This window comes from Myxine glutinosa, chromosome 1 (genome assembly GCF_964187855.1).
Source record: "Myxine glutinosa chromosome 1, kmMyxGlut1.1, whole genome shotgun sequence".
Taxonomy (NCBI): Eukaryota; Metazoa; Chordata; class Myxini; order Myxiniformes; family Myxinidae; genus Myxine; species Myxine glutinosa.
In genome coordinates, this window is record NC_136261.1 from 433,237,619 (window position 1) to 433,381,797 (window position 144,179).

The window sequence follows — 144,179 nt, forward strand, 5'->3', positions numbered from 1 at the left end:
CAAAAGACCCTTAAATACTCTGAGGACCCCGAAGACCCAAAATATCCCAAAGATCAAAGACCCAGAGGACCATAAAGACCACAAAACCCAAAAGACCCTGAAGACCCAAATTTTCCCAAAGACCCAAAAAGACAAAAAACCCAACAAAGACCCCAAAGACCCAAAATACCACAAACACCCTTAAAAACCCAAAAAACCCAAACAATTAAAAAGACGAAGACCCTTAAATATCCTGAGGACTCAGTGGACCCCAAAGACCCAAATTGCCTCAAATACCGTTAAATACCCCAAAGACCCTTAAATGCCCCCAAAGACCCTTAAATGCCCCAAAGACCCTTAAATACCCAAGGACCCCAAAGATCCAGAGGAGAAAAAAGACTCAAATTACCTGAAAGACCTAGAGGACCCAAAAGACTCAAATGACTCAAAAGACGCTGAGGAACCAGATGGCCCAGAGGACCCAAAAGACCCCCGAGGACTCTGAAGATCCAAAAGAAGAGTAATTATGTCACTTATATTAGAATTGTAGATGGCGGCTTACAAACCAAGCCTCAAGGTCAGTGTGCAGAGGTGTTTCTTTTTATCATAATAAATATAAGGGGCAGGGAGGTGAAATTTGCAACACGTGATGTACAACACGTGCAGAGTAAACCGAGTGTTCATTTACATCTGTAGGATGTCTAATAAATAAAGATATAAGCACACCTGACACTAGGCCCAGGCTTCAGACTTTGGCATGCTCACGCGGTTGCAGCATAAAATAAACTGTTACAACCGTCATTTATGATGGGCTTTATACTAGTTTTCATCATGATTTGCATGTGGGAGACGTATAAGAAGAATTCCGAATGCAAAGTGCACGTGGATGGGCTTTACATTTTCAGATGCTTTCTTGTTTTTTAAAGTGATTCTTCACTTTTGAGAGAAGCCCGGGGTTGGTTTAGTGGTTAAGTTGGCTGGCTTATCTTAGGGTCTTGAGTTTGAGCCCCAGCCGTGCTGTTAAATCACACCAGGTGGATTTATTCAGCCTGTCATCTTTCCGAGATGCCTGGCATAAAGAGTGCCAGCTTACTGGAAAAAGGGGGTGCTGCATTAGCAGCACATCCATGCTCTCAGCCAATATCTGAGAATTAATTCAGTGATTTAATCGAATGCGGATCTCAGAATTTCTTCAGTGATTGGTCACCATTGAGGGGGAACAAATGGAGCCAAAATGATGTATAGAGGTATATTTTCAAAAAGTTTTGGATGGCTTGTGACAAAACTTGCTGGATTCTTTGGGTAGGTGGATTATTGTTTAGCAGATGATCCTGCCATCTTTGCGCAGACTCTGGACATCCTTTTGGGTTTGGTCCCTCAAGGTGATGAATGAGGAGTCAGGCCACTGCGATTATGGGACTCCAGGTTCAATACTAATAGTTAATGGGCTAGAGTGGACTACCGTGCACCCCCCCCCCCCCCATGATCCTCCCCAATGTGCATAATTATTTTCAGTGATGTCTACTTAGATGAAAAAGATGTTAACATCAAAAAAATATTTTGGTCTATGCTTCCTTTTGCCATATTGGAAGACATGTCAAAATGACCCTTTTCCAATATATCAACCATTTCTTGAGCTTTGCGAATTACCTGCACACTAATTATGATTGTACCCATGGTTACGTAGAAACACTGGTTATAAAACTTATACATGCATATAATTACAGTATGTATACTTTATCAAGCAGTCACCATTTTAAAGTATTTTCTTCCAAACAATTATAATTTGTTTGGCTCATTGTTTGGCTCATTTTGAGAGCCTTTACTTCATTTACTAGAAAAGATCCACATGTAGATGATCTAGCAATATTGTTTACAACTTGATGAATTATTTAGCTTACATATAGTCTTGGCCAAAAATATTGGCACCCTTGCACATTTTTAAATAATGCACCATTTCTTCCAGAAAATTGTTGAAATGAAAGTCTTTTGGTATCCACATATGTATTTCTTTGGTTTGCAGTGGAACAAAACCAAAAAAGCTGAAAAGAATAATTAAATAGTAGCTTTTCCCACACAGAAATCCTAAAATGGTGCCAGACAATATTACTGGAACCTTTTAGAAGTTGTTGAACATAATTAGATTTCCAGAAGGTGATTCTGCTTTACTTTGGAATTGAACTCACCTGTAGTGAGTTGCAGGTGCCTGCAATTTTAAAAAATCACTCAATCAACCAGTTTGAATGGAGAAAAGGAATCGTTCTGCTGTTTTGTGTCACTGTGTGCACCGCAATGAGCATGGAGAGAAGAAAGAAAACCCGAGAATTGCCTGAGGAGGTCAGACACAATATTGTAGCCAAGCATGGACAATCTCAAGGCTGCAAGTCCATCTCCAGAGACGTTGATGTTTCTTTGTCCACCATACGCAATGTTATCAGGAAGTTTAAGGCCCATGGCACTGTAACCAATCTCCCTGGACATGGCTGCGAGAGAAAACTTAGTCGAACATTGCAATGAAGGATTGTTCGAATGGTGGAGAAAGCACCTCGATCAACTGCCAATCAGATTCAAGCTGAACTTCACACACAATGTACAACAGTTTCAACTCGCACCATCCGTCGCCAACTCGATGAAAGTGGTTCTATGGTAGGAGACCCAGGAGGACCCCAATGCTGAGAGAGAGAGAGAGACTCTCTCTTGAAAGCCCGACTGGCGTTTGCCAAAACACACCTGAACAAACCAAAATCCTTCTGGGATAATGTCCTGTGGACAGATGAGACCACATTCGAGCTCTTTGGTAAAGCACATAATCTCAATGTTTACAGAAAACAAAATGAAGCCTTCAAAGAAAAGAACACCTTCCCTACAGTAAAACATGGAGGAGGTTCAATGATGTTTTGGGGTTACTGTGCTGCCTCTGTCACTGGATGCCTTGAATGTGTGCATGGCATCATGAAATCAGGAGATTACCAAGGCATTCAGGAGCGCAATGTTCAACCTAGTGTCAGAAAGCTGGGTCTCCGTCGAAGATCGTGGGTCATGCAGCAGAATAATGACCCAAAACACACTTTAAAAAGCACCCAGGAATGGTTCAAGACAAAACGCTGGACTGTTCTGAAGTGGCCAGCAATGAGTCCAGATCTAAATCCCATTGAACACCTGTGGGGAGATCTGAAAACAGCAGTTGGGAGAAGGCACCCTTTAAATCTGGGAGAACTGGAGCAGTTTGCAAAAGAAGAGTGGGCCAAACTGCCAGTAGAGAGGCGTAGGAAGCTCATTCATGGCAAAAGGAAGCGCTTGACTGCAGTTATTTTGTCCAAAGGCTTGCTCCCAAATATGAAGTCTCGGGTGTAAATAATTATGTCAATGCCATTTGTTTTTATTTTCTGATCTAAAAGGATATATTAAGTTTTGAATCAAAAACAAAGGTTCTTTAATATTAACAGTGAAATAAAGAATTGTGGAGACCAAATACTTTTGTCAATTTCAACTCAATTTTAGAGAAAATTGTGAGATATTTGAAAAATGTGCAAGGGTGCTAATATTTTTGGCCACGACTGTATGGGTTCTCTCTCGCATAGTTCAATCTCACAGCACAGATCCTCCTGGTGTCAGTGCATTTAACTTTGCCACGTCACATGAACTTACTCAGTTCATCTCAGCTCTGACTCGAGTTTCTGAATAAGTTACTGATCACAGGTATCTTTACCTCCACCACCAAAGGTGGATGGAGGTTGTGTTTTCACTCCTGTCTGTCTGTCTGTCTGTTTGTTTCTTGGTAAATTTCTTTTTGTTTTTGACAAGTATGTTGGTCACTCCGGTTTGTGTTTGTCTGTCCGCTCACTTATACTTGCCTACAGGTCAAAATTTTAAACTTATCTTCACAAAATTTCACCAAATGGTAGAGTTGGTGTCTGACAGGATCGTTTTGTTTTTTTTAAGTTAAAAGATCAAATGGACAACATAGGCCAAAGGTCACTCACTTTTTTCCTAATTTTTTAAATCCTAAATTTTCATCTGATTGACTTGAAATTTGAATGGGATTTTAATATCAGCTGACTGAATTCAACCACCAACTATTTTAGAGGTCAGTATATGTCACAACGTCAACATGGGCCAAAGGTCAACCACTTTCTTCAAATTTCTAAAATCCTCAATTTTTCATCCGATTGACTTGATATCTGAAGAGGATTTGCATATCAGTTCACTGAATTTAACCACCAACTATATTTGAGATCAGCGTCGGCCAAAAGGTCAACATAGGACAAAGGTCAATAACCTTTTCAAATTTCTAAAATCCTCAATTTTCATGCGATTGACTTGAAATTTGAATATAATTTTCATATCAGCTGACTGAATTCAACCACCAACTACTTTTTAAGTCAAATGGATGTGCTGCTGAGTACCATTCTCCTTTATTTTATTTTATTTTATTACTTTTTTATGTATACAAAGCCGAGGCTTGTGTAAAAGCTAACACATGAATCACAAAAACAAACAGACACATAAAACATATAATAAAGGGAGCGAGAGACAAGAGGGGTGAGGGTGGGAGAGAGGGAAGCACACAAGCACAACAAAAGTAGAGAACAGGGACAACGGTAGATCTGTGGAAGGGAGAAGGCTTGGGGGGGGGGGGGTTGGCGGGGAGGAGACAAAGTAGGATAAAACAAATGGGCACTTCTTGGACTTTCAGAAAAGAAGTCGGAATTTCAAAAAGGTGGATTTGAGTTGCATTAACGGGGGTAGAAAAGATGAATGTTTTGGATGAGGGAAGATAAGAAATGGTGGTGAACAGCTGCTTTAAAGAACTGGAGGGAGGAGTGGGATTGAAGAGAGTGTGGGAGTTTGTTCCAAAGGCGAGAAAAAAGAGGAATGAAAGAGTGAAGGTGAGCAGAGAGTATTGATTTTGGCAGTTTCATCAGAAGTTAGTTGCTGGTAGATCTTGTGGGTCCTGAAGGCATATTTGGGGGACAGTGCACAGAGAGCAGGGAGAGCTAGACCAGAGAGGAGTCGGTAGAAGTCCACCAGAAGCTGAGCTCGGTGTGAGGAAGGTGCACCAGCCCAGAGGGGAGAGCAGTTCACCATTTAGCTGTGGATAAAAATGTTGGATGTGGTGAGAAGCTCAGTGGGGCTAAGAAAGGACTTCATATGATGGAGGATGCACAGTCCGCGACTGGCTTTGTTGGCCAGCGTGGAAATGAGTTTTTTACCAGCAAATATCATGGCAGATATTGAGACCCAACAGCGTGAGTGACAGAGGGTTTTTTAGCCGGTATTTACGAAGAGAAAGGGTGAGGGTGTGAGATTTGTCAGGATTGAATGACATGTTCAACTTGTTTGACCAGTTTGTGATTTTATCCGGTCTGCAGAGAGTGAAGAGGCGACTGCCTGCCTATCTCAGGGTTGTGATAAGAAGCAGCAGAGGGTGGGGTCATCAGCAAAAATATGGAGAGAATTTTCCAGAGAGTCGCAGAGATCATTAATGAATACCAGAAAAAGCACAGAGCTCAGAACACTGCCCTGCAGAACTTCAGCATGGTCAGGAAGAGGATATGAGAGAATTTAATTTACAGCCACATGTTGGCTATGACAGGAGAGGAAGTCAACGAGCCATGAGTGGAGATTTCCATGGATAACAATAGGAGAAGAGTTTGGTGAGCAGGGTGGGGTGAACAGGGTGCCCGACCGTATCGAAGGCATGATCTATGTCAAGGGAGACAGCTCTAATTTCCTGTTTGGCATTGAGGACCTCCATCCATTGTTGAGAAAGCAGAAGCAGCATGTCCAGAGTAGAGTGACCAGGTCTGAAACCAAATTGATGATCAGAGATCAAGCCATTGGACAAGAGGAAAGATTTCATATCTGAAGCAATGATGGATTCCATGACTTTGCTGATAATTGGGAGAAGGCTGATTGGTCTGTAGTTGCTAGGATCTGTTTTTGCACCTATTTTGTGCAAAGCGGTGATATTGGCTGATTTCCAAGCAGATGGCAGATGACCTTGAGCAAAAGAGAGGGTGAAGAGAACAGAGAGAGGGAGTGAAAGAGCAGAAGAACAGGATTTTAGGCCCCGTGGGCTGATGCCGTCAGGTCCAGTTGCAGAATCCGAGTCGAGGGTTGACAGAAACTTTTCCCCCTTATCAGGGGGAAAGGACACAGAGTCCAGGAGCAGCTGGGTACGACTGGGTATGGTGGGTACAGAGAGGGATGGGTTTGGGACACAAGATTTAGAGGCAAACACAGAGTTGAGGCATTCAGCTTTTTCACGTGCGGAGTCAGCCATGTAGGCATTTTAGGTGAGGGAGGGGATGGAGGGGGAACAAACACCAGAAACAGATTTGACCAGACGCCACCAGGATTTGGAAGAGGGAGACAGATGAGAGAGTTCGGTCTTGAGAACGGAGAGATATTGTTTCCTGGCTCTCCTGAGGGTGGACACACACTTGTTTTGGGCTTTGTGAAAGGAAATGAGATTTCCTTCCATTGGATTTGCTTTCCAGGAGAGGAAAGGAAGTTGTTTCTGGGAAACAGCCTCACCACAAGATTCCGTGTACCATGGACGGGAGGAAGGGTATGACAACTGAAGACGAGATGGGTTAAATCTCTGCATGAGAGAGAGCAATTTACTTTGGAAGAATTCCCAGGATGAGTTGATGTCAGAGGCGGTAGAGATGGGAGACCAGTCCAGATGATTGATGGCTGCTTGAAGACCGTGCCAGTTGGCCTGAGTGAAATGCCAGACTCGTCGCCGCTGAGGAGGCTCTCGGAGAATGGTCAGAGAGATGTCCACTTTAACAAGCACATGATCAGATGAGCCAATTGGAGCAGAAGAAGAGCAGCAGACATTTTCAGGGAAGTTAGTCATAACTCATAACCAAGTCCAGAAGAGAATATGCTCCGTTGACTGAGATCCGGGTCAGGAAATTGACAGATTGTGTCAGTCCCAGTGAGTCGCAGAAGTCCTTTACTGAAGAGCCATGGCTGGTGAGAGAGGTACCCACACCCAGCCAACTGACATGGTGACAATTGAAATCACCACATATGAGGAAGAGAGAGTTGGGATGGGACGATAGAAGTTGGTCCATATTATCAGACAGCGAGATGTAGATGGAGTCATCACTGTTTGGTGGACGGTACAACACACATATGAACTAAAGGTGGGAGCGAAGGGGAAGCCGTAGCCAAAGGTATTCCTGGGGGTGAGGTGGAGAGAGGGCAGTGCAGGGTGAGTGAGGAAGAGAGTTTTTTAAATAAAGATAGCAACCCCACCTCCAGGACGAGGCTCAGGTCTATCATACCAGAGGAGGGAGTAACCTGGGAGAGATACCAAGGAATCAGATACATCATGAAGGAGGAAAGTTTCTGTTAAGCAGATCACGTCTAGTTTGTCAGACTCAGAAGCAACCTGTATGGAGAGATCAGTCAAGTTTGAGCGAAGGTCCCGGATGTTTGAGGTCCATAACGTTAATGAAGAGGAAGGGGGAGCATCGGATGCAGAACAGGGGGGGGGGGGGTGGGGTAGGGTAAGATGTGGAAGAGGAGGAAGAGGTAGGGAGAGCTGTTGAAGGTGTCAGAGATTTCAGAATAGCTTGGAGAAAGGGAAGATTGGGGCGGACAAAAGGTTTGATGGTGATTGGGCGAGGCACAGTGAGGTGTTATTTGAGGAGGGGGAAGAGTGAGGCAGAAGGTTGGGGGAGATGAAGGTGAAAGTTGGAAGGGGGAAGAAGCGGGGAGGACGCTTTGAGGAGGAGGAGTGAGAGGGGAATCTAGGAGGGGAGGAGTGAGGGAGAGTCTCGGAGGGGAGGGGTGTGGGGGGAGTTTAGGAGGGAAGGGGCAAGGGGGGAGATTTGAAAGGGATGGGTGATGGGGAAGATTTGGAGGGGAGGGGCAAGGGGGAAGATTTCAAAGAGATGGGTGATGGGGAAGATTTGGAGGGGAGGGGCAAGGGGGTAGATTTGGAGGGGAGGGGTTATGAGGAAGTTTTGGAGGGGAGGGGTGATGGGGAAGTTTTGGAGGGAAGGGGTGATGGGGAAGATTTGGAGGGGAGGGGCAAGGGGGAAGATTTGAAAGGGATGGGTGATGGGGAAGATTTGGAGAGGAGGGGCAAGGGGGAATATTTGAAAGAGATGGGTGATGGGGAAGATTTGGAGGGGAGGGGCAAGGAGGTAGATTTAGAGGAGAGGGGTGATGGGGAAGTTTTGGAGGGGAGGGGTGATGGGGAAGTTTTGGAGGGAAGGGGGTGATGGGGAAGATTTGGAAGGGAGGGGCAGGGGGGAAGATTTGAAAGGGATGGGTGATGGGGAAGATTTGGAGGGGAGGGGCAAGGGGGAATATTTGAAAGATGGGTGATGGGGAAGAATTGGAGGGGACGGGCAAGGGGGTAGATTTGGAGGGGAGGGGTGATGGGGAGGTTTTGGAGGGGACGGGTGATGGGGAAGTTTTGGAGGGAAGGGGTGATGGGGAAGATTTGTTGGGGAGGGCTGATTGGATTTTGAAAAGTGTACGATTAATCGGAAACGAACATTTATTGCAAAATGAGTTTCTTGAGACCTTCGAGTCAAAAATACCTTTGAGGACGCTGAAGGAGGGGTGGAGTGCAGGAGAGTTTCAGGAATGTAGAAAAGAGGAACTGTAAGAGATTGAATTTTTTTTTGGAATGAATAGATTTGGTGAGCAAGTCGAAAGCATCCTTTTATCGAAGAAGAAGAAAAAGGTGTTATTATATATGACAGAATACAGTTCTTCAGGGGAAAGTTTAAACATTTTTAACAATGAGATCACGAACAACGTGGTCGAAGAACGAACGAACAAATAAGAACAACGAATAAGAGCAGAGAAGGAAAATATATATTTTTTTTTTGAGTTGAGATTTTAAACAAGGAAGTATGGGGTGAAAGACTGGGACAAAAACAGGGAACGAAAGTAATTGCAGCGCAATCGACGAACCACTGAGAGAAAAACAAAGCCTCAAGGTTGGACACGGAAGCCTACTAGGCCTCAGAATACGCGACACAAATTAACCGACGATTTTGTATGCAGGTATGAAAAATTAACACCGAGAATCTTACTAAAGATACACTATAAGTATACACACCAAAAGATAGATACAGTTATGACAAAAACACAATTGTGAAAAAATTACTTAACTTCGAAAGCGTGATCGCATGGACAGCTTCGAAGGAATGTGTCCTCTCAATTGATGATGATTGATGAATTCCTATACAGCTATGGCGGCATACTCGTGCTGCTATGGATAGATACATACAGGTATGGCGGCATACTCGTGCTGCCCTTAAGTGAGAAGATAAGCCCCGCATCAACCACATGTGCTGATACGCCGAGCGTTGATGATCAGAGATCAAGCTGTAGTGAAACGCAGGAACTCTAAGTCATGTCATAACCCAGGTGTAGTAACATCTCCTGCCCACTAAAGTGCTCTCATAAATATCCGTCCCCTGAAAGTGAGGGGCAGACCTGTGACCATTACGTGCTTACTTAGGAAGGTGAGGAAATCATATTCGAATGAGGGTTGCTTACATGTACCCGATATTATATTGTTGCGGATCCATCGCCGGCCTTCTCCCCTTACCAAGGGGGGATTAGTCCCCTTGTCTTTGACTGACCAGCGCGACCCGGGACTTATGACGTCCTTTCCGGACAGCGCGAAATAGGGTATTCAGACCAAATTCGCTATTACCTAAATACTCGCGCTGCCCTGAAGCGAGGCGATAAGCCCCGCACGAACCACGTGTGCTGATACGCCGAGCGGTTGTGTGCACGCGATCCATGCCGTTATCACTTACTAGACCAGGATTCAAGCGGTTCTTATTCGTACCACGCTTAGTCAATGGAGAAATCACAAAGGCAATCAAATTGGGAAGCAAAGGAATAACAGGTTTATTTGCACTACACAATGGTTCAATAAAAAGGGGACACAGAGCAGCCTTATACAGTCTTACTTAATACCCAGGACAAACGGGCCTGTCTCACACACACACACTCACACGGGGCTTGCTGATGAGCAGGTTGATGTTCACCAGCGCGTCCAGGGATGGCTTCCATGCAGCTCTCTCTCCGGTACCCGGCACGTCCCTTGGAGTAGGTGAAGGTAGGAGCTCTCCGCGTGTTGTTTGGACGCAGAGGGTTATTATGGGGCGAACGGTAGGGGGGCGGGCTCTGGTGCGGTTGGTGGTTAATCACTGGCGGCTATGGCCGTGTTTACCGCGTGGCTGGAATATTCGCTATTCGCCACCAGCACGTTTGGCTGTGGCCACGTACTCATACCGCCAATGCCTCTTCTTCTTCCCCTCTGGCGCATACGTAATATGGCGAGCTACAGTTCAAAGCCTCAAAGCGAGCGACTCCTCAAATCCTCAAAGTGCTATCGCAAAAAGTTCTCTCCACAAGTCCTTTTCGATGCGCTCCAACAAGTGCTCACAACGCGCTCGCCCCCTCAAGTCCAGTCCTTTCGATATGCGCTCACTGTAAAAGTCCTCTCGAGGGCTGTTTGCATGGACTTATATAGCCCCGCCCCGCAAACTCTCTGGAACTCACCAGATCTCTCCTTTACCACGCCCTCTCATGCCATACCGCCCGAGCCCTGATTGGTTGATGACCCTTACCATCCCCCTACTGCTGTGGCCGATCTCAACCTTCCTTTGGATTTCAAGGCCCTGCCTCGTGTTAACTCGACTCGGGACAGCCAAATGGGGCGCGGGATGGATTCCGCCAATAGAGCTGGAATTGGAGGGTGGACGCAAAATGAACGGGACCTAATCTCATGTCTTTACACAACGTAGATATTAATAGGGGAAATGGCCGATACTTACACATACTATGACATAACTAATACTACAAGTGGGCCTACGTGTTGCTCGTGGAAATAACTATGAGGGGCAACCCTTAGCATTTATTGAAGTCATATGTACAATCTCAAAACCGTAGCAATATACAGTCACTTGAAAAAGTAAGTACACCGCGTGTAAAGTTTTGACTTTTTCAACATATTTCAACATACAGCTATTTGATCTTCATTTCAACAATATTGATCGATAAAGGTGATATAATATAACAAATTTCATGAATCATTTACATTTTGTAGTCCATTGTATAATTTAAATAAACATAAATGCAAATTTTGCATGTGGAAAAAGTAAGTACAACCCTACATTTATCACTCCTTCAAATACCTAAAATTAGAATCAGGTGCACCAGCTCAGTTGCAAATGATTAGAACATCGTTGGAGAAGTTCTTGGAGGAACCTGTCTTATGTAAACCTCAGATATTTAGTTTGGTTTGCTCTTTGTTGTTGAAGTGTGCGGCGTCACCATGCCTAGATCAAAAGAGCTCTCTGAGGCCTTCAGCAAGAAGGTTATAGATGCCTAAGAGTCTGGGAAGGGATTTAAAAAGATCTCCAAACAATTTGAAATCAATCATTCGACTGTCTGGAAGATCATCTACAAGTGGAGAAGATTCCAAACAACTGCGCACCTGTTCAGGCCAGGCCGCCCCAGCAAGTTCAGCCCGAGAGCAGACCCCAATATGCTGAAAGAAGTCTCTTAAGAACCCCAGAATGTCACCACGGGACCTACAGGTAGCTCTTGCCACTGTTGATGTCAAAGTGCACGAGTCTACCATGAGAATGAGGCTGCACAAATTTGATCTACATGGGAGGTGTGCCAGGAGGAAACCTTTGCTGTCCAGAAAGAACATCAGGGCAAGACTAAAGTTTGCCAATGAACACCTAGTCAACGACCAGCACTTCTGGAACAATGTGCTCTGGACAGATGAGTCAAAGGTAGAGCTATTTGGCCGCAGTACCAGAAGAGATGTTTGGCAAAAACCAAAGACAGCATTTGACTACAAGAACCTGATACCAACTGTAAAGCATGGTGGTGTACATATTATGGTTTGGGGCAGCTTTGCTGCATCAGGGCCTGGGCAGCTCACGATCAGAGAATCCACTATGAATTCTTCATTGTACCACAGGATGCTTGAGGATAATGTGAGGCTATCTGTCGGAAAGTTGAAGCTCAACCGAAGGTGGACCTTGCAACATGACAATGACCCTAAACATACCAGTAAATCCACCAATGCATGGGTGAAATGAAAGAAATGGAGGGTTCTGGAATGGCCAATTCAAAGCCCGGATCTAAATCCCATCGAGATGTTGTGTGGGGATTTGAAACGAGCTGTGCATGCAAGAAACCCCTCAAACATCGCACAGATGAACGAATTCTGCATAGAGGAGTGGGAAAAAAAATTCTCCCAGTCAGTCAGAGACTGGTAGAGAGTTATAAGAAACGCCTACTTGAGGTTGTTTCTGCCAAAGAGGGCAATGCCACCTATTAGAGCCAAGGGTGTACTTACTTTTTCCACATGCGAAATTTGCATTTATGTTAATTTAAATTATGCAATGGACTCCAAAATGTAAATGTGTCATGATTTTTTTTTTTTTTTTTTTTGTATACAAGATCGAGGCTCGTGAAAGAGCGAAAATATTTGTTATATTATATCGCCTTTATCTGTCAATATTGTTAAAATGAAGATCAAATAGCTGTATGTTGAAATATGTTGAAAAAGTCAAACTTTACATGTGGTGTACTTACACTTTTCACATGACTGTATATACTCCTGATGCTTATTAGTGTTTATGAATGATTGCTGTCCTGTATTCTTTCTTAGATGCTGTTTGAGATCGATTCTGATTAAACTCGAAATGAGAAGCAGTTGTGAGACTTTGATTTATACAACACAAGCTATTGGAGAAGAGGCAGGATTTAATATCGGAAGTAAAAATGGATTTCATGACCTTGCTGTGGTAGGCTTTGGAGTTGGCTGATTGGTCTGCAGTTGTAGGGATCTGTTTTTGCACCTTTCTTGTGTAAAGCGGTAATATTCGCTGATTTCCTAGTTGATGGCAGATGACCTTGAGGAAAAGAGAGTGAAGAGAATGGAGAGAGGCTGAGATAGCGTGGCAGAGCAGGATATTGGGACCCGTGGGCTGATGTCTTCTGGTACAGTTGCAGAATGAGAGACGCGGTTTGACAGAAACTTCTCCACCTTGTTGGGAGAGAGTGACAGAGTTCAGGGGCAGCTGGGTACTACTGGTTATGGTGGGTAAGAGCGATGGGTTTGGGACACAGAATTTTGAGGCAAACACAGAGTTGAGGCATTCAGCTTTTTCATGTGCAATGTCAGGTGTGTAGCTGTTTGAGGTAAGGGAAGAGGACCAAACATCAGAGACAGATTTGACCAGAGCTTTGTGAAAGGAAATTTGGAGAATTTTTAATGCCGGTAAATTCCAGAATTTATTTTTTTATGAAATTTGCAATCTTTATTTGATTTAAATTGAATTACACACTTGAAAACTGTTGAACACAAATCGCCTAATTGTTACTTCCACTAACCTACAGTTTAGCAGTGCTGTACATGTTAATAGGGTGGTGTATGATGGTGATGTGGAAGACTAATTCAATAACGCTTAACATCCGGAATTTTTCAAATTAACGATCTTTAACTTCCTTATTATATTTAAATTGAAGTATACATTCCAAAGCGTACCATGTTCTAAGAACTCTCAACATGGTTGTCAATCTAATTTCCCTGCAAAAGACCGATGCTGATTTGTTCACAGGTGATATTTATCCTGCAAATGTGGAAGGCAGACAACACAACAACGATTCATCTGTCACAGAAGATTCACAATGTGCTTCTGCAAAGGAAGGTTCAGATGATATTTACATGAAAAATGGAAGTGCTTCCTGTTTAGAAAGTGGTGAGTGGAAATGTAAAAAAATTGACATGCAATCTTTTGTGTTGAGAAAATATATCTTTTTTAGAAAAGTGTCAAATATTTTGCATTTTGATTTTGACCAAAAAATAAAATGTTGTGTTCTTTATTTCCATAGAACAATCCAGAAGTAATATGGGACAAATAAGGTCCAGTCGCAGCTTGACGGTGAGGAAAAAGCCATTTTTGAAGAAACAATCACGACATCAAGACTCACTTCCGATAAAATACAAGTGCATGCCTGGGCCTCGCAACACCAAGACGAACATTAAATTAAACAAATACAAAAAGGCTCCAGAAAGACGAATACGTTATAAGTGTAATGTGGGCAGAATGGATTTTGCCTCAACAAGTAACGTCAAAATACACATGAGGATCCACACTGGAAGACGTCCCCACAAGTGCTCGATATGTGATAAAGGTTTCTCTCGAAAAGGCAGTTTAAAAATGCATATGAAGATCCATACAGGAGAGCGACCTGACAAATGCTCGATATGTGACAAAGGTTTCTCTCAAAAAAGCGATTTGAAATCACATATGAGGATCCATCCAGGAGAGCGACCTTACAATTGCTCGATATGTGATAAAGGTTTCTCTCGAAAAGGCAGTTCAAAAATGCATATGAAGATCCATACAGGAGAGCAACCTTACAAATGCTCGATATGTGACAAAGCTTTCTCTCATAACAGCAGTTTGAAATTACATATGAGGATCCATACAGGAGAGCGACCTTACAATTGCTCGATATGTGATAAAGGTTTCTCTCATTGCAGCAATTTGAAAAGGCACATGAAGATCCATAAAGGAGAGCAACCCCACAAATGCTCGATATGTGATAAAGACTTCTCTGAAAAAGACAGTTTGAAAAGGCATATGAAGATCCATACAGGAGAGCGACCTTACAAATGCTCGATATGTGATAAAGGTTTCTCTCGAAGCAACAGTTTGAAATTACATATGAGGATCCATACAGGAGAGCGACCGCACAAATGCTCGATATGTGATAAAGCTTTCTCTCTAAAAGGCGATTTGAAATCACATATGAGGATCCATACAGGAGAGCGACCTTACAAATGCTCGATATGTGATAAAGCTTTCTCTCATAAAAATCATTTGAAAAGGCATATGAAGATCCATAAAGGAGAGCGTCCTCACAAATGCTCGATATGTGATAGAGGTTTTTCTCATAACAGCAGTTTGAAATTACATATGAAGATCCACACAGTAGAGCAACCTTACAAATGCTCAATATGTGATAAAGGTTTCTCTCATCACAGCAGTTTGAAATTACATATGAGGATCCATACAGGAGAGCGACCTCACAAATGCTCGATATGTGATAAAGGTTTCTCTCGTCACAGCAGTTTGAAATCACATATGAGGATCCATACAGGAGAGCAACCTCACAAATGCTCGATATGTGATAAAGTTTTCTCTCGAAAAGACCATTTGAAATTACATACAAGGATGCATACAGGAGAGCAACCTTACAAATGCTCGATATGTGATAAAGCTTTCTCTCGAAAAGACAATTTGAAATCACATATGAGGATCCATACAGGAGAGCGACCGCACAAATGCTTGATGTGTGATGAAGGTTTTTTTCGAAAAGGCAGTTTAAAAATGCATAGGAATATCCATACAGGAGAACAGACATCTGAAATACCAAGATATGAAAAATGAGGTTAAGAGCCCCCAAGCCCTCTCCCTCCCACACTTCTCCCTGCTCTCAAATGTTGTGGTTGTGTGCTTCCCCTTCTCTCCCCATCTTGGCTTCCGCTCCCTCTTTTGTATATTTTGTTTGTCTGGTTGATTTGTTTGTGAAATAAATGTTAGCTCTTTCACGAGCCTCTATTCAGTATACCAAAAAAAAAAAAAAGAGATTTTCGAAATTGAAGAAATCTGAAATTGTACCACTGATAACCGGAGCAACAGGGAATCCGGATGATTAAGAAAACTCAAACTGAGTATGTCAAAAGCATTCTGGGGAATATCATGACAAACAAACTACAGTGGAGGCTGACAGTGTACAGTGAGGTTCAGTGAGGATTCTAACAAGAGCCTTTGGAACAAAGTTATGAGTGAATTTTCACAAACTGGTTCATGAATTGTTATCGTTTACCGAAAATGGAGGTGGAAATTTTGAATTCTGGGAGAACTCCCTTTTTGCTTTTTTTCTTTTTCGATTTTTTTTGTTCTCTTTTTTTTTATGATCAGCGTTTCGGAATTTTGTTTTATGTCTAATTTAGTTGCCTGTCCCTATTTGGTTATGCTCAGATGGCGTGTTTCCATTGCAGTTTGATCAGCAATTTTGAAAAAAATCTTTGCTGTAGTCCACGTTTCATTGCCATGTGTGATATGGGGAGAACACCCTTGTTGTAAAATTGTTTATCCGAAGAAGACTCCTGCCTATGTTTTTCATCAAACTTGAATTTGTGAAGGGTTTCACAATAAAGAGAAGATAGGTCCTCAAAACACAAATTGTTGTCTGTGTTATTTTGAATATGTAATGGCACATTATCATCAATGATCTATCAGTCAGTGGAGAGTTTGGAGTTGTCCATATCCCCATAAGTAATCCTGATCAAACCGAGAGTTGTTCACCAAAACAGTTGAAAGCCTTGCATAGCATTTACCATCATGGCATGACTGCACTTCATGCCATCACTGATTGCTGCCGAGCAGTTCAGTTACACAGGTCCCAATGTGGAAGTACACAGCTGGTTGCTCCCACATTTTTCTCAACACCAATGGTAAAGCATTGTTAATGGAGGGCATACCTTTAAATACAGACTTCCAAAGAAGAGAAAAGTGGGACAACCCCCTCCCCCGACTAAAAGGTTGAGATTCAAGTCGATGTGGCCACCGGCTAGACCAAGCAGGAAGAATTATTCCACAAACTAAAAAAACAAGTACAGATACATTCAAAGTACACAGCCCCCTTGCCAAATAAATAAATAACATCTTCCAGCATGCGGCATTGCCGCTTTATCCTCTTTACTTTATTTATTTATTGCTGCTTTATTCTTTATTGCCGCCCTCCCTCTTTACCCTCTTTACTTCCTCTCTTTATTTTTTCCTTAATTATTCAGTTGGAGCCATGTCTTGTGTATAAATAAATAAGTAAGAATGCCTCAGAGGGAAATAAGTGCTATGAGTAAGATCTGCTCTTTTGTGCCTTTCTTGATGTTTGGTTATTGTTTGATGTGCTTGTAAATACGTGCCCCATTTATTATTGAATCTTGTGTGCTTCTAAATACGTGCCTTTTCTTTGGTATGTGGTTTTACATCCTGTCCGTTTTTGTCTCATTTCCTAAATGGCTTGATTTAGTGTGTACAAATAGATAGACCGGATGTTTTGCTTCACCGATCGCTCATGCCACTGGCCATAGTGCACTCGCGGTTCTGCTCAACCATATGTAATGAATACATATATGGGTTCTCTCTCACATAGTTCATTCTCACAGCACAGTTCCTCCTAGTGTTGGTGCATTTAACTTTGCCATGTCACATGACCTTTCTTAGTTCATCTCAGCTTCAACTTGAGTTCCTGAACAAGTTACTGAAAACAGGTATCTTTACCTCTGCCATTGAAGGTAGAAGGAGGTTATGTTTTCACCTCAATCTGTTTGTCTGTTTGTTGCTTGGCAAAAATTTTTTTTTTAAGACAAGTATGTTGATCTCTTTGGTTTGTGTGTTTGTTTGTGTGTTTGTTTGCTTGTCTGTCTGATCATTTATAGTTGCCTACAGGTAATTTCAAACAGATCTTCAGGAAACTTCACCAAGTGGTGGAGTTCGTGGTCTGACAAAATCCTCTATATTGTTATGATTTTGGGGTAGAGGAATATCTAGATCCAGTTAGATCTGCATACATAGGTGTCCGGCTGTCGTGATGGGGAACCTCACTTATAATTTCTGTGTAGCCCGAATGTTGGATTAAGCTTGTATCTTCATCCCTGTTATGAGGGGGTGGGGCATGCTAATTAGTACGGGGATTATGGGTAAAATTCCCATGTGTGTCGTTCCCTCTGTGAGCATCCCAGTGTCCCTTATGGCAATATATCCCATAGGCATAGACATTAGATAGGCCCATTAGCGCACTACACATTAAATAATTCCCCCACCGCCACAATGACTTTGGAAGAGCCAACAGGCAGCAGCCACGCAGTATGCCACCATGGGTGACAAACATCGTGCCAGGCAGGCTGAGAGCCACGCCCAGGAGAATGTGTAATTGGTCGGGGAAGGGACAAAAAGCTTCCCCGTAATTGGGGTGTAAGAAAGGTAAAGGAACAGCACACTGATTGGCCACCGACCGCTGACACCTCGGCCAATCAGTGCGGAAGACGCAAACATTTGGCCAATCGGTGCGGAAGGCGCAAAACGATGACTTAGAAGCAGGTCGCTGATTGAAGGACAAGCGCCGGTGATGTCAGAAGGTGAGAAGTAAACGAGGCACTGGTTGGTAGAGGGAGAGAGCGGCTGTCACACCGCAAGTGACAAAACGACTTGCTCGCCGGCATTTTGGTTCTCTCTTTCCCCTCTTCTCTTCCCTTGGCCTCTTGCTCCTGACTGTTCCTTCATGTTGGGCCTTCTCTTGCTTTGGTCCTGGTGGAGGAACAAGCAGTTCGGACAACGGTGGAGAGAAGGAACGCCGTCTATTCTCTTCCTTGCCTTGGTGTATGAACGACGAGCGAGGCTTGCGTTGGAGCGCTGACGAGCCGGCGCGTCAAGGGCCGCTCCGTGCCAAAGACCAGGCAGTTTGCGCCAAACAGAGCTGCGTCGGACGACGTGCTCGAGCCAGACAATCCCTCACACTGCCAGATGGAGATAAGCTCACATTCACAAACACTCGACAAGACAATTATTTTATTCAATCTCCCTTTGTCTCGTATTTGAAATGTGTGTGGGGACGTCCCAATTTAGAATTAGTTCTTCCATCGCATTTCCTTTGTATCGGGTTCTGTGTCATAAACCTGTTTATTTTTGTACATTTTACCTCCACGTTCGTTTGAGTTATTAATTTTCAGGTTGAAGACGCTGGTGCGCGCGAGCCATGAGGTAAGAGCTCGCTGCTTCTTCCTCCTCCTTTTTGCCCGTGCTTGCATAGTCAAATCCGCAATTGATCGTCGCCTCGGAGTTAAAGCACGTTCAGGCTATCCGTGATCCCACGGTCTTAACCAAGAGGGTATTCACGCGCCAATATTTTTCATGTCAAAAGGTCAACATAGGCCAAAGATCAACCACTTTTTTTTTTCAAATTTCTAAAATCCTCAATTTTTATCCGATTTGACCTGAAATTTGAATCGGATTTTCATATCAGCAAACTGAGTTCAACCAACAACTATTTTAGAGATCAACATCGGCCAAAAGGTCACCACTTTTTTCTAATTTATAAAATCCTCAATTTTCATCCGATTGACTTGAAATCTGAATGGGATTTTCATATCAGCAAACTGAGTTCAACCAACAACTATTTTAGAGATCAACATAGGCCAAAAGGGCAACCACTTTTTTCTAATTTCGAAAATCCTCAATTTTCATCCGATTGACTTGAAATCTGAATGGGATTTTAATATCAGCAAACTGAGTCCAACCAACAACTATTTTTGAGGTCAACGTAAATCACAAGATCAACATAGGCCAGATGGCAACCACTTTTCTTAAAAATTAAAAAATCCTCAATTTTCATCCGATTGACTTGAAATCTGAATAGGATTTGCATATCAGTTTACTGAAACCAACCACCAACTATTGTTGAGGTCAACAACTGCCAAAAGGTCAACATAGGCCAAATGTCTAAAAGTGTCAATTTTCATCCGATTAACTTAAAATTTGAAGACGATTTGCATGTCTAATCATTGAATTCAACTCCTAACTATTTTTGAGGTCAACAGAAGCCAAAAGGTCAACATAGGCCAGATTTCTAAAATCCTCAATTTTCCGATTGACTTGAAATTTGCATCAGATTTTCATATCAGCTAACTGAATTCAACCAACAACTATTTTTGAGATCAGCATAGGCCAAAAGGTCAACATAGGCCAAAGGTAAACCACTTTTCTATTATTTTGGGCCTTCAGTCTTATTGGTGTATAAATATGATGAAAACGTATTGAAATGAAAACTTATATAAGTCTTATTGGTGATGAAAACCTCTCGTATCTGAGAAATCGTAACTTCCGCCATTTGCTTGCCTTCTCCAGCAAAGGCCTCACGCACATACAGTGAGCCTACAGCCTTGGGCAGGTTCTGGTTGAAGTATTGTACACATCTGTGCCATTGAGAATCTTCAACAGTTCCATATAAGTAGGGGGCCCTACATATAAGTAGGGGAATGGCCAATAAGTACACCCCTACGAATGGACAAATACCGACTGGAATGGCCAAACACTCAGACAACTGGACCTGCAAGCTAGAAGACATTTATCACTACTTCAAATACCTAAAATTAGAAGCAGATGCACCAGCTCAGGTGCAAATGATTAGAACATCGTTAGAGAGGATCTTGGAGGAACCTGTCTTATTTAAACCTCAGCCATTTAGTTTGGTTCACTCTTTGATGTTCATGTGTGTGGCGTCACCATGTCGAGATCAAAAGAGCTTTCTGAAGCCTTCAGAAAAGGTTATAGATGCCTATGAGTCTGGGAAGGGATTTAAAAAGATCTCCAAACAATTTGATATCAATCATTCGACTGTCCGGAAGATCATCTACAAGTGGAGAAGATTCCAAACAACTGCCATCTTGTTCAGGCCAGGCCGCCCCAGCAAGTTCAGCCCGAGAGCAGACCGCAAGATGCTGAAAGAAGTCTCTAAGAACCCCAGAATGTCATCACGGGACCGACAGGTAGCTCTTGCCACTGTTGATGTCAAAGTGCACGAGTCTACCATGGGAAAGAGGCTGCACAAATTTGATCTACATGGGAGGTGTGCCAGGAGGAAACCTTTGCTGTCCAGAAAGAGCATCAGGGCAAGACTAAAGTTTGCCAATGAACACATAGGCAAAGACCAGCACTTCTGGAACAATGTGCTCTGGACAGATGAGTCAAAGGTAGAGCTATTTGGCCACAGTACCAGAAGACATGTTTGGCGAAAACCAAAGACAGCATTTGACCACAAGAACCTGATACCAACTGTAAAGCATGGTGGTGGAAATATTAGGGTTTGGGGCAGCTTTGCTGCATCGGGTCCTGGGCAGCTCACCATCAAAGAATCCACTGTGAATTCTTCATTTTACCAGAGGGTGCTTGACGATAATGTGAGGCCATCTGTCGGAGAGTTGAAGCTCAACCGAAGGTGGACCTTGCAACATGACAATGACCCTAAACATACCAGTAAATCCACCAACGAATGGCTGAAAACAAAGAAATGGAGGGTTCTGAAATGTGCAAGTCAAAGCCTGGATCTAAATCTCATCGAGATGTTGTGTGGGGATTTGAAACAAGCTGTGCATGCAAGAAACCCCTCAACCATCGCACAGCTGAAAGAATTCTGCATGGAGGAGTGGGCAAAAATTTCTCCCAGTCGATGTCATAGACTGGTAGACAGTTATAAGAAACGCCTACTTGAGGTTGTTTCTGCCAAATGGGGCAATACTACCTATTAGAGCCAAGGGTGTATTTACTTTTTCCACATGCGAAATTTGCATTTATGCTTATTTAAATTATACAATGGACTACAAAATGTAAATGTTTCATGATATTTGTTATATTATATCACCTTTATCTATCAATATTGTTGAAATGAAGATCAAATAGCTGTATGTTGAAATATGTTGAAAAAGTCTAAACTTTGCATGGGGTGTACTTACTTTTTCACGTGACTGTATATGCAGAACTCAAGACAGGTGTTACGTAGCCCAGATTGTCATCTCAGGACAGCTCAGATTTTATCATCCCTATTCCCTTTGTGTGTCAAATGTCAAACACAGTTCATATGATTAATGTTCATTAATCCATGGTTTGCGTGCCAGCTTGAAAACAACATCTTGTGGGGTTTGCAAACTTTCTTTAAAACTGTAACATTCCAGGCTGGGTCACTCAGACAACTGGACCTGCAACTCTCATAGCCTCAAGCATAAACATCGTCGCAGCAGTGCCACACGAGTGGACTTACAACTTTTTCTCTTGCTTCAAGCAACAACATTCTCGACGTGGCCTGTGATATGCCTTAGCTCCAATTACTGTACCTGCACTCACAGCTTGGTTAGTATATACTGTTGCCGAGCAGGAAACATATTTATTTAGTTTAAACGTTCAAAGTTCAGTTTTATTATCTTCGTTCTGATTACAATTATTTTTATTCTGCTTAGTAAATAATGTCTGCTCCACAATTCGTCCATTTTGTCCTTGCAGGACAATTATGCTTGTTCTGTAGGACAAATCCCTGTCTGCAATGAAATTGTTAATTTACATCGGTCTTAGTCAAACCAGACCAGCGCTCCATGTGAGGCTGTCAATTCTGGCAGATGAATGCAACCTCTAGATCTTTGGGGTGCCACCACATCCTCTATTAAAGAATGAACCATGGAGTTGGAATGCCTGGAAGTTCCACCAGAGAAGAGACTCTCCATCCACCAAGGGTAATTACCCAATTTCGTGCATATCAACATCGACCTCCTCCTGTCCCTTTTCAAGCACACCATAGGTCTCTGAATATCCCTCGAGAAGTACATTTGGACGTTGCATTTATTCTGCAATTTTCGGTTCGGTATCTCCTCCTGATGAACTTTCCATATCTCCTACTGCATTTTGATTCCTTCTTGAAGCCCACCGCCGATGAATAACTCCACTCATTAAACATGTTTCCTTCCTTGTCAAAATTACGTCCAGTGTCGTCAAAGCCATGCTTAACCTCATGCCCAATCACCATACCAATGCTGCCGAAGTTCAGAGATTTTGGTTGTCCCTTTTAAAAAAGGTCATTGCAGAATTCCAGCTGGGAACACTATATGGTTGCGACTGGGCAAATAAAATGTGTTGACCTCTGCAGTGTTCCCAACCCATGCCTCTTTGTCGACAGGTTGTCGAAGTTTTACGAGATTTTTCTGCATTGCAGCTTTGTTATTCACCAGAATGTTTTCAAAGTAAGTATCCTCTTCATAAGAAACTTGTGCAAAGTCGTCGTCTAGTTTTGGATTATCATCGAGCAGGATGTAGTCTGCATAATCAATCCATTCCATTTTGGCTTCGGCCTTTTCTTGAGCTTTGCTCTTTGTTTCCTGGTCCATCCAATTGATCTCAGCCAACTTCTTGATGAAAACCTCTCGTATCTGAGAAATCGTAACTTCCACCATCTGCTTGCCTTCTCCAGCAAAGGCCTCACGCACGTACAGTGAGCCCACAGCCTTGTGCAGGTTCTGGTTGACGTATCGTACACATCTATGCCATTGAGCATCTTCGACAGTCGTTCCATATAAGTAGGGGGCATTACAAGTTTGGGCGTTAGGGATCATTCAGGGGGATTCGCTCCCATCGCAGATTGATTGTTGCCTGGAACAGGTTCCCGGTTCTCTGGATTCTCGATCATCACTTCCACAGCACGTAGCGTGTGTCGTACTATTACTTGTAGAATGTAGAGGTTCATGTACCACCATTGCTGTAGCAAACCTTTTCATACACACTCCGATCAAAGCTTTACAGCAGGATATTATTACAACAACGAGCATGACTCGGCGAGCTCCGCGCGCCTCACCACACGTCTTTTCAGAGGGATAGGCATCTTTGACCATTTCGGTGTCTTTTGAGTCTTCATGGTGTTTTGGGACTTCAGGGCCATTTGGGTCTTCAGGGTCTTTGGGGTATTTTGTGTCTTCAGTGTCTTCAAGGGCTTTTGGGTCTTGAGGGTCTTTTGTTTCCTTTGAGTCTTTAAGAGTCTTTGGGGTATTTTGGTTCTTTGGGTATTTAAGCGTTTTGTGGATCTTCTGGATCTTTGGGGAGTTTTGGGTCTTTGGGGTATTTTTGGGTCTTCGGGGTGTTTTGGGTCTTTGGGGAGTTTTGGGTCTTTGGGGAGTTTTGGGTCTTTGGGGTGTTTTGGGTCTTTGGGGTGTTTTGGGTCTTTGGGGTGTTTTGGGTTTTTGGGGTGTTTTGGGTCTTTGGGGTGTTTTGGGTCTTTGTGGTGTTTTGGGTGTTTGGGTTGTTTTGGGTCTTTGTGGTGTTTTGGGTCTTCATTGCCTTTAAGAGTCTTTGTGTTCTTCAGGGTGTTTTGGGTTTTCAGGGTGTTTTGGGTCTTCTGGGTGTTTTGGGTCTTCAGGGTCTTTTGGGTCTTCAGGGTATTTTGGGTCTTGAGGGTCTTTTGGGTATTTTGGGTCTTCGGGGTGTTTTGGGGTCTTCAGGGTATTTTGGGTATTTTGGGTCTTTGGGGTGTTTTGGGGTCTTCAGGGTATTTTGGGTATTTTGGGTCTTTGGGGTGTTTTGGGTCTTCAGGGTATTTTGGGTCTTCAGGGTCTTTTGGGTCTTCAGGGCCATTTGGGTCTTCAGGATCTTTTTGCGCCTCAGGGCCTTCAAGGGTATTTGGATCTTTGGGGTGTTTTGGGTCTTTTGGGTGTTTTGGGTCTTTGGGGTGTTTTGGGTCATTGTTGTGTTTTGGGTCTTTTGGGGTGTTTTGGGTCTTTGGGGTGTTTTGGGTCTTTGGGGTCTTTTGGGTCTTTTGGGTGTTTTGGGTCTTTGGGGTGTTTTGGGTCTTTGGGGGTGTTTTAGGTCTTTGAGGTCTTTGGGGTCTTTAGGGTATTTTGGGTCTTTAAGGGTATTTTGGGTCTTCAGGGGTCTTTGTGGTCTTAAGTGTCTTGGCGGAATTAAAGGGTCGTCAAATGTCTGAGGGGTCTCAGCAGTCTAAACGTAATTAAGAGGGTTAATTAAGAGGGTGTTCATTTTATTTGAAGAAGAAGAAGACGTTTCCTTCGCATGTAAACATAACGACATAACCATATACGTTTGCTCTATTATAATGAGAAGATGGCCACAAATATCATCAATCCTATGAACACCCAATTAAGTATCCATGCTCCCCATTTCCCCATTGATCCCTTTTAACCATCTGATCTATAATTGTTTGGGTGTGCAGCTTCCCTTCCGGACACCCTTTATGTCTATGATCAATCCTTCCCATATTATTTTACCCCCCCCCCCCCCCCCATCCGTGTCAACCCACACGCTCAAATTACAGACAGCAGTTCCCAATGTCTATGCCTATGCAACAGGTGCGTGCCCCCAGGGACACCGAAAATGTTTCTATTTGTGGGGTTTCGCAACGCCCGCACCACCTACCCCTAAAATGTGTTCCCCAAACATTCAAAAGTTTACTAGGTGTCCCACATTTACATATTACTTTGCTACGGTGATTGCATTTGCCTTTTACATGGACCCATCTCAACCCATCTGGAAAATATCTCCAATAACTCCATTGGACATGCATGCTGTCACAACACACATCCATAATGACACTCTTTGACGTCACGATGATTATGCCTCGGCCCACATTATTACGTCATTATAATACTTGTGCCAAATTTGATTTAAACCCATTCAGCTGTTCTCAAGTTATCACATGTTTACCTGACATGGCCTCTGACTCTTGGCCTCTTGACCCCAGATTTTAATCGGTTCATGTTTACCTCATTATACCTTCCTGCACCAAGTTTGACTAAGATCCCTTCTCAACAATTAAGCTCCCAGACCATTAAAACACCAATCTCACCGATCTGCACGCAATCGAGTCTTCTCTCAACACCTTCCACATCCATGGCCCATAGAAGGGTCAGACCCACATCAATTTGGGAGACCGCACCTCAATAGATACTTTTACACAGATGTTCAGAATTTATTATTCGTATGACCATGAAATTATTTGCCACCCTTGCCAGAGGAGAGATTAACCCACTCGGGCCCGTTTGTTTGTTTGTCTATCTGCTTGTCCACACAGAACGAGTACACTTTCCTCTATAACTGTTAGTCCGATTGACAAAAAAATTTCACCACAGGCGAAATTCCACCTGTAAAATCTTATATGATAATTATGACTTCTTCGGTCATGTGGTTTGGTGGCTACAATTCCAACAAACATTTTCCCTTAAAATTATATCTCTTAAACCGCTTCATTGATTAATGCAAAACTCCCAGGCAATGCAACAGTCGTGAAGCAGAACACGCACCAAAATCCCAATATGATTGGCCCCGCAGTCCAGCAGCCAGGAATTGTCGTTGCCTGGGAAAAGAAAAACCTCCTCCCTCTTCTTTTTCTCCAGTCATCTGAAAAGGTCTTCTCCAGTCATCTATGAATCATCTTACTGTTTGAAGTCAGTAACATCCTGTTTATTACTTGCGTTGTCTATTGCCCAGAATGCCAGTGATAGCTTGCCTTCTCTCTATCTCAAACAACCAACAACGGCAGACAGGACCATTCGAGAGACAGCACACCCAGTGATGGTCAAGAACAGAGGAGAGTAGGAAACGGTCTCGATCCCTACTCGTCCACAAGAAAAACCTTTGTTGTCTCAACAGATCTGTCCATTCGTAGACATAAATAATACCTATGAGAGGAAACCCCAATAATCTATTTCTACCTTATTTTGAAACATATTTCACAGATTTTCCTCCATCAAGCACTGATTTGAACTCCATGGCTTGCGATTCATCTCCGGTAGCCAGCTCTTGACAACACACAAGACAACTGGTTTGAATTGATACTTCACCACCCTTGGCACACCCCGAACCTAAAAGCCGCACAATGCGCCAACCTTGTCCAGGTGTTCAGCTCACACAAGATCCACAGATCAAGCCGAGGAGTGGAAAAACTCCTATTATTTAATTTTTCAATTATACCAGCGGTCGAGCAAGGTACCCATCTGAATGGTTCCATCCCCAGTCAAAGGCGAATCTGCACATGGCGAATTCACGAATATCAGAGTCAGAACAGAGAAACCCTCACACCATTCCTTCATATTTATCCTTAATATCTCTACAGCATTATTCCAATTATAAATTGATACTACGAGCAACAGTACCTCCCTATGGGCGGGGCTTCAATTGGGAGGCCCAAATGAAAAGGCAAAATATCAGAAATTGAAGGTATTTTTTATTTTAAACGATTTATATAAACATCCGTTAAATCATATCACACGCAAATCATCAAAATCTAAACAGAATTTGTAGAATTTCAATAAAAGCCACACCACTGTTCATATCGGTAAATATTATTCCATCGTGTTTGGAAAAAATTGGAAAATTGGAAAAATTGGAAAATGGGGGAAAACTTGGAAAAACAATATAGACTATTTTACTCCAGGGGCTCCCAGGAATACCCACCCAAAATTTCGTTGCGATCGGTTCAGTCGTTTTTGCGGTACCTGGGAACAGACGGACGGACGGACAGACATTTGGTGAATTATAGTAAGATAACAAAATACTGTGTTAAATCACGATTGTATTGAGGTCTTAACGGACACTTTTAATCTTGGCTCTCATAGATCGACACAACCATCGTAATCCGAGAACTTTTTGAATCTGCGTATGTAATATTTTTCGTATTAAGCGATATCTCTTGAATGCATTATCCGATCTTTACGATTCCTTCACACGATTCATTCAAATCTCATGTTAGATCTGCGTGGATATTAATTACAAATGCACACAAATGCACATCCACTTTCAAACATCTTTGAAAATCCTTTTTTTAATCCCCACAATCGGACCATCCCCCGATCTTTCAACATACCCCATGTAGTGAAATTATACCAAGGTGAACCCAGGGTGTGCTCGCTACAGAAGGGGCGTCTATAAGACCCGGGACAACCGGGGCACGCGGACACTCCAGCGGAACTCACTGTGACATAGTCCTGTAGTTTGAATGGTATGTACGCCCCTAAATGCTGCGCTGACTGTCCTCTCTGTTGGACCATTGCTATATTGAATCGACCATTGCTCATGAAATACTCTGATTTTAATGCCTGTTGCATGCATGTATTCTTACAGGATGTACTACAGATCTAAATGATATTAAACCTACCCAGAGGGCAAGTCGTGTCTGAGCTTGATTTTCACGACATTTAATATCATTTAGATCGCCGGAATGGCTGACCACAAGATGATCGTGGTACCGATTCTCGGAGCCGACCCTCAAGCTGAGGGATCAGCATCGGAGTTCACTCACTGGCTCAAAACGCTGGAGAATTACTTTGCTGCTCACGAAACAGAGCCCACCGCAGCGATGAAGCTGTCCGTGTTACAGTCGAAGGTCTATCACACCGTTTTCCGGAACATTTCTCGATTTGGGACGTACGCTATGGCTCTAGCCGAGCTGAAGCGCCTCTACGTAAAGACACGGAGCGCTGTGCACGGCCGGCATCAACTCTCTCAGCGGCGACAGCAACCATCTGAATCGATCGATCGCTTCGCGCAGGAGTTGCGCTACCTGTTGGCAGACTGCGTGCAGGACGTCCGGACCCACGAGCAAGTGCAGGACGACTTGCTCCGAGATTCATTCATCTCTGGAATTAATTCTGGAGTCTTGTGGCTCCGGCTCCTGGAGGTCGCGGATCTGACATTTACAGAGGCACTATGGCTGGCACGCGTATACACAGATGCCCGAGAACAATCCACCGCATATAATCACCCACGAGTCGTGGCGGGGACCTCGCAACTCGCGCGACCGGAGAGGGCTACCGCCGAGGATACGGAGGAGGACCCGACCACTACGGCCGAGTCTCTGGGAGCTCCTGAAGCGGACTCCGCTTCCGGCCTCACTGCTGCTGCCGCTGCCCTGCCACGGCCTGACCGGTATGCAAAATGTTATTTTTGCGGGAATCGGCAGCACGCTCGCTCTGAATGCCCGGCCCGGGAGGCTACATGCCACCTGTGCTCCACCAAGGGCCATTTTGCAAAGGTCTGCAGGAAGGCCGCTCGGGGCACGCGTCCCCGCGCGACCTTGAATGGGCTCATCACGGAGCCAATGGATCGAGCGCCGGACAGGGCGCCTCACTCGGCTTTGAAGAGCCGCTCTCCTTCTCGCGGGCCTCTGGCTACACGCCCGACCTTGGTGAGATACACCGGGCCGCCGAAACAAATGGCGCGAACGCGACCGGCCACAGCGCGACCGACCTTGACTGGGGTTCGAACGCCTACTTCAAACAAGCGACATGCTCCTGCTTTGGAAACTCCTCTCGATGTGCGGCAAACGCAGCACGTGACTCGAGCCCCATCTGACGGCGGCTTTTACGAATTACATGCACCCACTTTGGCATATGAATCTGCAGACGGCAGAGATCTTTCTCACGTGACGCGAGCGCCATCTGGCGGCGGCTCTTACAAATTACATGCACCCACTTTGGCATATGAATCTGCAGACGGCAGAGATCTTTCTCACGTGACTCGCGCGCCATCTGGCGGCTGCTCTTATGACCTACACACACCCACTCTGGCAAATGAAACTGCTGATGAGTCAACTGACTTCAATGCTCCTGCTGAGGCCCAACCTGCCGACGCTGCCCGATGGATTGCAGCCGGCGTGGGATCCACCCGCGAGGCGCGATCTTCTCGCCCGGCCGGTGCAATACCTGCCGGGTCTGCCGGCCTTGCGCAGGCCATCATTCCGCTCACGGTCGCGGGCGTTTTTGCGCAAGCTTTGATTGACAAGGGGTCCATGGATAGTTTTATCGATCAGCGACTTGTGCATCAACATGGGTGGCCGGTTCTCGGGACCACCCGCCGGATCTTCATGGCCTCTCAGGGACTTCGGTTGAGCACAAAAGGGGCGTGTCGATTGAAACTTGTGATAAAGGGACGCACGTTCCCGGACGTGTATCTCATGGTATTACCTGCTTTATGCGCTGACGTTCTGTTAGGACTTGATTTCCTTAAGCGGCATGGACGTTTGGAAATAGACTTTGGTGGGCCGGACACGCTCGCTGTGTGCGCCCTCGCTCAAATGGACATGGAGCCACTCTCACTGTTCCCCAACCTGACCACTGATTGTACCCCTGTAGCCGTCAAATCGCGGCGCTACTCTCACGCGGACGCGCAATTCATTGCGGAAGAAACGGCCCTGCTCTTAAAGGACGGTATTATAGAACACAGTAGGTCACCGTGGCGGGCCCAAGTCTTAGTGGTGCGGAGTGAGGCCCACCGCCGGCACATGGTAATCGACTATTCGCAGACGATTAATCGTTTTACACAGCTGGATGCCTACCCCTTACCGGGGATGGACGCCCTGGTACGCCAGGTGGCCCTGTATTCCGTTTATAGCACTCTCGATCTGCGTAGTGCGTATCATCAAGTCCCCATCTCTAGGGCTGATCGCGTCTTTACAGCCTTTGAATCGGGTCAGCGGTTGTACCAGTTCACGAGACTTCCCTTTGGGGTAACTAACGGAGTCGCTTGTTTTCAGAGGGCTATGGATGACCTCGTTGCGAAGGAGAATTTGACCGATGTCTTTGTCTATCTGGACAATCTTACGGTTTGTGGGTATGACCAGGAGCATCACGACGCTAATCTGAAACGCTTCCTCGAGGTCGCACGGAAATATCGCCTAACCATGAATGCAGCTAAGTGTCGATACTCTCTACGCACGGTAGACCTTTTGGGGTACACCGTGACCCATGGCTCCGTCTCTCTGGATAAGGAGCGTCTGCGCCCTTTGCTCGATATGGCTCCGCCTAGCGATCGGGCTTCGCTGAAACGCGCTCTAGGGCTGTTCGCCCACTACTCAAAGTGGGTGCAAAATTTCTCCGCGAAGCTCCGCCCCCTCGTGGCCTGCGACACTTTCCCCATGGGCCCGGCCGCCCTGGCGGCCTTCGAGGGCCTTAAAGTCGACATCGCTGGCGCCGCTGTCGCGACGATTGACGAGAGTGCCTCTTTCGTTTTGGAGAGTGATGCCTCGGATCATGCGATAGCGGCGACTCTCTCCCAAGGAGGCCGCCCTGTGGCTTTCTTCTCGCGGACTCGCACCTCCGCCGAGCGGAGGCATTCGTCTGTCGAAAAGGAAGCGTACGCGATCGTCGAATCAATTCGGCGATGGCGGCCGTATCTGCTTGGGCGGAGTTTCCAAATCGTCACGGACCAACAGAGTGTTGCGTTTATGTACGACACCTTACATGCTCAGCGCATTAAGAATGAGAAAATCACCCGTTGGCGTATCGAACTCGCCGACTTCTGCTACACCATCAAATACCGCCCGGGGAAGGATAACCTGGTCGCTGACGCCTTATCGAGGCCGGCCACTTGCGCGGGGGTTGTAACTTTGGAGGGGCTGCGCACTTTGCACGGCACTATGTGTCATCCTGGGGTAACGCGCTTCGCGCATTTTGTGCGCGAGGGCAATCTGCCGTACTCGATTGAGGACATCTGCCGCATCTGCCGTGATTGCGCGATCTGTGCGGAACTCAAACCGCGTTTTTATAACCCTCCTATGGGGACACTCGTTAGGGCTACTAGACCGTGGGAGCGCTTGGCGATGGACTTCAAAGGGCCGCTGCCAATGTCGAGCAACTCTCGCTATCTGCTCACTATCGTCGATGAGTATTCCCGATTCCCCTTTGCTTACCCGTGCGGGGATATGTCGGCTGCCACGGTTATTCGGTGCCTGCAGAATTTGTTTTCTATGTTCGGGTATCCGGCCTACGTGCATACCGATTGGGGTGCGGTGTTCCTGTCCCAGGAGGTGAGGGGCTACTTGCTCCAGCATAATGTCGCTTCGAGCTACACCACCCCGTACCGGCCCCAAGCGAATGGGCAGATCGAACGCTTTAATGGGATTATATGGAGGGCCGTCATGCTAAGCCTTCGGACCCTCGGCTGAGGCCTCAATAAATGGGCGTGGTCACTACCTGCCGCTCTAAACTCGATACGGGCTCTCCTATGTACTGCCACCAACCAGACTCCTCATGAACGACTGTTCCACCACCCTAGAAGCTCCGGCAGTATCCAATCTTTACCCAGCTGGCTCGCTGAACCGGAGCCCGCCTATCTCAAATGAGCGGTTCGCGCTAGCAAGTACGACCTCCTTGTTGACAAGGTGCAGTTCCTCCAGGCTAATCCCGAGCATGCTCGCGTGTTAACGGCAGATGGCTGTGAGTCTACTCTCTCCGTACGCCATCTCGCCCCATGTGGGGACGACGACAGGGATATCGACGAACCCGTCTACGAGTCTATGGACTCTACCGAAGCTTCCCCTATGGAACTACCACCGTTACTCCCGTCGTCTCCCACTCCCATGCCCGAAGGCGCAGGGGCGCCCCTCCGACTCCCACCTCCGGCGGCTATTCCGATGCGGGGGACTCCGGGCTTGGGGACGCCATGCCCGGTAGATTCCGAACACGAACTGGCAGGGAAGTTCACGGCCCCGACCGCTACGGGTGGACCGACTGACGTGGATTGACGTGACCCATTCGTTTATTGCTGATGCTTGCTTGCAACCTGCCGAGCGGCAGTATAGTTCTAACGGCAGGGAGAATGTAGTGAAATTATACCAAGGTGAACCCAGGGTGTGCTCGCTACAGAAGGGGCGTCTATAAGACCCGGGACAACCGGGGCGCGCGGACACTCCAGCGGAACTCACTGTGACATAGTCCTGTAGTTTGAATGGTATGTACACCCCTAAATGCTGCGCTGACTGTCTGTCCTCTCTGTTGGACCATTGCTATATTGAATCGACCATTGCTCATGAAATACTCTGATTTTAATGCCTGTTGCATGCATGTATTCTTACAGGATGTACTACAGATCTAAATGACATTAAACCTACCCAGAGGTCAAGTCGTGTCTGAGCTTGATTTTCACGACACCCCAGGTAGGCTGTGACGTCATAATCGCTTCGACTCATCGTGCACCGAGCACACAGCCCGCCAGAAAGACTTGGTGCTGCACCTGGGAATCACCCTCGGGGCACACACCTTGGCCGGCCCGAATGAAGTTTTACTTCCTCAGATCGATTACCATCCGCCACATCACGTGATCTCACTCGATTCACGAAAGCTTCGTACTGTTGTAACTTTGTCGCCTCGAGATTGCGCAAATACTCTGGTTTCATGCGAGTACACACTAACCATGCTCCCGAAGAAGGTTCGCACTCGCATCCCGTTAACGCGCATCCAGCTCTCTTCGGGCCTTGCACAGGTAACTAGAACAGCACTCGGTAGAGCGCATACCTCCACCGGGCCGAAAAGTCTGTTCTGCATTCAACTGATAGGCCAGATTTGCATAGAACCTCAATATAATTACAACGTTGTAAACTATTGTGTTATATATCATTTTTCCCCCCAAAATTAACTTTTTCCCACTACACGAGCTACCAAACTAGAAAAATAGTCCTCAACCTGTAGCACACCTTGGGGTGTGTTCATTTACCAATCAGCTTGCTATCGCTTGCCAAGCCAACCGTTCCTTACTAATGGTTTTGTTGAAGTGCTTGCTTGAGTACTTAAGCCACTTGAGCACTCGACAATAAACTTTATTTTTCCCTCCTTGCGTCTCATCTATCTTATAATGATAGAGCAAACGCATATGTTTTTGTCTGGGACCAAAACGTCTTCAAATAAAATTATTAACACCATCTTAATTACGTTTAGACGACTGAAACCCCTCAGTCCTTTGACATCTGATATTAAAGGGTCGACCTTTGACGACGCTTTAGTACCCCCAAGACCCTAAAACCACCAAAACACCCCAAAGACCCAAAATACCCTTGAAGGCCCTGAAGGTCAAAAATACCCTGAAGACCCAAATGACCCCAAAGACCCAAAATACCGCGAAGACCCAAAATACCCCGAAGACCCAAAACATTCTGAAGACACCAAAGACCCTTTCGACCCAAAAGACGCTTAAACACGCTGAAGAACCAAAATACCCCAACGACTCTTAAAGACCCAGAGGAAACAAAAGAACCTTAAGACCCAAAAGCGCAAGAAGACACTGAAGACCCAAAATACCCCAAAGACCCAAAATAGCCTTGAAGGCCCAGAGGATTTAAAAGATCCTGAAGACCCAAAAGACACCAAAATGGTCAACGATGCCAATTCCTCTGAAACGACGTGTGGTGAGGCGCGTGGAGTGCACCGAGTCATGCTAGTGTATACAAAACAAAAGAAAACCATTGTGCAGAGCACGATACTTGAAAAATCAATTTCCAAACACTCAAAAACAATTTTTGCCATGGAAACATCAAATTGTCCATTTCATGAAGATAAAATTTTGCAAGGAATGAAAGCTCAGTAATGAACACACCAATTACTACGATTTAATTCATTCCTTTTTCCTTTTCACCCCGAGACAATTACTTGCTTGCAAAATACCATTGTTCCATCTTTCAATACAGTGCACACATATCGAGAGATGGATCTCGTGATGTTTTTTAATGGTTTAAGCATTTTTACACTGGATTACCAATTCAATTATTCTGATTTTTCCTTTGAAAGAACAAGCTTAATTCTTTTTAATCTCAGATTTTACGATTTTCACTCAAAGTGCCATTGATAACTTGGACTTCCATGAACACACACTGGAAGGTACAACAACGTGTGGCACTACCCACAACATCTACCAATATTCAGGTAACAATGATGAGGTATTGAAAGCTGCTACATCAGGACCATGAACCAAAACACCTGGAAGAGCTCCATGGGCAGGAATTCAGTACTTCCAGACTAAGGTGAGTGGTCCAACCTTGAGACATCGACAGCAAAGTCGTTCCTTGTTCGGCCGGAAACTTATACAAGAACCAAGAGCGACTAATGTGATTACAGAAATGTCATACGGAAGCTGAGAGAAAGAGAGCCTTTGGAAACTGATGAGCAGAAGAGTCTCATAACTTGGAATTCCTTAATGAACTGCTTACAGAGGATGAAAAGACTTCTTGGTTCTTGCCGAAGACAGAGGATGCAACTCGATGAAAAACAGAGGATGAAAAGAATGAAAATATATGATTTTTTTTGCAAACACATCTGCTGCAGGTGTTTGTCGTTCTGCGACAGCACAAAGACCATCGCTGGGTTCATCCCATCAATAATCATCGCCCTTCGTGCAGCTATAGAGGATCATTCAGATCAATTATGGAAAACGTTATTCATCGACCTGACCAAGGATATCGCAACTTACAAATTTTTGTGGCCGCCCACCATGGACCGCAGTCTTTTGCGGCCATGCACCACCCATGGATGGACCTATGGGTCAACGTGGCACCTATGCCATACAGGTGAACCACTAATAGTTGGCCCCCTGAAGGCCACAATACAGAAATGGACGCGGTTGGTGCCTTTCTTTATTTTTGAAAGAAGCCAGAAGGCCAAGTGCACCACACGAAGAGCAAGAGACACCTGCAGGGTTAGGGGTTGTTGTTTTTATTTTAATGAACAATGGTGACTGCACCGGATGGTGCTGACTGTGTGATGGGGTGGTGCTTTTGGTGCTTGGAAGGGGTGCTCTGCACATTATTAAAGGCCGTAAGGCCACAGAGCACTCGTGGGTTGGTGTATCGATGCTGGCATGCGTGCTCTCTCTATGCATAACATCTGCATGTGTTCCTCCAAAAACAGGTCCTGGATCGTAGTGTAAATATCAGCGTAGTCTTGTAAATAATGCTCCCTACCGGCTGTATGTTTAGTTTGAGAATTCTTTCCTCCAATTCGGTTATCCTGTGGGCGTGTTTCTGTGAGGAGAAGGGTGCAACGTCGCAGGGGGACATATTTACTCATTTGTGAATATCTGTAAAACTGTCGCACTCAGGGTAGAGTTAATAGTAGAGGGAACTACATCTGAGTGCCACACTAAAATAGGTAAAAATTTATCGGGTCGGGACGCCCCGAGGGTAGAGAAGGGTGCAATGTTGCGAATATGGCATTTGGCCTCCATATCCGCTTGTAAATATTCCCCTATTTCCCCAATACTCCCCAACTATCCCCAATCCCCCATTCCCTAGTCCCATTGCCTGTAAATAACACTCTGTAGAACCGACCTTCCCCTTTTTCCCCCATTAAATGTCATGCCCAGGTCCACCGCATCTCACGTAGACAACTATAGGACATCTTGCTAGTTATTCTTAGTCTATGTCAGTTAAGGACTCGTTTCCATTAATTCTGACTCTTTGTTGCACCAGAATGTGATCGTATGGCACCAGTAGTGAGTTTAGGACCTCCCCTTACCTCCTCCCATCTTCCCCATGAAACAACAACAACAACAACAAGAACTACAACTACAACTACAACAACAGAGGAGAATGGAGGCGGCGCGGCGCGGGGGGAGTGTGCGTCCTCACACCGGCTCGGTTAGCCGCCATTGACCATGCGCTCCGACGGGGTTACCACGAAGGGGCTCCCTGTCAGCCCCTCGTCAAGGGCGGAGCCGGTAACCCCCCCCCCCCCCCCCCACACGCACCCAATGAGAAGCAACGGGCCGATTCCATCTGGGGCGGAGCTAACGAGCCGAGGGCGTGTCACTCCCCGCCGGATATACGCAACGACTTACCGGACGTGACGTCAGATGCGCCCCCAGCTTGAGCAGACAAGTCACCACCTCCGAGCGCTGAGTGAGACCTCCCGCATCTTTGGACTGGACCAGGTCGATTTTGCCCCTGAGCCAAGGTGCACCTTGAGCCATCGAAGACCTGCCTTTCCTTGCCATCAATCCCCGTGTGAGTCAGTTTTGTCCCGTTTATCTGTCGTCTGTCGGGGCTAATATAAGAGTGTGTCTAAGTGCCTACATTTCTATGCTGTCCCTCTTGTCGTTGTAATCTGACCTTCCGCCCTAATATAACCTCCTCCGGAGGTCTTGAGAACTGAACTCTTGGTGTCGTGTCATTTTAATCCCAGCCGTTGTGTCCTTTTCCTTCATTGATTTAGCATAGCGCGACTTAGTCAACGTTCGAGCATAATCGGGTAAACTGTGCAGACGCGGTCATACCAAACCGCTCGGTAAACTAACATCCACAACCGCGTCTGTAACAATACTTTACCCCTTTATATGAATGTAAATGTATAACCCTTTAATTGAACTTTCCTTGAGTGTGACTTGGTTCCTACTAAGCCACAAAAGTAGTCCAGCATGCACGAGATTTTTTTGGAATGTCCCTTCTTTTCTATTGTTTTGCCATTTTATTCAAGCCATGGAATGTCCCTTCTTTTCTATTGTTTGGCATTTTATACAAGCCATGGAATGTCCCTTCTTTTCTATACTTTGTTACGTGGCACGTGACACAAAGAGACATCTATCTATAATTCCAGTAATCTCTGTTTGTGTTTTTGTGTGTGTGTCTGTGTGTGTGTATGTGTGTGTGTATGCGACCGCTGTTTCTCGACAACTACCGGTCCGATATACTTGAAACTTGCCAGGTATATTGCTGGGGACCCGAGGATGTGCCTTTTCAAGGTTTTAAATTAATCGGACAAGTAGTTACCGAGCTATGGCGATTTCTTTACCAAACTCCGCAAGCCGTTCGCTTTGGACCAAACCATTTCATGTAAATAGAGGGGGGGGGGGATTGTCACCGTACTCGGAAGCCGTTCGCTTTGGACCAAACCATTCCATGTAAATAGAGGGGGGGGGGGGATTGTCACCGTACTCGCAAGCCGTTCGCTTTGGACCAAACCATTTCAAGTAAATAGAGGGGGGGGGGGGGATTGTCACCGTACTCGCAAGCCGTCCGCTTTGGCTTTGCGAATGGACCAAACCATTTCATGTAAATAGAGGGGGGGGGGGATATAATTTTAGATATATATATATAGTACGGGCATGCCCTAGTTTATACAATGTCTCTTTGTCACGTTTCTATACCATATTAAGTGGCTTTTTCTATGCCCCTAACATTTCTCCCAATTCAATTAATAAATCGCCAGATCTCAACTTTTAGCACTTGAAACGTCGCCGAATTCTTTTTTGATAAGTTCTGCCAACTTAATAGGATTATTAGGACCCAACCAATAATTTGACTTGGGGATCTTCAGGGAAAGGGGCAAGGAATACATCTACTCGGAATAGGAAGAGCTGATTAGTAATGAACACACCCCAGAACTTTCATTGGTGTGTTCATTAGAAATTTTTTAGTTCTTGCCAAATCGAAGATTTCTCAACTATTTTGGTTGATCTTGTGCGTTATTGTGAAAGAAATGATTTGATTTTGGTGAATATCTGGATCCGGTTCTGGATCTGAGCATTTTTTCAGAGATTCTTCACCAATGAGAAATCGGACAAAAACAGATATATAGCACGAGATGTGAAAAACCTGTGGACAGATTATAACAAAACTTGGTTCATGAGTTGGAGAAGTGACAAGAACAAGCGATTCGGTTTTGGTTCAAGTGGGATCCAGATCTGAGCTTCATAACAAAACAGAAACTGTTCACCTGGTGCAGGTGTGATCTCTACCGAGTGCTGTTCAAGTTGAGCTATTTTTCGCTTTTTATCACGGCTCGATAAGATTGGTTGCATCATCATCCTCAGGTAGTTTGGTTGCATCATCATCCTCGGGTAGTTTGGTTGCCACATCATCCACGGGTATTTTGGTTGCCACATCATCCTCAGGTAGTGTGGTTGCCACATCATCCTCGGGTATTTTGGTTGCCACATCATCCTCAGGTAGTTTGGTTGCCGCATCATCCTCGGGTATTTTGGTTGCCACATCATCCTCAGGTAATTTGGTTGCCACATCATCCTCAGGTAGTTTGGTTGCATCATTATCCTCAGGACAGGAGTTCTGATTTTAAAAACCGCAACGTTCCGCCGAACTCACGGGTTTTTCCATTTACTCATGAACCTTCTTTTGTCATTTTACAATCTATCTATAATTCCAGTAATCTCTGTGTGTATGTTTGTATGTATGTATGTATGTATGTATGTATGTATGTATGTTTGTATGTTTGTCTGTGACCGCTGTTTCTCGACAACTACCGGTCCGATATACTTGAAACTTGCCAGGTATATTGCTGGGGACCTGAGGATGTGCCTTTTCAAGGTTTCATATTAATCGGAGAAGTAGTTACCGAGCTATGTCCAAAAAACGCTTCAACCAATCAGAGAGCAGCGAGCTATCACGTGTGCCGAACGTGGCGAACAGACTCTGCCTCGGACGGCACATTTGAGAGCGTATTCATTTATTTCACGTTGGAAAACTATGTTGCCGTTAAACTATGTTTTAAAACTAATTAAAACTAATTTGCGATTCATCGTAACTGCGATTTGCGACCTTCCGGACAGTGAAGACTTCACTTCCGGCAGCCAATCACAGAACGCTTTGTTGCGTAGGCGTGGCCGATGTGAGAGCGAGCCGAGCCGAGCGTGTGCGCCATTACGGTTCGTAATTCGATTTCTTCCGGAGAAAATAACAATTTCTCGATTTCTTATGCGCATTGTTTCTCCCAATTCAGTCAGAGCGAAGGGCGGAAGCGAAGAGCGTTGTTTTTTTTGTTTACGGGCGTACGGGCGTACGGGCGGGGTAGAGCGTACGGGTAGCGTTTTTTTTTTTTTTGGCAAGGAACGGGCACCCACGTACGGGCATGCCCTAGTATATTATCATGTGCATTTGACAAACAATATCGATATGTATTTAAAACAATAGCAATTATAGAATATTAATGTGATTATTGATACATTTTTATACATTCAATGAGTTATTCATTATTCCACGAAACCTGTTTTTTTACCAATACTAACTTCATCCCTTCATTTTATATGTCTGGTCCAGTTAAACACCAGGGAAAAACGTTTTTTAAAAATCGATTAATCATGTGACAATGTTTTCTTTCCTCGAGATGTTTCATTCCCTTCACGCTGTGTTTATCACCACTCACAAGGTGAGGTGTTTTGTGGGTAAAAAGAGACTCACCCTCGGTCTCATCTCGAAACATTGTGGACCACGATCGGTCTCACGATATCTCTCATCTCTGCTGATCTGGGTTGTATTGATTGCATGACGTCATTGCATTTGGGGGCCTTGGGCACGTGACCATATGCACGTGACCATATGCACGTGCGTTAATCCGCCATTGCGACCAGAGCAGCGTTCACTCGCATGTGGTTCATTGGTAACCCGGAAGCCGTCCCTGCTTCTTCTTTATCTTCACATATATTTTCGAACTGTAATGTGGCGGCGCATACAAATTGCTGACGTCACAAGCAATCTTTAACAAAGAGGAGGAAGAAGAATGATGCGCGTAAAGATGAAGTGTTCAACAACGATGAAGAACTTCCGGGTGATCTTGTAAACCTCGGACTGTAACTGTGACGAAGGTTGACGTGATCGGATCCTATCTGTTGAGGTTTGTTCGAAGATTCTCATTTTATTATTAATACTGAGTGCATTGGCTGCCGACCACATTCGTTCGTGGCAATCTAATTTTTTGAGTTGGTTTTGTCGTACGGTACTGGTGGTTGTGGCGGTGTAGCAGCTGTGTGAATAGTGTTCTTATCAGTGGTTTACATCGTTCTTTTCCTAACAGCAATTTGTATCTCGGTTTTGTAACGTCCACCAACACCATTCGCCTTCATAGTTAGTTCTATCTTTTATCTTTTAACTCGAAGCCTTGATGACATTTTATGTTGTGGCGAGATGGAGTGCGCGGAAAGGAAAAGCGCATGAAACGGTGTGAAGAGGTTAAACATTGAACTCTGAAAAAGATTAGCTGAGGATCCAAAGTTGGTATGTAATTTCATTTGTTTCTTTGATACATAATACATTTGCTCTCTGGAGTCTGCAAGCCGATTCTATCGGCTTCACGCATGCGCCGAAATGTCTACAAGCCGAATTTATCATTTTATCGGCTCTAACCGCATTCAAATTTACCGCGCAATTACCGCCTCCTGGAAGCGATGTGCATAATATATAATAATAATAATAATAATAATAATAATAATAATAATAATAGACTCCAGAGGGTTGACCTGTAAGAAATTGGTTTGATGTACATTTGCCGCTTTGTGAGGTAAATGCTTTGCAAACGGTTTGTATTTCGCCATTGCTGATTTATCGTGCAGAACAACAAACTGCTGCATGATTGTTTGTTTTGAAGCCGAATGTGTGAACTGCAATAATGGAGATTAGTTAGTAATTTGCTGTTTCTCACGTTGTAGTTTCACGAAGCCAACAAATAAAACGCCTTCTGTTCGAGACCCAAGGTTTCCTGTAATCCTATTTGTACGGTGTTCCTCTTCTTCACAGTTCGAGCCCTAGCAGCTCCTCTTCATAAGTTGAACCCCAGCGGTTACACTCGGTGTGACGGTCGGTAGGTCACAGACATTGTTGTGGAACTGGACACTGGAGCGTCATGCTCTACCATTTCAGAGACTGTATATGATAATAAGTTGTCTGAATTTTGATTGTACAACAACATAACTTTGTATAGTTGTACGAGGGAATTGGTTCTTTTTGTTGAATGTATCAAGTTACCAGTTATGGTATCGGGATAACCAGACTTCCTGTGAGGTTCCCACTGGAAGCATATTGTTCTTGTGTGGAACACGTTTTGTGGAGACTATTCAGACAAAACTGTTCTAGCTAGCTCTACGAAACTTTAACTCATTGTACAAACCAATTTAACTCGGTGCATCATGAATTTTGTTTTTGCAATTTTGACTTACATTGGCTGCCATTGCCTATTACGTCATAAACTTTGAACAACTTCTCCAGAAGTGCTGAACCGAAGATCGAGGCTAAATTTGAAAAATATGATCACCTGGTCATGGGGATAAAAGTTTGTGGAAAAAAAAAAGAAGTCATAGGTCATGTGATTTAATGGCCGTATTGGATTAAAAATATAACTTTAAAAACCACTTCTGCGAAACTGCTTATCAGATCGATACAAAACTTGATACGCAAATTAATATACTAGTGGGGGGGGGGGGCGGGGGGGAATATTTGCAAACTATGTCATCAGTCATTTTGGTTGACCGCCATCTTGAAATTAAACATAAAGTATGTCGTGCATTGCATGATACTTGCGAAATCCCTAAAATAAGTAGTTGGCCTATGATGACCTCAAAAATAATTGGTGGTTGGATTCATTGACCTGATATGCAAATCCTCTTAAAATTTCAAGTCAATCAGATGAAACTTGAGGATTTTAGAAATCTGGCCGATGTTGATCTTTTGGCCTAGGTAGACCTCAAAAAAAGTTGGGGGTTTATTTCAGTGACCAGATATGCAAATCCTCTACAAATTTCAAGTTTATTGGATGAAAATTGAGGATTTTAGAAATTTAACAAAGTTGGTGACCTTTGGCCTATGTTTATCTTTTGACCCCAAAAACAATGGGCATCTTGCTTTTGATAAACTCTACCATTTCGTGAAGTTTGGCAAAGATCAGTTGAAAAATGTGACCTGTAGGTGACTGACATACAAACAAACAGACAGACAGACAGAATAACGCACAAGACCAACCAATATACTTGAAAGATCTTTGATTTTCGCAAGTAATAATATATTCCAGAGTACCTCTTGATGGATCAATGCACAATGTCATACATATGATTAACTACTGATGTGGCAAACATATTTGTGAACTATGACTGCATCAGCCACGTAATATGGTGGCCATCTTGGAGTTAAGGAAAACGACATCAAAACAACAACATGCATTTTAAGGCCATTTTCCCTGCCAGAGCGTGGGTTAGCCACCGAGGTATATATGGAACCTGGAGAGCCAATGAGATGCGGCGCAGCATTAGCAGCCGTGAAGCTGAGCGTCGGCCATATTTGCGGGCCGAATGTTTTGTCAACAAACCATTGCGCCCATCGGTGACTAATACTAGTAATAGGCACTAACCTGCATGCCAACGCTGCACTAACCTGCACCACGCTACACCAACCATCAAGACACTGCACTAACCAGCACCACGCTGCACTAATCTGCACCACACTACACTAGCCTGCACCACGCTACACGAACCATCAACAGGCTGCACTAATCAGCACCATGCTGCACTAACCTGCACCACGCTACACCAACCATCAAGACACTGCACTAACCAGCACCACGCTGCACTAATCTGCACCACACTACACTAGCCTGCACCACGCTCCACGAACCATCAACATACTGCACTAATCAGCACCACGCTGCACTAATCAGCACCACACTGTACTAACCTGCACCATCCTGCAGTGACCTGTACTATGCTGCACAATGGTGTGCCATGAATCCTCGATGCATTATCGATGCACTAACCTGCCCCACAATGTACTAATCAGCACCATACTGTATTCTATGTTGTACTAATTGGCACCACGCTGTATTATGTTTTTTTTTTTTGTTTTTTTTTTGTATACAACATCGAGGCTCGTGAAAGAGCTAACATTAATCACACAAAAAGTCAAACCAACACACAAAACACAAAAAACAAGGGGAGCGGCAGACAGGATGGGGAGGGAGGGGGAAGGACACAAACACAACATTTGAGAGCAGGGACATCGGGAGGACTTGGGGGGAGGTGGGAGAGGTATAAAACATATGAACACTGCAAGGACTCTGGGGTGAATTGGCGGGGGTAGAAAAGATAAAGGTTTTGGATGGGGGAAGATAAGAGATGGTGGTGAACAGCTGTTTTAAAGAAATGAAGGGAGGACTGGGATTGAAGGGAGTGAGGGAGTTTGTTCCAGAGTCGGGAGAAAAGGGGAATGAAAGAGTGAAGGTGAGCAGAGAGCCTAGATTTTGGCAGTTTAACCATAAGAGGGTTGCAGGCAGATCTTGTGCAACCTGAAGGAATATTGGGGGGGACAGAGCACAGAGAGAGCTGGGGGAGCAAGGCCAGAGAGGAGTCGGTAGAAGACAGAAATACCACCAACCTGCCTGCGGTGAGTGAGTGAAAGGCCATCGGAGTTAACTTCATCGCAGGAGATTCCAATGATTCTGAAAGCTTTGGCCTCAACAGCGTGGAGCCGAACTAGGTGTGAGGCAGGAGCACCAGCCCAGAGGGGGGAACAGTATTCCATTGAGCTGCGGATGAAAGCCTTGTATGTGGTGAGGAGCTCAGGTGTGCCAAGGAAGGACTTCGCACGACGGAGGATGCCCAGTCGTCGACTGGCTTTGGAGACAAGCTTGGAAATGTGGTTTTCCCAAGAAAGATCATGGCAGATAGTGAGACCCAAACGCTTGAGCGACAGAACTTCTTGGAGAGGATTGTTGAGAAAGTAGATGGGAGGGTTGTCCAGTCGGTCCTTTCGGAGAGACATTGTAAGAGTGTGAGATTTGTCAGGATTGAAAGACATGTTCCACTTGTTTGACCAGCCTGACCATGACCATGTTTGACCATGTTCCACTTCATGGTGAACGTGGTATGCTGAAGTACAATGCAATAAATACAGACAATAGGAATTTATTGAGAGTTGAGAATGTTGATTGGTTGATAACTTTGAACTCCGAAACCTCTCACTTCCAAGACTTTGACTGTGAGACGGCCTTCATCGAGTGGTGCTCCATGAAAGAAAGACTGGCGTTTGACTTCAGGATAAAGAAGTACGAGACGTCTGAAGCTCACTCAGTGACGATGCAGGACCTGGAGGATCTGGAAGTAGATGTCTGACAAGAACACCCTCTCGATCTGAGCAAGGACAAAGAATGAAAAAGGAGTTCATACTGTCAGTTTGGAGTTATGGATATTTTGGAATTTCTTTGCTTGTTTTGAATTCCACTTCATGTGTTCGTGCTGGAATTGAAAACTGCACACGACATTCATTTTGAAATGTGACATTACAGGTTGTATTATGATTACCTGTGTTATTGTTAATCGTGTTCTTTTATTTCTATACGGTTATGTTATATTTTGTTTGACTGTGATGCTCAACCGAATCTGTGGCCTGATTACTTTTACATAAAAATAACTCGACACTCAATCTGTGATTAGTTGATGTTATTGAGATTACAAACAACATAAAATACAGACTTCTAATGTGGTCGAGTTTACCATGAAATAAATGTTATTTTCTCCATTGTCTTTTATGTCTTTTCTTTTTTAATGACACTAATATATTTCATCAAAACTGTATAAATTTTTTTTTTTTTTTTTTGCCAATATGCAAGAATGAGTTTCGTTAAAAGTGTCTCTTTGATTAAAAGGGGATTCGCGAAGAGGTCGTGGGTTGTACGGACGTGCTCTCCACATCCACGGAGAGCTTCCACGTGGATGGATCCCCATTTCCTCTGGGGTTCTCAGAGATCCCGGGGCATCCACGGGGAGCTCCCATGTGGACGGATCCCATCTAGTCCAGGGTCCTCAGAGATCCTGGAACTTTTCTGGGTTTTAGCCAAGTTTTTTTTACCTCACACGTTTAAAGCGAAAAGCAGGAATAATCAATCAGTTCACTTTGTCTGTCAACAGACGTCACTTTATGATTGAGGAACAACTTAATTTAAATTGAATGTTTTATGTTAAACATGAATCTGTAAACAAACCTGCAAGTTTAGCAGAACTTTGGCTCTGAATTTGTCCCGATCATGCATTCGCAGAGAAGGGAGAAGTTTTTTTTACTGTCTGGCAGTCAAGGAAAACTTAAAATCATTCCAAACAGGAAACTTACCTGTTTTTAAGGATGTCATGAAGGACACAAACAACGGCCACAAAAACGAATGTAACCTGTGAAATAAGGTGGTGTAAATTCTAAAAGACGCTGCATCAGTGGGTGGTAAAATACCAGAAAACAAAATTCTACATCTTTAAAATCTTTACTTTATTTCAATTGAATTATGTATGTGAACACTGCCGAACGCAAATATCTGCTGAAAGTGCGGTACAGGTATGGCAGCACTTTGAGGTAGGCCGAAACATGAGGAATGAGTAAGGCCTGTCTGCAGAAATTAAATACTTTTCTCCTGCACCACTGAAAGTAACAGACAACCATTCTGATATGGAGAGTTCGATTATCTGTAAATTGATACATCAATCTGCCTTTTTACTGCACAAAAACCAATGGCAAGATGTTTTTGTTTCAAATGTGGAAGCAATTGCAAAAAAATTGGCGTGAACATGTGAATTTTTTTTGATGCCCCTTCCTACCCCCCCCCCCCCCCCCCCCTCCCAATTTGATTGCATGAAGTGGATGTCTTTTAGGAAGTTTCATACATGAAGCATGAAGTAGAATTCATAGAGCTGCATGAAGAAGTAAATGTATTATACTTTACCCCTTTATATGAATGTAAATGTATAACCCTTTAATTGAACTTTCCTTGAGCATGACTTGGATCCTACTAAGCCACAAAGTAGTCCAGCATGCACAAGAGATTTTTTTGGAATGTCCCTTCTTTTCTATTGTTTTGCCATTTTATACAAGCCATGGAATGTCCCTTCTTTTCTATACTTTGTCACGTGGCACGTGCCACAAAGAGACATTTATACAATGTCTCTTTGTCACGTTTCTATACCATATAAAGTGGCTTTTTCTGTGCCCCTAACATTTCTCCCAATTCAATTAATAAATCGCCAGATCTCAACTTTTCGCACTTGAAACGTCGCCGAATTCTTTTTTGATAAGTTCTGCCAAGTTAATAGGATTATTAGGACCCAACCAATAATTTGACTTGGGGATCTTCAGGGAAAGGGGCAAGGAATACATCTACTCGGAATAGGAAGAGCAGATTAGTAATGAACACACCCCAGAACTTTCATTGGTGTGTTCATTAGAAATTTTTTCGTTCTTGCCAAATCGACGATTTCTGAACTATTTTGGTTGATCTTGTGCGTTATTGTGAAAGAAATGATTTGATTTTGGTGAATATCTGGATCCGGTTCTGGATCTGAGCATTTTTTCAGAGATTCTTCACCAATGAGAGATCGGAGCAAAACCGATATATAGCACGAGATGTGAAAAACCTGTGGACGGATTATAACAAAACTTGGTTCATGAGTTGGAGAAGTGACAAGAACAAGCGATTCGGTTTTGTTTCAAGTGGGATCGAGATTTGAGCTCTTTGTGTCCGATCTAACAAAACAGAAACTGTTCGCCTGGTGCAGGTGTGATCTCTACCGAGTGCTGTTCAAGTTGAGCTATTTTTCGCTTTTTATCACGGCTCAATAAGATTGGTTGCATCATCATCCTCAGGTAGTTTGGATGCATCATCATCCTCGTGTAGCTTGCTTGCATCATCAGCCACGGGTAGTTTGGTTGCATCATCATCCTCGGGTAGTTTGGTTGCCACATCATCCTCGGGTATTTTGGTTGCCACATCATCCTCAGGTATTTTGGTTGCCACATCATCCTCGGGTAGTTTGGTTGCCACATCATCCTCAGGTAGTTTGGTTGCCACGTCATCCTCGGGTAGTTTGGTTGCCACATCATCCTCAGGTAGTTTGGTTGCATCATTATCCTCAGGACAGGAGTTCTGATTTAAAAAACCCCGCAACGTTCCACCGAACTCACGGGTTTTTCCATTTACTCATGAACCTTCTTTTGTCATTTTACAATATATTATAATGTGCATTTGACAAACAATATCGATATGTATTTAAAACAATAGCAATTATAGAATATTAATGTGATTATTGATACATTCTTATACATTCAATGAGTTATTCATTATTCCACGAAACCTGTTTTTTTTTACCAATACTAACTTCACCCCTTCATTTTATGTCTGGTCCAGTTAAACACGAGGGAAAAGCGTTTTTTAAAATCGATTAATCACGTGACAATGTTTTCTTTCCTCGAGATGCTTCATTCCCTTCACGCTGTGTTTATCACCACTCACAAGGTGAGGTGTTTTGTGGGTAAAGTGAGACCCACCCTCGGTCTCATCTCGAAACATTGTGGACCACGATCGGTCTCACGATATCTCTCATCTCTCCTGATCTGGGTTGTATTGATTACATGACGTCATTGCTTTTGGGGGCCTTGGGCACGTGACCATATGCACGTGCGTTAATCCGCCATTGCGACCAGAGCAGCGTTCACTCGCATGTGGTTCATTGGTAACCCGGAGGCCGTCCCTGCTTCTTTATCTTCACATATATTTTCGAACTGTAATGTGGCGGCGCATACAAATTGCTGACGTCACAAGCAATCTTTAACAAAGAGGAAGAAGAATGATGCGCGTAAAGATGAAGTGTTCAACAACGATGAAGAACTTCCGGGTGATCTTGTAAACCTCGGACTGTAACTGTGACGAAGGTTGACGTGATCGGATCCCATCTGATGATGTTTGTTCGAAGATTGTCATTTTATTATTAATACTGAGTGCATTGGCTGCCGACCACTTTCGTTCGTGGCAATCTAATTTTTTGGGTTGGTTTGGGTGTTTTTGGGTTTGGGTTGGTGGTTGTGGCGGTGTAGCAGCTGTGTGAGTAGTGTTCTTATCGGTGGTTTACATCGTTCTTTTCCTAACAGCAATTTGTATCTCGGTTTTGTAACGTCCACCAACACCATTAGGCTTCATAGTTAGTTTATCTTTTATCTTTTAACTCTCGAAGCCTTGAGGACATTTTATGTTGTGGCGAGATGGAGCGCGCGGAAAGGAAGAGCGCATGAAACGGTGTGAAGAGGTTAAACATTGAACTCTGAAAAAGATTAGCTGAGGATCCAAAGTTGGTATGTAATTTCATGTTTCTTTGATACATAATACATTTGCTCTCTGGAGTCTGCAAGCCGATTCTATCGGCTTCACGCATGCGCCGAAATGTCTACAAGCCGAATTTATAATTTTATCGGCTCTAACCGCATTCAAATTTACCGCGCAATTATCGCCTCCTGGATTCGAAGTGCATAATATATAATAATAATAATAATAATAATAATAATAATAATAGACTCCAGAGGGTTGAGCTGCAAGAAATTGGTGTGAGGTAAATGCTTTGCAAACAGTTTGTATTTCGCCATTGCTGATTTCTCGTGCAGAACAACAAACTTCTGCATGATTGTTTGTATTGAAGCCGAATGTGTGAACTGCAATTATGGAGATTAGTTTAAGTTAGTAATTTGCTGTTTGTTTCTCATGTTGTGGTTTCACGGAGCCAACGAATAAAACGCCTTCTGTACGAGACCCAAGGTTTCCTGTAATCCTATTTGCACGGTGGTCCTCTTCTTCACAGTTCGAGCCCTAGCGGCTCCTCTTCTTCAACAGTTGAACCCCAGCGGTCACACTCAGTGTGACGGTCGGTAGGTCACAGACATTGTTATGGAACTGGACACTGAAGCGTCATGCTCCACCATTTCAGACACTGTATATTATGATAAGTTTTCTGAATTTTGATTGTACAATAACATAACTTTGCGTCGTTGTACGAGGGAATTGGTTCTTTTTGTTGAATGTATCAAGTTTTCAGTTACGGTATTGGGATAACCAGACTTCCTGTGAGGTTCCCACTGGAAGCATATTGTTCTTGTGTGGAACACGTTTTGTGGAGACTATTCAGACAAAACTGTTCTAGCTAGCTCTACGAAACGTTAACTCATTGTACAAACCAATTTAACTCGGTGCATCATGAATTTTGTTTTTGCAATTTTGACACATTGGCTGCCATTGCCTATTACGTCATAAACTTTAAACGTCTTCTCCAGAAGTACTGAACCGAAGGTCAAGGCTAAATTTGAAAAATATGATCACCTGGGCATGGGGATAAAAGTTTGTGGAAAAAAAAAGAAGTCATGGGTCATGTGATTTAATGGCCGTATTGGATTAAAAATATAACTTAAAAAAACCACTTATGCGAAACTGCTTATCAGATCGATACAAAACTTGATATGCAAGTTAATATACCAGTGGGGAGTGGGGGGGGGGGGGGGGGGGGAATATTTGCAAACGATGTCATCAGTCATTTGGGTTGACCGCCATCTTGAAATTAAACATAAACTATGTTGTGCATCGCACGATACTTGCGAAATCCCTAAAATAAGTAGTTGGTCCATGATGACCTCAAAAATAATTGGTGGTTGGATTCATTGACCTAGTATGCAAATCCTCTCATAATTTCAAGTCGATCGAATAAAAATTGAGGATTTTAGAAATCTGGCCTATGTTGGCCTTTTGACTGAGGTTGACCTCAAAAAAAACTTTTTGGTTGACTTTATTGACCAGATGTGCAAATTTTCTTAATTTCAAGTTAATCGAATGAAAATTGAGGATTTTAGAAATCTGGCCGTCTGTTGATCTTTTCACCGAGGTAGACCTCAAAAAAAGTTGGGGGTTGAATTCTGTGACCAGATATGCAAATCCTCTACAAATTTCAAGTTTATTGGATGAAAATTGAGGATTTTAGAAATTTAACAAAGTTGGTGACCTTTGGCCTATGTTGATCTTTTGACCCCCAAAACAAAGGGCATCTTGCTTATGACCAACTCTACCATTTCGTGAAGTTTGGCAAAGATCAGTTGAAAAATGTGACCTGTAGGCGACTGACATACAAACAGACAGACAGAATAATGCACAAGACCAACCAATATACTTGAAAGATCTTTGATTTTCGAAGGTAATAATATATTCCAGAGTACCTCTTGATGGATCAATGCAAAATGTCATACATATGATTAACTACTGATGTGGCAAATATATTTGTGAACTATGACTGCATCAGCCACGTAATATGGTGGCCATCTTGGAGTTAAGGAAAACGACATCAAAACAACAACATGCATTTTAAGGCCATTTTCCCTGCCAGAGCGCAGGTTAGCCACCGAGGTATATATGGAACCTGGAGAGCCAATGAGAGGCGGTGCAGCATCAGCAGCCGTGAAGCCGAGCGGCGGCCATATTGGCGGGCCAAATGTTTTGTCAACAAACCAATTGCGCCCATCGGTGACTAATACTAGTAATAGACACTAATCTGCACGCCAACGCTGCACTAACCTGCACCACGCTACACGGACCATCAACACACTACACTGACCATCAACATGCCGCACGAATCAGGACCACGCTGCACTAACCTGCACCACACTATATCAACCATCAAGACACTGCACTAATCAGCACCACAATGCACTAACCTGCACCACGCTACACTAACCGGCACCACGCGGCACTAACCATCAACAAGCTGCACTAATCAGCACCATGCTGCACTAACCTGCATCACACCACACTAACCATCAACATGCTGCACTAATCAGCACCATGCTGCACTAACCTGCACCACGGTGCACAAACCATCAACATGCTGCACTAATCAGCACCACGCTGCACTAACTGGCACCACACAACACTAACCATCAATACGCATGGCAATACAGTGGGGATGTACTTCCGGCGACACTTCCGGGCTGTACGTAGAACATGGCTTGCTTGAACTGACATCGCCTCCGTGTCTTTTCCCACAAGCGGCTGAAACAGTGATCGGGTCGGATCTTCTGAGGAAAAGGTTTGTTCGGAGTTTCTCATTTTATTATTAACACTGAGAAAGATATTCTGTAAAATGATCATTTGAAGCGATTCTTCATAATAATATGACCCTACTGCAAATCTGCAATGAGCCGGCGAAGCCAAAGCCAAAGGCAAAGGATCCAGCAAAATCTGGCTTTTCAACATAATATGTACGCGTTCATTCACAACACCGGCTTCGCCGGCTATAAAATATTTTACAAAGTCACTCAACCAAGTCACTCCATCATGTCTCAAAGTATTTTAATTACAAATTAGAGGTGCATAAGATTGTGAATCAAAACAAGACGGGTGAAACAAACCCCTATTGAACTTTTTCGCAATTGTTTAACTTTAAGCATACTTCCGCATCCGCAAGATGGTGGCCTCCATGGAGCGATTCGGTGCGTCAAAGCTTCGAAATTCTCAAAGGATCCAGCAAAATTCTGGCCTTTCAACATAATACGCGTTCATTGACAACACCGGCTTCGCCGGCTATGAGTACCCTACTGCAAAGCCGCAATGTGCCGGCGAAGCCAAAGCTTCTTGCCACTATTTTACCCATCACTGTGGCATCAGTAGGTTAGGTAGTTGGTAGTAGGTAGGTGTAGTAGGTACCGTACCTAGTTCAAAATGACACCATTTGCATTCTGGATGAGATTAAAATTGATAAAATTTCCTTCTTGATTAATTCGGTGAATTCCGTCTCAACTTCGGATATTTCCGGCCGTGAAAAACTATCCCCGACGGCCGCGAGATTTCTAAAAAATAATTCTTCGTCAATTTTAGGATATTTGACGCCGTTTTCAGCGTCAATTTTAGGATATTTGACGCCGTTTTCAGCGTCAATTTCAGAATATTTAATGCCGTTTTCAGCCTCTGAAACGCGGTAATAAGCTTTTTTGAAATATTTTTTCAAATGCTCGAATCTCATTGGTTCCGGTAATTGGTGATGATTTTCGTTGAAGATAACGAGGTTGGTTTTAAAGTATTTTAATTACACATTAGAGGTGCATCAGAATGTGAATCAAACAAAGATGGGTGAAACAAACTCCTATTGAACGTTTTCTCAATTTTTTTATGCAAAATTCCGCATCCGGACGATGGCGGCCTCCATTGAGTGATTTGGTTTCTGAAATATTTTTTCAAATGCTCGCATCTCATTGGTTCCGGTGTTTGGTGACTATTTCCGTTGAAGATAACCAGGCCCGTGCGGGCCGAGGTTGGTCCTAAAGTATTTTAATTAGGAGATCTCGCGAGGTCACGTCTTTTCGAAGCTGTCCCATGCGCTCACGCTTTCGAAGCTAAGTGATTTTACTCAATTGTGTTTTTGTCGAGACTGTATCTATCTTTCGGTGTATGTACCTATAGCGTATCTTTTGGAAAATTTTCGGTGCTAATTTTTCGTACGTGTATACACAATCGTCGGTGAATGCGTATCGAGTATTCTGCGGCCTAGTTCTTGTAGGCTTGGCTACCATACCGTCTCCGACCTTGTGGTTTTGTTTTTCTCTTAGCGATTCGTCGAATCCGCTGCAATTATTTTCGTTCTCTGTTTCGTCCCAGTCGTTCACCCCGAACCTCCTTGTTTAATATCTCTGCTCACAAAAAAACAAAAAAAAACCCCAACAAAATATTTCCTTCCCAGGTCTTATTCGTTTATTTGTTGTTCTTATATGTTCGTTCGTTCTTCGTACGCGATCACGTGGTTATAAATGTATAATCTCTCCCCTGAACAACTATTTTCTCTCATATATTATAACACCCTTTTCTTCTTTTCCTACAAAAGGATGCTTTCGTCTTGCTCACCAAATCTATTCATTCCAAAAATATATATATATTATACCATCTCTTACAGTTCCTCCTTTCTACATTCCCTAAACTATCCAGAACTCCATCCCTCCTTCAGTGTCCTCAAACGTATTTTTGACTCGAAGGTCTCAAACTCATTTTGCAAAAAATGTTCGTTTCCCATGAATCGTACACTTTCTAAAATCCAATCTCACCCCTCCCCTCCAAATCTTCCCCATCACCCCTTCCCTCAAAAACTTCCCCATCATCCCTCCCCTTCAAAACTTGCCCATCACCCCTCCCCTCCAAATCCACCCCCTTGCCCCTCCCCTCCAAATCTTCCCCATCACCCATCTCTTTCAAATATTCCCCCTTGCCCCTCCCCTCCAAATCTTCCCCATCACCCATCTCTTTCAAATCTTCCCCCTTGCCCCTTCCCTCCCCTCCCTCCTAAACTCCCCCCACACCCCTCCCCTCCGAGACTCTCCCTCGCTCCTCCCCTCCTAGACTCCCCTCTCACCCCTCCTCAAAGCATCCTCCCTGCTTCTTCCCCCTTCCAACTTTCACCTTCATCTCCCCCAACCTTCTGCCTCGCTCTCCCCCCTCCTCAAATAACACCTCACTGTGCCTCACCCAATCTCCATCAAACCTTTTGTCCGACCCATTCTTCCCTTTCTCCAAGCTATTCTGAAATCTCTGACACACCTTCAACAGCTCTCCCTACCTCTTCCTCCTCTTCCACATCTTACCCTACCCTTCCCCCCCCCCCCCCTGTTCTGGACCCGATGCTCCCCCTTCCTCTTCATTAACGGTATGGACCTCAAACATCCGGGGCCTCCGCTCAAACTTGACTGATCTCTCCATACAGGTTGCTTCTGACAAACCAGATGTGATCTGCTTAACAGAAACTTTCCTCCTTCACGATGTCTCTGATGCCTTGGTATCTCCCAGGTTACTCCCTCCTCCGGTATGATAGACCTGAGCCTCGTCCTGGAGGTGGGGTTGCTCTCTTTATAAAAAACTCTCTTCCTCACTCGCCCTCCACTGCCCTCTCTCCATCTCACCCCCAGGAATACCTTTGGCTACGGCTTCCCCTTCGCTCCCACCTTTTGTTCATATGTGTGTTGTACCGTCCACCAAACAGCGATGACTCCATCTACATCTCGCTGTCTGATAATATGGACCAACTTCTATCTACCCATCCCAACTCTCTCTTCCTCATATGTGGTGATTTCAATTGTCACCATGCCAGTTGGCTGGGTGTGGGTACCTCTCTCACCAGCCACGGCTCTTCAGCAAAGGACTTCTGCGACTCACTGGGACTGACACAATCTGTCAATTTCCCGACCCGGATCTCAGTCAACGGAGCATCTTCTCTTCTGGATTTGGTTATGACAAACTTCCCTGAAAATGTCTGCTGCTCTTCTTCTGCTCCAATCGGCTCATCTGATCATGTGCTTGTCAAAGTGGACATCTCTCTGACCATTCTCAGAGAGCCTCCTCAGCGTCCACGAGTCCGGCATTTCACTCAGGCCAACTGGCACGGTCTTCAAGCAGCCATCAATCATCTGGACTGGTCTCCCATCTCTACCGCCTCTGACATCAACTCATCCTGGGAATTCTTTCAAAGTAAATTGCTCTCTCTCATGCACAGATTTATCCCATCTCGTCTTCAGTTGTCATACCCTTCCTCCCGTCCATGGTACACGGAATCTTGTGGTGAGGCTGTTGCCCTGAAACAACTTGCTTTCGTCTCCTGGAAAGCAAATCCAATGGAAGGAAATCTCATTTCCTTTCACAAAGCCCGAAACAAGTGTGTGTCCACCCTCAGGAGAGCCAGGAAACAATATCTCACCGTTCTCAAGACCGAACTCTCTTGTCTGTCTCCCTCTTCCAAATCCTGGTGGCGTCTGGTCAAATCTGTTTCTGGTGTTTGTTCCCCCTCCATCCCCTCCCTCACCTCAAATGGCTTAACGGCTGACTCCGCACGTGAAAAAGCTGAATGCCTCAACTCTGTGTTTGCCTCTAAATCTTGTGTCCCAAACCCATCCCTCTCTGTACCCACCATACCCAGTCGTACCCAGCTGCTCCTGGACTCTGTGTCCTTTCCTCCTGACAAGGTGGAAAAGTTTCTGTCAACCCTCGACTCTGATTCTGCAACTGGTCCTGACGGCATCAGCCCACGGGTCCTAAAATCATGTTCTTCCGCTCTTTCACTCCCTCTTTCTGTTCTCTTCACCCTCTCTTTTGCTCAAGGTCATCTGCCATCTGCTTGGAAATCAGCCAACATCACTGCTTTGCACAAAAAAGGTGCAAAAACAGATCCCAGCAACTACAGACCAATCAGCCTTCTCCCAATTATCAGCAAAGTCATGGAATCCATCATTGCTTCAGATATGAAATCTTTCCTCTTCTCCAATGGCTTGATCTCTGATCATCAATTTGGTTTCAGACCTGGTCACTCTACTCTGGACATGCTGCTTCTGCTTTCTCAACAATGGATGGAGGTCCTCAACGCCAAACAGGAAATTAGAGCTGTCTCCCTTGACATTTCACGTGCCTTCGATACGGTCTGGCACCCTGCTCTGCTCACCAAACTCTCCTCCTTTGGTATCCATGGAAATCTCCACGCATGGCTGGCGGACGTCCTCTCTGGTCGTAGTCAACGTGTGGCCCTGAATGGGTTTCTCTCATCTCCTCTTCCTGTTCAGGCTGGAGTTCCCCAAGGTAGTGTTCTGGGCCCTGTGCTTTTCCTGGTCCTCATCAATTATCTCTCTGACTCTCTTGAAAATCCTCTCTATCTCTTTGCTGACGACTCTACTCTCTGTCGCTCCATTCCTCATCCCTCAGATCGGCAGACTGCAGCCTCCTCACTCTCTGCAGACCTGGACAAAATCACAGACTGGGCAAACAAATGGAACATGTCTTTCAATCCTGATAAATCTCACACTCTTACAATGTCTCTCCGAAAAGACCGACTGGAAAACCCTCCCAACCACTTTCTGAATAATCCTCTCCAAGAAGTTCTGTCACTCAACCTTTCGGGTCTCACTATTTGCCATGATCTTTCCTGGGAGAACCACATTTCAAATCTGGCCTCCAAAGCCAGTCGTCGACTGGGCATCCTCCGTCGTGTGAAGTCCTTCCTTGACACACCTGAGCTCCTCACCACATACAAGGCTTTCATCCGCAGCTCCAATGGAATACTGCTCTCCCCTCTGGTCTGGTGCTCCTGCCTCACAACTAGCCCGTCTTCATGCTGTTGAAACCAAAGCGTTCAGAATCATTGGAATCTCCCGCGATGAAGCTAACTCCAAGGGCCTTTCACTCACTCACCGCAGGCAGGTTGGTGGTCTTTCCGTCTTCTACCGACTCCTCTCTGGCCTTGCCCCCCCAGCCCTCTCTGGGCTCTGTCCCCCAAATATTCCTACAGGTCGCACAAGATCTGCCTGCAACCGCCTTATGGTTAAACTGCCAAAATCAAGACTTTCTGCTCACCTTCACTCCTTCATTCCTCTTTTCTCCCACCTCTGGAACAAACTCCCTCACTCTCTTCAATCCCACTCTACCCTCCAGGTCTTTAAAACAGCTGTTCACCACCATCTCTTATCCTCCCCCAGCCAAAACCTTGATCTTTTCTTCCCCCACTAATTTCGGTCCCCATGTGTTTTATATCTCTCCCCTTCCCACGCCTCCTGCCCCCAAGCCCTCTCCCTCCCACACTTCTCCCTGCTCTCAAATGTTGTGGTTTTGTGCTTCCCCTTCTCTCCCCATCTTGGCTTCCGCTCCCTCTTTTGTATATTTTGTTTGTCTGGTTGATTTGTTTGTGAAATAAAAGTTAGCTCTTTCACGAGCCTCGATTTCAGTATACAAAAAAAAAGAAGAAGAAAAAAAAATTACAAATTAGAGGTGCATAAGATAGTGACTCAAACAAAGACGGGTGAAACAAACTCGTATTGAACGTTTTTCAATTTGTTATGCATACTTCCGCATCTGCAAGATGGCGACCTCCATTGAGAGATTTGGTGCGTCACAGCTTCGGAATTCTCAAGCCAAGGGATCCAGCATATTCTGGTTTTCAACATAATACGTTCGCATTTATTCACAACACCGGCTTCGCCGGCTATTAATAGAGAGATCGGGCGAACATTATGATTATACATAGCATGATATGACAAAGAGTTGTGGATGGATTATGACGAAACAAGGGGGATGAGGTGGGCTGGTGAGAAGAAGAAGAAGCTGATTCGATTTAGGTTCAGGTCCGAATCCAGATCCGGTCTATCAGTGGATACAAAACGTTACCTGTTTATCCTGGCGGAGGTTTTTGCGATACCGAGCGACGTTCTACTTCATTACCTGTGAAACTAATCCTGGTGGTTGCTTCATGTGTAATGTGGCTGCTTTAAGATGTTAGGGTCACATCGTTAAAATAACACCAGGTGGGTTCACTCAGTTTGTAATCCTTTTGAAGTCAGCAAAATGAGTACCAGCATCTCAGAAACAGGGGGCACCATCAGCGGAAGCGGGTTGTTTTTGAGGGGAATATGTCTTAGGTCACGTGACATAAATTATTAATTTTCAACCGATTCACTTGATGTATGTATGTAAAAACTAAGTACACCCTTGGCTCAAACAGGTGGTATTTCCCCCTTTGGCAGAAACAACCTCAAGTAGGTGTTTCTTATAACTGTCTACCAGTCTCTGACATCGACTGGGAGAAATTTTTGCCCACTCCTCCATGCAGAATTATTTCAGCTGTGCGATGTTTGAGGGGTTTCTTGCATGCACAGCTCGTTTCAAATCCCCCCACAACATCTCGATGGGATTTAGATCCGGCTGTTCATTGGCAAACATTAGTCTTGCCCTGATGTTCTTTCTGGCCAGCAAAGGTTTCCTCCTGGCACACCTCCCATGTAGATCAAATTTGTGCAGCCTCTTTCTAATGGAAGACTCATGCACTTTGACATCAACAGTGGGAAGATCTGCCTGTAGGTCCCGTGATGACATTCTTGGGTTCTTCGAGACTCCTTTCAGCATCTTACGGCCTGCTCTCCTGCTGAGCTTGCTGGGGCGGCCTGGCCTGAACAAGTTGGCAGTTGTTTGGAATCTTCTCCACTTGTAGATGATCTTCCGGACAGTCGAATGATTGATTTCAAATTGTTTGAGGATCTTTTTAAACCCCTTCTCAGACTCATAGGCATCTATAACCTTCTTTCTGAAGGCCACAGAGAGCTCTTTTGATCTAGGCATGGTGACGCCACACACTTCAACAACAAAGAGCAAACCAAACTAAATGTCTGATGTTTAAATAAGACAGGTTCCTCCAAGATCCTCTTCAACAATAATAATAATAATAATACATTTATTTTGTATAGCGCTTTTCAAGAAACCCAAAGACGCTTTGACATAGTACGTAAAACAAAGACAAAAAAGACAAAAATACGTAATTAAATAACCAAACAGAAAGGAAGGAGAAGGAGAAGAGACGGTCAGGGGTTGAATGTGGTGTTGAACAGGTGGTCTTCAGAGATAATTTGAATGTGGTGAGTGAGGAGTCTCTGATTGGTTTGAGGTAGTGAGTTCCAGAGTGTGGGAGCGGCGATGGAGAAGGCCCTGTCCCCCCAGGATCTGAGTTTGGTCCGGATGGGGGGGGACAGGAGGTTGGCAGCAGCAGAGCGGAGGGTGCGGGTGGGTATTCTAATCATTTGCACCTGAGCTGGTGCACCTGATTCTAATTTTAGGTATTTGAAGTAGTGATAAATGTTGGGGTGTACTTACTTTTTCCACATGTGAAATTTGTTTTTATTTTTATTTAAATTATACAATGGCCTTCAAAATGTAAATGTTTCATGATAGTTGTTGTATTATATCACCTTTATCTATCAATATTGTTGAAATGAAGATCAAATAGCTGTATGTTGAAATATGTTGAAAAAGTTCAAAACATTACATGGGGTGTACTTACTTTTTCACGTGACTATATATATATATATATATATATATATATATATATATATATATATATATATATATATATATATATATATATATATATATATATATATACAGTGAAACCTTGACTTACGAGTTTAATTCGTTCTGTGACCGAGCTCGTAACTCAATTTGCTAGTTTCTCAAATTAAATTTCCCCATTAAAATGCATTGAAATGCTATTAATCCGTTCCAGCCCGCCAAAAACCACACCAATTTTTTTTTAAATATACAGTATATTGTTGCGAATATGGAATTTGGCCTCCATATCCGCTTGTAAATATTCCCCTATTTTCTCCAATACTCCCCAACTTTCCCCGATCCCCCATTCCCTAGTCCCATTGCATGTAAATAACAATCAGTAGAGCCGACCTTTCCCTTATTCCCCCATTAAATGTCGTGCCCAGGTCCACCGCACCACACGTAGACAACTTTCGGACATCTTCCTAGTTATTCTTATTCTATGTCAGTTAAGGCCTCGTCTCCATTAATTATGACTCTTCGTTGCACCAGAATGTGATTATATGGCATCAGTAGTGAGTTTAGGACCTTTCCCATACCTCCTCCCATCTTCTTCCCCAAACAACAACAATAACAACAACTACAACAACAATTACAACAACAACAGAGGAGATGGCGGCGGAGCGGGGGAGGATGCGTCCTCACACCGGCTCGATTAGCTCCAGACCATGCGCTCCACGGGGTTACCCCGAAGGGGCTGGCTGTCAGCTCCTCGTCAGGGGCGGAGCCAGTAACCCCCCCCGCACGCACCCAATGAGAAGCAACGTGCCGATTCCACGAGGCGGAGCTAACGAGCCGAGGGCGTGTCACTCCCCGCCGGATATACGCGGCCACGCGCCGGATGTGACGAGAGATGCGCCTCAGCTTGGAGACTGGAGAGAGAAGCCACCGCCACCCCCAGCGCGACGATACCTCCCCGCATCTCTGGACCGGACCGAGTCGATTCTGCCTTGAGCCAAGAGTGCACCTTGAGCCATCGCTACCTGCCCTTTCCTTGCCATCAATCCCCGTGTGAGTCAGCATTTTGTCCCGTGTGTCTGTCGTCTGTCCGGGGTTAATATAAGAGTGTGTCTAAGTGCCTGTCTTCCTGTAATATACCTCTAGCCCCTGTAATCTAACCTTTTCCGCCTTAATATAACCTCCTCCGGAGGTCTTGAGAACTGAACCCCTGGTGTCGTATTGTGTGATTGTAATCCAGCCGGGTGTCTTCTTTTTCTTATTGAGCCAGCGTAGCGCGACTTCGTCAACGTCGAGTATAGTCGGGTAATTTGTGCGGACACGACGGCCATTCCGCTCGGCCCACTTTAACATCAAAGTCGTGTCTGTAACAATATATAAAAATATCTCGCGCTTTATATTTCACCTGTATGCAGCATACAAGTTGGCAGGATGGCCTGGACTGGAGGTACGCACACTTGACTCAAAACTGTCCAGCCTGGGTTTGAATCCCGACCCAGCTATAACCTGTCATGGGTGAATCACAGGCAGGGTGATTCATCAATGTGTGTACCGCTAAACTGGGCGCCCGTTTGCGTCCCATTAGTTGTTGGATGTTAAGGATCTCACCGTGTTTTCCACAAAGAGAAGGCGAGCTATCGCCGGCACTCTGAACAAGTTGTGGCCTGGCATGCTCTTCTCCTCTGCCGTTATATACGTCCTCCTCGGCATCTTTTTCCAGAAGAGCCCTGTCTCGTCACAGTTGAAGATTTGCTGGGGGATGTATCGTTCGGCTTCTATCAGTTCGGTAAAAGTTATAATAAAATCTTCAGCTGCCTTCACATCCGAGCTTGCTGCCTCACCATGCCCGCCGCCTGCTGCACCAAATCCCCGTAAATGTCTCGGGCCTTCTCACACATGATGTTCTCGGTCACGGTATCTCCTGCGAGCTGCTTCTCCGTCAACCACACAAACAACAACTTCTCCATCTCTTCATGGATAGAGGTCCGGAGCTTTGAAATAATCGTAACGCCCTTGGCTGGCGTTATAGCCTTTATCGACTCCTTCTGCTTCAAAATCGTACATATCGTAGAAGTACTACGATCGTACTGCCTCACCAAGTCGACAACACGCACACCTCGCTCATGTTTTTCGACGATTGCGTGTTTTATATCCAAGCACATCATCCTCTTCTTCTTCTCAGTACTGCCCTTGGCACTCAATTTCTTAGGACCCGTGGTTAAAACTAAGAAATTTTCCAAAATAACCAAAATGCGAAAACAAAGCAGCAGCGATATATGGCAGAGATGCTTGCACGGCAAGATAACCACGTGACCGGAACCCACCTGGTGGCGGGTGGCGTAAGCTCCAAAATAACCAAAATGCAAAAACAAAGCAGCAGCGATATACGGCAGAGATGCTTGCACGGCAAGATAACCACGTGACCGGAACCCACTTGGTGGCGGGTGGCGTAAGCTCGTAACTCAGATCTCGGCTCGCATCTCAAAGCAATAAACCGCCCGAGCGACGGCTCGTATCTCGGAAAACTCGTAAGTTGGTGCACTCGTAAGTCAAGGTTTCACTGTATATATATATATATATATATATATATATATATATATATATATATATATATATATATATATATATATATATATATATATATATATATATTGTTGCGGTTCTCTCGCCGGCCTTCTTCCCCACTACCAAGGGGGGTTTAGTACCCTTGTCTTTACTGGGCCTGGCGGAACCGGGGCTTGCAACGTCCCTTCCAGACAGACGCGGGGTAGGGTCTCGGTACCTCTTCTCACTCGTACCTAATTCCCCGCGCCGCCCTTGAAGCGAGGAAACAAGCCCCGCACAAACGACGTGAGGTTGGAGTATGCCGAGCGGTTTGCATTCACGTGATCCGAGCAGTTATTATTAATGGACCCCGATTCAAGTGGTTTTACTTGTGCCACGCTTAGTCAATGGAGAAATCACGAAGACTATCGAATAAGGAAGAAAGAAAGAACAGATGGATTTAATTATTTATCACACGTATATACAGTACAGGATGAAGAGACACAGAGCAGCTTAGACAGTCTTAATTATCCCAGGGACAACGGGCCTGTCTCACTCACACTCACACGGGGTATTGCAGATGAGCAGGTGTTCCCCAGCGCGTCCAAGGATGGTCCTCGTCCAGCTCTCCACAATCCCCGGCACGTCCTGCGAAGATAGAGGTAGGCGAAGGCAGGAACTCGTATCATGTCGCTCAAACAAAAGGGTAATATCGGGGCGAACAGCAGAGGGCGGACTTTAGCGCAGTTGGTGGTTATTCAGCCGCGTTCAATCACTTGGCCGAAAATGCGCTGTTCGTAATCGACGCGCCTGGCTGCGCCCACGTATATTCACGGCCAACTCCTCTTCTTCTATTCCCTGGCATTGGTTAGTGCGCGCGTTCCCATGCGAGGGTCAAGTTCAACAAACGGTACACTGCAAGTTCTCTCCTCAAGTCCTTAACGAATGCTTTCTCATGTAACTTGTTCACAAACCAAGCGCCTCTGCGAGTCCTTCTGCGAGTCCTTCAGCACAAGTCCTTCTGCTTCAAGTCCTGTGCCTCTGCGAGTCCTTCTGCGTGTCCTGTTATCAAGCTCCCTCTCTGCAAGTCCTCTCCCTCTGCGAGTCCTGCCCCTCTGCGAGTCCTGTCGAGGGCTTCCACGCAGCGGGCTTTATAGCTATGCCCGTCGAACCCTCTGGAACTCACGAGACTCTCTTCACCATGCCCATCACGCCATGCTGCTGCCACCACCCTCGAGCTCTGATTGGCTGCTTGCGCTTACCGTCAGCTCCTGACGCCGCTGCCACCTTGACGCCACCCCCCTCCTTCTCAGGCCTACCTCATGTTAACTCGACTAATGAACAACCAAATGGGTCGCGGAATGGATTGCGCCCACAGAGGTAGAATGGTTGCAGAAGTAGGGCCTATTCTCCTGTCTTTACACAACGCAGAACTAAGAGAGGAAATGGCCTATTCTTGCACATACTAAGAAATAACTATATGACAAATGGGCCTATATGTTGCTCGTGTGACTAGCTATGGGGGGCAACCCTTTACCATTTATTGACCTACTGTACACATCTCAAAACTGCAACAATATTATATATATATATATATATATATATATATATATATATATATATATATATATATATATATATATATATATATTGTTGTGGATATGAGAATTGTGTTTAATTGTTATAAAATATCACCCTCCTTCCTCCATTTGTTGTGTATAAAGGTCAAAGGTCGTTCCCATAGTTATTCCATATACAATCACGTAGCCAATCATATATCCTTCTATACAGTTATCTCCTTATTCTATGTAGGTTAAGGCTCTGTTCCCATTAATTAACACTGCATTGCACCAGATGACATAAGGTAGATTCCCTTCCCTCCCCTTTTGTCATCATTGCCAACCACACTGCCAGCCATCATTGCCAACTGCATTCACCGCTGCTGCTTTGTGGTTTTCGCCGCAAAACACCACCATTGAACATGCAGTCAGATCGGAGAAAAAAAGGGGGAGGAGCGGCCGAATCCAGGGCGTTGGCCGCCGATCGTCATCAAAGGTGGAGCGAAAGAGCCCCTGCCAGCCAACCGGCACTGCAGTGAGCGGCCCGGTAGGCGTGTCCTGGAGGCCGGCGGCTTGATCGCCCCAGGCGATATAAAAGCGCGCGTGAAGCCTTTTCACGAGAGATGCATCAGAGAGAGAAGTGCGTAAGAAGTCCACCGGTGGTTGTTGTTGAAAGTTCAGTGGAGGAGAAGCAGCAGAGTGGAAGTGCGTAAGAGTTCAGTTGAGGAGGAGAGAGTGAGCTTTGGAGAGGAAGGCGAATAAGAATTGGCACGCCCTGCTCGCGATACCAACCAGCACCCTGAAGACCAACCAGTGCGGGCACGTGAACCTCGACGTGCCGCGGTCTTCGGATCTCCCTGTCACCCGTTCTGTAAACCAGAGTGCGAGGAGTCGGAGCTGTCACCTCCAGCCGTGCCGTTTGCACGGACCCGAACCTTCTCATCCCTCCACCCGTTCCTGCCTCCATTCCATCCTTCTGTGTACTTGAGTTTGTTCTGTGTGTCTTGTCCCTGGGTTTCTAAGTAAGACTGCCATAGGTAAGCTAGCGTTGCACTGTGTCTCCTTGCTTCTTTCTGTCTTTATTTTCTTATCCTTCCTCCTCCTTGGTTTCTTTTGAATTGTAAATAATAATAATAAATCAGATTTGTTCTTCCTACCTTGCCTTTCTTTCCCTTACATCCGTCGTCTTTGTGATTTCCCTCATTGGACACCTGTGGCACGATTTGGCCAACGTTTAGGAATCGGGTCTAGTCTGTGATAATAGCTCGTGCCGCGGTTGCTAAAACTGCTCGGCAATTAACATCTGTCCGCGGTACGAACGGGGCTGTGCACCTGCCTTTCCGGAGGTAGCTGGGCAGCGTCAGGGACCACGTCGGTCAGTTATAGAAGAGGGGATTAATCCCCCCTCTAAGGGGAACAGAGGCCGACGACATTGGGTTCCGTAACTATATATATATATATATATATATATATATATATATGTATATATATGTGTATATATATATATATATATATATATATATATATATATATATATATATATATATATATATATATATATATATATATATATATATATATATATATACACACACATAGACAGACTTGGCATTTAATATGGAATTTTTTTTTTTTTCTTGACTTGGGTTTACTTTCTTTCCTCAGTATATCAATCTGGTGAGTTTCTTTTACACTTTGGTGATTTATTTGTTAAAAGAACCATGTCACTGATTGTCTGTCGCAGCAAGAAGTCAACAACAGGATTATATCACAGGTGGCATGGCAAAATGTACGGACAGGTACATTTGACGATTGACTTCACAATTGGGTATATAAGGGTTGTTGCGTTCTGTATTAGTGGAAAACAACTGCTGCACATCTCCAAAAGTTATTGCCGCTTCCTTTGGAGATGGTCCGTCAACTCCACAATGCTGTTTGTCATGGAGTGGTGGCTTTACGAAATTATGGCATGAAACAGCGTGCTATTGCTCAGCAGTATGGCATCACTCAAGGTCAGGAGTCAAAGATCCTTAAACGAAATGCTCAGAGGGGTGGCCCTACTCCAATACCGAGGCCAGGATGTCCCCACAGTACCACAAGGAGGGATGATCGCCAGCTGCACCGGTTAGTCCGCAATGGCCATACCAAAACAGCTAATCGGCTTAGGGCTGAGTGGCAGCAACTGACAAATGTGCCTGTATCCAGAAGGCGAGTCAACCAACGACTGGTTCAAGCAGGCTATCGTGCCAGGCATCCCCTGAGAAAGCTATGCCTGACCAGACAACACCGCCAGCGCCGATTGCAGTGGGCCAGAGAGCACCGTCAAAGGTAGCCAGGACACTGGAATCACGTAATCTTCAGTGACGAGTCTAGATTTCTGGTCTATCGTCAAGATGGCCACGTCCGAGTGCGCAGACAAGTGCATGAAGCCCACAACAAAGATTGTATAGTGCCAAGAGTCAAAAGCTGGAGGTGGTGGGGTGACCGTTTGGGCTGCTTTTCATGCAGGGGGCAAAACTGACCTGGTTGTTCTGAATGGAAACCTGAACCAGTTCAAGTACAGGGCCATTCTGGAAGAAACATTGCTTCCATTTGCTTGTGCAGCCTTTCGAGGAAACTTTGTCTTCCAAGATGACAATGCACGGCCTCATCATGCTCGCATGATCCAACACTTTCTTGCTGACCGTGGTGTAGAGCATATGGAGTGGCCTGCCATGTCCCCGGATATGAATCCGATAGAGAACTTGTGGGAAGAATTAACGCGTCAAATCGACAACTTGCACCAGCAGCCGCCCGCTGTGCGTGAATTGCAGCAGGCTATTGTCACTGCATGGCAAGTGATTCCTGTCCAAACCTTGGAAAATCTCGTGAACAGCATGCCTCGACGTGTACGTGCTCTCCTGAATGCTGGTGGGGGTTACACGAAGTACTGAACTGCAATTTTACTGTCTGTAATCCCAGTCGTAATTTAACTTTTGTTTTTGTTAAAAAAATTTTTGGCTAATGTGCAAAATAAAGAGATAATTCTGGAAAACATACAGAAGTTTAACGCAGTACTGTACGCGAATTGAGTTTGATATCAGTTTACATCAGGGGATCAGGGATCGATTCAAGGATCGATTCAAGGATCGATTTATTTGTTTCGAAATGTCAAATGTGGTTTTTGTTTCTTTTAATGGTCACATTAACAAAAGCTAGAATAATTTCAACATAATTCCAATGAACTTTTGGTTCTAAGACATCTTGAAAAGTAAGTTCACCCACACAAAAAAAATATTCCATATTAAATGCCGAGTCTGTATATTCTTGGGAAAAATGGCAGTGGCATAGAAAAGGCCCCTTTATGTGGTATGTGCCATGTGGCAAACTACAGAAAAGACTCTTTATATGTTTATGCTCCATGTGGCAAATGATAGAAAAGGCCCCTTTTTATGGTATGCGCCGTGCCATGTGGCAAACTATAGAAAAGGCCCCTTTATATGGTATGTGCCATGTGGCAAACTATGGGAAAGGTGCCTTAATATGGTTTGTGCCATGTATCAAACTATAGAAAAGGCAGCTTTATATGGTATGTGCCATGTGGCAAACTACAGAAAAGGCCCCGTTATATGGTATGTGGCAAGCTATAGAAAAGGCCCCTTTATATGATATGTTCCATGTGGCAAACTATAGAAAAGGCCCCTTTATATGGTACGTGCCATGTAGTAAACTATAGAAAAGAAGGGACAGTCTTGGGAAAAATGCCAATTTAATAATTCACACAGCTGCATGAAGAAGTAAATATGTTTTATTTGCCAGATGTAGAGCATCCCTTCATATGAACATTCCGAGAGCATAACTTGGTTCCTCCTAAGAACACAAGGGTAGTACACATGCACACAAGATATTTTGAATGTCCCTTATTTTCTGTTTGGCATTTTCTACAAGCTATGGAATGTCCCTTCTTTTCGATAGTTTGCCACATGGCACATCCCATATAGAGGGGTCTTTTCTATACCCCTGGTGTTTTTCCGAATAATTCCCCTTCTTGTAACATGTTTGAATGATAAGGTGGTGCAATAGCCACTGGATAAAATGGTGGTAAAACCTGTAATTTTTTTTACTTTCCACCTTTAAACCCATTTAAACCTTCATTTAAATTGAATTATATACTTGAATATTGCGTAACACAAATCGCCTTCATAATACTGTTGCGGATTTTCAAAGCCCGTTCCTGTTACAAAGGGGGGATTAAACCCCTTTTTCCAACTGGGAACTCCCCTCGAGCCCTGATTGGTGGCTCGTGCTTACCGATGGCTCCTCCTGCCCCGCCTTCCTTCGGCCTCGGTCGACTTGTTCAGGCCTGCCGCGTGGTATTTCAGTGCCAAAACCAAACCAAAGCGCCATAAGGACACCTAATTTCACTGGCCTACTCAACGCAAAACTAAACACAGGAGAGGGCTACGCTTACATTCACGAAGAAATAACTGAACTATCGTGAGGCTACATCTTGTGGTGTAACTAACTAAGAGGGGAAATTAACCTTTATTCCAAAACCGCAACAATACTTTCAAGAACCATGATATATATCGATATTTAGCATGAGAGGGCCTGGCATGTAAGAGCGACAGGATTGGAGTGAAGAAGACTCTGCTAATGTGGCTATGCAGCACGAGGTCGATTGACGCTGTGTTCTACGTTGATCAATAAAACGTCCATATTCTAAACTGTGACTCGACGTCGGCTTGTTACAGTGTCCAAGGCCATACTGGTGATGGATAAGATGCTAAACTTCTGGATCTTTTCACGAACTTTTATATCATTCTTTTATTAAAATTTAAGTATGTACTTGAACACTTAGTGAGGCCTCATTTAAAATATTTTTTTGCAGTTTTGGTCACCACAGGTCTGGAAAGACGTTGCTACTACTGTATAGAGAGGGTTCAGCACAGGCCGAATAGATTGATTCCGGGCCTAGCTGGACTCAACTACGAGGAATGCCTGAAGGAGACGGATTTATACATGAGAAAAGAGGCGGTTGTGATGAGATATGAAAGATGTTGAGATAACGAAGGGTATGGACAAAATAAGAGGCAGAATAATTATTCAGCAGAGACATTGACAAGGCCAGGGACCGTAGCCTCGAAAGAAAAGAAGAGTTAATATGCTAGTATGGTAAGGATCTTTCACACAGAGAGTCGTTAATGAATGGGATGGTCTCCTAGAAAGGCAGTGGCAACAGAACGAATAGATAAGTTAAAATTAGAAATAGATAGATACCTGGAAGCTTTAGAGATAGAAGAGTATTGGGATATTGGCAAGACGTTTTTTTTTTTTTTTTTTTTTTTTTTTGTATACTGAATCGAGGCTCGTGAAAGAGCTAACATTTACATCACAAACAAATCAACCAGACAAACAAAATACCCAAAAAGAGGGAGCGGAAGACAAGATGGGGAGAAGGGGAAGTACACAAACACAACATCCGAGAGCAGGGAGATGTGTGGAAGGGAGAGGGCCCGGGGGGAGGAGGCATGGGAAGGGGGGGGGGGGGGAGGGAGAAGTATAAAACACAAGGACACCAAGGACTTCCTGGACAGAAGAGGGTATTTCAAAAAAGTGGAATTGGGGTGAAATTAGCGGGGCTAGAAAAGATCAAGGTTTTGGATGGGGGAAGATAAGAGATGGTGGTGAACAGCTGTTTTAAAGACTTGGAGGGTGGAGTGGGATTGAAGAGAGTGAGGGAGTTTGTTCCAGAGGTGGGAGAAAAGAGGAATGAAGGAGTGAAGGTGAGCAGAGAGTCTTGATTTTGGCAGTTTGACCATAAGAGGGTTGCAGGCAGATCTTGTGCGACCTGTAGGAATATTTGCGGGACAGAGCCCAGAGAGAGCTGGGGGGGGGGCAAGGCCAGAGAGGAGTCGGTAGAAGACGGAAAGACCACCATCCTGCCTGCGGTGAGTGAGTGAGAGGCCCTTGGAGTTAGCTTCATCGCGGGAGATTCCAATGATTCTGAATGCTTTGGTTTCAACAGCGTGAAGGCGAGCTAGGTGTGAGGCAGGAGCACCAGCCCAGAGGGGAGAGCAGTATTCCATTGAGCTGCGGATGAAAGCCTTGTATGTGGTGAGGAGCTCAGGTGTGCCAAGGAAGGACTTCGCACCACGGAGGATGCCCAGTCGGCGACTGGCTTTGGAGGCCAGATTTGAAATGTGGTTTTCCCAGGAAAGATCATGGCAGATAGTGAGACCCAAAAGCTTGAGTGACAGAACTTCTTGGAGAGGATTATTCAGAAAGTGGATGGGAGGGTTGTCCAGTCGGTCTTTTCGGAGAAACATCGTAAGAGTGTGAGATTTGTCAGGATTGAAAGACGTGTTCCACTTGTTTGCCCAGTCTGTGATTTTGTCAAGGTCTGCAGAGAGTGAGGAGGCTGCAGACTGCCGATCTGAGGGATGAAGAATGGAGCGACAGAGAGAAGAGTCGTCAGCAAAGAGATAGAGAGGATTTTCAAGAGAGTCAGAGAGATCATTGATGAAGACCAGAAAAAGCACAGGGCCCAGAACACTGCCTTGGGGAACTCCAGCCTGAACAGGAAGAGGAGATGAGAGAAACCCATTCAGGGCCACACGTTGACTATGACTAGAGAGGAAGTCCGCCAGCCATGCGTGGAGATTTCCATGGATACCAAAAGAGGAGAGTTTGGTGAGCAGAGCGGGGTGCCAGACCATATCGAAGGCACGTGATATGTCAAGGGAGACTGCTCTAATTTCCTGTTTGGCATTGAGGACCTACATCCATTGTTGAGAAAGCAGAAGCAGCATGTCCAGAGTGGAGTGTCCAGGTCTGAAACCAAATTGATGATCAGAGATCAAGCCATTGGAGAAGAGGAAAGATTTCATATCTGAAGCAATGATGGATTCCATGACTTTGCTGATAATTGGGAGAAAGCTGATTGGTGTGTAGTTTCTGGGATCTATTTTTGCACCTTTTTTGTGCAAAGCGGTGATGTTGGCAGATTTCCAAGCAGACGGAAGATGACCTTGAGCAAAAGAGAGGGTGAAGAGAACAGAGAGAGGGAGTGAAATAGCGGAAGAACATGATTTTAGGACCCGTGGGCTGATGCCGTCAGGTCCAGATGCAGAATCAGAGTCGACGGTTGACAGAAACTTTTCCACCTTGTCAGGAGGAAAGGACACAGAGTCCAAGAGCAGCTGGGTATGGTGGGTACAGAGAGGGATGGGTTTGGGACACAAGATTTAGAGGCAAACACAGAGTTGAGGCATTCATCTTTTTCATGTGTGGAGTCAGCCGTGTGGCCATTTGAGGTGAGGGAGGGGATGGAGGGGGAACAAACACCAGAAACAGATTTGACCAGATGCCACCAGGATTTGGAAGAGGGAGACAGATAAGAGAGTTCGGTCCTGAGAACGGAGAGATATTGTTTCCTGGCTCTCCTGAGGGTGGACACACACTTGTTTCGGGCTTTGTGAAAGGAAATGAGATTTCCTTCCGTTGGATTTGCTTTCCAGGAGACGAAAGCAAGTTGTTTCTGGGCAATAGCCTCACCACAAGATTCTGTGTACCATGGACGGGAGGAAGGGTATGACAACTGAAGATGAGATGGGATAAATCTGTGCATGAGAGAGAGCAATTTACTTTGGAAGAATTCCCAGGATGAGTTGATGTCAGAGGCAGTAAAGATGGGAGACCAGTCCAGATGATTGATGGCTGCTTGAAGACCGTGCCAGTTGGCCTGAGTGAAATGCCAGACTCGTCGACGCTGAGGAGGCTCTCTGAGAATGGTCAGAGAGATGTCCACTTTCACAAGCACATGATCAGAAGAGCCGATTGGAGCAGAAGAAGAGCAGCAGACATTTTCAGGGAAGTTAGTCATAACCAAGTCCAGGAGAGAAGATGCTCCATTGACTGAGATCCGGGTTGGGAAATTGACAGATTGTGTCAGTCTCAGTGAGTCACAGAAGTCCTTTGCTGATGAGCCATGGCTGGTGAGAGAGGTACCCACCCCCAGCCAACTGGCATGGTGACAGTTGAAATCACCACATATGAGGAAGAGAGAGTTGGGATGGGTAGATAGAAGTTGGTCCATATTATCAGACAGCGAGATGTAGATGGAGTCATCACTGTTTGGTGGACGGTACAACACACATATGAACAAAAGGTGGGAGCGAAGGGGAAGCCGTAGCCAAAGGTATTCCTGGGGGTGAGGTGGAGAGAGGGCAGTGCAGGGCGAGTGAGGAAGAGTTTTTTTTATAAAGATAGCAACCCCACCTCCAGGACGAGGCTCAGGTCTATCATACCAGAGGAGGGAGTAACCTGGGAGAGATACCAAGGAATCAGAGACATCATGAAGGAGGAAAGTTTCTGTTCAGCAGATCATGTCTGGTTTGTCAGAAGCAACCTGTATGGAGAGATCAGTTAAGTTTGAGCGAAGGCCCTGGATGTTTGAGGTCCATACTGTTAAGGAAGAGGAGGGGGAGCATCGGATACAGAACAGGGGGGGGGGGGGAGGAGCGGTAGGGTAAGATGTGGAAGAGGAGGAAGAGGTAGGGAGAGCTGTTGAAGGTGTGTCAGAGATTACAGAATAGCTTGGAGAAAGGGAAGAATGGGGCGGACAAGAGGTTTGATGGTGATTGGGTGAGGCGCAGTTAGGTGTTATTTGAGGAGGGGGAAGAGTGAGGCAGAAGGTTGAGGGAGAAGAAGGTGAAAGTTGGAAGGGGGAAGAAGCGGGGAGGACGGTTTGAGGAGGAGGGGTGAGAGGGGAGTCTAGGAGGGGAGGAGTGACGGAGAGTCTCGGAGGGGAGGGGTGTGGGGGGAGTTTAGGAGGGAAGGGGCAGGGGGGGAGATTTGAAAGAGATGGGTGATGGGGAAGATTTGGATGGAAGGGGTGAGATTGGATTTTGAAAAGTGTATGATTAATGGGAAAGGAACATTTATTGCAAAATGAGTTTCTTGAGACATTCGAGTCAAAAATACATTTGAGGACGCTGAAGGATGGATGGAGTTCTGGAGCGTTTATGGAATGAATGAAAGATGCACTGTAAGAGATGGAATTTTTTTTTGGAATGAATAGATTTGATGAGCAAGTCGAAAGCATTCTTTTATAGAAGAGGAAGAAAAAGGTGTTTTTTGAATATGACAAAATAAAGTTCTTCAGGGGACAGATGAAACATTTTTTTTAACAACGTGATCACGTGATCACCAACAACGTGGTCGAAGAACGAACGAACAAATAAGAACGAACAAGCGGATAAGAACAGGGAAGGAAAATATTTTTTTGGGTTTTTTTTTTGAGATTTTAAAACAAGGAAATATGGGATGAAAAGACCGTGAAAAACAGAGACCGAAAGTAATTGCAGCGTGATCGAAGAACCGCTGAGACAAAAACAAAAGCCTCAAGCCAAGGGCTGACACTGTAGCCTACTAGTACTACACTAGGCCTCAGAATACACGATATGAAAAAACCGACGATTCTGTACACAGGTATGAAAAACCAACACCGAGAAACCTATTAAAGTCACCCCAATAGGTACATACACCGAAAGAAAGATACAGATTTGACAAAAACACAATTGTGAAAAAATTACTTAACTTCAAAAGCGTGCGCGCGGGGACAGCTTTGAAGAGACGTCGTGACTTGAGTGGAGTTTGTGACTTGAGTATGGCTTGCTTGGGAGATTGTGTGCATCTGAGTGAAGTGGAGTGGGGTGTCGTGTCTGTGGGGGATCTCGTCAAGGGGTGGTGTATGGTTGATGTTGTGTATTTGTTATTCAAGAACCGCCATCGCCAAAACCTCCCCCACCCCACCTCCCCCACCACCCACACTTGAAAATAAAAAAACACAAAAAAATGCGTTTTTCTCTTAAAATATTTAAAATAAATGTATTTCTTCATTTTTATTTCATGCGCTTTGGATATCCCTGGTTGTGCCACATCGTCTCATCCACATTCCTCCCGTCATTCCCCAAATGAAATTGCATCGTTTTGGTAGATAAACTTTGTCTGGTGTTGATGTGGCGCAGTATAATGAGCCGATTTGTCTCCGTTAGTTTACTCTGGGTTTTTTTTTTTGTTTCTGTATATAATAACTCACATTCATTAGATCATGATTGACAAGAAAACTTACAAAATGGGACACAGCGGTGAACAAACTGGATGTAAAAGCCTGCATTTATTGGATCATAATTTATTGGATTGTCAATGGAAATAACTCACAAAAATTACAAACAGGGTGAGGAAAATAACATGTATAACTTTTCTGTGATTAAAATAAGCATTGTATCCTTGGCAGGTCATCGGTGAAATGGAGAACTTCTTGGAATGGCTCAAGTCCCAAGGCCTGAGAGCAGAAACAGCCCAAGCAGTAATCGATAAGCTTGGAATTGAGAATCAGAAGGTTATTCGAGCTTGTACTGAGTCGGATGGGTTGCGGACCGAGCTCCTCTCCCTCTCCAAAGAGAAATTACAATTTGCAATGTATGCTGACTTCTGTAAATTTATGAATTATTTTTCGAAGCCGCAAGATTTCCAGATTGCAGGTTCTTCTCTTTTGGGAAGTATTTTCGTCAACTTGGAGAATGTTATTCGGGAACTTTCCAGTTTCTGTGAAAAGATCTTCGGATCCCAAAATGTGCAGCTGGAAAATGTTCCTGGTTTCTCTGGAATCGGGTTCAGTGATTTCTGCAGCCTCTGCTCTCATGATGATGGATCAAGACCCACGTATGGTATGTGACTTTTTCAATACAACATCACATGTCAACAAATATCTTGATCTTCTACCATTGTTTTTTTTTGTATTCTTTTAATTTGTGTAATCTCTTTTGGTGCAGTTTTGTATTGTCTGTTATTAATAGATTTTTGTTGTTGGGTACAAGGTAAATTTTACCCCATCTGGAACATATTTCCGGGGAGCTTATGGGATGTTGCGTGGTCAGTCCGTCAGTAAATACTTGCAGCTTTTTCTCCGAAACTGCTCATGGGATTGTGACCACTCTTGGCTAAAATTATATTTTGTGTGTTGGAACTCAAGTTTGAACAATGCATTAATAAGTTGGAGTTTAAGGGGGTGTGCGAGGGAGAAGGGGGTGGCTTGGGGCATTATATCCTAAAATGGTTATTTGCTCTCTTATCCGAAACTGCATTGACGATTTTGATGAATCTTGACCACAACCTTCATCACCAATGATGTACCAAACTTTGTTCACTGCATTTGAAAAATCGGGGTCTATTGCCCCTATTTTTTTCTTTTTGGGGAATTGCATTACTTCGGTGTTCCATGTTTATTGGTGCATTTAGGTTGTCTCCATGCAGGAAGTAGTTTGCTACCTCTCTTTACCCATATTATCCTTGTTATCCCACGCTTTTTGAAAAATATGAAGGCGCTTCATTGTAGTCATATTGTAATCAGCCCTGTCCATCCGTCTGTCTGTCCGTCATGCTGTCTCCTCCTGAACGGTTGTGTATAAATTCACATACTTGGTTGTTATGATCACCACATGGCAATAAGGTGCAAGAGCAGTATCATTTTGACCCTGCCCCCTGGGTACATTGCCAAAGATGGAATACTAAAAGGTAGAATCACAAAAAATGTTATTAGAGGCACATTATTTCACATTTTTTTTCAAGATTACCTTGTATATGCAATCAGCATTCGGGGACACATTAAATATGAAAGGTAAACATGAAGGATATTCTGAGGATATTGTGTGAGAATGATCTGACTGTTGTGGTGGTGGTGGAGTGGGCAGGAGATGCAGGAAGTACTTGGAGAGTGGAAGGAGGCATTTGAGAAACATGTGCTGAAAATGAGCATGGAGAAGATAGAGGGGATGTGGGTTGGGCAGAAGAGAAAATAAATGAAAATCAGGTTGGAGGGGAAGAAGATCAGACAAGGAAATAGGTTTGAGTAAGGCAGAGGCAGAAATGCGGAGGAAGATTTTGGTGTTTGCAAAAGTGTGGAGGAGGGTGTAGTGTGTAATGGCAGACAGATTTGAATGAGATTGAAAGGGAAGGTTCTGATGTGGTGTGTAACTCCAGCCTACCTTTTGGGTCTGGAGACGGTGGCACTGACAAAGATACAACAACAGAGACTGCAGGTTTGCAAGACAACTGAGTCAAGAGGATTGTGGGAATGAAAAGGGTGAATAGAAGGAGAAAGGATGAACTTAGGTCAGAGATTGGTGTGCAGATGAGCTTGACCGGGACATTGGTGAAATGTCCGCTGAAATGGGATTGAAATTTGGTGTGGATGGGGGAACAGAGAATGGCAAATACAGCGGATAGGTTGAGCAAATAAGGTAGGAGGAAGAGAGCTTGACCGTGGTTGAGGTGGGAGGGTTGTGTGAATAAATATATCAGTAAAGTGAGGGTGGTTGGAGGGTAGAGAGAGTTGGCTGAGGACAGAGGGGAGTGGAAGAGTATCATGGTCAAGGCTGAGCAGGAGCTTTGTACCGTTGGACCCCCTTATAAAGGGAAGAGGAGGAGAAAAACAACAACAACAACTCCCCACATTTTGTGAACATGTACAAAAGTTCCAGAACCTTGTTATGTTCCAATATGCAGGTATTATTTTCTTCGGTTGTCCGCCCGTGTGTCCGCTGCATTAACTTTTAAATTGTTAAATGTATTTTTTTTTTTTTTACCAAACTTGGGACAGGTATGTAATATCATCACAAAATAATATAGTAATATGTAGTAACAGAATAATATTTAGTAACAAAATAACATAGTAACAAAATAACATAGTAACAAAATAGTATAGTAACAAAATAACATAGTAACAAAATAATATAGTGTTGCGGATATGGCATTTGGCCTCAATATCCGCTTGTAAATACTCCCCTATTTCCCCAATACTCCCCAACTATCCCCAATCCCCCATTCCCTAGTCCCATTGCCTGTAAATAACACTCTGTAGAACTGACCTTCCCCTTTTTCCCCCATTAAATGTCGTGCCCAGGTTCACCGCATCTCACGTAGACAACTATAGGACATCTTGCTAGTTATTCTTAGTCTATGTCAGTTAAGGACTCGTTTCCATTAATTCTGACTCTTCGTTGCACCAGAATGTGATCGTATGGCACCAGTAGTGAGTTTAGGACCTCCCCTTACCTCCTCCCATCTTCCCCATGAAACAACAACAACAACTACAACAACAACTACAACAACAACTACAACAACAACTACAACAACAACAACAACAATTACAACAACAACTACAACAACAGAGGAGATGGGGGCGGCGCGGCGCGGGGGAGTGTGCGTCCTCACACCAGCTCGGTTAGCCGCCATGACCATGCGCTCCGACGGGGTTACCACGAAGGGGCTCCCTGTCAGCCCCTCGTCAAGGGCGGAGCCGGTAACCCCCCCGCACGCACCCAATGAGAAGCAACGGGCCGATTCCATCTGGGGCGGGGCTAACGAGCCGAGGGCGTGTCACTCCCCGCCGGATATACGCGGCCACTTACCGGACGTGACGTCAGATGCGCCCCCAGCTTGAAGAAGAGCCAGTCACGACCTCCAGCGCTGAGCGACCTCCCGCATCTCTGGACCGGAGCGGGTCGATTCTGTCCTTGAGCCAAGAGTGCACCTTGAGCCATCGACTACCCGCTTTCCTTGCCATCAATCCCCGTGTGAGTCAGTTTTGTCCCGTTTATCTGTCGTCTGTCGGGGCTAATATAAGAGTGTGTCTAAGTGCCTACCTTTCTATGCTGTCCCTCTTGTCGTTGTAATCTGACCTTCCGCCCTAATATAACCTCCTCCGGAGGTCTTGAGAACTGAATCCCTGGTGTCGTGTCATTTTAATCCCAGCCGTTGTGTCCTTTTCCTTCATTGAGCTAGCGTAGCGCGACTCGGCCAAGGTTCGAGTATAATCGGGTAACTTGTGCGGACATGGCGGCCATTCCGCTCGGCCCACCATAACATCAAAGTCGTGTCTGTAACAATTGGTGTCAGGAGTGTCGGATTCGGACCTGGGACTAAATTTATTAGGCCCAAATTTTGGAACACCAATTGTACCACTAGGGTAACAATTGGTGTTGGGAGGTAGAATTCGATCCGGAGCGCGTTTCCCGCGCTCGAAATTATAACGACGAAATTCGATTGTGTTTTACCAAATATAAAAACCCGAATTTTGAAAGTCGCGCTATGGCGGATCAAGACAGCTGGGGTCCGGTAGGGGAGAGTGAGGCAGGGTCGGTCCAGGACCAAATTGAGGGACGTGAGGAGAGCGAAGCAGTGAGGGTAGCAGACGCACAAAATAGCGTCGTTGCGCCCGACGTAGCGGGCGCGCAAAATGGCGCCTCGCTGGTCACCGCGCCCGCGACCGTGGCAGCGCCCCTGGTGGATTCGAACCTTTTCCTCCTGCAAATGAGGGCCCTTATGGAACAAATGGGTGAGCAATTGGGAGACCAAATTAGAGGTTTGAAAAGCAGTATGGGACAAATGGGGAACCGGATGGAGGCTCAGAATGAGCAAATGGGGGTAATGGGAAACCAAATGGGGGTAATGAGGGACGAAGCGAGGGGTACCGGTGAGGGGTTAGACAATAATTTTAAGGAGTTAGACAAGAAATTTGGGAAGTTAGACAATAATTTTGAGGGGTTAGACAATAATTTTAAGGAGTTAGACAAGAAATTTGGGAAGTTAGACAATAATTTTGAGGGGTTAGACAACGGGATAAAAGAGGTGAGAAATGGGTTAACGGGGGTAGAAAATAGAATGGCTGCCCAGGAGAATCAAATGGAAGGGCCTCCTCTATGGTTCACCCTCAAAAATCACCAATAAACTCCAATACATTCAGAACTCCGCTGCCCGTCTACTCACTCATTCCCGGACCCGTGACCACATCACCCCCGTCCTTTACAAGCTTCACTGGCTCCCCATCCCCCAGAGAATCCAGTACAAAATCCTCCTCTTGACATACAAAGCCCTCCATAACCTGGCCCCATCCTACCTGGCTGACCTCCTCTCCAGACACACTCCCACCCGCAACCTCCGCTCTGCTGGTACCAACCTCCTGACCCCCTCCATCCGGACCAAATTCAGATCCTGGGGGGACAGGGCCTTCTCCATCGCTGCTCCCACCCTCTGGAACTCACTACCTCACACCATCAGAGACTCCTCCTCACTCACCACATTCAAAACATCACTAACGACCCACCTGTTCAACGCTGCATTCAACATTCAACCCACAGCATTTAACCCCTGACTATCTCTTCTCCTTCTCCCTCCTTTTGCTTTAAATATTTCCCTATTGATTCTTGTCTTGTCTTTTTGATTCTTGTCTTATATATATGCCGTATATCGCTGCTGTTTGTTTTCTTGATTCTTGTCTTTTTGCAATTGTTGTTTTCATGTATTGTTATGCATTATGTTTTCCACTCTGTCAAAGCGCCTTTGGGCTTCTGGAAAAGCGCTATACAAAATAAATGAATTATTATTATTATTATTAATTATTAAGGGATGCAAAAGGGGTTAGAGGGGTTAGAAAACAGGATGGAAGGCAAATTGAGGGACATGAGGGACCAAGCGGAAAGGGAAGTTAACCAAATGGGGCAGCAGATAGAGGGGGTCAGAATGCGGGTAGAAACCAAACTGGATGCTCACAGGGAGGAAATGGAGCAGATGAGGGTGGCATCTGGGCAGGAGATGCAAGTGATGGGAGAGGAGTGAGTGAGGAGGTCGGAGGAGTGCGCGAGGAGGTGAGGCACTGTAAGGAGCGCATGGAGAAGGAGGTGAGAAAGGGGACTGTAAAATTGCAAGGTGGTATAGAGGAGTTGACGCTGGGAGTAGAACAACTGACAGTGGGACAAAAGGAGTTGGGGGAACAGGTAAAGAAGAACACAGCGGTAATAGAGGGGTTAAAATCGACGCAGAAGGAGATGAAAAAGGACGTAGGGGTAATTAAAAAAGAGTGTCAGACAGTACATGAGGACTTGACGAGAAAAATGAACAAGGTGGTAGAGGTGATGGAGGTTAAAGAGCGGGAGGTGCGGGAGCACATAGAAAAAAATAAAGTGGAGTTAGACGAAGAACTTAAAGGGGCGCACGAGGAGATGAAGGAGGTGAAGCAGAAATTAGAAGAAGTGGAAGAGGGGGTGAGCGAAATTAAGAAGCGATGGAGAGAGGATAAGAAAGAGATAAAAGAGGAGGTAATAGAATTGGTCCAAAGTCTGTGTTCGGATCGTGATGATGTGCTCATTAACCGGATGAGGGATTCGCAGTTGATGGAGGAGAAGCGAAGAGAAAGAGGACCCGGTGTAAGTGGTGACCAATATGGTCGTGCGTATGATGCGCCAGGTGATTTGATAAGCTTGGGGGTCGAGATTGACCCGGGTGTTCGTGAGAGGCCGTTGGTGAAGTGTGCGACAGGTCTGGTGTGCGAAAAAGGAGGTGTGCAAGAAAGTCCGACTCTGGGGTGTGTGAGGAAAAAGTGCGTGCCAAGGAGTGAGGGTGCTGGCAGGAGTGAGTTGGTCGTAGCGCGTGTGCGAGGGAGCACATGGAAGCGCGGTGTGGTAAGTGTTACAGAGGGTGTGATGGGAGAGTGTGCGCGAGAAAGGTGTGTGACGGACAGGTGCATGGGGAAAGAGTGCGCTGTCAAAGGCAAGGAAGAATGCACGCCTGTGGTGAGTGTTACAGAGGGTGTAACGGGAGAGTGTGCGTGAGAAAGGTGTGTAACGGGAGAGTGTGCGCGAGAAAGGTGTGTAACGGATGGGTGCATGAGGAAAGAGTGCGCTGTCAAGAGTAAGGGTGAGTGCGCTGTCAAGAATGGAGGTGAGAGTAGTGAGAGTGACAAGGAGAGTGAGTTGGTTGTGACAGGTGAGCGAGGATGTACACCTGGGATGGAAGGATGCACACCTGGAATGGTAGAGCGTGAGTGGGAATGCACGCTGGAGTTGGTGGTGAGGCACGTGGTTGGGTGTGCGAATGAGAGCACACCTGTGATTGTCACAGAGGAGGTGACCGAGGAGGGGGTGCGAAGAGGTGTGTTGGTGAGGTGTGCTACCAACGAATGTGTGCCAAGGTGTTCGGTGGCCAGGTGTGTGACCAAGGCTGTGAGTGGAATGGGTGTACCTGGGTGTGTAAGGAAAGGTACGAGGAGCATGGAAACGGCTGGATGTGTGAGCAAGGAACGGGCTGCGGGGTGTAAGCATGCAGGTGAGGCATCGAAGGTAACCGGGTTAGAGGTTAGGTCGACTTTTAGCCGAATCGGGCCCTCGGTGCGTGCTGGGCCTCGCTTTGAACGGCCGCGTCCGTGCTCCACTAGGCGGAGCGGGCAGCCCGATAGAAAGGGTCGTCATGGCGACCACTTTTTGTTGAGGCATTCCGGCAGGTCGAGATCGGGACATTGGATGGCTCCACGCCGAGGTGATGCGTGGGATCTCGGCCCGGGTAAGCCCCCGCCCCTGCCCCGAATGCGGGACGCATCCAGCCGCCAGCACAAAAGAATCCGCGTTCATTGCTCGGCTGTACGAAGCCGGGCTGTAGATGTGAATTGGCGCACCGAGAGGATGTAATAAGTAGACGGATGATGATGGTAGTGATTTGAAACGAAATTTAGAAAAGTGAATAGAATTGGCAGTAAATGGCAAATTTTTAATTTGTTGAAATTTGATGTGCAAAATTGGTAGTGAGCGATGGGCCCGGTGGGTAAGGGGGGCATCCCTGCCACCCTTCCCATAGTGGGGGCAAAGGAGCACTAGCTTATGGGGTGTATGGCAGTGAAAACTAGCCCGGGTGGGTTAGGTTATATGGATAGGGATTTAGCGTAGATGACATTAGGTGACGTTAAGGTTAGTTAGTGACTGATACCTGTAGTGGGGACGCAGGTAGTTTAGTGTGGATGATAATGACGTGGGAGCGCAATAGTTTAAAGGGACGACTGGGAAGCGCAAGTTTCAGAGGGGAGTAGTTAGATGAGATGATGCCGTGTGTGTGAGAATTGAACAGGTGTGCAACTGGACAGGTGTGTGGAGCAGTGTATGAGTAGGTAGTGTGTGGATCAGCGCGAATGCGCTTGGGGAGAGAAGGGTGCAGGTGGCACCAGGTGTGAGAGCACAGGTGTGCAGGTACAGGTGTGTGGAGAGAGTTGGAGTAAGTGGTACGGAGTGGTGTGCATGGTGCGAAGGTGTGGATGGGGGAAGAGTTGGACCCCTTTCACGAATACCCGGGGCGGGTAGTGTAAGTGTTAGGTAGAGGGTATAGGTCTTGTGAACTCATTTGTGAACATCTGTAAAACTGTCGCACTCAGGGTAGAGTTAATAGTAGAGGGAACTACATCTGAGTGCCACACTAAAATAGGTAAAAATCCTGTGGGACAGGTAAATTGTGGTTGGATATTGGCATCTGTGGTGCGGGTGACAGAATGGTATTTGGATGGGTGCATTCGTGTTGTGGAAATGGCTGGGCGTGTAGCCTGTTAGTGTGTGTAGTTGGTTGGGCACTCCACCACTGTGAGGATGTCGGCCAGGTGAGGCCGCAGGTGGGCTCTGGGAGCTGTTAGTGTCAGTGGGTGCCTGAGGATCCCGGGTGTGGATCGGGTAGCCCAGTGCCAGAGAGGGCACCGAGTGGGGAGAGCGCCAGAGGGCCTTCCCCAGGTAGTTAGGTTAGGGTAAGGAGCAGGTAAGCTCGGAGGCAACTGCAGTGGTGGAGGTGTGCAGGTGGGTAGACCCGCTGGGAGAGGTACACGCCACAGCCCGGAAATTGTGCGAGGGCACCGGGAGATGAATCGGGGGAGTGAGACCCCAAATTGAAAAGCACCACAGTTTGGCCAATGGGAATTGGTTTTTAGAACCCATAGTGTAAGAGGGCCAATGGTTTGGCCGGAGAAAGACCCCGGGTAGTGTAAAGTTGTTAAAGTCATTTAGGAAATAGTTAGGATTGATGAACCTGTCGCACCATACGCAGCCACTTACCTGTGGTGATGATGATGACTCCACACCTGTGTTTTCTTTGTTCTGTGTGCAGGAAATGAGAATTGCTGTGTGGATTGGTGAGACGCATCACGACGTGGATGAGACATTGGGGTGATTCCATCTCTCCCTCCCTAGGAGGGACTGATGATGAATTGGTGATAGCAAATTATGATGTTGAGTTGGAGATGGCAAATTTTGATGAGAGTTGAAAATGGCAAATTTGATTGGTTAGGAGGGAGAGAAGACGAATTTGGTTTATGGGAGGAACGGGGAAGACAGTAGGGACGTTGTTGATTTGTAAAGTAGATGTTTATGGGTAGTGTTGTGTTGTGTGGATACAGTAAGGGGTAAGGGAGGGGCCGTGTAGGTTACCTGGTGGGGGGGGGGGCGTACGGTAGGAACGTACCTGTCTCACCTGGTTCCCATGTGCCCCCAGTGTGCATTACCTTACATTGCGTGCACTTTTGCGCCCTTACCACCTTACTCACTTGTCTGCTTCTTTTGTCTCCCACCTCCGAGGATCTGGCTTTGGGGTAGAGAGAGAGGAGAGAGAGGTGCTGGCTACGCAGTTGTGGGCCTGCACTTTCGCTGCTTGCTGCCTGGATCGATACACCATATGGACCGCAATTTTGGTGGCCACCCACAATGGACCGCAGTTCTTTTGCAGCCAAGCACCACCCATGGATGGACCTATGGGTCAACGTGGCACCTATGCCATACAAGGTGAACCACTAACAGTTGGCCCCCTGACGGCCACAATAGAGAAATGGACGCGGTTGGCGCCTTTCTTTATTTTTGAAAGAAGTAAGAAGGCCAAGTGCACCACATGAAGGCAAGACCAGCGGCAGAACATCGGCCGGCTGCGACACCACCGGTGATTTATAAACACTTTATTGGTGCACCGGATGGTGCTGACTGTGTGATGGGGTGGTGCTTTTGGTGCTTGGATGGGGTGCTCTGCACATTATTAAAGGCCGTAAGCCAACAGAGCACTCGTGGGTTGGTGTATCGATGCTGGCATGCGTGCTCTCTCTATGCATAACATCTGCATGTGTTCCTCCAAAAACAGGTCCTGGATCGTAGTGTAAATAGCAGCGTAGTCTTGTAAATAATGCTCCCTACCGGCTGTATGTTTAGTTTGCGAATTCTTTCCACAATTCGGTTATCCTGTGGGTGTGCTTCTGTGAGGAGAAGGGTGCAACGTCACAGGGGGACATATTTACTCATTTGTGAACATCTGTAAAACTGTCGCACTCAGGGTAGAGTTAATAGTAGAGGGAACTACATCTGAGTGCCACACTAAAATAGGTAAAAATTTATCGGGTCGGGACGCCCCGAGGGTAGAGAAGGGTGCAATGTTGCGGATATGGCATTTGGCCTCAACATCCGCTTGTAAATACTCCCCTATTTCCCCAATACTCCCCAACTATCCCCAATCCCCCATTCCCTAGTCCCATTGCCTGTAAATAACACTCTGTAGAACCGACCTTCCCCTTTTTCCCCCATTAAATGTCGTGCCCAGGTTCACCGCATCTCACGTAGACAACTATAGGACATCTTGCTAGTTATTCTTAGTCTATGTCAGTTAAGGACTCGTTTCCATTAATTCTGACTCTTCGTTGCACCAGAATGTGATCGTATGGCACCAGTAGTGAGTTTAGGACGTCCCCTTACCTCCTCCCATCTTCCCCATGAAACAACAACAACAACTACAACAACAACTACAACAACAACAACAACTACAACAACAACTACAACTACAACAACAGAGGAGATGGGGGCGGCGCGGCGCGGGGGAGTGTGTGTCCTCACACTGGCTCGGTTAGCCGCCATGACCATGCGCTCCGACGGGGTTACCACGAAGGGGCTCCCTGTCAGCCCCTCGTCAAGGGCGGAGCCGGAAACCCCCCCCGCATGCACCCAATGAGAAGCAACGGGCCGATTCCATCTGGGGCGGAGCTAACGAGCCGAGGGCGTGTCACTCCCCGCCGGATATACGCGGCCACTTACCGGACGTGACGTCAGATGCGCCCCCAGCTTGAAGAAGAGCCAGTCACGACCTCCAGCGCTGAGCGACCTCCCGCATCTCTGGACCGGAGCGGGTCGATTCTGTCCTTGAGCCAAGAGTGCACCTTGAGCCATCGACTACCCGCTTTCCTTGCCATCAATCCCCGTGTGAGTCAGTTTTGTCCCGTTTATCTGTCGTCTGTCGGGGCTAATATAAGAGTGTGTCTAAGTGCCTACCTTTCTATGCTGTCCCTCTTGTCGTTGTAATCTGACCTTCCGCCCTAATATAACCTCCTCCGGAGGTCTTGAGAACTGAATCCCTGGTGTCGTGTCATTTTAATCCCAGCCGTTGTGTCCTTTTCCTTCATTGAGCTAGCGTAGCGCGACTCGGCCAAGGTTCGAGTATAATCGGGTAACTTGTGCGGACACGGCGGCCATTCCGCTCGGCCCACCATAACATCAAAGTCGTGTCTGTAACAATAGTATCAAAATAATTATCACCAATACAGTAAAAACAAAAAAGTCGTCGGTTGATGGTAAAAAACAATGAAAGTATTTTTTTTGCCCATCTCTGGCAAGATCGGAGATGATCAGAAAAAGGGCAAAAAAAATTGAGCAGAAAAAAAAGGTTTTAAATTGTTTTTACCATCATTTTTTTGGAATTTTTTGGATGGCACCGTCTCTGCTCTGGTGGTCAATTTGGTCTTCAGCTGGTCCATTAATGTAGCTCTGGTCATCTGGTCTGCTCCATAACTGGTCACCCCCAACTTCGATTATGTCTTGAATAGACGTTACAGTAGTAAATGGACTCCTCCTCCGTGCTCCAAGGTTCCTTTTCTTGAGTTTAGTTTTTGAGAAGGGTCGCACCTCCACAGCTTCTTGGCTTGGTGCAAATCTCTACCCAATTGTGAGTTGGTCTTTCTTCCCACTAGACTACTAGAGGATATGCAGTCTTCTTTCTTTGGAGTGAGTTTGGTGCTGCCACACAGACTAACACCATACGGTGGTCTGTGTCCCATAATTTGTTTTTTTCCTTTATTTCCAACATACATATAGTTTGTCGAAGGCTCTTACCTTCCCCCGGCTCTTCCCCACACCCTCCTTTGGCCCATCAGAAGTAGTTTCTCACCTCAGCGATCCCCGAGCTGGCGACTTAACATTACGTTTGTTGATCACTTTTATGCATAACGTTCCTCCGAGGCTGCACGTAGCACGCAATCAACTGCAAGGCCTTGTTCGGGTTCGCGTATCGAGAACTTCGTATCGAGCTTCATCTCCACTCCTTAAATAACTCTCTCCGTCCCACTCACATCACCAGCCCTCTCTCCACTGCAGTTCCTTCCTTTCCTTTCCTTCGTCACCAGGGTCCTGGTTTCTGGACCACCATCGGTGGGTCTAAGCGGTGACTCCAGGTGAGATGGTGTGATATGGAGATTAGTTTCCAGCTTCTTCGATGCCATCTTGTGTGTGTACGTCAGGGTGTATCCATGTTCTTGCTAATTAATGAAGTTTGGCTGTGTGTCTGTACACTAACTGTTTTTGTACAATTTGAGCTTTGTCATCAAGTTTTCAACATAACTTTATTTTGAGAATATGGAGAAGACAAATTAATAATTTGGTGAAAAGGTCAAAGGTCAGTGTCACATAAAATCGTCAAATTTCGTGCAATTGGCCTGGAATTTTAAGAATTTGGATATTCGTTCACTGCATTGGTTCACCAATCAAAGGCTAGAAGACGATTGATTTATTTATAAAAAATTTTTTTTAGAACAAACGGTCAAGGTTGTATAGAATGATCAATTTTCATACGATTGACTTGACATTTGAGCAGGGTTTGCATATTTGGTTGCTGTGGCCTATTGTTTTTGTGGGCAAAAGGTAAAGGTCGCCTAAAATTGTCAATGTTTTGGTATTTTTGGTAGATATCGACCATAAAAAACACAATGTGTATTTGTGTTTTGTGTATTTGTGTCTGTCCCCCTTCATAAGGGTGGGTTTTAAAGGCTTTGAGTAGTGCTTTAGGAGGGAGTGCGGTTTTATGTGGGGTTTTTATAATGGGCAATCTTTGAGTGGGGTTTTAATGGGAAATCTTTGAATACGATTGTTTGTCCACCAATTAAAAGACCTAAAATACTCTGAGGACCCAAAATACCCCAAGGACCCAGAAGACACAAAATACCACAAGGATCCAAAAGACCCAAACGACCCTGAGTACCCAAACGACCTAGAGGATCCAAACGACCTAGAGGAACCAAAAGATCCAGAGGATCCAAAAGATCCAAATGACCCTGGACTAAGAGGACCCAAAAGACTCAAAGACTCAAAGACCCTGAATACCCAAAATTCACTGAAGACCGAACAGAATAAAAAGACCCCAATCCCCTTAAAAACCCAAAGAACCCAAAAGACCCTTAAATACTCTGAGGACCCCGAAGACCCAAAATATCCCAAAGATCAAAGACCCAGAGGACCAAAAAGACCACAAAACCCAAAAGACCCTGAAGACACAAATTTTCCCAAAGACCCAAAGAGACAAAAAACCCAACAAAGACCCAAAATACCACAAACACCCTTAAAAACCCCAAAAACCCAAACAATTAAAAAGACCCCGAAGACCCTTAAATATCCTGAGGACTCAGTGGACCCCAAAGACCCAAATTGCCTCAAATACCGTTAAATGCCCCCAAAGACCCTTAAATGCCCCCAAAGACCCTTAAATGCCCCAAAGACCCTTAAATACCCAAGGACCCCAAAGATCCAGAGGAGAAAAAAGACTCAAATTACCTGAAAGACCTAGAGGACCCAAAAGACTCAAATGACTCAAAAGACGCCGAGGAACCAGATGACCCAGAGGACCCAAAAGACCCCCGAGGACTCTGAAGATCCAAAAGAAGAGTAATTATGTCACTTATATTAGAATTGTAGATGGCGGCTTACAAACCAAGCCTCAAGGTCAGTGTACAGAGGTGTTTCTTTTTATCATAATAAATATAAGGGGCAGGGAGGTGAAATTTGCAACACGTGATGTACAACACGTGCAGAGTAAACCGAGTGTTCATTTACATCTGTAGGATGTCTAATAAATAAAGATATAAGCACACCTGACACTAGGCCCAGGCTTCAGACTTTGGCATGCTCACGCGGTTGCAGCATAAAATAAACTGTTACAACCGTCATTTATGATCGGCTTTATACTAGTTTTCATCATGATTTGCATGTGGGAGACGTATAAGAAGAATTCCGAATGCAAAGTGCACGTGGATGGGCTTTACATTTTCAGATGCTTTCTTGTATTTTAAAGTGATTCTTCACTTTTGAGAGAAGCCCGGGGTTGGTTTAGTGGTTAAGTTGGCTGGCTTATCTTAGGGTCTTGAGTTTGAGCCCCAGCTGTGCTGTTAAATCACACCAGGTGGATTTATTCAGCCTGTCATCTTTCCGAGATGCCTGTCATAAAGAGTGCCAGCTTACTGGAAAAAGGGGGTGCTGCATTAGCAGCACATCCATGCTCTCAGCCAATATCTGAGAATTAATTCAGTGATTTAATCGAATGCGGATCTCAGAATTTCTTCAGTGATTGGTCACCATTGAGGGGGAACAAATGGAGCCAAAATGATGTATAGAGGTATATTTTCAAAAAGTTTTGGATGGCTTGTGACAAAACTTGCTGGATTCTTTGGGTAGGTGGATTATTGTTTAGCAGATGATCCTGCCATCTTTGCGCAGACTCTGGACATCCTTTTGGGTTTGGTCCCTCAAGGTGATGAATGAGGAGTCAGGCCACTGCGATTATGGGACTCCAGGTTCAATACTAATAGTTAATGGGCTAGAGTGGACTACCGTGCACCCCCCCCCCCCCATGATCCTCCCCAATGTGCATAATTATTTTCAGTGATGTCTACTTAGATGAAAAAGATGTTAACATCAAAAAAATATTTTGGTCTATGCTTCCTTTTGCCATTTTGGAAGACATGTCAAAATGACCCTTTTCCAATATATCAACCATTTATTGAGCTTTGCGAATTACCTGCACACTAATTATGATTGTACCCATGGTTACGTAGAAACACTGGTTATAAAACTTATACATGCATATAATTACAGTATGTATACTTTATCAAGCAGTCACCATTTTAAAGTATTTTCTTCCAAACAATTATAATTTGTTTGGCTCATTGTTTGGCTCATTTTGAGAGCCTTTACTTCATTTACTAGAAAAGATCCACATGTAGATGAACTAGCAATATTGTTTACAACTTGATGAATTATTTAGCTTACATATAGTCTTGGCCAAAAATATTGGCACCCTTGCACATTTTTAAATAATGCACCATTTCTTCCAGAAAATTGTTGAAATGAAAGTCTTTTGGTATCCACATATGTATTTCTTTGGTTTGCAGTGGAACAAAACCAAAAAAGCTGAAAAGAATAATTAAATAGTAGCTTTTCCCACACAGAAATCCTAAAATGGTGCCAGACAATATTACTGGAACCTTTTAGAAGTTGTTGAACATAATTAGATTTCCAGAAGGTGATTCTGCTTTACTTTGGAATTGAACTCACCTGTAGTGAGTTGCAGGTGCCTGCAATTTTAAAAAATCACTCATTCAACCAGTTTGAATGGAGAAAAGGAATCATTCTGCTGTTTTGTGTCACTGTGTGCACCGCAATGAGCATGGAGAGAAGAAAGAAAACCCGAGAATTGCCTGAGGAGGTCAGACACAATATTGTAGCCAAGCATGGACAATCTCAAGGCTGCAAGTCCATCTCCAGAGACGTTGATGTTTCTTTGTCCACCATACGCAATGTTATCAGGAAGTTTAAGGCCCATGGCACTGTAACCAATCTCCCTGGACATGGCTGCGAGAGAAAACTTAGTCGAACATTGCAGTGAAGGATTGTTCGAATGGTGGAGAAAGCACCTCGATCAACTGCCAATCAGATTCAAGCTGAACTTCACACACAATGTACAACAGTTTCAACTCGCACCATCCGTCGCCAACTCGATGAAAGTGGTTCTATGGTAGGAGACCCAGGAGGACCCCAATGCTGAGAGAGAGAGAGACTCTCTCTTGAAAGCCCGACTGGCGTTTGCCAAAACACACCTGAACAAACCAAAATCCTTCTGGGATAATGTCCTGTGGACAGATGAGACCACATTCGAGCTCTTTGGTAAAGCACATAATCTCAATGTTTACAGAAAACAAAATGAAGCCTTCAAAGAAAAGAAGACCTTCCCTACAGTAAAACATGGAGGAGGTTCAATGATGTTTTGGGGTTACTGTGCTGCCTCTGTCACTGGATGCCTTGAATGTGTGCATGGCATCATGAAATCAGGAGATTACCAAGGCATTCAGGAGCGCAATGTTCAACCTAGTGTCAGAAAGCTGGGTCTCCGTCGAAGATCGTGGGTCATGCAGCAGAATAATGACCCAAAACACACTTTAAAAAGCACCCAGGAATGGTTCAAGACAAAACGCTGGACTGTTCTGAAGTGGCCAGCAATGAGTCCAGATCTAAATCCCATTGAACACCTGTGGGGAGATCTGAAAACAGCAGTTGGGAGAAGGCACCCTTTAAATCTGGGAGAACTGGAGCAGTTTGCAAAAGAAGAGTGGGCCAAACTGCCAGTAGAGAGGCGTAGGAAGCTCATTCATGGCAAAAGGAAGCGCTTGACTGCAGTTATTTTGTCCAAAGGCTTGCTCCCAAATATGAAGTCTCGGGTGTAAATAATTATGTCAATGCCATTTGTTTTTATTTTCTGATCTAAAAGGATATATTAAGTTTTGAATCAAAAACAAAGGTTCTTTAATATTAACAGTGAAATAAAGAATTGTGGAGACCAAATACTTTTGTCAATTTCAACTCATTTTTAGAGAAAATTGTGAGATATTTGAAAAATGTGCAAGGGTGCTAATATTTTTGGCCACGACTGTATGGGTTCTCTCTCGCATAGTTCACTCTCACAGCACAGATCCTCCTGGTGTCAGTGCATTTAACTTTGCCACGTCACATGAACTTACTCAGTTCATCTCAGCTCTGACTCGAGTTTCTGAACAAGTTACTGATCACAGGTATCTTTACCTCCACCACCAAAGGTGGATGGAGGTTGTGTTTTCACTCCTGTCTGTCTGTCTGTCTGTTTGTTTCTTGGTAAATTTCTTTTTGTTTTTGACAAGTATGTTGGTCACTCCGGTTTGTGTTTGTCTGTCCGCTCACTTATACTTGCCTACAGGTCAAAATTTTAAACTTATCTTCACAAAATTTCACCAAATGGTAGAGTTGGTGTCTGACAGGATCGTTTTGTTTTTTTTTAAGTTAAAAGATCAAATGGATAACATAGGCCAAAGGTCACTCACTTTTTTCCTAATTTTTTAAATCCTAAATTTTCATCTGATTGACTTGAAATCTGAAGAGGATTTGCATATCAGCTCACTGAATTTAACCACCAACTATATTTGAGATCAGCGTCGGCCAAAAGGTCAACATAGGACAAAGGTCAATAACCTTTTCAAATTTCTAAAATCCTCAATTTTCATGCGATTGACTTGAAATTTGAATATAATTTTCATATCAGCTGACTGAATTCAACCACCAACTACTTTTTAAGTCAAATGGATGTGCTGCTGAGTACCATTCTACTTTATTTTATTTTATTTTATTACTTTTTTATGTATACAAAGCCGAGGCTTGTGTAAAAGCTAACACATGAATCACAAAAACAAACAGACACATAAAACATATAATAAAGGGAGCGAGAGACAAGAGGGGTGAGGGTGGGAGAGAGGGAAGCACACAAGCACAACAAAAGTAGAGAACAGGGACAACGGTAGATCTGTGGAAGGGAGAGGGCTTGGGGGGGGGGGGGGGGTTGGCGGGGAGGAGACAAAGTAGGATAAAACAAATGGGCACTTCTTGGACTTTCAGAAAAGAAGTCGGAATTTCAAAAAGGTGGATTTGGGTTGCATTAACGGGGGTAGAAAAGATGCATGTTTTGGATGAGGGAAGATAAGAAATGGTGGTGAACAGCTGCTTTAAAGAACTGGAGGGAGGAGTGGGATTGAAGAGAGTGTGGGAGTTTGTTCCAAAGGCGAGAGAAAAGAGGAATGAAAGAGTGAAGGTGAGCAGAGAGTATTGATTTTGGCAGTTTCATCAGAAGTTAGTTGCTGGTAGATCTTGTGGGTCCTGAAGGCATATTTGGGGGACAGTGCACAGAGAGCAGGAAGAGCTAGACCAGAGAGGAGTCGGTAGAAGTCCACCAGAAGCTGAGCTAGGTGTGAGGAAGGTGCACCAGCCCAGAGGGGAGAGCAGTTCACCATTTAGCTGTGGATAAAAATGTTGGATGTGGTGAGAAGCTCAGTGGGGCTAAGAAAGGACTTCATATGACGGAGGATGCACAGTCCGCGACTGGCTTTGTTGGCCAACGTGGAAATGAGTTTTTTCCCAGCAAATTTCATGGCAGATATTGAGACCCAACAGCGTGAGTGACAGAGGGGTTTTTAGCCGGTATTTACGAAGAGAAAGGGTGAGGGTGTGAGATTTGTCAGGATTGAATGACATGTTCAACTTGTTTGACCAGTTTGTGATTTTATCCGGTCTGCAGAGAGTGAAGAGGTGACTGCCTGCCTATCTCAGGGTTGTGATAAGAAGCAGCAGAGGGTGGGGTCATCAGCAAAAATATGGAGAGAATTTTCCAGAGAGTCGCAGAGATCATTAATGAATACCAGAAAAAGCACAGAGCTCAGAACACTGCCCTGCAGAACTTCAGCATGGTCAGGAAGAGGATATGAGAGAATTTAATTTACAGCCACATGTTGGCTATGACAGGAGAGGAAGTCAACGAGCCATGAGTGGAGATTTCCATGGATAACAATAGGAGAAGAGTTTGGTGAGCAGGGTGGGGTGAACAGGGTGCTCGACCGTATCGAAGGCATGATCTATGTCAAGGGAGACAGCTCTAATTTCCTGTTTGGCATTGAGGACCTCCATCCATTGTTGAGAAAGCAGAAGCAGCATGTCCAGAGTGGAGTGTCCAGGTCTGAAACCAAATTGATGATCAGAGATCAAGCCATTGGAGAAGAGGAAAGATTTCATATCTGAAGCAATGATGGATTCCATGACTTTGCTGATAATTGGGAGAAAGCTGATTGGTGTGTAGTTTCTGGGATCTATTTTTGCACCTTTTTTGTGCAAAGCGGTGATGTTGGCTGATTTCCAAGCAGATGGCAGATGACCTTGAGCAAAAGAGAGGGTGAAGAGAACAGAGAGAGGGAGTGAAAGAGCAGAAGAACAGGATTTTAGGCCCCGTGGGCTGATGCCGTCAGGTCCAGTTGCAGAATCCGAGTCGAGGGTTGACAGAAACTTTTCCCCCTTGTCAGGGGGAAAGGACACAGAGTCCAGGAGCAGCTGGGTACGACTGGGTATGGTGGGTACAGAGAGGGATGGGTTTGGGACACAAGATTTAGAGGCAAACACAGAGTTGAGGCATTCAGCTTTTTCACGTGCGGAGTCAGCCATGTAGCCATTTGAGGTGAGGGAGGGGATGGAGGGGGAACAAACACCAGAAACAGATTTGACCAGACGCCACCAGGATTTGGAAGAGGGAGACAGATGAGAGAGTTCGGTCTTGAGAACGGAGAGATATTGTTTCCTGGCTCTCCTGAGGGTGGACACACACTTGTTTTGGGCTTTGTGAAAGGAAATGAGATTTCCTTCCGTTGGATTTGCTTTCCAGGAGAGGAAAGGAAGTTGTTTCTGGGCAACAGCCTCACCACAAGATTCCGTGTACCATGGACGGGAGGAAGGGTGTGACAACTGAAGACGAGATGGGTTAAATCTCTGCATGAGAGAGAGCAATTTACTTTGGAAGAATTCCCAGGATGAGTTGATGTCAGAGGCGGTAGAGATGGGAGACCAGTCCAGATGATTGATGGCTGCTTGAAGACCGTGCCAGTTGGCCTGAGTGAAATGCCAGACTCGTCGCCGCTGAGGAGGCTCTCGGAGAATGGTCAGAGAGATGTCCACTTTAACAAGCACATGATCAGATGAGCCAATTGAAGCAGAAGAAGAGCAGCAGACATTTTCAGGGAAGTTAGTCATAACTCTTAACCAAGTCCAGAAGAGAATATGCTCCGTTGACTGAGATCCGGGTCAGGAAATTGACAGATTGTGTCAGTCCCAGTGAGTCGCAGAAGTCCTTTGCTGAAGAGCCATGGCTGGTGAGAGAGGTACCCACACCCAGCCAACTGACATGGTGACAATTGAAATCACCACATATGAGGAAGAGAGAGTTGGGATGGGACGATAGAAGTTGGTCCATATTATCAGACAGCGAGATGTAGATGGAGTCATCACTGTTTGGTGGACGGTTCAACACACATATGAACAAAAGGTGGGAGCGAAGGGGAAGCCGTAGCCAAAGGTATTCCTGGGGGTGAGGTGGAGAGAGGGCAGTGCAGGGTGAGTGAGGAAGAGTTTTTTTAATAAAGATAGCAACCCCACCTCCAGGACGAGGCTCAGGTCTATCATACCGGAGGAGGGAGTAACCTGGGAGAGATACCAAGGAATCAGATACATCATGAAGGAGGAAAGTTTCTGTTAAGCAGATCACGTCTAGTTTGTCAGACTCAGAAGCAACCTGTATGGAGAGATCAGTCAAGTTTGAGCGAAGGCCCCGGATGTTTGAGGTCCTTAACGTTAATGAAGAGGAAGGGGGAGCATCGGATGCAGAACAGGGGGGGGGGGTAGGGTAAGATGTGGAAGAGGAGGAAGAGGTAGGGAGAGCTGTTGAAGGTGTCAGAGATTTCAGAATAGCTTGGAGAAAGGGAAGATTGGGGCGGACAAAAGGTTTGATGGTGATTGGGCGAGGCACAGTGAGGTGTTATTTGAGGAGGGGGAAGAGTGAGGCAGAAGGTTGGGGGAGATGAAGGTGAAAGTTGGAAGGGGGAAGAAGCGGGGAGGACGCTTTGAGGAGGAGGAGTGAGAGGGGAGTCTAGGAGGGGAGGAGTGAGGGAGAGTCTCGGAGGGGAGGGGTGTGGGGGGAGTTTAGGAGGGAAGGGGCAAGGGGGGAGATTTGAAAGGGATGGGTGATGGGGAAGATTTGGAGGGGAGGGGGAAGATTTGAAAGAGATGGGTGATGGGGAAGATTTGGAGGGGAGGGGCAAGGGGGTAGATTTGGAGGGGAGGGGTTATGAGGAAGTTTTGGAGGGGAGGGGTGATGGGGAAGTTTTGGAGGGAAGGGGTGATGGGGAAGATTTGGAGGGGAGGGGCAAGGGGGAAGATTTGAAAGGGATGGGTGATGGGGAAGATTTGGAGAGGAGGGGCAAGGGGGAATATTTGAAAGAGATGGGTGATGGGGAAGATTTGGAGGGGAGGGGCAAGGAGGTAGATTTAGAGGGGAGGGGTGATGGGGAAGTTTTGGAGGGGAGGGGTGATGGGGAAGTTTTGGAGGGAAGGGGGTGATGGGGAAGTTTTGGAGGGAAGGGGGTGATGGGGAAGATTTGGAAGGGAGGGGCAGGGGGGAAGATTTGAAAGGGATGGGTGATGGGGAAGATTTGGAGGGGAGGGGCAAGGGGGAATATTTGAAAGATGGGTGATGGGGAAGAATTGGAGGGGACGGGCAAGGGGGTAGTTTGGAGGGGAGGGGTGATGGGGAAGTTTTGGAGGGGACGGGTGATGGGGAAGTTTTGGAGGGAAGGGGTGATGGGGAAGATTTGTTGGGGAGGGGTGAGATTGGATTTTGAAAAGTGTACGATTAATCGGAAACGAACATTTATTGCAAAATGAGTTTCTTGAGACCTTCGAGTCAAAAATACCTTTGAGGACGCTGAAGGAGGGGTGGAGTGCAGGAGAGTTTCAGGAATGTAGAAAAGAGGAACTGTAAGAGATTGAATTTTTTTTTGGAATGAATAGATTTGGTGAGCAAGTCGAAAGCATCCTTTTATCGAAGAAGAAGAAAAAGGTGTTATTATATATGACAGAATACAGTTCTTCAGGGGAAAGTTTATACATTTTTAACAATGAGATCACGAACAACGTGGTCGAAGAATGAACGAACAAATAAGAACAACGAATAAGAGCAGAGAAGGAAAAAAAAATTTTTTTTCTGAGTTGAGATTTTAAACAAGGAAGTATGGGGTGAAAGACTGGGACAAAAAACAGGGAACGAAAGTAATTGCAGCGCAATCGACGAACCACTGAGAGAAAAACAAAGCCTCAAGGTTGGACACGGAAGCCTATTAGGCCTCAGAATACGCGACACAAATTAACCGACGATTTTGTATGCAGGTATGAAAAATTAACACCGAGAATCTTACTAAAGATACACTATAAGTATACACACCGAAAGATAGATACAGTTATGACAAAAACACAATTGTGAAAAAATTACTTAACTTCGAAAGCATGATCGCATGGACAGCTTCGGTGGAATGTGTCCTCTCAATTGATGATGATTGATGAATTCCTATACAGCTATGGCGGCATACTCGCGCTGCTATGGATAGATACATACAGGTATGGCGGCATACTCGTGCTGCCCTTAAGCGAGAAGATAAGCCCCGCATCAACCACGTGTGCTGATACGCCGAGCGTTGATGATCAGAGATCAAGCTGTAGTGAAACGCAGGAACTCTAAGTCATGTCATAACCCAGGTGTAGTAACATCTCCTGCCCACTAAAGTGCTCTCATAAATATCCGTCCCCTGAAAGTGAGGGGCAGACCTGTGACCATTACGTGCTTACTTAGGAAGGTGAGGAAATCATATTCGAATGAGGGTTGCTTACATGTACCCGATATTATATTGTTGCGGATCCATCGCCGGCCTTCTCCCCTTACCAAGGGGGGATTAGTCCCCTTGTCTTTGACTGACCAGTGCGACCCGGGACTTATGACGTCCTTTCCGGACAGCGCGAAATAAGGTATTCAGACCAAATTCGCTATTACCTAAATACTCGCGCTGCCCTGAAGCGAGGCGATAAGCCCCACACGAACCACGTGTGCTGATACGCCGAGCGGTTGTGTGCACGCGATCCGTGCCATTATCACTTACTAGACCAGGATTCAAGCGGTTCTTATTCGTACCACGCTTAGTCAATGGAGAAATCACAAAGGCAATCAAATTGGGAAGCAAAGGAATAACAGGTTTATTTGCACTACACAATGGTTCAATAAAAAGGGGACACAGAGCAGCCTTATACAGTCTTACTTAATACCCAGGACAAACGGGCCTGTCTCACACACACACACTCACACGGGGCTTGCTGATGAGCAGGTTGATGTTCACCAGCGCATCCAGGGATGGCTTCCATGCAGCTCTCTCTCCGGTCCCCGGCACGTCCCTTGGAGTAGGTGAAGGTAGGAGCTCTCCGCATGTTGTTTGGACGCAGAGGGTTATTATGGGGCGAACGGTAGGGGGGCGGGCTCTGGTGCGGTTGGTGGTTAATCACTGGCGGCTATGGCCGTGTTTACCCGCGTGGCTGGAATATTCGCTATTCGCCACCGGCACGTTTGGCTGTGGCCACGTACTCATACCGCCAATGCCTCTTCTTCTTCCCCTCTGGCGCATACGTAATATGGCGAGCTACAGTTCAAAGCCTCAAAGCGAGCGACTCCTCAAATCCTCAAAGTGCTATCGCAAAAAGTTCTCTCCACAAGTCCTTTTCGATGCGCTCCAACAAGTGCTCACAACGCGCTCGCCCCCTCAAGTCCAGTCCTTTCGATATGCGCTCACTGTAAAAGTCCTCTCGAGGGCTGTTTGCATGGACTTATATAGCCCCGCCCCACGAACTCTCTGGAACTCACCAGATCTCTCCTTTACCACGCCCTCTCATGCCATACCGCCCGAGCCCTGATTGGTTGATGACCCTTACCATCCCCCTACTGCTGTGGCCGATCTCAACCTTCCTTTGGATTTCAAGGCCCTGCCTCGTGTTAACTCGACTCGGGACAGCCAAATGGGGCGCGGGATGGATTCCGCCAATAGAGGTGGAATTGGAGGGTGGATGCAAAATGAACGGGACCTAATCTCATGTCTTTACACAACGCAGATATTAATAGGGGAAATGGCTGATACTTACACATACTATGACATAACTAATACTACAAGTGGGCCTACGTGTTGCTCGTGGAAATAACTATGAGGGGCAATCCTTAGCATTTATTGAAGTCATATGTACAATCTCAAAACCGTAGCAATATACAGTCACTTGAAAAAGTAAGTACACCGCGTGTAAAGTTTTGACTTTTTCAACATATTTCAACATACAGCTATTTGATCTTCATTTCAACAATATTGATCGATAAAGGTGATATAATATAACAAATTTCATGAATCATTTACATTTTGTAGTCCATTGTATAATTTAAATAAACATAAATGCAAATTTTGCATGTGGAAAAAGTAAGTACAACCCTACATTTATCACTCCTTCAAATACCTAAAATTAGAATCAGGTGCACCAGCTCAGTTGCAAATGATTAGAACATCGTTGGAGAAGTTCTTGGAGGAACCTGTCTTATGTAAACCTCAGATATTTAGTTTGGTTTGCTCTTTGTTGTTGAAGTGTGCGGCGTCACCATGCCTAGATCAAAAGAGCTCTCTGAGGCCTTCAGCAAGAAGGTTATAGATGCCTAAGAGTCTGGGAACGGATTTAAAAAGATCTCCAAACAATTTGAAATCAATCATTCGACTGTCTGGAAGATCATCTACAAGTGGAGAAGATTCCAAACAACTGCGCACATGTTCAGGCCAGGCCGCCCCAGCAAGTTCAGCCCGAGAGCAGACCCCAATATGCTGAAAGAAGTCTCTTAAGAACCCCAGAATGTCACCACGGGACCTACAGGTAGCTCTTGCCACTGTTGATGTCAAAGTGCACGAGTCTACCATGAAAAAGAGGCTGCACAAATTTGATCTACATGGGAGGTGTGCCAGGAGGAAACCTTTGCTGTCCAGAAAGAACATCAGGGCAAGACTAAAGTTTGCCAATGAACACCTAGTCAACGACCAGCACTTCTGGAACAATGTGCTCTGGACAGATGAGTCAAAGGTAGAGCTATTTGGCCGCAGTACCAGAAGAGATGTTTGGCAAAAACCAAAGACAGCATTTGACTACAAGAACCTGATACCAACTGTAAAGCATGGTGGTGTAAATATTATGGTTTGGGGCAGCTTTGCTGCATCAGGGCCTGGGCAGCTCACGATCAGAGAATCCACTATGAATTCTTCATTGTACCAGAGGATGCTTGAGGATAATGTGAGGCTATCTGTCGGAAAGTTGAAGCTCAACCGAAGGTGGACCTTGCAACATGACAATGACCCTAAACATACCAGTAAATCCACCAAGGCATGGGTGAAACGAAAGAAATGGAGGGTTCTGGAATGGCCAATTCAAAGCCCGGATCTAAATCCCATCGAGATGTTGTATGGGGATTTGAAACGAGCTGTGCATGCAAGAAACCCCTCAAACATCGCACAGATGAACGAATTCTGCATAGAGGAGTGGGAAAAAAAATTCTCCCAGTCAGTCAGAGACTGGTAGAGAGTTATATGAAACGCCTACTTGAGGTTGTTTCTGCCAAAGAGGGCAATGCCACCTATTAGAGCCAAGGGTGTACTTACTTTTTCCACATGCGAAATTTGCATTTATGTTAATTTAAATTATGCAATGGACTCCAAAATGTAAATGTGTCATGATTTTTTTTTTTGTTTTTTTTTGTATACAAGATCGAGGCTCGTGAAAGAGCGAAAATATTTGTTATATTATATCGCCTTTATCTGTCAATATTGTTAAAATGAAGATCAAATAGCTGTATGTTGAAATATGTTGAAAAAGTCAAAACTTTACATGGGGTGTACTTACTCTTTTCACATGACTGTATATACCCCTGATGCTTATTAGTGTTTATGAATGATTGCTGTCCTGTATTCTTTCTTAGATGCTGTTTGAGATCGATTCTGATTAAACTCGAAATGAGAAGCAGTTGTGAGACTTTGATTTATACAACACAAGCTATTGGAGAAGAGGCAGGATTTAATATCGGAAGTAAAAATGGATTTCATGACCTTGCTGTGGTAGGCTTTGGAGTTGGCTGATTGGTCTGCAGTTGTAGGGATCTGTTTTTGCACCTTTCTTGTGTAAAGCGGTAATATTCGCTGATTTCCTAGTTGATGGCAGATGACCTTGAGGAAAAGAGAGTGAAGAGAATGGAGAGAGGCTGAGATAGCGCGGCAGAGCAGGATATTGGGACCCGTGGGCTGATGTCTTCTGGTACAGTTGCAGAATGAGAGACGCGGTTTGACAGAAACTTCTCCACCTTGTTGGGAGAGAGTGACAGAGTTCAGGGGCAGCTGGGTACTACTGGTTATGGTGGGTAAGAGCGATGGGTTTGGGACACAGAATTTTGAGGCAAACACAGAGTTGAGGCATTCAGCTTTTTCATGTGCAATGTCAGGTGTGTAGCTGTTTGAGGTAAGGGAAGAGGACCAAACACCAGAGACAGATTTGACCAGAGCTTTGTGAAAGGAAATTTGGAGAGTTTTTAATGCCGGTAAATTCCAGAATTTATTTTTTTATGAAATTTGCAATCTTTATTTGATTTAAATTGAATTACACACTTGAAAACTGTTGAACACAAATCGCCTAATTGTTACTTCCACTAACCTACAGTTTAGCAGTGCTGTACATGTTAATAGGGTGGTGTATGACGGTGATGTGGAAGACTAATTCAATAACGCTTAACATCCGGAATTTTTCAAATTAACGATCTTTAACTTCCTTATTATATTTAAATTGAAGTATACATTCCAAAGCGTACCATGTTCTAAGAACTCTCAACATGGTTGTCAATCTAATTTCCCTGCAAAAGACCGATGCTGATTTGTTCACAGGTGATATTTATCCTGCAAATGTGGAAGGCAGACAACACAACAACGATTCATCTGTCACAGAAGATTCACAATGTGCTTCTGCAAAGGAAGGTTCAGATGATATTTACATGAAAAATGGAAGTGCTTCCTGTTTAGAAAGTGGTGAGTGGAAATGTAAAAAATTGACATGCAATCTTTTGTGTTGAGAAAATATATCTTTTTTAGAAAAGTGTCAAATATTTTGCATTTTGATTTTGACCAAAAAATAAAATGTTGTGTTCTTTATTTCCATAGAACAATCCAGAAGTAATATGGGACAAATAAGGTCCAGTCGCAGCTTGACGGTGAGGAAAAAGCCATTTTTGAAGAAACAATCACGACATCAAGACTCACTTCCGATAAAATACAAGTGCATGCCTGGGCCTCGCAACACCAAGACGAACATTAAATTAAACAAATACAAAAAGGCTCCAGAAAGACGAATACGTTATAAGTGTAATGTGGGCAGAATGGATTTTGCCTCAACAAGTAACGTCAAAATACACATGAGGATCCACACTGGAAGACGTCCCCACAAGTGCTCGATATGTGATAAAGGTTTCTCTCGAAAAGGCAGTTTAAAAATGCATATGAAGATCCATACAGGAGAGCGACCTGACAAATGCTCGATATGTGACAAAGGTTTCTCTCAAAAAAGCGATTTGAAATCACATATGAGGATCCATCCAGGAGAGCGACCTTACAATTGCTCGATATGTGATAAAGGTTTCTCTCGAAAAGGCAGTTCAAAAATGCATATGAAGATCCATACAGGAGAGCGACCTCACAAATGCCCGATATGTGATAAAGGTTTCTCTCGAAAAGGCAGTTTAAAAATGCATATGAAGATCCATACAGGAGAGCGACCTGACAAATGCTCGATATGTGACAAAGGTTTCTCTCAAAAAAGCGATTTGAAATCACATATGAGGATCCATCCAGGAGAGCGACCTTACAATTGCTCGATATGTGATAAAGGTTTCTCTCGAAAAGGCAGTTCAAAAATGCATATGAAGATCCATACAGGAGAGCAACCTTACAAATGCTCGATATGTGACAAAGCTTTCTCTCATAACAGCAGTTTGAAATTACATATGAGGATCCATACAGGAGAGCGACCTTACAATTGCTCGATATGTGATAAAGGTTTCTCTCATTGCAGCCATTTGAAAAGGCACATGAAGATCTATAAAGGAGAGCGACCCCACAAATGCTCGATATGTGATAAAGACTTCTCTGAAAAAGACAGTTTGAAAAGGCATATGAAGATCCATAAAGGAGAGCGACCTTACAAATGCTCGATATGTGATAAAGGTTTCTCTCGAAGCAACAGTTTGAAATTACATATGAGGATCCATACAGGAGAGCGACCACACAAATGCTCGATATGTGATAAAGCTTTCTCTCAAAAAGGCGATTTGAAATCACATATGAGGATCCATACAGGAGAGCGACCTTACAAATGCTCGATATGTGATAAAGCTTTCTCTCATAAAAATCATTTGAAAAGGCATATGAAGATCCATAAAGGAGAGCGTCCTCACAAATGTTCGATATGTGATAGAGGTTTTTCTCATAACAGCAGTTTGAAATTACATATGAAGATCCACACAGTAGAGCAACCTTACAAATGCTCGATATGTGATAAAGGTTTCTCTCGTCACAGCAGTTTGAAATTACATATGAGGATCCATACAGGAGAGCGACCTCACAAATGCTCGATATGTGATAAAGGTTTCTCTCGTCACAGCAGTTTGAAATCACGTATGAGGATCCATACAGGAGAGCAACCTCACAAATGCTCGATATGTGATAAAGTTTTCTCTCGAAAAGTCCATTTGAAATTACATACGAGGATGCATACAGGAGAGCAACCTTACAAATGCTCGATATGTGATAAAGCTTTCTCTCGAAAAGACAATTTGAAATCACATATGAGGATCCATACAGGAGAGCGACCGCACAAATGCTCGATGTGTGATGAAGGTTTTTTTCGAAAAGGCAGTTTAAAAATGCATAGGAATATCCATACAGGAGAACAGACATCTGAAATACCAAGATATGAAAAATGAGGTTAAGAGCCCCCAAGCCCTCTCCCTCCCACACTTCTCCCTGCTCTCAAATGTTGTGGTTGTGTGCTTCCCCTTCTCTCCCCATCTTGGCTTCCGCTCCCTCTTTTGTATATTTTGTTTGTCTGGTTGATTTGTTTGTGAAATAAATATTAGCTCTTTCACGAGCCTCGATTCAGTATTCCAAAAAAAAAAAAAGAGATTTTCGAAATTGAAGAAATCTGAAATTGTACCACTGATAACCGGAGCAACAGGGAATCCGGATGATTAATAAAACTCAAACTGAGTACGTCAAAAGCATTCTGGGGAATATCATGACAAACAAACTACAGTGGAGGCTGACAGTGTACAGTGAGGTTCAGTGAGGATTCTAACAAGAGCCCTTGGAACAAAGTTATGAGTGAATTTTCACAAACTGGTTCATGAATTGTTATCGTTTACCGAAAATGGAGGTGGAGATTTTGAATTCTGGGAGAACTTCCTTTTTGCTTTTTTTATTTTTCGATTTTTTTTGTTCTCTTTTTTTTTATGATCAGCGTTTCGGAATTTTGTTTTATGTCTAATTTAGTTGCCTGTCCCTATTTGGTTATGCTCAGATGGCGTGTTTCCATTGCAGTTTGATCAGCAATTTTGAAAAAAATCTTTGCTGTAGTCCACGTTTCATTGCCATGTGTGATATGGGGAGAACACCCTTGTTGTAAAATTGTTTATCCGAAGAAGACTCCTGCCTATGTTTTTCATCAAACTTGAATTTGTGAAGAGTTTCACAATAAAGAGAAGATAGGTCCTCAAAACACAAATTGTTGTCTGTGTTATTTTGAATATGTAATGGCACATTATCATCAATGATCTATCAGTCAGTGGAGAGTTTGGAGTTGTCCATATCCCCATAAGTAATCCTGATCAAACCGAGAGTTGTTCACCAAAACAGTTGAAAGCCTTGCATAGCATTTACCATCATGGCATGACTGCACTTCATGCCATCACTGATTGCTGCCGAGCAGTTCAGTTACACAGGTCCCAATGTGGAAGTCCACACAGCTGGTTGCTCCCACATTTTTCTCAACACCAATGGTAAAGCATTGTTAATGGAGGGCATACCTTTAAATACAGACTTCCAAAGAAGAGAAAAGTGGGACAACCCCCTCCCCCGACTAAAAGGTTGAGATTCAAGTCGATGTGGCCACCGGCTAGACCAAGCAGGAAGAATTATTCCACAAACTAAAAAAACAAGTACAGATACATTCAAAGTACACAGCCCCCTTGCCAAATAAATAAATAACATCTTCCAGCATGCGGCATTGCCGCTTTATCCTCTTTACTTTATTTATTTATTGCTGCTTTATTCTTTATTGCCGCCCTCCCTCTTTACCCTCTTTACTTCCTCTCTTTATTTTTTCCTTAATTATTCAGTTGGAGCCATGTCTTGTGTATAAATAAATAAGTAAGAATGCCTCAGAGGGAAATAAGTGCTATGAGTAAGATCTGCTCTTTTGTGCCTTTCTTGATGTTTGGTTATTGTTTGATGTGCTTGTAAATACGTGCCCCATTTATTATTGAATCTTGTGTGCTTCTAAATACGTGCCTTTTCTTTGGTATGTGGTTTTACATCCTGTCCGTTTTTGTCTCATTTCCTAAATGGCTTGATTTAGTGTGTACAAATAGATAGACCGGATGTTTTGCTTCACCGATCGCTCATGCCACTGGCCATAGTGCACTCGCGGTTCTGCTCAACCATATGTAATGAATACATATATGGGTTCTCTCTCACATAGTTCATTCTCACAGCACAGTTCCTCCTAGTGTTGGTGCATTTAACTTTGCCATGTCACATGACCTTTCTTAGTTCATCTCAGCTTCAACTTGAGTTCCTGAACAAGTTACTGAAAACAGGTATCTTTACCTCTGCCATTGAAGGTAGAAGGAGGTTATGTTTTCACCTCAATCTGTTTGTCTGTTTGTTGCTTGGCAAAAAAAAAATTTTTAAGACAAGTATGTTGATCTCTTTGGTTTGTGTGTTTGTTTGTGTGTTTGTTTGCTTGTCTGTCTGATCATTTATAGTTGCCTACAGGTAATTTCAAACAGATCTTCAGGAAACTTCACCAAGTGGTGGAGTTCGTGGTCTGACAAAATCCTCTATATTGTTATGATTTTGGGGTAGAGGAATATCTAGATCCAGTTAGATCTGCATACATAGGTGTCCGGCTGTCGTGATGGGGAACCTCACTTATAATTTCTGTGTAGCCCGAATGTTGGATTAAGCTTGTATCTTCATCCCTGTTATGAGGGGGTGGGGCATGCTAATTAGTACGGGGATTATGGGTAAAATTCCCATGTGTGTCGTTCCCTCTGTGAGCATCCCAGTGTCCCTTATGGCAATATATCCCATAGGCATAGACATTAGATAGGCCCATTAGCGCACTACACATTAAATAATTCCCCCACCGCCACAATGACTTTGGAAGAGCCAACAGGCAGCAGCCACGCAGTATGCCACCATGGGTGACAAACATCGTGCCAGGCAGGCTGAGAGCCACGCCCAGGAGAATGTGTAATTGGTCGGGGAAGGGACAAAAAGCTTCCCCGTAATTGGGGTGTAAGAAAGGTAAAGGAACAGCACACTGATTGGCCACCGACCGCTGACACCTCGGCCAATCAGTGCGGAAGACGCAAACATTTGGCCAATCAGTGCGGAAGGCGCAAAACGATGACTTAGAAGCAGGTCGCTGATTGAAGGACAAGCGCCGGTGATGTCAGAAGGTGAGAAGTAAACGAGGCACTGGTTGGTAGAGGGAGAGAGCGGCTGTCACACCGCAAGTGACAAAACGACTTGCTCGCCGGCATTTTGGTTCTCTCTTTCCCCTCTTCTCTTCCCTTGGCCTCTTGCTCCTGACTGTTCCTTCATGTTGGGCCTTCTCTTGCTTTGGTCCTGGTGGAGGAACAAGCAGTTCGGACAACGGTGGAGAGAAGGAACGCCGTCTATTCTCTTCCTTACCTTGGTGTACGAACGACGAGCGAGGCTTGTGTTGGAGCGCTGACGAGCCGGCGCGTCAAGGGCCGCTCCGTGCCAAAGACCAGGCAGTTTGCGCCAAACAGAGCTGCGTCGGACGACGTGCTCGAGCCAGACAATCCCTCACACTGCCAGATGGAGATAAGCTCACATTCACAAACACTCGACAAGACAATTATTTTATTCAATCTCCCTTTGTCTCGTATTTGAAATGTGTGTGGGGACGTCCCAATTTAGAATTAGTTCTTCCATCGCATTTCCTTTGTATCGGGTTCTGTGTCATAAACCTGTTTATTTTTGTACATTTTACCTCCACGTTCGTTTGAGTTATTAATTTGCAGGTTGAAGACGCTGGTGCGCTCGAGCCATGAGGTTAGAGCTCGCTGCTTCTTCCTCCTCCTTTTTGCCCGTGCTTGCATAGTCAAATCCGCAATTGATCGTCGCCTCGGAGTTAAAGCACGTTCAGGCTATCCGTGATCCCACGGTCTTAACCAAGAGGGTATTCACGCGCCAATATTTTTCATGTCAAAAGGTCAACATAGGCCAAAGATCAACCACTTTTTTTTTTCAAATTTCTAAAATCCTCAATTTTTATCCGATTTGACCTGAAATTTGAATCGGATTTTCATATCAGCAAACTGAGTTCAACCAACAACTATTTTAGAGATCAACATCGGCCAAAAGGTCACCACTTTTTTCTAATTTATAAAATCCTCAATTTTCATCCGATTGACTTGAAATCTGAATGGGATTTTCATATCAGCAAACTGAGTTCAACCAACAACTATTTTAGAGATCAACATAGGCCAAAAGGGCAACCACTTTTTTCTAATTTCGAAAATCCTCAATTTTCATCCGATTGACTTGAAATCTGAATGGGATTTTAATATCAGCAAACTGAGTCCAACCAACAACTATTTTTGAGGTCAACGTAAATCACAAGATCAACATAGGCCAGATGGCAACCACTTTTCTTAAAAATTAAAAAATCCTCAATTTTCATCCGATTGACTTGAAATCTGAATAGGATTTGCATATCAGTTTACTGAAACCAACCACCAACTATTGTTGAGGTCAACAACTGCCAAAAGGTCAACATAGGCCAAATGTCTAAAAGTGTCAATTTTCATCCGATTAACTTAAAATTTGAAGACGATTTGCATGTCTAATCATTGAATTCAACTCCTAACTATTTTTGAGGTCAACAGAAGCCAAAAGGTCAACATAGGCCAGATTTCTAAAATCCTCAATTTTCCGATTGACTTGAAATTTGCATCAGATTTTCATATCAGCTAACTGAATTCAACCAACAACTATTTTTGAGATCAGCATAGGCCAAAAGGTCAACATAGGCCAAAGGTAAACCACTTTTCTATTATTTTGGGCCTTCAGTCTTATTGGTGTATAAATATGATGAAAACGTATTGAAATGAAAACTTATATAAGTCTTATTGGTGATGAAAACCTCTCGTATCTGAGAAATCGTAACTTCCGCCATTTGCTTGCCTTCTCCAGCAAAGGCCTCACGCACGTACAGTGAGCCTACAGCCTTGGGCAGGTTCTGGTTGAAGTATTGTACACATCTGTGCCATTGAGAATCTTCAACAGTTCCATATAAGTAGGGGGCCCTACATATAAGTAGGGGAATGGCCAATAAGTACACCCCTACGAATGGACAAATACCGACTGGAATGGCCAAACACTCAGACAACTGGACCTGCAAGCTAGAAGACATTTATCACTACTTCAAATACCTAAAATTAGAAGCAGATGCACCAGCTCAGGTGCAAATGATTAGAACATCGTTAGAGAGGATCTTGGAGGAACCTGTCTTATTTAAACCTCAGCCATTTAGTTTGGTTCACTCTTTGATGTTCATGTGTGTGGCGTCACCATGCCGAGATCAAAAGAGCTTTCTGAAGCCTTCAGAAAAGGTTATAGATGCCTATGAGTCTGGGAAGGGATTTAAAAAGATCTCCAAACAATTTGATATCAATCATTCGACTGTCCGGAAGATCATCTACAAGTGGAGAAGATTCCAAACAACTGCCATCTTGTTCAGGCCAGGCCGCCCCAGCAAGTTCAGCCCGAGAGCAGACCGCAAGATGCTGAAAGAAGTCTCTAAGAACCCCAGAATGTCATCACGGGACCGACAAGTAGCTCTTGCCACTGTTGATGTCAAAGTGCACGAGTCTACCATGAGAAAGAGGCTGCACAAATTTGATCTACATGGGAGGTGTGCCAGGAGGAAACCTTTGCTGTCCAGAAAGAGCATCAGGGCAAGACTAAAGTTTGCCAATGAACACATAGGCAAAGACCAGCACTTCTGGAACAATGTGCTCTGGACAGATGAGTCAAAGGTAGAGCTATTTGGCCACAGTACCAGAAGACATGTTTGGCGAAAACCAAAGACAGCATTTGACCACAATAACCTGATACCAACTGTAAAGCATGGTGGTGGAAATATTAGGGTTTGGGGCAGCTTTGCTGCATCGGGTCCTGGGCAGCTCACCATCAAAGAATCCACTGTGAATTCTTCATTTTACCAGAGGGTGCTTGACGATAATGTGAGGCCATCTGTCGGAGAGTTGAAGCTCAACCGAAGGTGGACCTTGCAACATGACAATGACCCTAAACATACCAGTAAATCCACCAACGAATGGCTGAAAACAAAGAAATGGAGGGTTCTGAAATGTGCAAGTCAAAGCCTGGATCTAAATCTCATCGAGATGTTGTGTGGGGATTTGAAACAAGCTGTGCATGCAAGAAACCCCTCAACCATCGCACAGCTGAAAGAATTCTGCATGGAGGAGTGGGCAAAAATTTCTCCCAGTCGATGTCATAGACTGGCAGACAGTTATAAGAAACGCCTACTTGAGGTTGTTTCTGCCAAATGGGGCAATACTACCTATTAGAGCCAAGGGTGTATTTACTTTTTCCACATGCGAAATTTGCATTTATGCTTATTTAAATTATACAATGGACTACAAAATGTAAATGTTTCATGATATTTGTTATATTATATCACCTTTATCTATCAATATTGTTGAAATGAAGATCAAATAGCTGTATGTTGAAATATGTTGAAAAAGTCTAAACTTTGCATGGGGTGTACTTACTTTTTCACGTGACTGTATATGCAGAACTCAAGACAGGTGTTACGTAGCCCAGATTGTCATCTCGGGACAGCTCAGATTTTATCATCCCTATTCCCTTTGTGTGTCAAATGTCAAACACAGTTCATATGATTAATGTTCATTAATCCATGGTTTGCGTGCCAGCTTGAAAACAACATCTTGTGGGGTTTGCAAACTTTCTTTACAACTGTAACATTCCAGGCTGGGTCACTCAGACAACTGGACCTGCAACTCTCATAGCCTCAAGCATAAACATCGTCGCAGCAGTGCCACACGAGTGGACTTACAACTTTTTCTCTTGCTTCAAGCAACAACATTCTCGACGTGGCCTGTGATATGCCTTAGCTCCAATTACTGTACCTGCACTCACAGCTTGGTTAGTATATACTGTTGCCGAGCAGGAAACATATTTATTTAGTTTAAACGTTCAAAGTTCAGTTTTATTATCTTCGTTCTGATTACAATTATTTTTATTCTGCTTAGTAAATAATGTCTGCTCCACAATTCGTCCATTTTGTCCTTGCAGGACAATTATGCTTGTTCTGTAGGACAAATCCCTGTCTGCAATGAAATTGTTAATTTACATCGGTCTTAGTCAAACCAGACCAGCGCTCCATGTGAGGCTGTCAATTCTGGCAGATGAATGCAACCTCTAGATCTTTGGGGTGCCACCACATCCTCTATTAAAGAATGAACCATGGAGTTGGAATGCCTGGAAGTTCCACCAGAGAAGAGACTCTCCATCCACCAAGGGTAATTACCCAATTTCGTGCATATCAACATCGACCTCCTCCTGTCCCTTTTCAAGCACGCCATAGGTCTCTGTATATCCCTCGAGAAGTACATTTGGACGTTGCATTTATTCTGCAATTTTCGGTTCGGTATCTCCTCCTGATGAACTTTCCATATCTCCTACTGCATTTTGATTCCTTCTTCAAGCCCACCGCCGATGAATTACTCCACTCATTAAACATGTTTCCTTCCTTGTCAAAATTACGTCCAGTGTCGTCAAAGCCATGCTTAACCTCATGCCCAATCACCATACCAATGCCGCCGAAGTTCAGAGATTTTGGTTGTCCCTTTGAAAAAAGGTCATTGCAGAATTCCAGCTGGGAACACTATATGGTTGCGACTGGGCAAATAAAATGTGTTGACCTCTGCAGTGTTCCCAACCCATGCCTCTTTGTCGACAGGTTGTCGAAGTTTTACGAGATTTTTCTGCATTGCAGCTTTGTTATTCACCAGAATGTTTTCAAAGTAAGTATCCTCTTCATAAGAAACTTGTGCAAAGTCGTCGTCCAGTTTTGGATTATCATCGAGCAGGATGTAGTCTGCATAATCAATCCATTCCATTATGGCTTCGGCCTTTTCTTGAGCTTTGCTCTTTGTTTCCTGGTCCATCCAATTGATCTCAGCCAACTTCTTGATGAAAACCTCTCGTATCTGAGAAATCGTAACTTCCACCATTTGCTTGCCTTCTCCAGCAAAGGCCTCACGCACGTACAGTGAGCCCACAGCCTTGTGCAGGTTCTGGTTGACGTATCGTACACATCTATGCCATTGAGCATCTTCGACAGTCGTTCCATATAAGTAGGGGGCATTACAAGTTTGGGCGTTAGGGATCATTCAGGGGGATTCGCTCCCATCGCAGCTTGATTGTTGCCTGGAACAGGTTCCCGGTTCTCTGGATTCTCGATCATCACTTCCACAGCACGTAGCGTGTGTCGTACTATTACTTGTAGAGGTTCATGTACCACCATTGCTGTAGCAAACCTTTTCATACACACTCCGATCAAAGCTTTACAGCAGGATATTATTACAACAACGAGCATGACTCGGCGAGCTCCGCGTGCCTCACCACACGTCTTTTCAGAGGGATAGGCATCTTTGACCATTTCGGTGTCTTTTGGGTCTTTTGAGTCTTCATGGTGTTTTGGGACTTCAGGGCCATTTGGGTCTTCAGGGTCTTTGGGGTATTTTGTGTCTTCGGTGTCTTCAAGGGCTTTTGGGTCTTGAGGGTCTTTTGTTTCCTTTGAGTCTTTAAGAGTCTTTGGGGTATTTTGGTTCTTTGGGTATTTAAGCGTTTAGTGGATCTTCTGGATCTTTGGGGAGTTTTGGGTCTTTGGGGTATTTTTGGGTCTTCGGGGTGTTTTGGGTCTTTGGGGAGTTTTGGGTCTTTGGGGAGTTTTGGGTCTTTGGGTGTTTTGGGTCTTCATTGCCTTTAAGAGTCTTTGTGTTCTTCAGGGTGTTTTGGGTTTTCAGGGTGTTTTGGGTCTTCTGGGTGTTTTGGGTCTTTGGGGAGTTTTGGGTGTTTGGGTTGTTTTGGGTCTTTGTGGTGTTTTGGGTCTTCATTGCCTTTAAGAGTCTTTGTGTTCTTCAGGGTGTTTTGGGTTTTCAGGGTGTTTTGGGTCTTCTGGGTGTTTTGGGTCTTCAGGGTGTTTTGGGTCTTCAGGGTATTTTGGGTCTTGAGGGTCTTTTGGGTATTTTGGGTCTTCGGGGTGTTTTGGGGTCTTCAGGGTATTTTGGGTCTTTGGGGTGTTTTGGGGTCTTCAGGGTATTTTGGGTCTTTGGGGTGTTTTGGGGTCTTCAGTGTATTTTGGGTCTTCAGGGTCTTTTGGGTCTTCAGGGCCATTTGGGTCTTCAGGATCTTTTTGTGCCTCAGGGCCTTCAAGGGTATTTGGATCTTTGGGGTGTTTTGGGTCATTGTTGTGTTTTGGGTCTTTTGGGGTGTTTTGGGTCTTTGGGGTGTTTTGGGTATTTGGGGTGTTTTGGGTCTTTGGGGTATTTTGGGTCTTTGGGGTGTTTTGGGTCTTTGGGGTGTTTTAGGTCTTTGAGGTCTTTGGGGTCTTTAGGGTATTTTGGGTCTTTAAGGGTATTTTGGGTCTTCAGGGGTCTTTGTGGTCTTAAGTGTCTTGGCGGAATTAAAGGGTCGTCAAATGTCTGAGGGGTCTCAGCAGTCTAAACGTAATTAAGAGGGTTAATTAAGAGGGTGTTCATTTTATTTGAAGAAGAAGAAGACGTTTCCTTCGCATGTAAACATAACGACATAACCATATACGTTTGCTCTATTATAATGAGAAGATGGCCACAAATATCATCAATCCTATGAACACCCAATTAAGTATCCATGCTCCCCATTTCCCCATTGATCCCTTTTAACCATCTGATCTATAATTGTTTGGGTGTGCAGCTTCCCTTCCGGACACCCTTTATGTCTATGATCAATCCTTCCCATATTATTTTACCCCCCCCCCCCCCATCCGTGTCAACCCACACGCTCAAATTACAGACAGCAGTTCCCAATGTCTATGCCTATGCAACAGGTGCGTGCCCCCAGGGACACCGAAAATGTTTCTATTTGTGGGGTTTCGCAACTCCCGCACCACCTACCCCTAAAATGTGTTCCCCAAACATTCAAAAGTTTACTAGGTGTCCCACATTTACATATTACTTTGCTACGGTGATTGCATTTGCCTTTTACATGGACCCATCTCAACCCATCTGGAAAATATCTCCAATAACTCCATTGGACATGCATGCTGTCACAACACACATCCATAATGACACTCTTTGACGTCACGATGATTATGCCTCGGCCCACATTATTACGTCATTATAATACTTGTGCCAAATTTGATTTAAACCCATTCAGCTGTTCTCAAGTTATCACATGTTTACCTGACATGGCCTCTGACTCTTGGCCTCTTGACCCCAGATTTTAATCGGTTCATGTTTACCTCATTATACCTTCCTGCACCAAGTTTGACTAAGATCCCTTCTCAACAATTAAGCTCCCAGACCATTAAAACACCAATCTCACCGATCTGCACGCAATCGAGTCTTCTCTCAACACCTTCCACATCCATGGCCCATAGAAGGGTCAGACCCACATCAATTTGGGAGACCGCACCTCAAGAGATACTTTTACACAGATGTTCAGAATTTATTATTCGTATGACCATGAAATTATTTGCCACCCTTGCCAGAGGAGAGATTAACCCACTCGGGCCCGTTTGTTTGTTTGTCTATCTGCTTGTCCACACAGAACGAGTACACTTTCCTCTGCAACTGTTAGTCCGATTGACAAAAAAATTTCACCACAGGCGAAATTCCACCTGTAAAATCTTATATGATAATTATGACTTCTTCGGTCATGTGGTTTGGTGGCTACAATTCCAACAAACATTTTCCCTTAAAATTATATCTCTTAAACCGCTTCATTGATTAATGCAAAACTCCCAGGCAATGCAACAGTCGTGAAGCAGAACACGCACCAAAATCCCAATATGATTGGCCCCGCAGTCCAGCAGCCAGGAATTGTCGTTGCCTGGGAAAAGAAAAACCTCCTCCCTCTTCTTTTTCTCCAGTCATCTGAAAAGGTCTTCTCCAGTCATCTATGAATCATCTTACTGTTTGACGTCAGTAACATCCTGTTTATTACTTGCGTTGTCTATTGCCCAGAATGCCAGTGATAGCTTGCCTTCTCTCTATCTCAAACAACCAACAACGGCAGACAGGACCATTCGAGAGACAGCACACCCAGTGATGGTCAAGAACAGAGGAGAGTAGGAAACGGTCTCGATCCCTACTCGTCCACAAGAAAAACCTTTGTTGTCTCAACAGATCTGTCCATTCGTAGACATAAATAATACCTATGAGAGGAAACCCCAATAATCTATTTCTACCTTATTTTGAAACATATTTCACAGATTTTCCTCCATCAAGCACTGATTTGAACTCCATGGTTTGCGATTCATCTCCGGTAGCCAGCTCTTGACAACACACAAGACAACTGGTTTGAATTGATACTTCACCACCCTTGGCACACCCCGAACCTAAAAGCCGCACAATGCGCCAACCTTGTCCAGGTGTTCAGCTCACACAAGATCCACAGATCAAGCCGAGGAGTGGAAAAACTCCTATTATTTAATTTTTCAATTATACCAGCGGCCGAGCAAGGTACCCATCTGAATGGTTCCATCCCCAGTCAAAGGCGAATCTGCACATGGCGAATTCACGAATATCAGAGTCAGAACAGAGAAACCCTCACACCATTCCTTCATATTTATCCTTAATATCTCTACAGCATTATTCCAATTATAAATTGATACTACTAGCAACAGTACCTCCCTATGGGCGGGGCTTCAATTGGGAGGCCCAAATGAAAAGGCAAAATATCAGAAATTGAAGGTATTTTTTATTTTAAACGATTTATATAAACATCCGTTAAATCATATCACACGCAAATCATCAAAATCTAAACAGAATTTGTAGAATTTCAATAAAAGCCACACCACTGTTCATATCGGTAAATATTATTCCATCGTGTTTGGAAAAAATTGGAAAATTGGAAAAATTGGAAAATTGGGGAAAACCTGGAAAAACAATATAGACTATTTTACTCCAGGGGCTCCCAGGAATACCCACCCAAAATTTCGTTGCGATCGGTTCAGTCGTTTTTGCGGTACCTGGGAACAGACGGACGGATGGACAGACATTTGGTGAATTATAGTAAGATAACAAAATACTGTGTTAAATCACGATTGTATTGAGGTCTTAACGGACACTTTTAATCTTGGCTCTCATAGATCGACACAACCATCGTAATCCGAGAACTTTTTGAATCTGCGTATGTAATATTTTTCGTATTAAGCGATATCTCTTGAATGCATTATCCGATCTTTACGATTCCTTCACACGATTCATTCAAATCTCATGTTAGATCTGCGTGGATATTAATTACAAATGCACACAAATGCACATCCACTTTCAAACATCTTTGAAAATCCTTTTTTTAATCCCCACAATCGGACCATCCCCCGATCTTTCAACATACCCCATGTAGTGAAATTATACCAAGGTGAACCCAGGGTGTGCTCGCTACAGAAGGGGCGTCTATAAGACCCGGGACAACCGGGGCGCGCGGACACTCCAGCGGAACTCACTGTGACATAGTCCTGTAGTTTGAATGGTATGTACGCCCCTAAATGCTGCGCTGACTGTCCTCTCTGTTGGACCATTGCTATATTGAATCGACCATTGCTCATGAAATACTCTGATTTTAATGCCTGTTGCATGCATGTATTCTTACAGGATGTACTACAGATCTAAATGATATTAAACCTACCCATAGGTCAAGTCGTGTCTGAGCTTGATTTTCACGACATTTAATATCATTTAGATCGCCGGAATGGCTGACCACAAGATGATCGTGGTACCGATTCTCGGAGCCGACCCTCAAGCTGAGGGATCAGCATCGGAGTTCACTCACTGGCTCAAAACGCTGGAGAATTACTTTGCTGCTCACGAAACAGAGCCCACCGCAGCGATGAAGCTGTCCGTGTTACAGTCGAAGGTCTATCACACCGTTTTCCAGAACATTTCTCGATTTGGGACGTACGCTACGGCTCTAGCCGAGCTGAAGCGCCTCTACGTAAAGACACGGAGCACTGTGCACGGCCGGCATCAACTCTCTCAGCGGCGACAGCAACCATCTGAATCGATCGATCACTTCGCGCAGGAGTTGCGCTACCTGTTGGCAGACTGCGTGCAGGACGTCCGGACCCACGAGCAAGTGCAGGACGACTTGCTCCGAGATTCATTCATCTCTGGAATTAATTCTGGAGTCTTGCGGCTCCGGCTCCTGGAGGTCGCGGATCTGACATTTACAGAGGCACTATGGCTGGCACGCGTATACACAGATGCCCGAGAACAATCCACCGCATATAATCACCCACGAGTCGTGGCGGGGACCTCGCAACTCGCGCGACCGGAGAGGGCTACCGCCGAGGATACGGAGGAGGACCCGACCACTACGGCCGAGTCTCTGGGAGCTCCTGAAGCGGACTCCGCTTCCGGCCTCACTGCTGCCGCCGCTGCCCTGCCACGGCCTGACCGGTATGCAAAATGTTATTTTTGCGGGAATCGGCAGCACGCTCGCTCTGAATGCCCGGCCCGGGAGGCTACATGCCACCTGTGCTCCACCAAGGGCCATTTTGCAAAGGTCTGCAGGAAGGCCGCTCGGGGCACGCGTCCCCGCGCGACCTTGAATGGGCTCATCACGGAGCCAATGGATCGAGCGCCGGACGGGGCGCCTCACTCGGCTTTGAAGAGCCGCTCTCCTTCTCGCGGGCCTCTGGCTACACGCCCGACCTTGGTGAGATACACCGGGCCGCCGAAACAAATGGCGCGAACGCGACCGGCCACAGCGCGACCGACCTTGACTGGCGTTTGAACGCCTACTTCAAACAAGCGACATGCTCCTGCTTTGGAAACTCCTCTCGATGTGCGGCAAACGCAGCACGTGACTCGAGCCCCATCTGACGGCGGCTTTTACGAATTACATGCACCCACTTTGGCATATGAATCTGCAGACGGCAGAGATCTTTCTCACGTGACGCGAGCGCCATCTGGCGGCGGCTCTTACGAATTACATGCACCCACTTTGGCATATGAATCTGCAGACGGCAGAGATCTTTCTCACGTGACTCGAGCGCCATCTGGCGGCTGCTCTTACGACCTACACACACCCACTCTGGCAAATGAAACTGCTGATGAGTCAACTGACTTCAATGCTCCTGCTGAGGCCCAACCTGCCGACGCTGCCCGAAGGATTGCAGCCAGCGTGGGATCCACCCGCGAGGCGCGATCTTCTCGCCCGGCCGGTGCAATACCTGCCGGGTCTGCCGGCCTTGCGCAGGCCATCATTCCGCTCACGGTCGCGGACGTTTTTGCGCAAGCTTTGATTGACAAGGGGTCCATGGATAGTTTTATCGATCAGCGACTTGTGCATCAACATGGGTGGCCGGTTCTCGGGACCACCCGCCGGATCTTCATGGCCTCTCAGGGACTTCGGTTGAGCACAAAAGGGGCGTGTCGATTGAAACTTGTGATAAAGGGACGCACGTTCCCGGACGTGTATCTCATGGTATTACCTGCTTTATGCGCTGACGTTCTGTTAGGACTTGATTTCCTTAAGCGGCATGGACGTTTGGAAATAGACTTCGGTGGGCCGGACACGCTCGCTGTGTGCGCCCTCGCTCAAATGGACATGGAGCCACTCTCACTGTTCCCCAACCTGACCACTGATTGTACCCCTGTAGCCATCAAATCGCGGCGCTACTCTCACGCGGACGCGCAATTCATTGCGGAAGAAACGGCCCTGCTCTTAAAGGACGGTATTATAGAACACAGTAGGTCACCGTGGCGGGCCCAAGTCTTAGTGGTGCGGAGTGAGGCCCACCGCCGGCGCATAGTAATCGACTATTCGCAGACGATTAATCGTTTTACACAGCTGGATGCCTACCCCTTACCGGGGATGGACGCCCTGGTACGCCAGGTGGCCCTGTATTCCGTTTATAGCAGTCTCGATCTGCGTAGTGCGTATCATCAAGTCCCCATCTCTAGGGCTGATCGCGTCTTTACAGCCTTTGAATCGGGTCAGCGGTTGTACCAGTTCACGAGACTTCCCTTTGGGGTAACTAACGGAGTCTCTTGTTTTCAGAGGGCTATGGATGACCTCGTTGCGAAGGAGAATTTGACCGATGTCTTTGTCTATCTGGACAATCTTACGGTTTGTGGGTATGACCAGGAGCATCACGACGCTAATCTGAAACGCTTCCTCGAGGTCGCACGGAAATATCGCCTAACCATGAATGCAGTTAAGTGTCGATACTCTCTATGCACGGTAGACCTTTTGGGGTACACCGTGACCCATGGCTCCGTCTCTCCGGATAAGGAGCGTCTGCGCCCTTTTTTTTTTTTTTTTTTTTTTTTTTTTGTATACAAGATCGAGGCTCGTGAAAGAGCTAACATTTATCACACAAAAAGACAAACCGACACACAAAACACAAAAAACAAGGGGAGCAGTAGACAAGATGGGGAGAGAGGGGGAAGGACACAAAAGAGAGGGGGAAGGACACAAACACAACATTTGAGAGCAGGGACATCGGGAGGACTTGGGGGGAGGTGGGAGAGGATTAAAACATATGAACACTGCAAGGACTCTGGGGTGAATTACCGGGGGTAGAAAAGATCAAGGTTTTCGATGGGGGAAGATAAGAGATAGTGGTGAACAGCTGTTTTAAAGACCTGGAGGGAGGAGTGGGATTGAAGGGAGTGGGGGAGTTTGTTCCAGAGGCGGGAGAAAAGGGGAATGAAAGAGTGAAGGTGAGCAGAGAGCCTAGACTTTGGCAGTTTAACCAGAAGAGGGTTGCAGGCAGATCTTGTGCGACCTGAAGGAATATTGGGGGGACAGAGCACAGAGAGAGCTGGGGGAGCAAGGCCGGAGAGGAGTCGGTAGAAGACAGAAAGACCACCAACCTGCCTGCGGTGAGTGAGTGAAAGGCCCTCGGCGTTGACTACATCGCAGGAGATTCCAATGATTCTGAAAGCTTTGGCCTCAACAGCGTGAAGCCGAGCAAGGTGTGAGGCAGGAGCACCAGCCCAGAGGGGGGAACAGTATTCCATTGAGCTGTGGATGAAAGCCTTGTATGTGGTGAGGAGCTCAGGTGTGCCAAGGAAGGACTTCGCACAACGGAGGATGCCCAGTCGGCGACTGGCTTTGGAGGCCAGCTTGGAAATGTGGTTTTCCCAAGAAAGATCATGGCAGATAGTGAGACCCAAAAGCTTGAGCGACAGAACTTCTTGGAGAGGATTGTTGAGAAAGTAGATGGGAGGGTTGTCCAGTCGGTCCTTTCGGAGAGACATTGTAAGAGTGTGAGATTTGTCAGGATTGAAAGACATGTTCCACTTGTTTGACCAGTCTGTGATTTTGTCCAGGTCTGCAGAGAGTGAGGAGGCTGCAGACTGCCGATCTGAGGGATGAGGAATGGAGCGACAGAGAGTAGAGTCATCAGCAAAGAGATAGAGAGGATTTTCAAGAGAGTCAGAGAGATCATTGATGAAGACCAGAAAAAGCACAGGGCCCAGAACACTACCTTGGGGAACTCCAGCCTGAACAGGAAGAGGAGATGAGAGAAACCCATTCAGGGCCACACGTTGACTACGACCAGAGAGGAAGTCCGCCAGCCATGCGTGGAGATTTCCATGGATACCAAAGGAGGAGAGTTTGGAGAGCAGAGCAGGGTGCCAGACCGTATCGAAGGCACGTGAAATGTCAAGGGAGACAGCTCTAATTTCCTGTTTGGCGTTGAGGACCTCCATCCATTGTTGAGAAAGCAGAAGCAGCATGTCCAGAGTAGAGTGACCAGGTCTGAAACCAAATTGATGATCAGAGATCAAGCCATTGGAGAAGAGGAAAGATTTAATATCTGAAGCAATGATGGATTCCATGACTTTGCTGATAATTGGGAGAAGGCTGATTGGTCTGTAGTTGCTGGGATCTGTTTTTGCACCTTTTTTGTGCAAAGCGGTGATGTTGGCTGATTTCCAAGCAGATGGCAGATGACCTTGAGCAAAAGAGAGGGTGAAGAGAACAGAAAGAGGGAGTGAAAGTGCAGAAGCACATGATTTTAGGACCCGTGGGCTGATGCCGTCAGGACCAGTTGCAGAATCAGAGTCGAGGGTTGCCAGAAACTTTTCCACCTTGTCAGGAGGAAAGGACACAGAGTCCAGGAGCAGCTGGGTACGACTGGGTACGGTGGGTACAGAGAGGGATGGGTTTGGGACACAAGATTTAGAGGCAAACACAGAGTTGAGGCATTCAGCTTTTTCACGTGCGGAGTCAGCCGTTAAGCCGTTTGAGGTGAGGGAGGGGATGGAGGGGGAACAAACACCAGAAACAGATTTGACCAGACGCCACCAGGATTTGGAAGAGGGAGACAGATAAGAGAGTTCGGTCTTGAGAATGGTGAGATATTGTTTCCTGGCTCTCCTGAGGGTGGACACACACTTGTTTCGGGCTTTGTGAAAGGAAATGAGATTTCCTTCCGTTGGATTTGCTTTCCAGGAGACGAAAGCAAGTTGTTTCAGGGCAACAGCCTCACCACAAGATTCCGTGTACCATGGACGGGAGGAAGGTTATGACAACTGAAGACGAGATGGTATAAATCTGTGCATGAGAGAGAGCAATTTACTTTGAAAGAATTCCCAGGATGAGTTGATGTCAGAGGCGGTAGAGATGGGAGACCAGTCCAGATGATTGATGGCTGCTTGAAGACCGTGCCAGTTGGCCTGAGTGAAATGCCAGACTCGTCGACGCTGAGGAGGCTCTCTGAGAATGGTCAGAGAGATGTCCACTTTGACAAGCACATGATCAGATGAGCCGATTGGAGCAGAAGAAGAGCAGCAGACATTTTCAGGGAAGTTTGTCATAACCAAATCCAGAAGAGAAGATGCTCCGTTGACTGAGATCCGGGTCGGGAAATTGACAGATTGTGTCAGTCCCAGTGAGTCGCAGAAGTCCTTTGCTGAAGAGCCATGGCTGGTGAGAGAGGTACCCACACCCAGCCAACTGGCATGGTGACAATTGAAATCACCACATATGAGGAAGAGAGAGTTGGGATGGGTAGATAGAAGTTGGTCCATATTATCAGACAGTGAGATGTAGATGGAGTCATCACTGTTTGGTGGACGGTACAACACACATATGAACAAAAGGTGGGAGCGAAGGGGAAGCCGTAGCCAAAGGTATTCCTGGGGGTGAGGTGGAGAGAGGGCAGTGCAGGGCGAGTGAGGAAGAGAGTTTTTTGTAAAGATAGCAACCCCCCCTCCAGGACGAGGCTCAGGTCTATCATACCGGAGGAGGGAGTAACCTGGGAGAGATACCAAGGAATCAGAGACATCATGAAGGAGGAAAGTTTCTGTTAAGCAGATCATGTCTGGTTTGTCAGAAGCAACCTGTATGGAGAGATCAGTCAAGTTTGAGCGAAGGCCCCGGATGTTTGAGGTCCATACTGTTAAAGAAGAGGAAGGGGGAGCATCGGATACAGAACAGGGGGAGGGAGCGGTACGGTATGATGTGGAAGAGGAGGAAGAGCTGTTAGGGAGAGCTGTTGAAGGTGCGTCAGAGATTTCAGAACAGCTTGGAGAAAGGGAAGTATGGGGCGGACAAAAGGTTTGATGGTGAATGGGTGAGGCGCAGTGAGGTGTTGTTTGAGGAGGGGGAAGAGTGAGGCAGAAGGTTGAGGGAGCTGAAGGTGAGAGTTGGAAGGGGGAAGAAGCGGGGAGGACGCTTTGAGGAGGAGGGGTTAGAGGGGAGTCTAGGAGGGGAGGAGTGAGGGAGGGTCTCAGAGGGGAGGGGTGTGGGGGGAGTTTAGGAGGGAAGGGGCAAGGGGGGAGATCTGAAAGGGATGGGTGATGGGGAAGATTTGGAGGGGAGGGGCAAGGGGGAAGATTTGAAAGGGATGGGTGATGGGGAAGATTTGGAGGGGAGGGGTGAGATTGGATTTTGAAAAATGTACGATTAATGGGAAACGAACATTTCTTGCAAAATGAGATTCTTGCGACCTTCGAGTCAAAAATACGTTTGAGGATGCTGAAGGATGGGTGGAGTTCTGGAGAGTTTAGGGAATGAATGAAAGATGCACTATAAGAGATGGAATTTTTTTTTGGAATGAATAGATTTGGTGAGCAAGTCGAAAGCATCCTTTTATAGAAGAAGAAGAAAAAGGTGTTATAGAATATGACAGAATACCATTCTTCAGGCGACAGATGGACCATTTTTTAACGACGTGAACAAAGAACGAACGAACAAATAAGAACGAAACGGATAAGAACAGAGAAGGGAATATATATATCAATTTTTTTTTTTTTTTTTTTGAGTTGGGATGAAAACAAAGACAGAGACCGAACGTGGAATGTGAAAAATAGAGACCGAAAGGAATTGCGAGCGCCGAAAGGAAACCGACGATTCTGTACACAGGTATGAAAAACCAACACCAAGAATACTATTAGAGAGACACCAATAGTTACATACACACCGAAAGAAAGATAAAGTTTCGACCTGTGGTAAAGCCGGTATTACGACAAAAAACACAATTGTGAATAGTTACTTATTAACTTCGAAAGCGTGCGCGCATGCAGTTTTGAAGAGACGTGACGTCACGTGACTTCCCGAGACGAGAAGAGACGTGAAGAGACTTTGAAGAGATTTAAAACGTTAGACAAGTGGTCGATGTTCGGGGAAGTTGGGGGGAGAAGACAAAAATCTAAGAAATAAGCAATACAGCGAAGGAAAGAACTTAAATTCACAGAACACCTATGGGGGTAGGGCTTTGCTCGATATGGCTCCGCCTAGCGATCGGGCTTCGCTGAAACGCGCTCTAGGGCTGTTCGCCCACTACTCAAAGTGGGTGCAAAATTTCTCTGCGAAGCTCCGCCCCCTCGTGGCCTGCGACACTTTCCCCATGGGCCCGGCCGCCCTGGCGGCCTTCGAGGGCCTTAAAGTCGACATCGCTGGCGCCGCTGTCGCGACGATTGACGAGAGTGCCTCTTTCGTTTTGGAGAGTGATGCCTCGGATCATGCGATAGCGGCGACTCTCTCCCAAGGAGGCCGCCCTGTGGCTTTCTTCTCGCGGACTCGCACCTCCGCCGAGCGGAGGCATTCGTCTGTCGAAAAGGAAGCGTACGCGATCGTCGAATCAATTCGGCGATGGCGGCCGTATCTGCTTGGGCGGAGTTTCCAAATCGTCACGGACCAACAGAGTGTTGCGTTTATGTACGACACCTTACATGCTCAGCGCATTAAGAATGAGAAAATCACCCGTTGGCGTATCGAACTCGCCGACTTCTGCTACACCATCAAATACCGCCCGGGGAAGGATAACCTGGTCGCTGACGCCTTATCGAGGCCGGCCACTTGCGCGGGGGTTGTAACTTTGGAGGGGCTGCGCACTTTGCACGGCACTATGTGTCATCCTGGGGTAACGCGCTTCGCGCATTTTGTGCACGAGGGCAATCTGCCGTACTCGATTGAGGACATCTGCCGCATCTGCCGTGATTGCGCGATCTGTGCGGAACTCAAACCGCGTTTTTATAACCCTCCTATGGGGACACTCGTTAGGGCTACTAGACCGTGGGAGCGCTTGGCGATGGACTTCAAAGGGCCGCTGCCAATGTCGAGCAACTCTCGCTATCTGCTCACTATCGTCGATGAGTATTCCCGATTCCCCTTTGCTTACCCGTGCGGGGTTATGTCGGCTGCCACGGTTATTCGGTGCCTGCAGAATTTGTTTTCTATGTTCGGGTATCCGGCCTACGTGCATACCGATCGGGGTGCGGTGTTCCTGTCCCAGGAGGTGAGGGGCTACTTGCTCCAGCATAATGTCGCTTCGAGCTACACCACCCCGTACCGGCCCCAAGCGAATGGGCAGATCGAACGCTTTAATGGGATTATATGGAGGGCCGTCATGCTAAGCCTTCGGACCCTCGGCCGAGGCCTCAATAAATGGGCGTGGTCACTACCTGCCGCTCTAAACTCGATACGGGCTCTCCTATGTACTGCCACCAACCAGACTCCTCACGAACGACTGTTCCACCACCCTAGAAGCTCCGGCAGTATCCAATCTTTACCCAGCTGGCTCGCTGAACCGGAGCCCGCCTATCTCAAATGAGCGGTTCGCGCTAGCAAGTACGACCCCCTTGTTGACAAGGTGCAGTTCCTCCAGGCTAATCCCGAGCATGCTCGCGTGTTAACGGCAGATGGCTGTGAGTCTACTCTCTCCGTACGCCATCTCGCCCCATGTGGGGACGACGACAGGGATATCGACGAACCCGTCTACGAGTCTATGGACTCTACCGAAGCTTCCCCTATGGAACTACCACCGTTACTCCCGTCGTCCCCCACTCCCATGACCGAAGGCACAGGGGCGCCCCTCCGACTCCCACCTCCGGCGGCTATTCCGACGCGGGGGACTCCGGGCTTGGGAACGCCGTGCCCGGTAGATTCCGAACACGAACTGGCAGGGAAGTTCACTGCCCCGACCGCTACGGGTGGACTGACTGACGTGGATTGACGTGACCCATTCGTTTATTGCTGATGCTTGCTTGCAACCTGCCGAGCGGCAGTATAGTTCTAACGGTGGGGAGAATGTAGTGAAATTATACCAAGGTGAACCCAGGGTGTGCTCGCTACAGAAGGGGCGTCTATAAGACCCGGGACAACCGGGGCGCGCGGACACTCCAGCGGAACTCACTGTGACATAGTCCTGTAGTTTGAATGGTATGTACACCCCTAAATGCTGCGCTGACTGTCTGTCCTCTCTGTTGGACCATTGCTATATTGAATCGACCATTGCTCATGAAATACTCTGATTTTAATGCCTGTTGCATGCATGTATTCTTACAGGATGTACTACAGATCTAAATGACATTAAACCTACCCAGAGGTCAAGTCGTGTCTGAGCTTGATTTTCACGACACCCCAGGTAGGCTGTGACGTCATAATCGCTTCGACTCATCGTGCACCGAGCACACAGCCCGCCAGAAAGACTTGGTGCTGCACCTGGGAATCACCCTCGGGGCACACACCTTGGCCGGCCCGAATGAAGTTTTACTTCCTCAGATCGATTACCATCCGCCACATCACGTGATCTCACTCGATTCACGAAAGCTTCGTACTGTTGTAACTTTGTCGCCTCGAGATTGCGCAAATACTCTGGTTTCATGCGAGTACACACTAACCATGCTCCCGAAGAAGGTTCGCACTCGCATCCCGTTAACGCGCATCCAGCTCTCTTCGGGCCTTGCACAGGTAACTAGAACGGCACTCGGTAGAGCGCATACCTCCACCGGGCCGAAAAGTCTGTTCTGCATTCAACTGATAGGCCAGATTTGCATAGAACCTCAATATAATTACAACGTTGTAAACTATTGTGTTATATATCATTTTCCCCCCCAAAATTAACTTTTTCCCACTACACGATCTACCAAACTAGAAAAATAGTCCTCAACCTGTAGCACACCTTGGGGTGTGTTCATTTACCAATCAGCTTGCTATCGCTTGCCAAGCCAACCGTTCCTTACTAATGGTTTTGTTGAAGTGCTTGCTTGAGTACTTAAGCCACTTGAGCACTCGACAATAAACTTTATTTTTCCCTCCTTGCGTCTCATCTATCTTATAATGATAGAGCAAACGCATATGTTTTTGTCTGGGACCAAAACGTCTTCAAATAAAATTATTAACACCATCTTAATTACGTTTAGACTACTGAAACTCCTCAGTCCTTTGACATCTGATATTAAAGGGTCGACCTTTGACGACGCTTTAGTACCCCCAAGACCCTAAAACCACCAAAACACCCCAAAGACCCAAAATACCCTTGAAGGCCCTGAAGGTCAAAAATACCTTGAAGACCCAAATGACCCCAAAGACCCAAAATACCGCGAAGACCCAAAATACCCCAAAGACCCAAAACATTCTGAAGACACCAAAGACCCTTTCGACCCAAAAGACGCTTATACACGCTGAAGAACCAAAATACCCCAACGATTCTTAAAGACCCAGAGGAAACAAAAGAACCTTAAGACCCAAAAGCGCAAGAAGACACTGAAGACCCAAAATACCCCAAAGACCCAAAATAGCCTTGAAGGCCCAGAGGATTTAAAAGATCCTGAAGACCCAAAAGACACCAAAATGGTCAACGATGCCAATTCCTCTGAAACGACGTGTGGTGAGGCGCGCGGAGTGCACCGAGTCATGCTAGTGTATACAAAACAAAAGAAAACCATTGTGCAGAGCACGATACTTGAAAAATCAATTTCCAAACACTCAAAAACAATTTTTGCCATGGAAACATCAAATTGTCCATTTCATGAAGATAAAATTTTGCAAGGAATGAAAGCTCAGTAATGAACACACCAATTACTACGATTTAATTCATTCCTTTTTCCTTTTCACCCCGAGACAATTACTTGCTTGCAAAATACCATTGTTCCATCTTTCAATACAGTGCACACATATCAAGAGATGGATCTCGTGATGTTTTTTAATGGTTTAAGCATTTTTACACTGGATTACCAATTCAATTATTCTGATTTTTCCTTTGAAAGAACAAGCTTAATTCTTTTTAATCTCAGATTTTACGATTTTCACTCAAAGTGCCATTGATAACTTGGACTTCCATGAACACACACTGGAAGGTACAACAACGTGTGGCACTACCCACAACATCTACCAATATTCAGGTAACAATGATGAGGTATTGAAAGCTGCTACATCAGGACCATGAACCAAAACACCTGGAAGAGCTCCATGGGCAGGAATTCAGTACTTCCAGACTAAGGTGAGTGGTCCAACCTTGAGACATCGACAGCAAAGTCGTTCCTTGTTTGGCCGGAAACTTATACAAGAACCAAGAGCGACTAATGTGATTACAGAAATGTCATACGGAAGCTGAGAGAAAGAGAGCCTTTGGAAACTGATGAGCAGAAGAGTCTCATAACTTGGAATTCCTTAATGAACTGCTTACAGAGGATGAAAAGACTTCTTGGTTCTTGCCGAAGACAGAGGATGCAACTCGATGAAAAACAGAGGATGAAAAGAATGAAAATATATGATTTTTTTTGCAAACACATCTGCTGCAGGTGTTTGTCGTTCTGCGACAGCACAAAGACCATCGCTGGGTTCATCCCATCAATAATCATCGCCCTTCGTGCAGCTATAGAGGATCATTCAGATCAATTATGGAAAACGTTATTCATCGACCTGACCAAGGATATCGCAACTTACAAATTTTCCATGCTTATGCACTTCTTGACCAATGCAATCCGCTCTCTTGGCATCTAGAGAAAGAGCACGCATGTGGCAAATCCAAGTCGCCCGCAGCTGAAGAAGCAGATCGACATGTGGATATTTGTGTTGCAGTCCTTGCATCACATGAATGGGGCCTACATGAGGCCTACAAGAGGCAGCTGAAGAACATCTTCCCTGCTCTGCCACCAGACTCCGGTTTAACGGAATGGTGAATGCACAATTTCAAAGACTCTGCCAAAGAGCGCACCAAGTTTCAATCCGAAAGGGACTTGTTTCTGGGTGACATTTTAACCTGGATGGAAACGACTTTTCCAGACAAATATATAATGAATGCTTTTCACGTCTTTTCTCCAATGACAGTTGATGGAAAAGAAACCAAGGAGAATCGGAATCGGAGTCAAGGAATCGGAGAAGAAGCCGGAGAATCAAGTTTGACGGACTTGTTGAACTTTATGGAAGAGGGAACCTCTTGAATTGGAAAAATGCCGACAGACCGATTGATCTCGATGCAGTAAGACTGGAGTGGACATTGTTGTAAGACGTTGTTTCCAAGTACACGTGAGCGCAGGAGTTTTATTCACGGTTCGTGAAGGTGAATCCAGATGATTATCCCAATGTGAATCGGCTTGTGGCTGTCGGTCTCACCGTTCCAGTCACCTCTGTTTTTTTTTTGTTTGTTTTTTTTGTTTTTTTTGTATACAAGATCGAGGCTCGTGAAAGAGCTAACATTAATCACACAAAAAGACAAACCAACACACAAAACACAAAAAATAAGGGGAGCGGCAGACAAGATGGGGAGAGAGGGGGAAGGACACAAACACAACATTTGAGAGCAGGGACATCGGGAGGACTTGGGGGGAGGTGGGAGAGGAATAAAACATATGAACACTGCAAGGACTCTGGGGTGAATTACCGGGGGTAGAAAAGATCAAGGTTTTCGATGGGGGAAGATAAGACATGGTGGTGAACAGCTGTTTGAAAGACCTGGAGGGAGGAGTGGGATTGAAGGGAGTGGGGGAGTTTGTTCCAGAGGCGGGAGAAAAGGGGAATGAAAGAGTGAAGGTGAGCAGAGAGCCTATACTTTGGCAGTTTAACCATAAGAGGGTTGCAGGCAGATCTTGTGCGACCTGAAGGAATATTGGGGGGACAGAGCACATAGAGAGCTGGCGGAGCAAGGCCGGAGAGGAGTCGGTAGAAGACAGAAAGACCACCAACCTGCCTGCGTTGAGTGAGTGAAAGGCCCTCGGAGTTGACTACATCGCAGGAGATTCCAATGATTCTGAAAGCTTTGGCCTCAACAGCGTGAAGCCGAGCAAGGTGTGAGGCAGGAGCACCAGCCCAGAGGGGGGAACAGTATTCCATTGAGCTGCGGATGAAAGCCTTGTATGTGGTGAGGAGCTCAGGTGTGCCAAGGAAGGACTTCGCACGACGGAGGATGCCCAGTCGGCGACTGGCTTTGGAGGCCAGCTTGGAAATGTGGTTTTCCCAAGAAAGATCATGGCAGATAGTGAGACCCAAAAGCTTGAGCAACAGAACTTCTTGGAGAGGATTGTTGAGAAAGTAGATGGGAGGGTTGTCCAGTCGGTCCTTTCGGAGAGACATTGTAAGAGTGTGAGATTTGTCAGGATTGAAAGACATGTTCCACTTGTTTGACCAGTCTGACCATGACCATGTTTGACCATGTTCCACTTAATGGTGAACGTGGTATTCTGAAGTACAATGCAACAAATACAGACAATGGGAATTTATTGAGAGTTGAGAATGTTGATTGGTTGATAACTTTGAACTCCGAAACCTCTCACTTCCAAGACTTTGACTATGAGACGGCCTTCATCGAGTGGTGCTCCATGAAAGAAAGACTGGCGTTTGACTTCAGGATAAAGAAGTACTAGACGTCTGAAGCTCACTCAGTGACTATGCAGGACCTGGAGGATCCGGAAGTAGATGTCTGACAAGAACACCCTCTCGATCTGAGCAAGGACAATGAATGAAAAAGGAGTTCATACTGTCAGTTTGGAGTTATTGACATTTTGGAATTTCCTTGCTTGTTTTGAATTCCACTTCATGTGTTGGTGCTGGAATTGAAAACTGCACACGACATTCATTTTGAAATGTGACATTACAGGTTGTATTATGATTACCTGTGTTATTGTTAATCGTGTTCTTTTCTTTCTATACGGTTATGTTATATTTTGTTTGACTGTGATGCTCAACCGAATTTGCAGCCTGATTACTTTTACATAAAAATAACTCAACACTAAATCTGTGATTAGTTGATGTTATTGAGATTACAAACAACATAAAATACAGACTTCTAATGTGGTCGAGTTTACCATGAAATAAATGTTATTTTCTCCATTGTCTTTTATGTCTTTTCTTTTATAATGACACTAATATATTTCATCAAAACTGTATAAATTTTTTTTTTTTTTTTTTGCCAATATGCAAGAATGAGTTTCGTTAAAAGTGTCTCTTTGATTAAAAGGGGATTCGCGAAGAGGTCGTGGGTTGTACGGACGTGCTCTCCACATCCACGGAGAGCTTCCACGTGGATGGATCCCCATTTCCTCTGGGGTTCTCAGAGATCCCGGGGCATCCACGGGGAGCTCCCATGTGGACGGATCCCATCTAGTCCAGGGTCCTCAGAGATCCTGGAACTTTTCTGGGTTTTAGCCAAGTTTTTTTTACCTCACACGTTTAAAGCGAAAAGCAGGAATAATCAATCAGTTCACTTTGTCTGTCAACAGACGTCACTTTATGATTGAGGAACAACTTAATTTAAATTGAATGTTTTATGTTAAACATGAATCTGTAAACAAACCTGCAAGTTTAGCAGAACTTTGGCTCTGAATTTGTCCCGATCATGCATTCGCAGAGAAGGGAGAAGTTTTTTTTACTGTCTGGCAGTCAAGGAAAACTTAAAATCATTCCAAACAGGAAACTTACCTGTTTTTAAGGATGTCATGAAGGACACAAACAACGGCCTCAAAAACGAATGTAACCTGTGAAATAAGGTGGTGTAAATTGTAAAAGACGCTGCATCAGTGGGTGGTAAAATACCAGAAAACAAAATTCTACATCTTTAAAATCTTTACTTTATTTCAATTGAATTATGTATGTGAACACTGCAGAACGCAAATATCTGCTGAAAGTGCGGTACAGGTATGGCAGCACTTTGAGGTAGGCCGAAACATGAGGAATGAGTAAGGCCTGTCTGCAGAAATTAAATACTTTTCTCCTGCACCACTGAAAGTAACAGACAACCATTCTGATATGGAGAGTTCGATTATCTGTATATTCATACATCAATCTGCCTTTTTACTGCACAAAAACCAATGGCAAGATGTTTTTGTTTCAAATGTGGAAGCAATTGCAAAAAAATTGGCGTGAACATGTGAATTTTTTTCGATGCCCCTTCTTACCCCCCCCCCCCTCCCAATTTGATTGCATGAAGTGGATATCTTTTAGGAAGTTTCATACATGAAGCATGAAGTAGAATTCATAGAGCTGCATGAAGAAGTAAATGTATTATACTTTACCCCTTTATATGAATGTAAATGTATAACCCTTTAATTGAACTTTTCTAGAGCATGACTTGGATCCTACTAAGAACACAAAAGTAGTCCAGCATGCACAAGAGATTTTTTTGGAATGTCCCTTCTTTTCTATTGTTTTGCCATTTTATACAAGCCATGGAATGTCCCTTCTTTTCTATACTTTGTCACGTGGCACGTGCCACAAAGACATTTATACAATGTCTCTTTGTCACGTTTCTATACCATATAAAGTGGCTTTTTCTATGCCCCTAACATTTCTCCCAATTCAATGAATAAATCGCCAGATCTCAACTTTTCGCACTTGAAACGTCGCCGTATTCTTTTTTGATAAGTTCTGCCAAGTTAATAGGATTATTAGGACCCAACCAATAATTTGACTTGGGGATCTTCAGGGAAAGGGGCAAGGAATACATCTACTCGGAATAGGAAGAGCAGATTAGTAATGAACACACCCCAGAACTTTCATTGGTGTGTTCATTAGAAATTTTTTAGTTCTTGCCAAATCGACGATTTCTGAACTATTTTGGTTGATCTTGTGCGTTATTGTGAAAGAAATGATTTGATTTTGGTGAATATCTGGATCCGGTTCTGGATCTGAGCATTTTTTCAGAGATTCTTCACCAATGAGAGATCGGAGCAAAACCGATATATAGCACGAGATGTGAAAAACCTGTGGACGGATTATAACAAAACTTGGTTCATGAGTTGGAGAAGTGACAAGAACAAGCGATTCGGTTTTGTTTCAAGTGGGATCCAGATTTGAGCTCTTTGTGTCCGATCTAACAAAACAGAAACTGTTCGCCTGGTGCAGGTGTGATCTCTACCGAGTGCTGTTCAAGTTGAGCTATTTTTCGCTTTTTATCACGGCTCAATAAGATTGGTTGCATCATCATCCTCAGGTAGTTTGGATGCATCATCATCCTCGTGTAGCTTGCTTGCATCATCAGCCGCGGGTAGTTTGGTTGCATCATCATCCTCGGGTAGTTTGGTTGCCACATCATCCTCGGGTAATTTGGTTGCCACATCATCCTCAGGTATTTTGGTTGCCACATCATCCTCGGGTAGTTTGGTTGCCACATCATCCTCAGGTAGTTTGGTTGCCACATCATCCTCGGGTAGTTTGGTTGCCACATCATCCTCAGGTAGTTTGGTTGCATCATTATCCTCAGGACAGGAGTTCTGATTTAAAAAACCCCGCAACGTTCCACCGAACTCACGGGTTTTTCCATTTACTCATGAACCTTCTTTTGTCATTTTACAATATATTATAATGTGCATTTGACAAACAATATCGATATGTATTTAAAACAATATAAATTATAGAATATTAATGTGATTATTGATACATTTATATACATTCAATGAGTTATTCATTATTCCACGAAACCTGTTTTTTTTTACCAATACTAACTTCATCCCTTCATTTTATGTCTGGTCCAGTTAAACACCAGGGAAAAACGTTTTTTAAAATCGATTAATCACGTGACAATGTTTTCTTTCCTCGAGATGCTTCATTCCCTTCACGCTGTGTTTATCACCACTCACAAGGTGAGCTGTTTTGTGGGTAAAGTGAGACCCACCCTCGGTCTCATCTCAAAACATTGTGGACCACGATCGGTCTCACGATATCTCTCATCTCTCCTGATCTGGGTTGTATTGATTACATGACGTCATTGCTTTTGGGGGCCTTGGGCACGTGACCATATGCACGTGCGTTAATCCGACATTGCGACCAGAGCAGCGTTCACTCGCATGTGGTTCATTGGTAACCCGGAGGCCGTCCCTGCTTCTTTATCTTCACATATATTTTCGAACTGTAATGTGGCGGCGCATACAAATTGCTGACGTCACAAGCAATCTTTAACAAAGAGGAAGAAGAATGATGCGCGTAAAGATGAAGTGTTCAACAACGATGAAGAACTTCCGGGTGATCTTGTAAACCTCGGACTGTAACTGTGACGAAGGTTGACGTGATCGGATCCCATCTGTTGAGGTTTGTCCGAAGATTCTCATTTTATTATTAATACTGAGTGCATTGGCTGCCGACCACTTTCGTTCGTGGCAATCTAATTTTTTGGGTTGGTTTGGGTGGTTTTGGGTTTGGGTTGGTGGTTGTGGCGGTGTAGCAGCTGTGTGAGTAGTGTTCTTATCGGTGGTTTACATCGTTCTTTTCCTAACAGCAATTTGTATCTCGGTTTTGTAACGTCCACCAACACCATTAGGCTTCATAGTTAGTTTATCTTTTATCTTTTAACTATCGAAGCCTTGAGGACATTTTATGTGGTGGCGAGATGGAGCGCGCGGAAAGGAAGAGCGCATGAAACGGTGTGAAGAGGTTAAACATTGAACTCTGAAAAAGATTAGCTGAGGATCCAAAGTTGGTATGTAATTTCATGTTTCTTTGATACATAATACATTTGCTCTCTGGAGTCTGCAAGCCGATTCTATCGGCTTCACGCATGCGCCGAAATGTCTACAAGCCGAATTTATAATTTTATCGGCTCTAACCGCATTCAAATTTACCGCGCAATTACCGCCTCCTGGATTCGAAGTGCATAATATATAATAATAATAATAATAATAATAATAATAATAATAATAATAGACTCCAGAGGGTTGAGCTGCAAGAAATTGGTGTGAGGTAAATGCTTTGCAAACAGTTTGTATTTCGCCATTGCTGATTTCTCGTGCAGAACAACAAACTTCTGCATGATTGTTTGTATTGAAGCCGAATGTGTGAACTGCAATTATGGAGATTAGTTAGTAATTTGCTGTTTGTTTCTCATGTTGTGGTTTCACGGAGCCAACGAATAAAACGCCTTCTGTACGAGACCCAAGGTTTCCTGTAATCCTATTTGCACGGTGGTCCTCTTCTTCACAGTTCGAGCCCTAGCGGCTCCTCTTCTTCAACAGTTGAACCCCAGCGGTCACACTCGGTGTGACGGTCGGTAGGTCACAGACATTGTTATGGAACTGGACACAAGCGTCATGCTCCACCATTTCAGACACTGTATATTATGATAAGTTTTCTGAATTTTGATTGTACAATAACATAACTTTGCGTCGTTGTACGAGGGAATTGGTTCTTTTTGTTGAATGTATCAAGTTACCAGTTACGGTATTGGGATAACCAGACTTCCTGTGAGGTTCCCACTGGAAGCATATTGTTCTTGTGTGGAACACGTTTTGTGGAGACTATTCAGACAAAACTGTTCTAGCTAGCTCTACGAAACGTTAACTCGTTGTACAAACCAATTTAACTCGGTGCATCATTAATTTTGTTTTTGCAATTTTGACACATTGGCTGCCATTGCCTATTACGTCATAAACTTTAAACGTCTTCTCCAGAAGTACTGAACCGAAGGTCAAGGCTAAATTTGAAAAATATGATCACCTGCGCATGGGGATAAAAGTTTGTGCGAAAAAAAAAGAAGTCATGGGTCATGTGATTTAATGGCCGTTTTGGATTAAAAATATAACTTATAAAAAACACTTATGCGAAACTGCTTATCAGATCGATACAAAACTTGATACACAAGTTAATATACCAGTGGGGGGGGGGGGGGGGGGGAATATTTGCAAACGATGTCATCAGTCATTTGGGTTGACCGCCATCTTGAAATTAAACATAAAGTATGTTGTGCATCGCACGATACTTGCGAAATCCCTAAAATAAGTAGTTGGCCTATGATGACCTCAAAAATAATTGGTGGTTGGATTCATTGACCTAGTATGCAAATCCTCTCATAATTTCAAGTCGATCGAATAAAAATTGAGGATTTTAGAAATCTGGCCTATGTTGGCCTTTTGACTGAGGTTGACCTCAAAAAAAACTTTGTGGTTGACTTTATTGACCAGATGTGCAAATTTTCTTAATTTCAAGTTAATCGAATGAAAATTGAGGATTTTAGAAATCTGGCCGTCTGTTGATCTTTTCACCGAGGTAGACCTAAAAAAAAGTTGGGGGTTGAATTCTGTGACCAGATATGCAAATCCTCTACAAATTTCAAGTTTATTGGATGAAAATTGAGGATTTTAGAATTTAACAAAGTTGGTGACCTTTGGCCTATGTTGATCTTTTGACCCCAAAAACAAAGGGCATCTTGCTTATGACCAACTCTACCATTTCGTGAAGTTTGGCAAAGATCAGTTGAAAAATGTGACCTGTAGGCGACTGACATACAAACAGACAGACAGAATAATGCACAAGACCAACCAATATACTTGAAAGATCTTTGATTTTCGAAGGTAATAATATATTCCAGAGTACCTCTTGATGGATCAATGCAAAATGTCATACATATGATTAACTACTGATGTGGCAAATATATTTGTGAACTATGACTGCATCAGCCACGTAATATGGTGGCCATCTTGTGTCGAGATCGAAGACCTCAAGGGAAGGAAGAAGAAGAAGAATCAGAGGAAGAAGAACAACAATGTTTAATAAAATCGATTATATACACACGTGTGGAGCGAGGCTCAAGAATGCGCCGCCTACACGCAGCGGGCAATTCCTCAAGACACTCGCTGAAAAATAAGTGGAAAGGCATTTCATTTATAGCAAAATATTAGACAAGAATCTGCGCTAAAAACATAGCAATACAAGGCCATAAGGACAACATCTCCCATTGTCCCGTCCTACAGAAGGTCAAATTTAGACAACAAGATGTAAGCATAATGATAGGCTACGCTTTTTTTGGCTATCTATCTAAACATATCAGACCCGAGCACAGGCCGAAGTAAATATTCTTATACACTAGGCTAAATGGTAGATGAAGATTGGATACGTCCTTGGTTTAGGAGACATACTAAACACTACGAAGATATATAATTAATTATTCCCTTTGTGAAGGAGGCGTTTGGATGACATCTTTTTTCCTGTACGTGGGTCGAGAGCATTTTATCTACTGTTTGGCACATTCATTCAAGGACTAATTTACTAGGCTAAGGATCCACCCTGCACGTTGAGCCTCGAAACCACTTTTTGTCCACTCGCCTCTGCCTGCAGCTGAGTTCAAATCAGTTTCCAGAAGCACGATATATAATCTCAGATGTTATGATCAATTGAGTCATGGGGCTAAAACCCTAATGGCTGACAGTTCCTTCCTTTGTCTTGACAAGACACCTCCTTGGAAAGACACCAAATTCATCAATTAGTTACATGCCAGGCACGACATAGCGTCACGTATACTCAAAGAGAGAGATACCGGCCCTAACTGGTCGTCTAACATTCAACGCATAAATTGTTAGCCATAATTCGCGACGACGGCGCCTGGTTTAAGAGATTGCTGCCGCCCGCCAGATTCCGAATCCACCCTCGCTGCAGCGTAGGTGCGACCCGGTTGCCAGCCAGATTAAGGGCCCTCTTTATGCAGGTGAGGTCCTCGCGAATCAGGGCAAACAATCGACGTCCAATGCCATCAAGCTTTGTACATGTGATTGCTCTGTGAAAGACAAGGAGGCACATTCGTCATCACCAATATCCATCTCCTCATAGTCTGTGTCAACGTCAGTATTCAAAGTGTTGGGTGTTTTGAGCTGAGACGATCCCAAAGTGGTTGTTACAGGTGGTGTAAGTGGTGGTGAGGGTGGTTCTTCCGGATATCCCAGATACATGTTTGCCATCCGCTCCTCACTGCTGGTATAATAGCAATAACTTTTAAAAGAACCTACACTTTCTAAATTACAGGTTAAATCATCCCAACTAAAATCATAATCATTATCAGAATCCCAAGCATCAATAGGTTCATTGATTTCAAGCCAGGAATCATAGATCCCTAAAGCCACATCCTCCTGCCACGAAACGTCGAGGCCATCAACCCAATCGTGGGGGTCCGAGACGATAGAGTTGGCCGGTTCACCAATGGCCTTTGGATCCTTCCCGTATAGTGAAAGTAACATCCCATTGGTGGTGGTGGGTGGGGTCCATCCTGTGAAACATTTTCTCACACAAATCATGATTAGCGATTTCATTATAATCACGGTGAGTACGATTCCCACGATTATGGCCAGGCCTGTCAATAGCCATTTTACAATGACCCCTGTCCATCCTCTGAACCAGGCTGATATGCTGGACCATACATTATTGGCTTCTTCCCTTTCCTTTCGGCTATCCGTGAGATCCTGGGTCGCGGCCTTAAGCCGAATGATTGAGGCCTCTATGCCTTCCGAGTGATCGGGGATATATGTGCAACATTTTCCATCAATAACCCCACATACTCCTCCCTTTTCTGCTAACAACATATCCAAAGCCACTCGATTCTGCATCACCATTGTTCGCATATGCACTAATTCGTCTTCCAATTGTAGTTCCGCGATTCGGGTTTCGTTTCCAATTCGTTCCATTACTAATGCGAGACTATCTATTCGCCAATCATTCATAGTCACTCCCGCTTGGGGAAAAAATGCTCCTAATAGGACCTGCCACCAGCGTCCGTCCAGTCTTACTGTTCCATCCGGGTTCCAAAGAGAGAATCGTTTCTTCCTCTCGTGGGTAGGGGTGTACCCTGTTTCATTAAAATGATCTACCAAATTTACCTTGGGAAAAATGGATCCCAGATAACAAGTCCCTCCCCACTGTTCGGGTAGGTATGGATATGCTTTATTTCCGCAAATAAACATTACTCCATGGGGTGGGATAAGGGCCGAGGCCATGCATTTACCGATCTCAACGCGGGTGGCGCTTGGTGTCCCCCAAGATATGGTTAGCTTGGTTACGTTATGCTGGGCTTGGTCATCTATGGTTATTACAAGGGGGCCTCCCTTTTCTCTCCCTCTGGTGTCGGATGGCAGGGTATGGGTACATTCCGAGGTTCCCATCTGAACGTGTCCCTTTCCCATAAGACACACCCGTCCCTTTTGCTCTGTCACCCAGACTGGATCAGGTGGTTTGTCTAACAAAGCCTGCTTAATGGGTGGGGTATATCGAAACTCCCGGGAACACACTGCCTGCGATTTTGGGCCTATCAGTTCCAAGGTTGTGGTCAGACATGGGGTACGCAAGGGTCCTGAGCACATATCTCGTAGGGACAGGGGTAGCACTACCATTTCTATCCCTGTCGTACTGGTGTGGGGAAAATGCATGCACACCCAACACCGTGATCGGTTCTGTACTTTCGCCATTGCACGGGTCACTGTCCAATACGTATTTTCCTTTGGCTTTTTCCTGCTTTCGATCCGTGGGTGCGGAATTAATATGTGTGAAATGCATGGTGGCCTATCATCGTAGGGGGAGGTCATGAATTCACATTGTAGTAATAGAGTAGTGCCGCTGTTCAGTAATACATGCGTGGTTAAATTGTTCGAGTCCTTTCCCCATTTGTAACCCGGCCTGGCCATGTTTACTATTGGTGCGCCGCCTTGTCGTGGCGCTTGCTTCAAACGACTGAGGGCAGCAAAACCTGTCTTCCTTCCATGTGAGTCTGTGTACAACACCCTCCACATTATCCGTGTCCATACATCTTCCTTTACATGGCAGCAGGGTATATTTATCCTCTGACCCCAGATAACTCTCTGCCGGTAGACCTTAACAGTTTGGTCGCCATATACATATGTCTCCGTGTTCGCCCATGCCCTCGTGTCCCCAGTGCTGGCAAAGCTGTAAATTAAACTAAGTGTGATCGCCACCCCTAACAGGCGGTGGTGCAGCATCCTCGATCTGTGGTGGTGCGTTTGAGGTGTCTGTGTTTGTGGGTATGGCCAACTTACAATGTGTGGCATGTACTCAGGACGACTTGCCCTCACCAAAACACCGCTGTTGGTGTGATCAGAAGAACTTGGTGGTGTGGATGGTGGTGTGGATAGGCTTGCTTGTTGGCTCCGGTAGGGCCTCCCGAACGCGTTCATGTATGCTGCGTGCCACATGGGATAGACCTATGCAAAACTTTAAAAAAACATGTCATCCATGATAGGTAATTCAAGTGCTGCCATATCCGTTGTTGGCTGATGCCGTTGACATATAGCGCACGAGCGACAGACCATGGTAACCACAGTCGAAAGGCCTGGTGCTGCCCAGGTGGAAGTGACCTGCCTCATCACCTCACCCCCCTATGGCACACATGGCCATTTGAATGCGCCATGCGTGCCAACCATGGCAATAAAGCTCGCGGTGCCACGGGTTTGTCATTAATCGTCCACATTTGTCCTTCTGCGGGGCACTGAGCTCCCAATTTAATCCAATTTTTGCTGTTTTACGTTTGAGGCCGCGGCTTGTAATTGTATTACATCGAACTCTGTAGGTGCGGATGTCGGAACGTCTGTCTTGAGGTGCCAAATTAATTATGAACCCTTCATTGTTGTCCAACACATGGACCGTTCGGTGTTCAACATTGTATCGACGCCTTACTGGCGTTTTCCGCAGTCGGTCCATCATCCATGTACGACAGTACCCTGCCATTCCCAAAAATCGCAACGAACACACTAACTCTTCACTGTTATCCTTCACTTCACTTCAAAATTTCACTGTTATCCTATCAATACCTGGACAATTTTCCCTTCCTTTCTAGATACGCGAATTTCACATCAGTATAAACCCACTGGAAAAATTATCTGAAAAATAACTAGCCTCCCAAAACCATTTCCCTGCAAGAGCGGGGTTAGCCTTGCGGTCCACATGACAATCTTTTTTAATTGGTGTGATTCCCATATACCCACTCCTGGTGGAGTTCTGTTCACCTGGTCTGCAGAGCCGTGATCCAATCTTCACCAGCCCCCAATCACCTTCTTATCACAAAACAACAGTCCATAACTAACCACTTTTCTTTATTTCCTGTCTTCTCCATCAACTTTTATAATCTTTTCCCCTCCCTTTCTTAGCAAACCTTGCAAAGTCACTTGTCATTGACAAATTATCCATCTAATTCGACTTTTCTTTAACATCTTCGCACTTTCCATGACCTTCTTCACACTTACTTTAAACCTTTTCTTCAGACACAACCCACATGAGTTATGAAAACAATTTCCCCTTCCAGGCACGTGTCTAGCCACTCACAAAGTGTCCATAAGACAACGTCATCATATTCCACAGAACTCCACCACTCTATTTAAATCCTAAACATGCCCAATGGGCAATCCACGAAAAAATCAAAGCATTTTCAGTCCCCTTTTTCCCATATACTAGTCAATGTAAGTCAGCCAAACATAAACAAAGAGGTTCCAGCGAGTTGTGACCTCCATAACTCTAAACAACTCCGCTGGCACCTTTTAAAACAAACTTTCCCAGTCACTTACTAAAATAAAGTGCAGCTCTTGTCCGTAGATATACGTTAACCAAGGTTACATGAGACTTGACAACAATAGAATTTGGCTACCTACAGAAAAAGTACCTGCACAACACATTTACAAACCAATTCGTCCCCTCGTATTAGGGAACGTCACAAATGTTCCACCACAATTTACAGCAGGTGACCACCCACCTGCCTTCTGTCGAAGTCCAGTTTAATTTCCATTCACAGACAGACAGACAGACGAATCCCCAACGTACTAACAGGATGGTCTCACAGAGGCCATTCCATTCAAATCTGTAGGCTGCCACGATTCTTCCCGCCAGGACACACTATCATAGTCCCCATAGTCACACGACACGTCAGCAGACACAGTGAATGACATTCAACATCATAGCAAACGCCGCAGAAACTGCTCCTCCTTGATCCATATCTGCAGACGCAGTCAGACACACCCAGTTGGACAGACAGACTGGCTCCACATTACAACTGCAAACATCCGAAATGACAACAGCTAACACCAAATATTTATTGTCCCCCTTTCAGGGAAGTCAAATCAACCACCATTAAAGCACAAAACCGAGAACGACCATATACTCAGAGTATATGCCATATACTCAGAGTGAGACCCGAAAATCAAGCAGACAGACCGACAATCGAACCTGTCTTTCGACACTGCCGAACGACAAGTTCGCAGACACTGAGGGAGTGACATTCGACCCCCAGTAGATACCGCGGACACCGCTTTGGTCCGCACCAGCAACTCCCTCAAAATCAGTGTTCAGAGACATGACTCCATAGACAGCCAGAAAGCCAGACAAATACGGACACACACACACAGAGATTAATATATTTTTACAGATTAATATACAGAGATTAATAGATTAATATAAACAATTAATATATTGTCCACATTCATCTTGGTCAACCCAACCCATTCTGGCTCTCCCCAAGAGCTCTGTGTCCGGACAGACAGACAGATAAACGGACCGGTGAAACCATAACCATCCATTCTTCCGATTGGACTCACGTCAGCATCACATGTCATTTTTGCCTTCATTCGACGCATTCTGCCATCCCAAGTCGGCCAAATACAAGCCCCGGCCATGCCGTTGAATAAACACCCTGTCGGTCGACAGCCTATTATTTTTGACTTTCACTCCCATTCTCCCTTGCTACATCTGGAGAGCCGTTAATGTGGGGATGTAATTGAACACTTGTTTTAAAGCCCTGTCTACACATGCTCTCCATAACATTCTCATTATTCCCTGCCAATTTTACTCATCCGGATTGCCCAACGCCCGCAGGCAATTTGGGGAATCCCTTGTCAGTCAATGACACACATCAATGACACACACACAATAAACACAAATACACGCTGCAATGACAGATCATTCATTCCCTTGTACACAAATACCATGTGACTGACCTTTCATTCTCCATACAATACAGTATAAATTCATGCACACTCATGCACACTCATGCACACTTCAATCCTACTTACCTGTGAACTCTAACACATCCAGTGCGTAGCTTAACTTAAAATACTCATTATTCTACCTTTCTTGGGCTAGTCCCTCCTGGTAGTCCTAAGATCGGGTCGCCCCCCGATTCCTAACCTTAAACGCAGTTCTCACGCCGGAGTAACTTAATACCTATTATCTATCACCCACATATGGGTCTACCTGCTTCTCACGCAGGAAGCTTACCTTACCTCCTTATCCCGGGCGCCCTGTATAATCGATTCATTACCCACTGCTGCTCTGATTTATACTAAATTTGGTTCGGAATGCAAGCCATGTGGAACAGCCGACAGAGGTCCACACGTGTCCAAAGCAAGGCGGGAGGCTTCAATTTCGAGGTGCAAAAATGCGTACCCACCAAATTAGATGCCGGCAGGCCTCCCTCCCGACCTGGAACGTGAGGATCCACCTCGTCTGCACACTTGGATGTATCCCACTTCTGACACCAAATTGTCGAGATCGAAGACCTCAAGGGAAGGAAGAAGAAGAAGAATCAGAGGAAGAAGAACAACAATGTTTAATAAAATCGATTATATACACACGTGTGGAGCGAGGCTCAAGAATGCGCCGCCTACACGCAGCGGGCAATTCCTCAAGACACTCGCTGAAAAATAAGTGGAAAGGCATTTCATTTATAGCAAAATATTAGACAAGAATCTGCGCTAAAAACATAGCAATACAAGGCCATAAGGACAACATCTCCCATTGTCCCGTCCTACAGAAGGTCAAATTTAGACAACAAGATGTAAGCATAATGATAGGCTACGCTTTTTTTGGCTATCTATCTAAACATATCAGACCCGAGCACAGGCCGAAGTAAATATTCTTATACACTAGGCTAAATGGTAGATGAAGATTGGATACGTCCTTGGTTTAGGAGACATACTAAACACTACGAAGATATATAATTAATTATTCCCTTTGTGAAGGAGGCGTTTGGATGACATCTTTTTTCCTGTACGTGGGTCGAGAGCATTTTATCTACTGTTTGGCACATTCATTCAAGGACTAATTTACTAGGCTAAGGATCCACCCTGCACGTTGAGCCTCGAAACCACTTTTTGTCCACTCGCCTCTGCCTGCAGCTGAGTTCAAATCAGTTTCCAGAAGCACGATATATAATCTCAGATGTTATGATCAATTGAGTCATGGGGCTAAAACCCTAATGGCTGACAGTTCCTTCCTTTGTCTTGACAAGACACCTCCTTGGAAAGACACCAAATTCATCAATTAGTTACATGCCAGGCACGACATAGCGTCACGTATACTCAAAGAGAGAGATACCGGCCCTAACTGGTCGTCTAACATTCAACGCATAAATTGTTAGCCATAATTCGCGACGACGGCGCCTGGTTTAAGAGATTGCTGCCGCCCGCCAGATTCCGAATCCACCCTCGCTGCAGCGTAGGTGCGACCCGGTTGCCAGCCAGATTAAGGGCCCTCTTTATGCAGGTGAGGTCCTCGCGAATCAGGGCAAACAATCGACGTCCAATGCCATCAAGCTTTGTACATGTGATTGCTCTGTGAAAGACAAGGAGGCACATTCGTCATCACCAATATCCATCTCCTCATAGTCTGTGTCAACGTCAGTATTCAAAGTGTTGGGTGTTTTGAGCTGAGACGATCCCAAAGTGGTTGTTACAGGTGGTGTAAGTGGTGGTGAGGGTGGTTCTTCCGGATATCCCAGATACATGTTTGCCATCCGCTCCTCACTGCTGGTATAATAGCAATAACTTTTAAAAGAACCTACACTTTCTAAATTACAGGTTAAATCATCCCAACTAAAATCATAATCATTATCAGAATCCCAAGCATCAATAGGTTCATTGATTTCAAGCCAGGAATCATAGATCCCTAAAGCCACATCCTCCTGCCACGAAACGTCGAGGCCATCAACCCAATCGTGGGGGTCCGAGACGATAGAGTTGGCCGGTTCACCAATGGCCTTTGGATCCTTCCCGTATAGTGAAAGTAACATCCCATTGGTGGTGGTGGGTGGGGTCCATCCTGTGAAACATTTTCTCACACAAATCATGATTAGCGATTTCATTATAATCACGGTGAGTACGATTCCCACGATTATGGCCAGGCCTGTCAATAGCCATTTTACAATGACCCCTGTCCATCCTCTGAACCAGGCTGATATGCTGGACCATACATTATTGGCTTCTTCCCTTTCCTTTCGGCTATCCGTGAGATCCTGGGTCGCGGCCTTAAGCCGAATGATTGAGGCCTCTATGCCTTCCGAGTGATCGGGGATATATGTGCAACATTTTCCATCAATAACCCCACATACTCCTCCCTTTTCTGCTAACAACATATCCAAAGCCACTCGATTCTGCATCACCATTGTTCGCATATGCACTAATTCGTCTTCCAATTGTAGTTCCGCGATTCGGGTTTCGTTTCCAATTCGTTCCATTACTAATGCGAGACTATCTATTCGCCAATCATTCATAGTCACTCCCGCTTGGGGAAAAAATGCTCCTAATAGGACCTGCCACCAGCGTCCGTCCAGTCTTACTGTTCCATCCGGGTTCCAAAGAGAGAATCGTTTCTTCCTCTCGTGGGTAGGGGTGTACCCTGTTTCATTAAAATGATCTACCAAATTTACCTTGGGAAAAATGGATCCCAGATAACAAGTCCCTCCCCACTGTTCGGGTAGGTATGGATATGCTTTATTTCCGCAAATAAACATTACTCCATGGGGTGGGATAAGGGCCGAGGCCATGCATTTACCGATCTCAACGCGGGTGGCGCTTGGTGTTCCCCAAGATATGGTTAGCTTGGTTACGTTATGCTGGGCTTGGTCATCTATGGTTATTACAAGGGGGCCTCCCTTTTCTCTCCCTCTGGTGTCGGATGGCAGGGTATGGGTACATTCCGAGGTTCCCATCTGAACGTGTCCCTTTCCTATAAGACACACCCGTCCCTTTTGCTCTGTCACCCAGACTGGATCAGGTGGTTTGTCTAACAAAGCCTGCTTAATGGGTGGGGTATATCGAAACTCCCGGGAACACACTGCTGGGGATTTTGGGCCTATCAGTTCCAAGGTTGTGGTCAGACATGGGGTACGCAAGGGTCCTGAGCAAATATCTCGTAGGGACAGGGGCAGCACTACCATTTCTATCCCTGTCGTACTGGTGTGAGGAAAATGCATGCACATCCAACAACGTGATCGGTTCTGTACCTTCGCCATTGCACGGGTCACTGTCCAATACGTATTTTCCTTTGGCTTTTTCCTGCTTTCGATCCGTCGGTGCGGAATTAATATGTATGAGATGCATGGTGGCCTATAGTCGTAGGGGGTCTGTGACGTCATGAATTCACATTGTAGTATCAGAGTAGTGCCGCTGTTCAGTAATACATGCGTGGTTAAATTGTTCGAGTCCTTTCCCCATTTGTAACCTGGCCTGGCCATGTTTACTATTGGTGCGCTGCCTTGTCGTGGCGCTTGCTTCAGACGACTGAGGGCAGCAAAACCTGTCTTCCTTCCCGATGCTCCCCCTTCCTCTTCATTAACGGTATGGACCTCAAACATCCGGGGCCTCCGCTCAAACTTGACTGATCTCTCCATACAGGTTGCTTCTGACAAACCAGATGTGATCTGCTTAACAGAAACTTTCCTCCTTCACGATGTCTCTGATGCCATGGTATCTCTCCCAGGTTACTCCCTCCTCCGGTATGATAGACCTGAGCCTCGTCCTGGAGGTGGGGTTGCTCTCTTTATAAAAAACTCTCTCCCTCACTCGCCCTCCACTGCCCTCTCTCCATCTCACCCCCAGGAATACCTTTGGCTACGGCTTCCCCTTCGCTCCCACCTTTTGTTCATATGTGTGTTGTACCGTCCACCAAACAGCGATGACTCCATCTACATCTCGCTGTCTGATAATATGGACCAACTTCTATCTACCCATCCCAACTCTCTCTTCCTCATATGTGGTGATTTCAATTGTCACCATGCCAGTTGGCTGGGTGTGGGTACCTCTCTCACCAGCCACGGCTCTTCAGCAAAGGACTTCTGCGACTCACTGGGACTGACACAATCTGTCAATTTCCCGACCCGGATCTCAGTCAACGGAGCATCTTCTCTTCTGGATTTGGTTATGACAAACTTCCCTGAAAATGTCTGCTGCTCTTCTTCTGCTCCAATCGGCTCATCTGATCATGTGCTTGTCAAAGTGGACATCTCTCTGACCATTCTCAGAGAGCCTCCTCAGCGTCGACGAGTCCGGCATTTCACTCAGGCCAACTGGCACGGTCTTCAAGCAGCCATCAATCATCTGGACTGGTCTCCCATCTCTACCGC

General features: G+C 45.1%; 1 protein-coding gene, 1 long non-coding RNA gene and 1 pseudogene across 2 annotated transcripts; 1 reads left to right on the forward strand and 2 right to left on the reverse strand.

The window, feature by feature from the left end:
- The first annotated feature begins 13,567 nt into the window (after positions 1-13,567).
- LOC144888368 (uncharacterized) lies at positions 13,568-108,248 on the forward strand. Its single transcript, XM_078766078.1, has 4 exons — positions 13,568-13,760; positions 13,894-15,340; positions 100,224-101,263; positions 108,115-108,248. Exons 1-4 carry the CDS (start codon positions 13,568-13,570, stop codon positions 108,246-108,248), a joined length of 2,814 nt encoding a protein of 937 aa, XP_078622204.1.
- A 468-nt stretch (positions 108,249-108,716) lies between these two features.
- LOC144888369 (membrane metallo-endopeptidase-like 1 pseudogene) lies at positions 108,717-109,539 on the reverse strand (annotated as a pseudogene).
- Positions 109,540-133,548: 24,009 nt separating this feature from the next.
- Positions 133,549-142,951, reverse strand: LOC144889653 (uncharacterized). Its single transcript, XR_013621962.1, has 2 exons — positions 140,229-142,951; positions 133,549-136,976 (listed from the first exon to the last, which is right to left on the reverse strand). It is a non-coding gene; the product is annotated as an uncharacterized LOC144889653 (long non-coding RNA).
- Positions 142,952-144,179: the final 1,228 nt, after the last annotated feature.

Excerpts from the sequence above, each read along its gene's own strand:
- LOC144888368 (XM_078766078.1), top strand. The coding sequence starts at position 13,568 with ATGGTTGTCAATCTAATTTCCCTGCAAAAGACCGATGCTGATTTGTTC. Across the intron at positions 15,341-100,223 it reads ATGAGGATCCATACAGGAGA|ACGTCCCCACAAGTGCTCGA; the intron begins GCGACCGCACAA and ends CCACACTGGAAG. Across the intron at positions 101,264-108,114 it reads ATGTTCGATATGTGATAGAG|GCTGGGTCACTCAGACAACT; the intron begins GTTTTTCTCATA and ends GTAACATTCCAG.